This window comes from Hyposmocoma kahamanoa, unplaced genomic scaffold (genome assembly GCF_003589595.1).
Source record: "Hyposmocoma kahamanoa isolate Upper Pololo Valley unplaced genomic scaffold, ASM358959v1 180, whole genome shotgun sequence".
Lineage (NCBI taxonomy): Eukaryota > Metazoa > Arthropoda > Insecta > Lepidoptera > Cosmopterigidae > Hyposmocoma > Hyposmocoma kahamanoa.
Window position 1 is genome coordinate 420,547 of NW_020653711.1, and position 135,227 is coordinate 555,773.

A 135,227-nucleotide genomic window follows, 5' to 3' on the forward strand; every position below is an offset into this window, starting at 1 on the left:
TGCTGTTATACCTAACTATTTCTGCCGCCAAGCAGGAATGTCAGCATTACTGTGGTCCGGTTCAAAACCATTTAAAGAATTTCTTTCTTGCTAAATGTATTTAAAAAAGAATGGGAAAAAAATTTTCATTATTTTTGAGCACGGGCTGTTTTGTCCAGCTAGCTACTTTACAGAATGTTAGTCTCGTTTTGAGTTAAATAGATATCTTTTATTGCTTCTCACATTATTGTCTGTTACAATGTTGACGGTTGTATTGACATGTAGAGTTATGTACATTACCCAAATTAGTCGGGAAACATCGGGACCTTGTCGTCCAGCGCCCGCAGTGCAAATCGTCGGGCCTCTGAGGTCGATCACGTTTCATTTCGTTGAAATCGGTAAAAGAATTTCCGCGATTGATAATAAATTAACGAGGTATACATACTTTTGGTTAAAAACGTAATTTAATATGACTGCTTTTACAAGAAACCATTTTAATTCGTAAACAACACCCTCATTCCCAATCTTTTTTGCATTACATAACTTGTTGACACACGTTTTTGCGATACTTTTTTGTTGTCATGATTGGTATTCTCTTATTTACTATCTGCTTGCATGGAACTTTGCGTGTTTTCACAACTACGCCCCGCGTGGCGTACTGTGTAAACTGATTATTGCATAACATTTTTGTATATCAAGATATTTGTAGCTATGATTATTATATAATTAACAGGCGTACTCTTCGTATATGAACAACTTTTGTTATATTGACCTGTTTCTCGAATATGCTAATTAAACCTTACGAGTAACGTCCTCGTTTAACGTTTTATAGTAATGACAATATAAACTGGTTGTTCTTCTTATCATATCGATGGCTTACACTATAATCTATCGGCATGGAGTACTCGTCGATTGTTGTCCAGGGTACGCCAGATGTACAGGAAAAGTATAGTACCTCGCGTTGGGAGGCTCCTTTCTTGCACCCCGAACACTGGCTGTTTGAAAAGATACATTTACAAGTTCTTGAAGTGACTCTGCCCACCAGACTGAACGTCCCGATCGTTCCAGAATGAACATACACTCATCATCATCATATACAGCCTGACTTCACCCACTGCTGGGCTTAGGCTTTCTGTGCCACTCCTCACGAACCCGTGCTAATCTCATCCAGGTTCGCCCTGCGATGTCATCCGCCCATCTCGCCACTGAACCCCCAACGTTCCTGTATCCAGTCCTTGGACTCACTCAGTTATCGCTTTATTTTATAGTTAGAGCCTTTATCTCGTCACGTTTAGCATTAAGTTCCGCTTTATACTGCTCTTCAAACTCGTGGACTTGTCTGTTCACAATCCCATACCATTCTGAGCGCAGTGCTTCCAAATTTTCCCATTGAGCCGGCTCAATATTTCATCTTCTTCGCTTCTGAACATCTTTATATCTGAGGAGTTGATCGCTACGTCACGTTACGTAATATAGGTAATGGGTAATACCCATTGTTTAATATATTATTTAAATAAATGTATAAATAAATTAATAAGTGATGTTTTTATGATACCAAGTGAAGGGCCGAACAAGCCGCGAGTTAAGCTCTTTCGGAGAGCTTTCATAAAAAAAATATAATTTTTAATAAAAGAAAAGTTTATTTTAATTAACAATTTTAGTACATGTTATTACTGTCTTAAATCTATCTTAATACTAATTGTCAGGACGCATCAATGCTCCGGCGCAGAGCGCGTCCGATAGGACAGGAAATGCAACCTCATGTCTAGCCTCTATGGCGTCGAGGCGTTGATGCAGGACAGGCTTACTAAGAACTAGTTAGAGTTTACATAACGCGCGCGTCTAATGGTAAGCGACACGCCAGTCCATAGCAGTTGCAGTGACACTCGGAGCTTTAAATCGCAAAGATCTGTGGGGCATTGCCACTGCGCCCGTCACTCTGAGCCATAAGTTCACAAATCCAATGTAGCAGTAATTTCACCAGCACCCTTACCCTTCAAAACCGAAACGCAAAAATGCTCAGATTACAATAGGCAGTACTTCCCTGAACGAACTCTTTAACAAGGAACTCTATAGCTGCTGTATATTCATATATATCTATGTAAATATATAATTATCTGCTATAGATACGTGTCTATTTACCTAACATCAGATAGTTTTTAATGAAACATAAATGCATAATTGTAAACCACGGGTACATATGGTTTTTTCTTTCTGTATTCTACCAGAAATAATATTAATATATTATTTCTGGTAGATAGCTGATATGGTTCTCGATAAATTAACTCTACTATCTTTCAAGATAGCCAAGGAACTGTGTATTTCATTTCTGTAATGAATAAAAAGAAACCAATTATAAAACCGTTCGTAGTATTACAATTAACTCATTTTTACGAGCGCGACGGCGAGACTGTAAAATAGAAAACCGCGCGTACACAGTGCAATTCACTTTTGTTTTAGTGTGATCAGTACAGTGCATCTTGGAAGTTAAACTCTATATTCAAGGACATTTTTCAACATTTGTTAGGATAACACTTATTATTCATAAGTAGCAATAGAGCTCCTTGTAAAGGAGTTCGAGAATGACATTGACACGAGCTTCAGGTGCCAGTCATTATTTCGTTCGATCGCCACGATAATCGTATCGACACGTCGCTACTCCCTTGGCGTGCAAGTTAATCGTTAACGACATAAATTATCGATTTGTCGTTTCGATCAGTCTGAAACGACTGATCGTGAAGACAAATCGTCCCACATATGGGGGTCTGTAAATTGAAACTTACCACCTTACGTACAACACCTTACTTACAAGTAGTATGTTAGCATTACTGCGTTCCGGTTTTGAAGGGTAAGGGTGCTGGTGAAATTACAGCCACATGAGATTTGTCAACTTATGTCTCAGGGTGATGGGCGCGGTGGCAGTGCCCTTCAGATCTTTGCGATTTATAGCTCTGAGTGGCACTGCAACTGTTATACTTTCAGGCGCACGATGAGTTCGTCCCGTCACTTGATATTATTAAAAAAAAGTCTAAAATAATACTAGCAGTAGATAACTCCACCAATTGCCTGGTCTCAAACTAGGGAATTCCCTGTACCTCGAGTTTCGTTTTTTTATGAGATCAAGTGACGTGACGAACAAGTCCAAAACAGTTGCAGTGCCTCTTAGAGTTTTAAATCACATAGATCTGAGGGGCACTGCCACTTCTCCCGTCACCCTGAGACATAAGTTGATAAATCCCATGTGTCTGTAATTTCACCAGAACCTTTACCTTTCAAAACCGGAACATAGTAATGCTGACATTCTGTTTGGCAGCAGAAATAGGTAAGGTGGAAGTACTTCCCTGGATGAACTCTTTCACAAGGAGCTCTACTGCTTCTCCATGAGTACCAGTGCCACGTAAATAACCGTTGGGGTATACAGAATACCAAGACCAGAATTTTGAAAAGCTTATATCCTTGATCCTAAGGATGTCAAGGAACTGGCTATGGACCTTAGGAGTTGAGGAGGCTACGTTGACCAGAGCCTGGCTTTTACATGTAATTATTTTCCGAATTACCGAAAATCGAGACCTCTTCATTTAAGCGTGAAATACACAGAGAGAAGGTGAGGGTCGGGCGCGAGTGGGGTCGGGACCGCGGCGGGTCTTATTCCTTATATTTATATGGACGACAACACACCGCGTCACCCGCCCGCGCTCACGCTTCACGATTCACGTTTCACACTTAGTGATTAACCCGTCACGAGTCCTAGAATTTTGGTGTTGTAGCGTCCTATAACTACTCGGTGCCTCTAACGCGCAGCTGTATTTTCATTCACCATTAAAATAATGATATAATATGTTAAAAAAAAATAAGAATAGTTAAGAACACCGTGTGTCTCTAGGATATGCGACTGTTTAATAATGCTAATCGCTGTGTTACCTAGATTACAAAAAAGATCATAATAATCTCAAGATTGCGGAAAAAGTATAAAATACGCACTTGAGTGGCCTTCCGTACATCATTTCGGACTCTTTCCACATAACACGTAATATAATTGCTCCACAATATTTTATTAAGTACATTCTAAACGCTGTGGCGATAACAAGGGCGTGTTTCGCAAGCATCTTCCGGTAATTACAACCTTGGGAAGTTGTAATTTGTGACCTGATTCAACATTTTAATACGGCATTACGCACACTTTTCATTATAATTGTGTGGACGTCTGCATTGACAGACCTTAGCGAAATAACAATCAAGGTTCTTACTTCTTTAACCGGTTCTTGCATTGTTAGAATATTTTCCCATGAAATATTTCCCAACATGGTTTGTGGTCCATGCATAATTCTTTATGTTTATCATTAAATATCTCATTCTTTAAATATCGAATTTTAATTACGTTGCAGCTAAGTGTGCGCAGAAAATATTATTAATGTGTTTATCGCCGTTACTAGAGCTTATCATAATGGTTTTTTTATCGGAAGTAATAATGTGCTAGTTGCTTTTTTTAGGAGATCAAGTGACGTGACGAACAAGTCCAAAACAGTTGCAGTGCCTCTTAGAGTTTTAAATCACAAAGATCTGAGGGGCACTGCCACTGCGCCCGTCACCCTGAGGCATAAGTTGACAAGTCTCATGTGCCTGTAATTTCACCAGCACCCTCACCATTGAAAACTGAAACTCAATAATGCTCTCTTTATTGCTTGGCGGCAGAAATAGGTAATCAAATTATAAATACTTTTAAATTTTATTCCAAACCAAAATAAGTGGAGTTGTGCTGTTGAATTTAATTTCTCATTTATTAACTTGGCACCTGCGGAAGACGTGTTTTATCTACAAAATAAAAAATATAATTCTATTTTTCGTACAAAACCATGTAATGAAATATCTAATTAGTCTCATTACAATCTAAGTGAAAGTGAAACTTGAGTATGAGTTATAATTTTTTGATAATATCGCGAGATGGTCATACTCGGCCTCACTTCGCGATTATGCCAGGTCTATATTAGAAGATTGTTACACCGTGAGCGCGGTGTTTGTACTACCAGCCTAAGGATAGGCAAAGGTTTCCTGAGTCAAAGTTGTTTGTAGATTGTACTAAAAACGGCAATTTTTTTATGATACCAAGAGACTGGACGAATAAATTATGAGCCTGGTAGTAAGCGACACTCCTGGCCATAGCAATTGCAGTGTCATATCACATTAGGTCTTCTGAAGTATTACAAAGTAGGGACAATGTAGGGAACTATCTGTTAAACTGATTTACAAGAAATGGTGAGTAAAAGTGTGAAGACGACAAATAAGTACATATAATATTAATAAATAATTTACAAATGTCAAATTTGTCATGGTATGTTTTCGGGATTTTACTAGTTTTTTATGATACTAAGTGACTGGACGGACAAATTGTGACCCTGGTGGTAAATGACACGCCTGCCCATAACAGTTACAGTGCCACTCGGGGATTTAAATCGTAAAAAATCTAAGGGGCACCGGCATTGCGCCCCTCACCTTGAGACATAAGTTGACAAATTCTATATTCGTGTACCTACCTACCTACGTACCTACTTACCTTTCAAAACCGGAACGCAGTAACGCTCACATTACTGCGTGTCGGTAGTGTTCCGGTATATATGCCTGTTTGTGTGTTATTAGAAATATTATGAAAATATAATCTTTACAACAAACCTAAATGATTAAATTTAAAATCTACGACTTGCTCGAGCTGCAGTGCTGAACTGGATCGTCAACGATGTTCTTTACGATTAAGTAGCTAGTCAATCCTAAATACTTAGTAGTGCAGCGTACAATCTAGTTTTCTAACGTTATAAAAGAGAAACGTGCTCAACAGTGAGACGTACTGAGGTAAATACTCAACAGATGTACGGAGAACAGTGGCAGAGCGATTACCGCGACCCGGTCAGTATGCCATCGTGACACGCCAATATGTTTGTGACAATCGACAATAAATTTCTAATGGAAATTATTGTGTAGTTGCTTTAATATATTTGTAAAGTGGTACGCACCATATGGATCGTTATTTTACTGTTGTTTCTTGTTCTTTGGTTAAGTAATATAGATATAACTTGTTACGTTTGCTATAAAGATGAACAATTTTTATGCCATCTTCGTAATATTTGTTTAACTGTCTATTACGTGTACAGTGTTGTATTAGAATTCAGAAAATACTTGTGCTCGGGATTAGAACTATTAATTTTAATTTATTTGTGACAACAAACAGTGAAACATGAATTAGTAATTATTTATATAATATTCCTCTTTAAAGTACACCTATAGTCCCAGCGGTTTATTAACAATTGTAACAGGTAGGACAGCAATAATATGGTATTTTGTGGAATTATCTCTAATGTTAATATTCTTGTTTTATATGCTGTAGCCTTAACGGATAGACCCGACCATACTTAAAATTTAGGTGAAATTTGTTTTGATCCTTTCTCTCTCACTTTGGTATAAAATTTTCCCTTTCCCTGGGCATGTGTCAATTATCTTGGTCATGTGCTGCATGCACCCAACCGTTCCTGTCCACCTTTTTAAGGTCGTCCGTCCATCTAGCTGCAGAGAGTTCTACGTCATAAGCGTTGTCGTCATCTTCCATCAGTCCTTCTGCAGACATGACCGGCCCGCTGCTATTTCAGAATACTTAGGGAGTCACCACACATATTAATGCAGAATGGCATTAAGCTGGTCAGAAAATGCTTTATGTCCATGAACGTAAGAACGAAAAAGATGTGCATTTCGCATCGGTTCGTATGAATCTCATCATCATCATCATCATCATATCAGATGGAAGACGTCCACTGCTGAACACAGGCCTCCCCCAAAGATTGCCATACTGTGCATCCATCGGTTACCCACCGCCCTTACCAGGTCATCCGTCTAGTAGGGAGCCGTCCCACTGAACGCCTTCCGGTTCGTGGTCTCCATTCGAGAACCTTTTTGCCCCAACGGCCGTCATCAACGAATCTGCTTCGTGCCAATTTCCGATCGCGTCTATACTCATGCTGACGACGGCTGATCCTGAATTAGAAGAAAAAACCGGCGCGAGTTAATGCGACTAGTGTGGTTAAACACGATCGCATCAAGACCATTACGCGTTAATGAGTTTGATGACTCCCTTATTTTGCAAGTTATATCGGTTAGGTACTACAATTCTCTGACGTAGTATATAAGTACTAATTTTAACTTTAAGTATCGCTTCAGGCTTTTTCACCTTTCATTCTTCGATATATTATAATCTAATAATCTTCATTTTATTTGTTTTCTTTCAACGTACAAGGTAAATTCCGTAATTAAAGGCTTACTGACTTGGAGTTTAATATTAAATCTTATTTGTCAAAGACTAGTACACGGGATAGGAATAAAGCCTACATTATGTATTACAAGTTACCAGGTACCTATTTCTAGGTATGTAACAAAATTAGGTTACACTCAAATTTACATTAATAAGATAGGTATAATATATCAAGGGTAAAAATGGATTAGACTTAAATGCATATATAAAGGACCCAGTTGCCCAGCAGTGGGGCACAATAGGCAAATTTAAAAATAGGTTTGTAATAATAAAGAATTCTTAATTTAATAATTGTAACTTTTTCATTGAAATTTCATTTTATACTTTTTTCTGGTATTAATGGTCACGGCGATTTGCTGATTACATGTATTGTGTCAAGTGAAACGTCAACTTTTATTTCCGGAAACGAATTAGTAATTTCTGATAGCCGAAATGAATCCGGAACAGTTTCGTCGGCATCAGGGACCACCTCGAGAGTATACCCTTTCAAACAAAAAAAGAATTTTCAAAATCGGTCCACAATTGACAGAGAAATCGGAAAACACACATAAAACATACAGCCGAACGTTTTTTCAAGTCGGTTAAAAACGTCAAAATCGTGCACATTAGTGACACTATCAGGTTTCTAGAGAAATCTGTTTTTCGTTCCCAATTTAGCAAATTCAAATATGCGACATCTGTCATTTGTTTTTCCAACTTTAAAATTTATTATCCAACAGATAGATTAATTAAAAAAAACATAAAAAGGCGTGAATCATCAATTTTGCCTATCACAACGCAGTAAACAACGTTAACTGTCTCGATCTACATTTGACCGAGATGAGTATCATAGTGATACGTCAATAACATATTATATATAATATCTAGTAATTAAGATACTAATGACGAGTATTCGTTGCTGAAATTGACCCTCATTTGTCACATTTTTGCATAATTTTGTATATTTTCCTTTAATGACATCATTATTACCGAATTCCATGTATGTTATGTATAATGTAGATTACTATTAATGTTTATGGGTGACAAATATTTTCTCTACAATACTGCCATTTTTATATAAACAGCTTGTATCTTATTAGACGCCTTATGCCCGCCCCGAAGGACAGTTCACGGAATTGTCAACTTATGTCTCAGGGTGATGGGCGCAGAGGCAGTGCCCCTCAAAAATCTTTGCGACATAAAGTTTTGAGTGGCTTTGCAACTATTACGGATAGGGATGGGAAAAACTGTTTACTTTTTTAAACGTTAAAATGTTGTGCTTTTTTTTAAAAAAAACGTGCTTTTTTAACGATATTCACTTAAACGTTTTTTAGTTTGAAGCTTACAAAATAGTTTAGAAAAACGTTTAAGCGCATAGCTTTTTATGTTAAAAAACTTTGCAACGTTGTGCTTTTGCACGAGTAGACCACTAAAGGTTTTGAGATAAGTAAGTTTGTTTGTAAAACACGGGTTTTATTTTTATTTACAAAATTATTATTCACGTTGATAAAGTAATTTGTTTAGGAGATATAGATGACGGAACTTGAAACATAAGTAAGTTGCTTACGCTTAAATTGAAAAGCGTGCTTATGTTCTTATTTTATAAAGCACACTTTTTTATGTTCATGTTTAAACCCCCACATCTAGTTACAGATACGTGTGTCGCTTATAACCAGGCCTACGACTCTTTCGGTCCGTCATTTGAGATCATAAAAAACTTGAAATTCAGGAAACAGCTTCACTTGCACCTTTCTTTAAGTTTTACGTTAATATTTTAAAGTAACTACTATTGTGTTTGTCGCGAACTCCTTGCTTTTTTTTGTATTCTTTTTCTATTTCTTTTTTTGTTGTTTTTATTTTGTATCGTTCATGTTTTTGATTGTCCTGTGTTATCATTATATTTGTTGTTGCGTTTCATGTAAGTATATGTCCTAATTTCTTTCGTTTTCCTCACTCCATTCCCGTAAGTCCATATCGTTCACTTCAGTGTTATTATGATGAAGAATAAATAGTCTCTTTATTATTTTAATAATTTTATTTGGAAAAAAAGAAGAATTTTTTGGTGTTAGTATGATCTTATTTGACCGAGATTTTCGTCAAACTGTATAATATTTATCGTTTAATTAAAATGTCATCAGCGAATTTTAATTGCCAAAATTAACCTTTATTTGTCATATTTTTACATAAGTTTGTATAATTTGTGTAAGTTACTATCTAATATTTTAAATTTTAAGACTGTGAGTGGCATTAGGAGGCTGATTTCCTTATGCATAGTCATAGTTATTGCAAAAAAAATCAAAGTAACTTTATTACATGTGTATAGTTATAATAATAACGCACGCACTCATAACCTCGCACTAGGGAAACCCTGTGTCGCGGGTGCCATGGACACACATATATACAGCCACAAATTACACTCAACACACGAGAGAAATAGATGTAGGCCATACAAATATTTCTCTCGGCCCGGGAATCGAAATTTTAGTAGCAGCAGAGCTCCTTGTGACAGTTTTCGTCCAGGGAAGTACTGCCACCTTACCAATTTCTGTCGCCAAGCAGTAATATGAGCATTACTGCGTTCCGGTTTTGAAGGGTAAGAGTGCTGGTGATATTACGGGCACATGGGACTTGTCAACTTGTGTCTCAGTGTGACAGGCACAGTGTCAGTATCCCTCACACAATCACAAAGATCGTTGTGATTGAAAACTCTGAGTGGCACTGCAACTGTTATGGACAGGCGAGTGGCTTACGATCCCGTCGTTTCATCTCATAAAAAATGTGTAATTAATTGTCCCCAAAATTTAAACTTGACGTGAGAGGTAAGAAAAATGAGATAGAAGATATATGGTACGAAGGAATGAGAAGGAAAGGAGAGACAAAGAGAGAAAGGATTGAACAGCAACCGTATAACCAAATATTCTACTCGTAACTAGAATCAACCTATGTAACCTTGTTATGAAGATCATTATATACCTACATACCACAATATAATTACATATATAATATCATAATGACCGGTTTCGAAAATTAATTCCTCATCAAAAATATACATAATTAATGGTTAAATGTGAAGACGTCTATAAATAACGTTGATACAGGCAACTGCAATGTGGATTTAGAAAGACAGTAATAACGGTTTGTGACGTCACAATGGCGCTACACAGACTACTGTTACAATCTAGTTTTTCTTTTTTTTTACGGTACCAAGCGACGGGATGAACAAGTCGTGCGCCTGATAGTAAGCGACAGGTCTATCCATGACGATTGCAGTGCCACTGTTGTAGAGTTTTAAATTCCAAATATCTGAGAGACTATGCCACTGCGTCCGTCACCCTGAGACAGAATTTGACAAGTACCATGCGCCTGTAATTTCACCTGTATCTTTACCCTACAAAAGCGGAACGCAGTAATGCGGCAGGATTAAGGTGGCAATTGAAATACTTCCGTGGACGTTTGTCCACAATGTGTTTACTTTCACAAGGACTCACTCTACTGCTGCTAAAGTAGATGGTGCAACACTAGCTCGACTCGATGTTCGGCATGGCCAGCGCTACTTCGTATGGATTTTTAACATTAGGGCCCGCATTTTTAAGATAATAATGATTTATTATTTTTTTCCTCAGTGACATTTAAATCTAAGTACATAAAATGTTACAAATAGTGGAATATTGCGTGTGTGTAATGAGTAATGAGTGTGTGTGACATGTGAATGTGTTGTGACTTGAATGTCATCATACCAATCCATGAAACAAGTTTTCAGTCTTATCATAATTGATATTAACCATTTCGTTGTCTGTCCTAATGTTATAAAGTTCAACTGAAATATATTTATACACTAGTTATGAATTAGCAATGCGCGACTTTGAACGTTACTAAGTAATACTAATCATTCGCCAGTGGGTTCGGTTCTGGTACTCGCCTCGATTCAGTTATACGTTATTTATTGAATATTGAATACCATTGTTTTTATAATACATTTCAGATGACAGCAAAAACATAGCACAATGGTTTGACGAAAATTATGTAATTGGGCCTTGCAGTGCACCAGCAAACTACAGTCTAGAATTTTGGAGTGCATTGTCAAATTGTAAGGCGGTACAATTTAATCGAAAAGTAATAATTTTGTCGAATCGAATTTTCAACTACCTAAACTATATGAAAAACAGACAGTATACAAACATCATGCGACCAAATAAACTTCTGTCCAAAGAATACATATGCGTAATAATTATTCTGATAATAGGTTTTTGGACAAACGATACTTCTGCCGTAAGACATTTCTGAGTTGCAAATTTATATTAAAACTGTCATCGCACTAATGAAAAAAGTCGAACCGTGTTCGGAGTAACGAAATTCGGAAAAAAGAAACTCGAGTTTATGATATGTTACCCGGTAGTCGAATGATTGTCGCAACTCTACTAGATCATTCACCATATCCATATCAAAATTTCCCTGTCTTCGTCTACCATATGTAACAGAGTGCTAAGCGATCACGAGTATGGTTGTGCTCTTTGGAATCTACGGGTTAATAATGAAAAATCATTCAGATCATTCGATTACGAAAATTGGTACATTACTAATTTGTCATTCGAATGACAGGATTAGTAATTACTAACGAGTTGAATATTGGAATCATTCACAATGCACAGACCTATTGTGAACTAGCGTATTTGGAACGACCAAATGAAGCGATGAAGACCAGTACGACCTAAGGGACCTTGGTCGACTAGTGACGTAGTGGCAAGCTCAGAACCGGGGGCGTGGCAATATCTGGGGTCAGAGGCTAAGACTTACATTGGGTCAGTGCGCTACCGATATTAGTTAGTTATGAATTAGAAACCTGTTCATAATTGCGTACAAAACCGAGCCGTTGATTTAATATGTATTTACTCAGTAAATATGTGTTAAAAAATTGGAATTACGTAAAACATTTCTCAATTTTTCGATAGCACGGCCCACGACATCTTCGCTGATATTTTTTGTATTAAATATTCATGTTGCCAATTTGTTAAATAAGGATTGTATATTTTGTTTATTCATGTATGAATTACGAATTAGCACTATTGAATCAATTTGTTGTGATTAATTTTGTATAAACATAAATAAACTTCGGTTGTTTAAATCTTCTCGTCGCAGTCAAGTTTGTATGTTGTACATGTTAGTTTTTGGTACCACTAATTTTCATGTTTAAGCTGTGGTAGCTTATGCTAATGGTAGCTAATGGTTGGATCTACCGTCTCTCAAGCAGAGGCCGCGGGTTCGAATCCGGGTTCGCACCTCTGAGTTTTTGGGAATTTATATGCGAAATTTAATTTGAAATTTGTCATGAGCTTTTCGGTGAAGGGACACAACGTGATAAAACCTGCACGTCGAAGAAGGTTTACAAACCTCGGAAAACGTGTGAAGTCCCCAACCCGCAATAGCCAACGTGGCGGACTATAGCCTAAACCCTCGCCTGAGAAGAGACCCGTGCCCAGCAGTGGGACATATAAATGATGAAGAGTTTTCAAGTTTATAATATTTTTTTCTTATAACAGCATGTTAACGTTTGGCATTATAATGCTGTATGTAAGTCAAGATTACATCAAGCTTGATACTTTGGATCAGGGTTGTTGCTATCAGCAGTTTTTTTACACATCAATCGATGCTGATTTTTTTTTACCTTAACATCAGCGGTACTGATTTTATATATTAAAAAAAACTCAAAAAATGTACATCCTTACTGAATCTTATCTACATGAAAATGATTTTTATTTTCTTTGGTATTGTAATAAAATATTATTTTAATTATTTTGTGACATTTATTAACAAAAGAATCAATCTTCATGAAAACAATCAATCTGCCTAGCTAAATCGTTCTGGAATTTTATTAGAATTATATTTTAAATCCATCCATATCTGGAAGGTTTGTAAATATTCCAGCGCGCCTTTTAGGTCATGTTACGACTCGACAATAAGCAATGAATATCAGCATCCATGAACGCGGATGCTGACGGGGTTGTGGATATTTTAATTTATGCAGATAATCACACACACGCACACATACTATAATAGACAATAATATATTGTAAGTAGTAACAATGTTTTATATATTTTTTTATTAAGTTACTTAGTTAAGTTTCTTTTGAAACGTGTATCTTAGAAAGAGCGATGCCTCCTGACACCACCTGTACAAGTGAGAAACCGCCTTTAAGTTGCCTTGACTAGTTTTAGATATATGTACCAATTAATAGAAATTATTTTGCAAAGTACCTCTAGTAATTAAGTGAAATATGGTCATCAAATAGAGATGGCTGATGCATTTCCTAGCAGTGGGACACGTTTGCAGGCCTACAAAAACGTTACCAATAGAATTCTCAGTTATACAAGTTAATGTTCTAATAATGAATAATCCATTATTATTCCGTAATCGCGTTTAAAGATCGATCATAATTCTGTTATGGTTTAATTCATGTTGTCATTTCCACATCGTATAAGAATAAATAGTAGAAATGTTAATATACGTTTGTTTTTCTCAAAGATATAGTAAATATCTTCGACATGCATTTTTATATTTTCTAAAGAAAAATAACTTTGATGTACAGGTAAATAGGAATAGTTGATATTGTTCTTGATAAGTGACCCCATCCATAGAGACTGTTTAAAATGAACAATAACATTTTTTTAGTGAGTACTCTTTTACAAAGAGCTAAATTGTGCAAACATTGCAAAATCCTAAGAACTTGACTTAACATCTAAATGAACTCTATGCGCCGCTTGCAATATGAATAGTTTTAAAGTCCAGTGTGAAACTTTCACCAAGTTCTTGACTGTAAGAGAAAAATTTGTCTTCCTTCGTGGTTTAAATGAAACTTTGCCTCTGGACCAGATTGTACCATGTATATGTGTACCTTAAATATAGTGCATATATGTAGTTAATAACGTTACTGTGTAATGTTTTGTATAGTTTACTAGCCAATATGACTTTATAAACTAGATAAACCATTTGAATTTCAATAATCACCGAATTTCTGTCTTATATACACTCTCGGACACATAATTCGAGCCACCTTACATATTTATTTTTGAAGAGCCAAATTACAAAAATATTTTTAAGTTTTCCCAGGTTTTAATAGTTATCTTATATATAGTACCACTGCTGGGCTGCAGACGTCTCACCACGACAGGGCTAACTTAGAGCGATGCCACTCGGACATTGCGTCGTCGCACTGCATCATTCCTCCCCGCAGACATCACACACATCAATAAATTGCTTTGCAGATGTGTGCAGGTTTTCTTAATGATATTTTCCTCTACCGAAAACCTCATGGTAAATTTCGCACATAAATTACGAAAAACTCGGAGGTGCAAGCACGGACCGAACCCATGCCTTGCTTGAGAAGCAGGAGGACAAATCATTGCGCCACTAGAGCTTCACTCAACTGTTTCCCAGGTTTCACACATTCAAATTTTCAACAAGGACATACGGAAATGGTATTCAGTGTCAGCTTCCACATTGCATTAAGGCAAAATGTTAAAGTCAAAGTCAAAGTCAAAGATTATTTATTCCATAGGTAAAATAAATTTACACTTGAAATCGTCACATTTAAGCTACTGCTCGTTCACTACGCTGACCTCCCTGAGAAGAACGAGCAAGAAACTCTAGGGATTGCTCTTTTCAAATAAACTTAAATGCTATGGAATACACTTTGAATCAAATTAGTATGGATTCTGGAGCCATGTCGTCTTTCTATACATCTTTATCTAACACGTAGTCTTCAATTTTGTAATATGATTTTTCGATCAAAATATTTTTAATGTAGTTTTTAAACTTAGGAAATGATAAACTTAATAATATGCTCCGGAATTTTATTGTAAAAACGTATACAGTTCCCCATAAAAGAGTTGTTTACCTTGGTTAAACGAAATCGTGGTACCATGAGTTTGGACTTAGCTCTAAGGTTAATATTATGGATATCTTCTTTCTTATTGAAATTATGTATATTTTTACGGGCATATAAAATATTTGAGTAAATGTACTGCGATGCCACAGTCATGATACCAGTCTCCTTAAACTTTTCTCTGAGAGAAACCCGAGAGCCTAGACGGTACACAGAACGAATCGCTCGTTTTTGCAATACAAATATGGTTTGAATATCTGTCGCTTTACCCCACATGAGAAGTTATCGTGGTTGCTTAGGCTTTGAAGCGTGTGAAGCAGACGCGGAAAAAATCATTGAACGATATTACTTTAAAATAACCTCGTAGTCCTCTGACGTATTTGCTACAAAACACAGAAGAGAAAATTTCATTAGAATATCTTTAATAAAAATGGAATTATTCAGATTTTTTTGAATTTTGAAACAATTTACGGAACTTTGTGATTTTTTTTTATCGAGCGAGTTTAGTCAATTGTGTTTCGAACCGAACGGTTCACTACTGGTGCCCTCTGTTTTGTTGTGACGATGCTGACCTCGTTCATCGTCATCCCACCTTCTTTACTGGTTCCTGGCCACTTGCTTTTAAAATTTTGAATCGTTCTTGAATTACCTTTTCCTTCGCTATTCTTGCGTTGGTTCATTCCGACGTCACTCCCATCAATGTTCGCAAAATGAGACGATGTGCCATTTCTCTGGTAAATTTATATTGTATAAATAAAATATCTATGCATGCGTTGCCTTTAAATATTGTGTCACAGCGATAATCATCATCTATTTATTACGTTTATGTTATGAATTCATTATTTAATATTTTGTTTAATTTGCTGCATTCGTGAATTTCATTTTCCTCAAAGGTTGACTGGTAGAGAATGCTTTTAGCATTGAGTCCGCCTTTTGTACCATTATGTGTTGTGGTCAATAAAGTTAAATAAATAATAATAATTATTGATATCTAAAAATATTCTTATGTGCGTTTTGTAACAATTAAACTTCACTAAAAAACAGGAAAATTGTTTGTACACATACATTTTTATCTGGGCTCTCAGACAACTAAACGATGAGAAAACTCTGATTACTACAGGCCACAGGGTATTCAGTACTGAAAATACAAGGTGGCTTGATTTATGTGTCCAGAAGTATATTTTTATCAGTTATATTATTGTTTTGAAATGTACAATGATGCAACTGTAACATGGAAATAAGGACCTGTTGTCGATGAAGTTTGCATTTCGAAATGAGAGCACATCCGCGCCATGTCAATAAAGTTTATGATGCATACCTTTTGCGCTTAATTGCACTTTATTTTTCATAACATTCTTACGCTTTTTGCTTCACATAATAAACTCGAAATACTCGTTTGTAAAGCTACTGTTGTTTGGCGTTTTTTTTTTCAGTTTAATTTCCGTAGAAAATATTATGACTGATAACATTATGTTGATACCGATTGAGGTAGTTTCACGTGCTTTTGCTGGTTGTCTTTATCTACGATATTTGAAATGAATACTGTAATGATAAATGCGTACGAATGTTTATTTAAAAAAAGGAACCCTTAGAGTTTATTTCTGAGAGTGAATTTGTCATTTACAAAGTTTAAATTTGTAGTGAAACAAAAACTTTACACTAAGGCTCAATTTACATTGCGGTGGAACGGAGTGGAAGCGCATTTTTGTAACGATATTGTACGTAGCATAATGAGCTTTATGATCAATTGTGTAACGAAAAACTACAAACGAGCCAAAATCTTCCGCGGAATTCTCGCACATGCTCGAGAATGCTCGCGCATTGACCATAAAGTTGACTATGCTATGTACAATATCGTTACAAAAATGCGCTTCCATTCCGTTCCGCCGCAATGTAAATTGAGCCTAACGGTTATTATACAGCTTTGTTCGGATGACATTATCAATGGAAATGACCCGTTTGGCTTTTGCAGGTTGTCTCGTTTGAAATTAGTATTGTAAATAAGAAATGTATACAAATGTTTATTTACAAAGTGCAACCCCTGGAGTTTTTTTCTCATTCTTCTCAGGGGAATTGCCTCACGAATGTATAGTAGAGTTAAATGAATGAGGCTTCAACTGCCATTTGCTTGCCTATGAAATAATGATACATTTGAGTTTGACAAGAATATGTTTATTCTTGCAGAGAGTTACTATAGTAGTACCACCATCACGTACAGGAAAACAATACATTTTATTTTATTGATTTTGTTTACGAAATACACTTTTTAAAGTTTATACATGCTGATTTTCTTTAAGGAAGTGCATTTAGTACATTAAACATGGCAAAAAAAAAACGGAAAGAACAAGTAAAAACACACTGTGACAAAACAAACCTTTAATTTTGTATTAAAAATTTGATATTGACGTTATGTCAATATTTTTCTTGTACGACAGGTCTTGCTTGCTTAGTCTAATGCTGTGTCTACAATGTCTTTCATATTTTTACACAGTTTTTGCGCTCCGAACAAATACACATTCAATTTAGTTGCTTAACGATTTCATAATTGACCTCTAGTATCATAAAAAATGCGAAAATAAAGATAAAAATTTAATAATAATAATCACAATAATATTCCAGACAATCACACCTACCACCTGATCACAATAATAATAATATTACGATATACGATGCGACAACTGACAAATTAGAGAATTCTATGTGCTCCGAATACTAGATAGAGCATTGAAATTCATTCTGGGGCACTGTCCTGAACACCCAGACCAGTACCAATTTATGAATCAAACTCGGGACCGCCACATCTAGTGTGATCGTATATTATTGAAATCAAGTTTTTAATAATCGTACCGTCCTTAACAATTGTATCACCCACACATCGATTATATAACCAGAAATAGAGACGAAATAAGGGCCATCCATTCCTGGCCACTCATCAGGCAAATGGGTCTTATATCACTTTTAAATATCAACTCTCGTTTGCTCTGAAATCACAAATTAGAAAGCTGAAACAGTACGGCGCCGACAACTGACCTGTGTGTACGTCTCCGTATATTCCAAAAACATTCAGTATTTATTGTAATAAAGATAATATCTCCAACAATGGGGGGCTGTTCCATTCGGCGGTGTGGGAAAAACAGCGAAACGTCTAATTACAAAACAAACGGAATCATATTTCATTGTTATTTAAATATGTAATTTGTCAATTTTCGTCCATCATAGCAAAGCTCAAGTTTCAAACTTCGCCCTAGTGATATCCAGCTTGTGTATACTGCAGGCCCGCTACTACAAAGGCCCCTGTTGCTTTCACTGCGACGCCGTCCAGGTGCGCCGCGCCGCTGTGGTGCCGCCGTACCATACAAACTACTTAAGTTAGTGAACTTTGTGCCTATTCCACTGCTTGGAGAACTAAAACTCTTCTTAATTTTTCCCTTTATTTTTCCATTGTAGCAAAGCTCAAGTGAAATTAGTAAATTTGAAGTGTACCAATTGATGACACCCGTCAATTGTTTCGACTTGAGGACACTCGTCAGTTATAATGATTTGGCAGAAGAGTTTACAAACAAATTTTATTAAATTTTCGTCTCTATTTCTGGTTATATACTCGATGCACTCACACAATGTCATGGCCAAAAGCTAGAGAGGACTGTTCAATTTTGTGCAGTTGTAGACTATTTGATCTGTAGATCCTCTGGTATGTATCACACTCGGCCACACTTACGATAATTATTTGTAAGTCAATCTGTACTTATGGTCATATTTACAGAAACAAGAAAAAGCTAAAAAGGTTGAAATATACAACAACGTTCATATAAACCACTGGCCACATATACCAAAACGTTTAATCGAAATTAAAAAACGATGGAAAACATAATTTTTCAAATTAGAAGAACATATTCTTGCATATTATGCTACCCGTTGTATATTATGAATATTGTTATCGTAATTCAAACTCTTAGCATTCGTATATATAATAACGCACACACTCAACATAGCCCCGCACTAGGGAAACCCTGTGTCGCGGGTGCCATGGACACACACATAAACAACCACAAATTATACCCAAACTCACGAGAGAAATAAATGTAGGTCATACAAATATTTCTCCCGGCCCGGGAATCGAACCTGGGACCTCGGCGTGGCAGTCCGGCACGGTAACCGTTCGGCCACGGAGGCAGTATATCCATGAGTGTATTTAAATTGTAATGCATTAAATGCAACACTGATATAACTTATATACTTATATGATTATAACTTAAAAAAAAAACCGATCTCAAAAGTTTTCGCTGTGTTTTATTGTGATTGGAATTACATCATGCCAAGTTTTATTGAAATCGGTTAACGGAAAGTGGGTGGAATTCAATAAACCGGATTCATCACATAATTTGCTACCCTTAGAGGTGGAATATTTTATTCAAACTTAAAAGGGACCACTACTGAGTTAACCCCTTTTTTCAACAAAAAAAAGAATCATCAAAATCGGTTCACAAAAGTTGGAGTAATCGCGTAACATACACAAAGAAAAAATACAGACTTATTGAAAACGTCCGCCATTTTTTAATCGGTTAAAAAATAAATGGATCCCATTGATTCATAACAGGAAAAAATAACCACATGAGTGAATTCATTATTTATAACCTACCTAACGTAACCTCGGTACAAAGTACTAAAAAACCGACCTCAAAAGTCATTCATCCCCTAGTTTACCACCCTTAGAGGTCAAATATTTTCTTCAAATTTAAATGGGACCACTTCTGAGGTACCCTTTTTCGGTCACAAATGGCGGAGTTATCGCGTAACATACCTACATACAAAAAACATACAACCAAATTAGGAACCTCCTCCTTTTTTTGAAATCGGTTAAAAATTATTGTACATATAAGGGAATTTTAATTACGCCACGAAGAAAATAAAACGACAAAGATTATAAAGAAAAAACCTTTTTTAACGCTTAAGCCCACACTGTTAACCCACTTCCTTACATATAAGCCATTCAAAGAAACGATAAATAAGTAAGTAAGCCACGCAAAATGAACATAGGGCCTATTACGCAAGTTAAATAATATTATTATGTGCGCCGTTATACGGCACATGGACCGTTCCGTTCTACGCTTCGCTTTCCAGCGCGAACAGATGACTGTTGATAATGTGGAACTAGACGTAACGTTTGCTACAACCTCAACAAATTGATTGAGTTGCCTACAGTTTTGTTCGATTTTTTGACAATCGACACACGCGTGATCAGACAAATCGAGTAAATGTGTAAGCAACAGACGATCGACAACGACCCATTTAAATTTGAAGAAAATATTCCACCTGTAAGGGTGGCAAAGTAGTCACTAAACAGGCTAATGACTTTTGATATTAATATAGTCGGTTTTTTTAGTACTCTGTGCTGAGATTGTAGACTATAAACTTTGTGGAAGTGCTGTGTGTATGCTACACAGTGTACGGTCTATCTGTACAATTTAGTCAGGAGAATTCGTCTGCTCACGTCGGGGGTTTACTCAGGAATGCACTCGTCTTCCTTTGTCAAAGAAAGGAGGGTCGGTCGTCGTCTTTTGTCCAAAACAAAGTCGGTCTAATTTCGAATTCCTGTCAGTCAAGTAAATCTGTCTTTGTGGCCTGTCAATCTTGTCATCCATAGAGGCTGGGCGTTGGTCATCCATGGAGGCTGGACACGACACACAGAACACGACATATTGTCAATAAACAAAAAGTTAATTTAAATTTATTATGATTTTAGTCTTTTGTTGTTGAATCTGGACTCGCATCTCTAAGTTACTCGGAATTTATGTGCGAAATTTACTTTAAACTTTTCGGTGAAGGAAAATGTCGTGCTAAAAAACGCACGTCGAAGAAGTTGCATAACCGAAAACGTGTTAAGACCCCAACCCATGGTGGACTATGGCCTAAGCCTTCGACTGAGAGAAAACGCGTACCCAGCAGAGGGCAGTTTTGTTTGCTGAAGCGGGAACAGATGACTTTTATGCCATTACGCGAAAAAAAGTGTCGTCTCTGCTAAAGCGAGTGCGTGACTGTGGCAATGAAGATGTTTGCCTATCGTTTTGACTGTACAATTTTAAAGTTTTGGGTAAACATTTCAACTGGTCAAATGAAATAATAATTGTAAATTATATTCCAAATTTTAATTTTAATTTTCTGTCAATATTTCACAGTTCGTTGCAATCATACTAACATAGTTTTAAGTTTTTTTTGTAACTAACACCACTATCTTATGGGCCTGAAATAAATGGTTTATTATTATTATTAAACGGAAGCGATGTTACTATTGCCAAACGTAGAACAGAAATAAAGGAGAAGCCAGTAATTCCACTGATGCTTGTAAGAGCTCGCTATCAGCAAAAGCAACTTGTTGTACCTTTTTGTCTTTTGTTTGTATGCAATAAGGTATATTTGTGGTTAGCACTCGGGGAGCCAGCTGAGTCCAGGGTTCCATGATAGATGACTCAGTTACGAAAACCAACCTTATGACGTTTTGCATAGTGCCTATTGAGTTTAATTTCGTTGCTGGGCTATTCTGACTTGTCCAAGTTTGAATTTTTTTTTATAATATCAAGTGACGGGACGAACAAGTCGTGCGCCTGATGGTAAGCTATAAGTCTGTCCATAACAGTTGCAGTGCCACACAGAGCTGTGAATCGCAAAAATCTGAGGCGCACTGCCACTGCGCCCGCCACCCTGAGACATAAGTTGACAAGTCACATGTGCCTGTAATTTCACCAGCACCTTTATCCGTTAAACCCAAAACAGTAATGCTGATATTACTGCTTGGCGGCAGTATTAGGTAAGGTAGCAGTACTTCCCTCGACGAACTTTTTCACAAGGTGCTCTACTGCTACTAATAAATTAAGTAACTGGTGTGGTAGTATTGCGAAAAATAGTATTTGAAAACAAACTACTTACTATTTTACCCGATTAACGGTGAAGCCATAGGGAGGAGTGTGATTTTATCGATTTAAGTTTAAATAAACGAAACGGTTTTTGTAACAAACTAAAGTAATATATATATATATATATATACACGCAAATGAGGTTATTCAGAAAAATGTTTAGAAATTGATTAGAAAACATTAGCTTAAAGGAGACCATTCTGCAATTTTTTTAAATAATATGAAAATAGCTTTAAAATTTTGGTATTTTTTGCGTTTTTTAAGTTATAAAAACCGAATATTGCTCAATGTTTAAAAATTATATTTTTAAAGAACACAGTTTCACACAAAAAATATCTAATGATTATTTATTTCTACACGATCCGTGATATTTTTATTTTAACGTAATATAAACAACAATTTATAATATTAAAATGTCACACTCACTATAAATTAAACAAAAACTTAATAGGTTAGGTAAAACAAGTTAAAACAAAGTTTTATGTAATTCGAATAGTAAATAATAATGATAAGTGTAATTATAAATAAATTTATTTAACCCTTACCTGAATGAAAGAAAGCTGCTGGTATCACGAACGAAAATTCCTTATTATGACTACTCGTTCAAATCAGATAATGCACATGTTTTGTTCACAAAGTTTTGCAGAGCGCGCGAGACGTACGCGCGCTTCTATCGTACTGCGCTTGCTTGTCTGCGCCTGCCCTGTCTCTTCGAGTTTGCAGTACATTAAACGAAGGAAAAGGGTGCGGGTAGCGGGGGGTATTGTCTTACTTTGACATTTATAGTTCCGATAATAGGACAGGATGCGCTTGTTTGTAGGTTCTGTTAGAACATGGAAATTAAGGCAATACAACCACTTGTCATTGTTAACTAACTGCCTCCTTCGGCGAATAGTTACTATGCCTGCCACGCAGAGGTCCCAGGTTCAATTCCCGGGCCGGGAGAAATATTTGTATGGCCTATATTTATTTCTCTCGTGAGTTTGGATGTAATTTGTGCTTGTCTATGTCTACCCATGATTCAGGATTTTCCCTAGTGCGGGGCTTGAGTGTGTGCGTTATTATTATTACATCTACTTTGGACTCTCTGTCTATCTTTTTTCGAATTCAAATTCATTTATTCTCAGACCAATTAGTCCATATTTTGCTAGTAACAATTTTATGAGTTTAGTAGAAACGGGAAGAACAATTACAATACATTAAATTAAATTACATTATTATTATAAATACATTATTATATGTTCACGTGAACCTACGGAAAACAGCTGAGTCCATTCTTCCTGATACCATGCTCAAGATACCATTGATGTTTCCACGCAATCGCAACATCTGTGACGCACTTTTTTTGCGCATGATTGCGTAAAAATCAACAACACACGCATCCGCAAATGCCAGAGGCGCAAAAGCGAGGAAGCCTCAACAGAACCCTAAAGATGTTATTATAAATTACAGGTAAGGCGTTGTACGCTCGCTGTGTGAAGTTGGTCCACAGTGCACCTGGATAAAAAATTGAGGCAGTAAGCTCTGAAAGAGTTTTAATTATTATTATTATTTTAATTCCATTGAGACTCCACAGTGATTACGTTGCAATTATGATAATATTTGTTATTCTGCTAAAATGTAGTTTCAATGGCAGTTGAATCTCAATAGAGTTCAGTGAAATAGCAGTGATACCAAAAAATACTAAAAAATTGCAATGGCGGTTTAGTAATAGCTCGATGGCTAGCGAAGGACACTCCACTACTCTTAACTTTTAACAGAATACCAAACGTACAAAATTCTGTCATTGACACTATCGACACTCAACTGAGATGTTTTAAAATTAGGGCCCTGAACAGTAATTAAATTAAAATCGGAACAATTTGTACATATGCATTATCAACGGCATTACTACATTGGTAGCAGTAGAGCTTGTGAAAGAGTTCGTCCAGGGAAGTACTTTCACCTTACCTATTTCTGCCGCCAAGCAGTAATGTGAGCATTACTACGTTCCGGTTTTAAAGGGTAAGGGTGCTGGTGAAATTACAGGCACATGGATCTTGTCAACTTATGCCTCAGGGTGACGAGCGCAGGGGCCCCTTAGATCTTTGCGATTTAAAGCGGCACTGCAACTGTTATGGAACAGGTGTGAAGCTTACCATCAGGCGCACGACTTGATCGTACCGTCACATGATATAAATTAATTTTTAATAATAACGTACACACTCCACGTAGCCCCGCACGAGGGAAACGGTTGTCTATGTCGACTCATCCGTAGAACAAAGATCTATGATATGCAAAACTGCTTGTTCTCAGGACGTAATACATTTCCTTCTTCTTCGCTGTGGATGTCAGATCGACCGTTGTTCGATTTTACATTTCCGAAACGAAATAAGAATATACGAATTCTCAACACGCCTTTACATAAGCCTTAATTTGAATAACGAAATTATTATCATAACGTACTTATTCTCTTTTCGCTATATAATCACATCAGACTCTGTTCTTCGGATGAGTCGATGTGTCTTGGACAGACACATATATAACCACATATTACATCCAAACTCACGAGAGAAATAAATAAATAAGCTGCCATAAAACGAAAAACTATAGTTTAAGTTGACATTAGGTATACTTTATGGTTACCTACGAGACAGGCTTTGCCCAGTGTACGTAGGTGCCAGTGTAACCGCGTTAGAAAAAGTTTAAAAGTACATGTCTTAAACATACGTACATATTCCATAATGTGTAATATAATATATTATCACTTCCATGGCTGAATGGCTGTTATATGAAATTGAATTGCATTTGTTTTTATGTACAAATAAATTACTTGCTTACTTAATTAAGACATTTATACTTTTTGTGTCCCGACACAGAACGTGGTGCTTTTGAAGGCAACATTGCAAAGGCACTTTGTATGTTCCATTCTCCACTATGTCGTCACTTTCCATCACTGAGATTGTGTATAGCTATAACCAATAAATCTTATCGTCCTTAACTAACTTCCCTGTGTCGTGTACGCATTTATGTGCGTTAGCAGATGAGATGAGATTGAACACTGAATGTACGTATAAAATTGACTACTTACTTTGAGTAAGTTATTATTGGTTAGTTTTACCGTTCACATCATTTTAAACCAACATAATTTATCTAACATTTTCATGTGATAATAACTTCTGATAGTTAGAAAGTGCATTGATCCAATTAGTGTAAACGGACGTGGTGTCGGATTTATATCAAGAATTGCCTATGTATACACGGTAAATAAGACAAGTGTGCAAGCTATATTAAAGTATGGCAGTTAATTATTAGATGTATTGAAAAATGTATTTATGATATGCATTATACATATATACGATAAAGGAATGCTTGCACTACCGCCATTGGTGTTCCCCGAAAACTACATTGTGGGGCTATTCAAGGCTGGAGTCCACAGGCATTCTTTAGACAAAATCAGAAAAGTAGCCTGCTTGTCGGTTTTCTATCGGATACGTTTCGGGGAGTGTGCGCAGGAACTTTTCAATTACATTCCACTCTCACCGTTCCTCCTTCGGTCGACTAGAGAAGGTCCGAAACACTCCATCCTTATGTCGTTAAAATACCTCCCATTCGCACTAAGAGCCCGTTCTCACTTGTCGGCTGTCGGGCCCGGATTTTAATCGGATGTTCCAGTGCCAGAGCATTGCCATTCACACTCGTCTAAACCCGATTTTGTGTAGGCGTGAACAAGAAATGTCGGGTGATTTGCCAGCCTTCAACGCCCTGAAAAAAATCGTGTCGGATCTCGCTCGCCTATGTGAGTAAGTATAACGATGTTCACATTTGTCGGATATTGGGGCCGACAACCCGCTCTCCGCTACCGCTTGTTTTTTCCCTCCGGATTGGGTGCACTCAATATTTTCTTTCCTTAGCTGTCTTAATTAGTTCTCTTCTCAAATAATAACACATTACAACAAGAACTTCGTCGACGTCTATCGCGCACAGTTGCCTCGCGTAGAGAAAATTGTCACCAGTTTCGACCGTGGCCGACAACCGATTTAGTGTGAACAGAGGCGCCGACACCCGATTAAAATCCGTGCCAGACAGCCGACTAGTGGGAACGGGCTGTAAGCGCTTTGCTTCCTCCTTTCTGATGCGTACGGCAAAGGAATGGAATACTCTACGGCATATGTGTTTCCCGAAAAGTACAATGCCCAATAGCCCCACTATTCAAGGCTAGAGTGAATGGGCATTTTTTAGGTAAACGCGTACCATCGTCGGTCACATCCGTCGCTTAACATTAGGTGAGATTGTGGCCAAGCGTGTGTCTATTATTTTTTATTAAAATATTTTTCTTTTTTATAAATCGTTGGTGGCGTCGTCGCTTAACATCGGGTGAGATTGCGTTTGTTTAAAACGTATGTGCTCGTTGCAGATCTTTGTTTTTTGTTTTAACGCCTGTTTTATATATATCTATTACATAGAGAAATTCGTTAGCTCATTTAGGAGAGCGGTAGCCCTGGTTTGGCGTAAAAGTAACTGGTTCGAGATGTATTAGTTCGGTCTTTGTACTAATAATAACAACAAACTAGTGGAGTATCTTCACAAAAAATGTATGAATGTCGTGGTTGTAAAAATCATGATATTCATAAAAATAAAGTAGTAAGTACACTATTCAACATTTCGTAACAGATATTCAGTCGCACGATTTGAGCTGGCTGTGTGTGTTTAATATGTTCTACAACAGTAAATCTGCTTGTCACTTCGAATACGAGGAAGTAAAACAGTAGTGACACATTAAATGAAAATTTGCCATAGACTACTTTCGCAGCCATTATACTTAGTTTTCTTTTTTAAAATTCATGTTTGTGTACTGAATGCAAAAGCAAAGAAATTTATGGTAGAAATTGATATTATGGTTTAGAAGTGATCTTTAGTGAGATTTTTTTAGTCTATTTTCTATTGGCTTATTGGTTACAAAACGTAGCACAGGAATTTAGGTGTTTTTTTCTTAAAAACACTTGCCAAAGACTACTTGCGCAGCCATTTTACTTTTCTTTTCTTTTAATTAATGTTTGTGTACTGAATGCAAATGTAAAGAAATTTATAGTGGAAATTTTATTAATACTATGGTATTTCGAAGCGATCCTTAGTGAGATATTTTTAGTCTCTTTTCTATTGCCTTATTGGTTACAAAACGTAGCACAGGAATTTAGATACTTTCTATTAAATGTAAGTGCTTCGTCATTGGTTGTTTATATATTTTTCCTAGTCTTAAGGAATGTAAAATTTTCAATCCCTAAAGCTTAAAAGTAAGCCCTTTATACTTTTTATATATATTATATATATAACTGACTCTACATACATTGAAATGGTTTTTTAAGATTATAGAGTTTTTTTATTTATCGTGACTTCGCTTTGACTGTAAAGAGTTGATGATCAAGCGGAAATGGACGAGACCATGAGTTTACAGAGTTAAAATATTGTCATTAGTTGTAAAAAATACACGACCGATTCACGCAAAGTTTTATTTAAATGTGTACTACATACAAATGAGGACCATTGTAAAATATGTACTTGTTACTTCGACTTACTTAATTACTAAAATCTTACTTTGTCCCTAGCTAACCTATAACTTGAAATAATTTAGACTTCCTTCAAGTAATCAATGATTCTCAAAGTGTTAAATGGTCTAAATGAATCCCTAGGGGTTCACTATAACCTATGAGGGGCCAATATAAGTGAAAAAATAAAAAATAAAATAACGAGTATGGCGTCCACGAAAAAGAAACCTATTTCACTTTCGTGCTCGTGACTAAAATTCTGGCTTTCTTTAATCCACATTATACATATTTTTTATGATAGACGTACAAGTGAATAGGTCACTTATACGTCTATCATAAAAATTCATAAAGGAGGAGGTTCTCAATTCAACTGTATTTTTTTATGTATGTTACGTGATTACTCCGGCATTTGTGAACCTCTGTATTGGTCCCATTTAAATTTGAAGAATATGCGTAGAATATTCACTCTAAAGGTGAACACTATGTGATGAGTCCAGTTTCGCACACTTTCCGGTAACGGATTTCAATAAAACTTGACATATAGGTTTAATTCCACGAACTTTTGGGGTTTTTTATACAAACTTTATAATAATAATAAAATATTTATTCATAAAGATTTTTAGGGTGTCAGATTTTTTTCTTATCGTATTGATGGCATACACTGTCATGCTTGCTATTAGCTTTCACCAGAAAGGATTTGCCAATCGGCGTAAGATATTTTTTGATTGTCGTTCTGGGTACGCCAGATGTACAGGAAAGGAATTGTACGTCATGCGGGGAGGCTCCTTTCCGTGCAACACACTGTGTCAGCTGATATCTACACATTTTTTTGTGAAATGTTCAACGTTCTACAGGCAGGGGGTTCACGCAAAACAGAAAGAAATGGCACGTGGTCCATGAGACAAATATGTTTGGGAACCTCTGCTCTCGATTGAAACTAGCCTCCTACCCATCTAAATTAAAATCAGTCTGGCGTTCAGCGTGAAATGCCATATACACTTTCGAAAGCTATTAAAAGTTCAACGATAGCGAAGGTTTCAAATTAAATATTCCGCCCTGAACATCATTCTGGCTTTCGAATTACACAATTAGGGGGCAGATAATTGGGGTGATTGCCACGTTATTTATTATTATTAATAAATAATCGCATAATCGGACACGTTACTTCTTTATTGTCAGCAGATGATTTCCGATTGTCATAAGTCTTGGTTCACGTCATTTTAATGGCCTCAAAATGTTACGTTACCACCAATGTAAAACGAGCTCTGACATTTGATATCTTAGAGTGTCACTGTCAAATGATTAATCTAGAACGAAGGACCTGTTATAATTAGACTTCGCCGTGTGGTCTTGAATAGTGTTACACCATAACATTTTCAAAATATTTTAGAAAGTTTTGTGCGCTCTTTTACCGTTTCTGCGATCACACTGTGGATTTCTCTCTCTGAATCTATTTGACGATCCCCTTCCCATGATTCCTTCAAACGGTGTGTCAAGGGTCACTTCCTCAACTCCAAAGTTTCCTCTTTTCACCGATATCCTTTCATTTATTTCCTGTGTACTTCATTTTCTTATTTTGTTTTATTTTCGCGTGGAACCCGCATGCTGACCTTCTTCCCGCATGCTGACCTTCTTCCCAGAGTCGATTATAAATAAATAAAATAAACTTTATTTATTTATTATTCTTTTGTCTACAATATACTATTTTAGTTTGGATGTTCTGGGTAGTGTCTTGGAGTGTATACTATTGCTCTGGTACTCATAGTACAGGGAATTCCCCTGTTTTGAAATCGAATGTAATGGACGTGATTTCTGTTCTGACACATTATTATTATTATTTACTTTATTTTTCTCAGCTTGTTAGCTGGTTTGAACCACACTTACGGACCGAAGTCAAGTAAATCCAGTATGTGGGGGGTGCTGGTGGTGGGTAATAAAAGCCTAATTCGTCCTATTATTATTATTATCAAACGTTTTGTATTTTTTTTATTATATCAAGTGACGGGACGAACAAATCGTGCGCCTGATTGTAAGCTACTCGCCTGTCCATAACAGTTGCAGTGCCGCTCAGAGCTTTAAATTGCAAAGATCTGAGGGGCACTGCCACAGCGCCCGTTACCCTGAGACATAAGTTGACAAATCCCATGTGCCTGTAATTTCGCTAGCACCCTTTACCCTTCATAACCGGAACACAGTAATGGCCACATTACTGCTTGGCGGCAGAAATAGGTAAGATGGCAGTACTTTCCTGGACGAACTCTTTCACAGGGAGCTCTACTGCTTCTACACTGCTACATTCTTCCATGAGGAGTGCATATGATGACGGTATCCGTACAAAAATGTCGAACGTGTTGATAAACAACATCACTAGCCACTACGTATATGAAAACTTATACTATTGTATATGAAAAGTTAAGAAATAATCTCGGCAAAATTATTTTTACGGACTCTTTTTTTTTAAAGAATTTCGCTGCATTATATGATTATACGAATCAATTTTTGTGCCAATTTATAGTAGGCGTAGGACAATAGCATTATAACCCTATGTAATTCTACCTTTATTATTAATTACACTGAGGAATTCTAATTTATATTTTATTCTAATCCATAGTTCTTGGCATTTTTTATTAAAATATAGGATATATTTGTAAGGAAATCCGTTACTTAGCGACAGTTATTTTAAAAGGAGGTCAATCAACAGTGGTCATAATGTACCCAAGACATTTGAAAGTTATCGACTATCATCAAATGATGTAAGAGTTCGCACGATTTATTCAACGTCGACATTACATGGGCATAAGTGTATATGTATGTCATGTAGGACTGCAATGTCATCTTGTGGAGTCCATATGGAGTGTTCGCGTCTGTTTTCTTTTTAGTTCTCAGGAGCAAGTAGAGCTAGTAGAACTAGAGTAGCAATAGAGTTCCTTGTGAAAGAGTTTGTCCTTGGAAGTACTAACTTTACCTATTTCTGCTGTCAAGTAGTGTTCCAGTTTAGAACGGTTTAGTTCCTTACCATGTCCGCTTACCATCAGGTGCACAACTTGTTCATTCCGTCGCTTGATATCATTGAAAAAGTTAACATTTGGGCGTTTACTATAATATGTCATTGCAGAATAGAATAATATAATATATATAATATCAACTGAACTAAATAGAACACACAGATGTACTGATGTACTTCTGGCTGTTTGCGGATTTGTGTACTATAGTTGAAAAGTCGTATCGCACTTGACAACGAACATAGTATTATCTCAAAAATTGCGTTATATTATGTTTTATCCCAAAATTGCGTTATATTAATAATTTATCTCCAAAATTTCTCTATATTGATGTGCCATTCATATACGATTTAAATTCAAAGTGACAGTCAACGCTGTCGCTTTGAAAATAATTAATATAATGTAATTGAAATAGGTAATATTAATAGAACTAAAAACCATTTTGAGATAATACTATGCTAGTTGTCATGTGCGATATGTCTTATTGCTAGGCTTTGTCACGAGAAAAAGAAAAAAATACAAGAGCATTCGTGTCTTTTACAAACAACAGTAACATTGTTGCGAGAAATCGTGTCACGATTTCCAAAAACCCGACCTCCAATGTTGGGTGTGGTTCGACATACATAGACATGATGGTTATTAGTATAAATGATATATTGACAAACGTGTGTTGTGAGATAATTTACTCGAAACGTAGGCTTTTATGTTTCGTCATTGAAAAAAGTTCACCTCCACTGTGTTCTGACTCGACATGTAATATTTCATGTGAATAGGAAATGAAACTATTTTTCCGAAACAAAATCGTGTATATTTGTTTTTTTCAAACAAATCAATATTTGAATCCTCATTTCAGTCGTAACCAAGCAAATGTACGCGTTTTAGTTCCGAAAAAAAAATGAATTCCGAAGTGTAATAGTCGGTAAACCTTAAGAACTCTATATTTTTTTGAAGCAGTAAGGCCTTGCCTATTTCTGCCGCCAAGCAGTAGTGTGCGCATTAGGTACTGCGTTCCTGTTTTAGAGGGAATAGGAAATAGAATTTGAAAAAAAAACTCAAAATTCATTAGAAATTATTTCAATTCATTATAATCATATACTATTTATCCACTTCGGTGGTGCATAATCACTGGTGCTGTTGGACAGCCATACTCAATACATTTAAGTAAATAAGATATAAGAAAATTGTATCTCCGCCTGAAAATGGGCCTCTTTGTAGTATTCTACGTCAAAATAAAGGAATACACTGTGTTCCTCTACCGAAATTAAAAAAAGAAAGCAGTGGATCAATTCATTACGCAAAAAATTGGACATCAAGCCCATTTTCTACATTATGTAGTGACACTTTAAACATGATGTACTGACAACACACTGGTTAGTTAGTTTAGTAGCAGGACTCTTTGTGAAAGTTCGTCCAGTGAAGTGCTGCAACCTTATCTATTACTGCCGCCAAGTCGTAATGTGAGCTTTTCTACGTTTCGGTTTTGAAGGGTAAGGTGCTGGTGAAATTACAGGCACATGGGACTTGTCAACTTGTGTCTCAAGGTGACGGACGCAGTGGTAGTGCCCCGATCTTTGCGATTTAAAGCTCTGAGTGGCACTGAAACTGTTCTGAACTTGTCTGTCGCGTCACTTAGTGTCACAAAAAAAAAATCATTTAAACGTTTTCTAAAGATGGTCTGTTGTATTTTTTTGTTACTATCTTCTACCTTTGTACGACCATTTTGACCTCAAATTTATTGAAAGTAACGCAACGGCGTCTATAACAAATTATTATATAACGATAATTTTTCAAAATGGCAATACGATATTTCTTATACTAATTTAAACGCCACTTGAGATGGGTGTTTCTGGCCGTTAATCGGGTAATTAATCACGAGGTGATTGTGTGGCCCTTTATTAATATTTATTTATTAATAGATTGGTGTTGTGCATAAAGTGTCTTCGTAAGTTATGACTGAGGAGCCACAGGCGAAACTAGTCTTAGATGGCGCCACCATCAGTAGTGCTATCATCATTTGTTATTGATGTTATACTTCGACGTGTTATATTATTCGACGTGTTACGACGTTGACTTCCATTTAAATTTTTGTTTATAAAATCAAGGGACGAACAAGTTGTGGGCCTGGTGTAAGCGGCACGCCTGTCTATAACAGTTGCAGTGCCACTTAGAGCTGTGAATCATAAAGATCTGAGGGGCACTGACACTGCGCTCGTCACCCTGAGACATAAGTTGACAAGTCCCATGTGCCGGTAATTTCACCAGCACCCTTAACCCTTCAAAACCGGAACGTAGTAATGCTTACATTACGACTTGGCGGCAGAAATAGGTAAGGTTACAGTACTTCCCTGGACGAACTTTCACAAAGAGTCCTGCTACTAAACTAACTAACCAGTGTGTTGTCAGTACATCATGTTTAAAGTGTCACTACATAATGTAGAAAATGGGCTTGATGTCCAAATTTTTGCGTAATTAATTGATTCACTGCTTTCTTTTTTTAATTTCGGTAGAGGAGCACAGTGTATTCCTTTATTTTGACGTAGAATACTACAAAGAGGCCCATTTTCAGGCGGAGATACAGTTTTCTTATATCTTATTTACTTAAATGTATTGAGTATGGCTGTCCAACAGCACCAGTGATCATGCACCACAGAGGTGGATAAATAGTATATGATTATAATAAATTGAAATAATTTGTAATGAATTTTGAGTTTTTTTTTTTCAAATTCTATTTATTAAGTTAATTGGTGTTATTTAATGACAAAAGGAAGCTGCGTTTTCCATCGAACATGTTGTAAAGGTTATCAGTTATTACCTATTTAAAGCAACGTTAAATTTTAATAAAAATGTGAATGCTTAATTCGTAAACCCAAGTCCGGTCTGTCCTCACATAAAGATATTGTTTGGTTTTTCTAATTATTTTTTTTATCTTTGTGTTAAAACACAAAATATTTTAATGTTAAAATATCGGGATCTTTGTTTGAACTAATTATTCTTAGAAAGAGCGCGTCCGCGCAATGTTTCTGTAATTTAACTACCTCTGTGGCCGAACGGTCGCCATGCTGCTCTGCCACGCAGAGGTTCCAGATTCGATTCCCGGGCCAGGAGAAATGTTAGTATGGCCTACATTTATTTCTCTCGTGAGTTTGGGTGTAATTTGTGGTTGTCTATGTGTGTTTTGTTGTGCCTTTGATGGTGAGCTACATGCCTGTCATAACAATTGTAGTGCCACTCAGAGCTTTAAATCGCAGAGATCTTAGGGGCACTGCCACTGCGTCCGTCACCCTGAGTTGGCAAGTCCCATGTGCCTGTAATTTCACCAGCGCTCTTATCCTTCAAAACCGGAACGTAGTAATGCTCACATTACGGCTTGGCGGCAGAAACAGGTAAGGTACGTAAAGTACTTCCCTGAACGAACTCTGTCACATGGACTCTATGGCTACTAAAACTGTGTGTGTCCATGGCACTCGCGACACAAGATTTTCCTAGTGCGGGGATATGAGTGTGTGCGTTATTTATTTCACTACTGCTCTAGTGTGGCGATTAAAGTAATGTTATAAATACTAACTTAGCTCTAGCGGAACCCAACGTTCAAACCATAATTAGTATAATGGGCAGGGCAGGAAGACTGAAACAACCCTATAGAAATAGTCCGTTCGACAAGATCAAATTTGCGGTGAATTGTAGCAATTTTTATACTTTAAGTACAGAAGGCAAAACTAGTATTGACATATTCTATGTCTCGAATGTTCACATTTTCTATTCAAATTAATAATTTATTTTCTTCTTAATTCAATTTGAGAACTGTAGGTACATAATTGAAACGGTCTAAGATTGGTTAGAGCTTATGTGACGCACGTAGCTTGTACTAGAAAGCACGCACGTTCTCTGCGCCTGTGTTCAAGGTGTCAAGTAACCCTATCAACCAATAGTATTGCATTAAGTGTACCAGAACTCTCTTATATAAAAGTAGTCAAGAATTCCTCTCGTTTTTCAATGTATTTTTTCGGTTTTAACGGTTTCAAAAAATACAAAGATCTTATGTACATGTCGCACTTTTAATAACAATAGTGTATTTTTTAGAATCGAAGAAAAACGAATTACTCACTTTAACAAATTAAATGAAACTTTTCTTCTGGATTTAAATCGCGTATATTTGTTTTTCAATTAAACCTACGTTACGGGCTCTTCCCAGGTCCCATGTTCAAGGGACACTGGCCCTAAACGTTGGTTTCTTTGAAAAAACAAATGTACGCGATTTCGAACCGAAAAATGATTTCCTACTTGCCAAATATATTTAAAAATAAAAGGGAAAAAATAATATAGTAAGGACTATTTTATCCAGAACTAGCTCACAAATAGTTTGTCTCAGTTTGAGTTAAGTAGATCTATTTTAATTGTTTCTCACAATATTCTATCGACGGTTTTATTGACGTGTAGAGAATCAAATTTTACTTTCAGAAAAAGTATAATCTTGAATATCCCATATTTTGAGTTATGATACTATTGTAATAGCAATGCCATATATGAATCTAAAATTATTAACTTGCATCGTTTATTATTTCCAGGTATATCCACAGTATCCTCCATTGGGGTTCGTTGCAGCAAACCGGCGCGTCGGTGCGTAAGCGCAAATATGCCTGCGACCAAGTGAAAGTAAAACTCGAGCGATTACTGCTGTTTACTATTGTTTACTCACTCACTGTAGGTTTAAACGAAAACTCACGTCAAATAAGTGATATTTCACAAAAGCACACTCTATTTAAATTTGTATTCAAGTCGTGCGTCTGGTGGTAAGCGCCACTCAGAGCTTTAACACCCAAAGATCTGAGGGGCACTGCCACCGCGCCTCTCACCCTGAGACATAAGTTGATAAGTCTCATGTGCCTGTAATTTCACCGGCTGACAGGGTCTATTGTTCTATTCTCCTAATTCCATTGCACGCATTACAATACACGCAAAACACTGTAGCGAGTTAACAAAATCCTATTTCTCAGTGTGATGTTTTCCTCAGCAAAACAGACAGAAGTCATTAAACTCTCAGTTAGATTTCCGACAGAAATTCACTTAGACGCCCCAGAAGATATATATGGAGAGATTTCATATTTCTACATGATTGCTTCCTTCACGTTGATTGGATTTCAACGTCACTTCCCGGGTCTCTCTTACATTACAGCTTATTAGGTTATAATTGTAAATACTTTGTTCACCTTTGTACTTGTCAAAAGATGCTTGGAAATTATAAAATAGGTCATTGTTTCAGAGTTTTCATTGTATAGACGGGAGCGTAGCATGTTATTCAATATAATGGCCGAAATGGAAATAATTGTACTCCTAACACTGCACTACTTATCGAATCGTGTATCGAAAGTATCGATTAGCCTCCACAAGAAGACCCGGTTTTTAGCCTCGGTATTATTATTAACCGACTTAAAAAGAGGAGGTTCTGAATTCGAATTCTTTTTTTTTTATTGGAAAGGGGTTGCCTCAGTAGTAGTCTCATTCAAATTTCAAGAAAGTCTTAGGGTTGTATTCTAGAACTCTACTCAATGCTCAAGTCAGGATTTGAGTATAGTTTAAAGCACTCGAAATCATACTCAAGTCCCTGCCATTAGGGTCGTATTTCCAGTGCTTATATTTCCAGTGCAATCCTGACTTGAGCATTGAGTAGAGTTCTAGAATACGACCCTAAGAGTGGCAAATTAGAGAATGAATTCGGTTTATTGGATTTTACTCAGTTTCTGGTAACCGATTTCCGAATAAAACATGGCAAATAGATGTTATTCCACAAATTTTTGAAACTGGTTTTATTTTAACAAAACGTTATATTATGCTGGCGGGGTGATGAAGCATTGGTAGCACTGTAGCGAAGACACACAGTTTTTATTACAAAATAATATATATGTTTTAAATTTATAACATCGTCAGTTTCAGCACGTGCTAAATTTTATTATGAATAAAACGCCGTGCTTTCCATTGTTTAAAATAATCGCGTGATAACATTTTGCCGGTACATTATCGGTGATTCGTTTATTTTACGCGTCACTTTTTTTAACTCTCTGATTAATTAGTTGTCTTCGAGATAGGACGTTATTATAGAAAGTTATTTGTCTCTTTCATATAATTATCTGACAAGAACTATTTACGTAGTATATATAATCTGTTTAGCCGACTTCAAAAAAGGAGGAGGTAATATGTTCGTCTGTGTGTATGTTTTCAAATTTATCTGTCAATTGTATACTGATTTTGAAAATGATTTTTTTTGTTTGAAATGGTGCACTTTCGTGGTGGTCCCATTGTCACCAAGTCCAAATCTGATGAGGGGATCCATGGAAATCGAAAAAAAACAATAAGCAAACTTCTAAGATTGTTTTCTTTTCAATGACAAAGTTACTATTATAGATATTATAATACGTTTAATTTGATTTTAAAAGTTGTGTTATATTTATTATCTCGCCTTGCTTGACAGTTACCAATTCAAGTTACTTTTTATTGCGTATTATGTGTATGTACAATAATAACATGCAAAATAACTTCAAAATCACTAGGTACATTATCCTTTTCTTTCCAAACCCGTTACAAGTTATAACAATCTTGTTTATTTCGTTGTTATCTGATAACCAAGTGGTTGGAGGACTTTTTGTTCACATTTACTACTTTGAAATGGCTTACTGGTTTAGACTAGCTCTTATTTCACCTAACATTCTTGTTTTATAACCACTTTGGCGTTGCGAGGGTTTATGTCCTGTTATTTTGTTGTGTGGAGTTTCTAGTAAGTAAAACAATTCTTATTAGAAACATGACATCAATGATTAAATATAGTTTTCATTGTCAACTTGGATATTTTTCATGAAACTAACCGAGTGCGATAGGCAGCTAAGTGACATGATTTTTTGTCTTTCCGCATCTGTGTTGCCTTTAAATTATTGTTTCTATTGATTTTGCTGTTTAAACCGCTTCTTCTTCGGATTGACTGTCATTGTAGCCACTTGGGTCTGCGACGTTGCGGCTTGGAAGAGTTCTGTGGTTTTTCTACGGCTTCGGATTCTTCAAACTAGTGTTTTTACTAATTATGGGATAGTTGCCGATTAAACCACTACTTTCACTGTTTATTATCAGATGCTGGTGAAATTACGAACACATCGGATTTATCAACTTGTCTTGGTGGTGGGTGACGGACGCAGTGACAATGCTCTTCAGATCTTTACAATTTAAAAGCGTCTTAGTGGCACTCAATTGCTATGGACAGGTCTGTCGCTTACGTCCAGGCGCATGACTTGTTCGTCATGTCACTTGGTATCATAAAAAATAAAATATGATCTGATATACAGACACCGTGGACTACGTCGTTAAGAGATTTAAAACTTACATGTGTGCCAACTGCAATAAACTGCCTCCGTGGTCGAACGTTTATCATGCCACGCAGAGGTCCCAGGTTCGATTCCCGGGCCGGGAGAAGTGTTTGTATAGCCTACTTTTATTTTTTTCGTGAGTTTGGGTGTAATTTGTCGTTGTCTATCTGTGTGTCCATGGCACTCGTGTTATAGGGATTCCGGGTTTAAAAAAAATGTACTATCTACAGTAGCATTCCAAATAGACTCATATTCAATTTACGAAAATCCGACAATCTCCTCAAAACCCACCTTCTTATGCGCTTAGTAAACACAAAAACCGGTCGCTTCCTTATGCTCATCACAACCGTACGGAAGAAGCATGGATGCTTAATGATCTGTACAACACTCATCATTATCTACTTCATATATATATCTATGACATCATTTATTCTGTCGACTTTAAACGACTTCTTTAAAGACGTTGTCGGATAATTATATTTGTATTATTTAACCTACTTACCTACATACAATTACACTTCCTCATTATCTCACCGGTTAAGAAGCGACCCAGAGGTTAACAGTATCTGTCAACTGACAAAAGACTTTGACTGCCCCTTTGTGCTGATAGTTTAGTAAGTTTGGTTATACATAATTGACTACCGATAGTGTCACTTGGAATTTTTTCTGTGGCAAATCAAACTGTATTTATACTCCATAAAATTTAGTTTGATTACAGTAGTACAACATTTAATAGACCAGTGCTGGGACACGATCAGTCGAGAATCGATATTAAAGTATGTCCACTGACTTATCTATGACATATTGAAATAATTGTTATATAACATAACGGAAATGCTTGAAATAAATTCATATAATTCATTAATTGGGTCCGCTACACGAATAGTGGCGAAGTGGTAAAACATAAAATCGACTCGTCCGTAGAACAAAGACCTGTGTGCAAGATTCCGTATTCTCAGGACATTGTACATTTCGTTGTTCGAGACCATTCATCGATTTTATATTTCCGAAACGAAATATGATATAAAAATTATGAAAACACTCGTAGATAGGCCTTATTTTCAATAACGAGATTATGTATTTATCACACTTTCGCTGTACAACCACATCGGGCTCTGTTCTTTGGATGAGTTGAAGTAGACGCAAACGATCATTCCTAAATAATAGTACATTAATAATACACAATGGATAAAAATTCACCAAAAATAAACAATTAAGCCAAAGATCTTGTTGTTCAAGTTGCTCAAAATACGTAACATAAAATTTACCGCCGAACCATTTCTCGACTGGATTTGATTGGCTGTATATTTTCGATGTGTCCCAACACAAGTTTCTTTCTTTCTTGTAATTTTATCGCGTCACGTAGTAAAAATAAAACTAATAAGTAATAACACTGGTTTACACAACATCTGTTCCTAGAAATACTTTAGCGGTTGCTGGCAACCAGTAATATACTAATTTAAAATATACAAGTAGATTTTTCATCAGTTCTAGTTTTTGAGTTACAGTTTTTGCTGTAGCTTATCTAAACCCAGGTAAAGTTTATATAAGTAAAAACATTTATTTACTTACAATAAAAAATATGTTCATTTTTAGCTTTGATGGCATTAGTATCCCAAAAACGCTGATGTTCCATAATGTGTTGCTGATGCTTACGTTCTCTCCATACTCGCTCTATCTCCTACATTTTTCAGTATGTATAAGTATGGACTTGTCTTAAGTCCAAACTTTACCCAAGCGAACTCCGTATGTGCACTTAAATTGTTACATAAGAGATCATAACTAATGAATCAACGGAAACGATCATTGTCCACAACATTTAGGAAGTGTATTGTCGTGTTTGTTATGTGGTTGTTTACCATTACCTTTGGTTATGTACTAAAGCAGACAGCACACTTTCTTATAGCACTGTTTTGGACATAAAATAATTACGAAAAATGTAACATGCATGCTTTGCGAAATATTCACGTAACAATATAAATAGCCATTGATTGTGAAAATAACGATCAGCAATAATGTGTGTGGTTGATGTTCCTCGAATTATTAATTATGATCTTAACTTCAATAAAATTTCGTACTAGAATTACGTGAGAGAAACATATTCTGAGCAAAAAAAATGGTGCTTAACATTGACTTAAAGATAATTTCACAACGTTTACAGCGGCATCTATATTAACTAAAACGTAATTCTTAGTTAGTTGCCTTATTAAACTTTCTAAAACTAGTCACTTGCTTCCATTTTAGTTCATTCTTTTTTATCCAGATGGAGCGCGGAAAAATACTACGCTAACATTTAGCTTGATACTATCCTAAATCAAAGTAAGATGTCGCTTTTAAAGTGATTCTCCCCTTTTGCACGGTTTTTGCGAATATAAATTACATACAACTAAAATATCAAATTCATTGATATTCGAAGATGGAAAAAGAAACGGAGAATGACTAAAAAGAATTGGAGAGATAAATTGAACGAATTCCATAGGGACTAATAACATAATAATTATAACACGCACACACTCATTGCCCCGCTCTAGGGAAACCTAGTATCGCGGGTGCCATGGACACACACATAGACCACAAATTACACCCAAACTCATGAGAGAAATAAATGTAGGCCATACAAATATTTCTCTCGGCCCGTGAATCAAACCCGGAACCTCTGCGTATCAATCCAGCATGGGAACCATTCGGCCACGGAGGCAGTTAACTGGCAAGGATATGCCAATAACAGGGAAGAGAGAACCTTGCTGACTCGTGGGGTAGTGTTCGGTATTTAAATAAAAACTGGACTACATCGGCTGACAGCCGTAAGAGGGCTGCTGGTGGTTGTGGCGTTATGTCCTGTTGGATGGAATGGAGTAGTAGCCTCCGCAGCCTCCATATATCTTACTTAGTTAGTTTAAAGTTCAAAGTTCAAAGTTCAAAATGGTAAAGGGTAATGGTAATAAATCCAGTTTTATAAGTATTTATTGCGGTTTTAACAATACTTATGTTCTTAAAAATGTATATTGTACATTTTTAGTAAAATGGTAAACGATTCAAAAAAAAAACAAGAAGATGTGTTCTCTGCCGCGACCGGGCAGGGAGTGATTATGGAATGAAACAAAATCCGAATGCGAGGCAAAAGTATGGAACAATTCAACGAGTGTGAGAATAAAATAAGAAATTTAAATAAAAAGGTGGGATGACGATCAAGGAGGTCACACCGTCACACAGCTACGATACTCGAACATAAATCTTTGCCAAGTGTACTAGACTAAATAACGTATGATGATCTGGCTACAATATTGTACATCCTGCTGATTTCACCTTTGGGGGATCTGCTACATCCGTATACCCGTTGTAGAGTCTGTAACTGTAACTCTTGACTTCATGTGCCCAGTGCTTATGTTGCTGGCTTTATTGCTGATCGTCACTTAAGGTAACTTGGTGACATTATAATTATAATATATGACACAGAATACATTTGAAACATGAGTCTTCATCATTATAATTCGTGTCAGTGTCAGTTTGCGGTCATCATTAACATTGACCTATGATAAAGAGATTTCTTCATAGTGAATTTAACATTGGAGGAGTCGATTTATTTTATAGTCTGTGTTGGCCAAGTTGGGTTATGTTGAAGGTTTCATTGCCTTATAGACATTATACATTTTTATGAGATTATGTTTACACAATAGGATTTCAGGAGAATTTTGCAATGACCCTTTCTGGTTAATTAACCTGTTAAATTACAACCTCGATTCCCCACAGGATCACATTTGATCCTGTACTGACGCACACATTCGTATAATCTCGCGATGTACTCGCGTTGCAAAGCGCTGGTTGCCCCACGCGCCTGTCATTGTTATGCGAATTCGATTCAAAGTGTATTATTCCATAGCGTTTAAGTTTATTTGAAAAAAGCAGCGCCTAGGGTTACTGATTTTAATTTTTTTTATTTTGTTTAATGTAGCATGCTATGCTTTTTTCTTTTTTACTTTTCGGTAAGACGCTTGTGAATGAAGAAGTGTCAACCAGTCATTGACTTACAGTCAATACAACCAGTATTGTCTTCTCATTGTTAACTTGTGCGGGAATGTTGTAGTATTTTAGTTTGTAATGTCATTGGTGGAATTGTTATGATTTATTGCCATGTTTGATGAATGAATGTTCGACTAGAAGAGACCGAAAAACAATGTTATACAATCAACTAATGATGAAGAATTTCTCAAAATTAGTTATAATAAGCGAAGCGAAAAATAATGGAGCAAATTCCGTTGGTGCTCATAGTACAAGGAATTCCCTAGTTTGAGACCAGGTCATTGGTGTGGTTGCCTGGCACATTATTATTATTGCATAGCGAAAGACTATTACGGCAAGTTTTTTGTTTGCCGCACAGATATATTATATCTGTGGTTTGACATTTGTTTACAAACGTTTATTTTCCTTGTTTCATTATTTCCCTTAGTTATTTTCTGTGACATCAGGTTGAATTTGTTACGTTATTTGTTATGTATTATGTTAGGTTACACCTTAAAGGTGTAACCCAGTGTAACCTGTAGTATGGACGGACGGCAGCACATCAAGAACATCAACATTTGACGACCTTTGTGATCGAGTGGCTTGCATACGGGTTTTCCTGGTGTCGCCATCTCTGAGGTCCTGGGTTCGATTCCCGGCCATGTCAATGTAGAAACTATGTATTCAATACCTACATTTATTTATTTAGGCTTACATTTATTTCTCTCGTGAGTTTGGGTGTAATTTGTGGTTGTCTGTGTGTGTCCATGGCACCCGCGACACAGGGTTTCCTTAGTGCGGGGCTACGTTGAATGTGTGCGTTATTTATTTATTTATTTAATATTAGCTGTTTGTGGTACTGTCGGTGTTTCCTATTTTCATAACAGAAGCGCCTTAGTTAATTACTTAGGGATCGGAGCAATGTATGTGATGATTTACTGGAAACGACATTCAAACAAAAGTGTATAGCTTGATGTGCCGTTGACTGTATATTTAATAAGACTTTGAAACGCTAGGATAAAGTTTTAAATTATATATTATTATTAAAGTTTTTATATACACTTCTTAACACTAGCCTCATTGTGTTTTTATTTACAGTTTCACTTAAATTTACTTACCCAATAACTAATATTTAAAATATATGAACAATAATACAAGGTTTAAACCTTGTAATTTTTACAAAAATCAAGACTAGAAATAAAGTTAACAAAATCTGCAAAAAACTGAAATCTTGAACTATCACCGATTAACTTAAACGATAAAAAAACTTCATGTAAAGTTACAAATTGACCCGTAAAAGCGGACGATACAATTGTCTTTTGTCATTAATGTTTGAGAGTCGTTAATTGAAGAAATTGGTTTCATAACATTTTTGTCAATAAAATTTGGTAATTTGTATATCTGTATTGTGGCCTTCATTCCTCACTATTTTTTTAAATATCTTTGTCATCTTGCAATGCTGCTTAAAGGAGTTTTATTATTTAAACGTAATCCTAACTGCTCAGTTTTATGACATTTTAAAGTTCTTCGTCTTCTCTTCTTCGGCAACCAAGCCATTTTAATCATATCTGCTCCTTTCTCAGCTATCATGATAGTAGGAGCGTTGATATTACCGTTCGTAATAGTGGGCATTATACTAGCGTCTATAACTCTAAGACCTTCTATACCATACACTCGTAATTGAGGATCTACTACCGCCATTGGATCACTTTCAGGCCCCATCTTCGCTGTACACGAAACATGGTATATAGTCATAGTATACTGACGAATCAGGCAATCCCAATATTCATCTGTGTACAATGGAAGATGCTTGCAATTCGGTAAAGGTTTATCATGGAATCTGGCTCCCAATCTTTTCATTGCCTTCGTCTCTGCAACAGCTACAGCAGCTTTAACCCCTTCTCTCAATACTCCTACATCATCAGGGTGCGTTAAGTAATTATGAATCATTATCGGATAGTCTAAAGGATTCTTCGATCGCAGTTTGATGAAACCTCTGCTTTTGGGACGCAACATCATAGGAAATATGCCAAAGACATCCGTATTAGTTATTTCTCCAAATACTTCATTGTAGAATTCGTCTGTAAGACCATGAGCTCTTTTGACTTGAGTCCCACCATCAGAAGGAGTAGAGGCCGACGTCATCATGAATTCAATATCCGGCCAATCATCTGAAGCATTTGCATATTTCGTATTTATGAAAGCAACAACTTCTAAACCTATACTTGAAGTCAACGGACCGTCTTCAGTGACTGCGTAACGTAGAGCAGAATTAATATTAACTAGTCTGTTCATCACCAAACTAATGGGATAATCTATACGAAAGACAAGTCCGCCTATAGCGATATGATCTTGAAGATTTTTTCCTACTCCAGGAGAATTGTGAATGGTTTCTATGCCAACTTCTTTCAAATGTTCGTCTGGTCCAACTCCAGAAAGCATAAGCAACTGTGGTGAACCAATCGATCCGGCTGCAAGTATCACTTCTCTCTTAGCATATACAATTTGATGTTCTCCATATCGCAAAAATTCAACTCCGAAAGCTCGTTTGCTTTCTTTGTCTATGAGCACTTTGGTGACATGTGAAAAAAGAGCGACGTGAAGGTTCTGCCGAAGTCTCACAGGCCTTAAAAAGGCTTTAGCTGTTGAGCACCTAGTCCCTCTTCGCATGGTGAACTGGTACCAAGCGTAACCGGTTTGCTTTTCGCCGTTAACGTCGAGAACGTCATAGCCCATTTCTTCGCCAGCTTGTATAAAAGCTGCGCCAATAGGCGTGTTGTATGGAGCGTCTTGCACGGTCAAAAAACCACCTGAAATTCAGAAAATGATTCTTTAGTCTTTGATCTTACTTTGATCTCTTTTTTAAATTCCATTATCACACCGATTAGTTGATGTTAAACAAATGAATGATCTGTATTATGCATAATACAAAGCCAAATTGATCTGGAATATTCTGTTTAATATATATATAAAAATTTTCGTTTTTTTAATTTGATCGAAACTTGCCCTGGCACTTTCACTCCATGCCCTGTGTCTCGACACCTAAGTCAACATTGTTATTAAATTGGTAAATATTTCAATATATCTCGAAACAAATAATTACTTAAAAAAATAACCCTTACCTGTACTGTGATATTTTGTATTTTTAGCTAAGTAAGGATTTCTTTGGTCTTGTGACTTCTTAAAGTAAGGTAAGATGTCATCGTATCCCCATCCAGTGTTGCCAAACGACTCCCATTGGTCGAAGTCCCGTCGATTTCCTCTGATATAGAGCATCGTATTGAGAACAGAAGATCCTCCTAGAACTTTGCCTTTGGTCCAACTGCAACGCTTGTCGACCATAGCTTGGCAGGCGGAATCTTGAGGCTGAGTACTGAAATGTTACAAAAATATATGTTTTTCAAATTATTGAAAGAAGGAACTATTTTCCATATACTAAGTGTATTTCAGAGCATTCTATAAGTTCCAAACGCAATATAATTTAATTAATTTCGTGCAGAAAACTGAATATTTTGCTGAGTCTAACATCCTGTAACACTTTGTATGTTAGAGTGCATTGCATAATAAACGTAATCAAAAAAGCAAAACTCCTGTATATCTGTGTTAAATGTTAGTTTATATCCTGATATTCATAGAACAAGAAAAAAATGAAACATAAATATTTCAGATAAACACATACACATGTGGTGTACCGTTACCATAACGATCTCCATGATCTAGTGGCTTGCGCACCGGTTTCGGTGGTGTCGTCATCTCTTAAGTCCCAGGTTCGACCCGGAAGGGGTCAATATAGAAAACTAGCTTTTCTACAATTATTTCGGGTCTTCGTGTTTATGGTGCCGTCGTTGCTTCCGATTTCCATAAGTGCTTTAGTTATTTACTTTGAGATCAGTGTAACGTATGTGATGTTGCCAAATATTTATTTATCTATTTATTATTAAATTGAACGTTACGCATTTTTTTTTGGTGTTACAATAAAGTGAGCCGAACTTACCGATACTTCCAATCCATTTTACTCCTATGAAGATACAAAGACAGTAATGGAACATCACTGATATCTGTTTCATGTCCTCCAGCTTCCAAAAGCAAGACATTCCATCCCTCAATTTCACTCAATCGGTTTGCTAGAACAGATCCCGCAGATCCTCCACCAACAATGACAAAGTCATATTCTTCTCTTAGATATTTTTGGTTGAAAGGACGACTTTCAGGGTCTAGTAATTCGTAGTTAAAGTAAGCCATTGCAGCCAGCATGACCGGGATAAAAGTTAATTTGCTGATGCCAGCGATGGTCAGAGCGGACTTGGTGGCTGCTGTGACCGCCGTTAGGATCGCCATTATGGACGATGGATCAGTCGTGCATTATTGGGACCTGGAATTAAAAAGAGGGAATCAGAAAATAAAATAAATTAAGAAAACAATTGTTTTACGTGTGTAGAAATTAATTTCACCTAACAAGAAACCAGTAACAACTCTTAAAGGATACATTAATAATACAACAATGGCAAAAGAGTTTGTAAAAAAGGTTGCGGTCATTGAACAAAATTCGTTTTGTATCGTCAATTAAAAAGGAAATATCTCATATGTGTGGTCGATCAACTTTCCTAAAATTAATCCACGAGTCAGCCAAGTCTGGTTCTAGAAAGTATTACAAGGTCGTAGCGAATGACTACCGCGACTTGAAGATTATACCGAGTTACTGCCACCGCGTTTAATAGAGTTCCGTTCTTATGAAGTGTTTACTTTCTAGTGTGTTTCATTTGTGTAGATATGGGAATCGAGGGAAATCGTCAAATTTTAAAGGCATGTCAGTGTATTGACCGGTTTCTCCATCAATTGTCGACCGATTTTGAAAATTCTTTTTAAGTAGGTATATTTCCAAGTTCTTACCAAGAAGTCTGATTTATCATCACGGTTTCATACTAATTAATGAGAGACTAATACCACACCATTTGTTGTAATACCGCCACATCTGAAAATGACAACTTCTCTAGAGAGATGTTTCAAGATTCTAAGGACGAAATTTATCGATAACTTTTTTATGCGTTCGTATTCTTTTTATAACCTGTGACATGTGATAAAAGCACCTTTGATGTAACGATCATAACTGTTTTTATTATACCAAGGGTACGATACAAAATACAAATAACAACTCACAAAAATCAAAAAGTTTCAATACTATACGACCACCAGCTATCGTATTTGACAAGCATTAAATTTTTACAATTACATAAATTAGATACAACTAGTCACGTCCATAGTGGACGTAATTTCAGCGGCCTTATGGCTGCTTGTATGTATGACTTCAATTCGTAAGTTTGTGAATGTTTAGTAGCCCATACCTCTCGCTAACAGTAAACGAATACATCATGAAAAGCATTTTGAAGAAGGTATACAACCCGTAAAAAATGTATGAAATCCTCAATCTGGGTCAGTCTGGGAGGCTTCTTTGAGGAGACCCGTGCTCAGTAGTGGGACTTCTACTACTAACGTATAATTCATCTATATATATATATATATATATTTTTAAAGTAAGTGGACTTCCTCTGACCACTATCTAGCTTTGGAGCAAAGTTAGGGTCTACAAGCTCGCCGAGACGATGCCTATTTAGTCGCACTTTGAAGATACTCGAGTTGTATGTGCTCGGAAATACAGTCGCAGGCAGGGAATTCCATTCCTGGGCTATGAATAAAAGATGATGAAGGCACTTAGTACCACTGAAGGGAATATCGACTAAATGGGGATGCTATCTCGCGATACAATATCAGTTTTTACAAATGCACAATTTGGACGTAATTTTCGTCTGTCGTATGAATTCGGTTCTGTGTAAACATTATAACGGTGTAGTCTGCGCAATCGTTTCAAGGCAGAGAACAGTTAATCGTGTGGTGAAACATTTAATCATGGACTTTATTAAGTCTTGACTAAGTTTTGAAACTATCCAGAGTTAAATAAAGTTAAAACACAGGATTTTGCACAATATTAATGTTATAAAGTTATTTTAGGATGCGTAGTTATTTTATTATAGGAGGGAAAGTAAATAAAAATAACAAAAGTAAATAATGCATAGTAAGTAATACAGCATTCAAAGATTTTTCAAAAGCTGCCTGTCTCATCTGGGAATAGTACCGACCGAATGCGAATAAAATCTTTTTTCTACTCCTGTAATAATCTGTCAATTATAATTTCATAAACCCTTAGAGGATAGAAAAAATAATAGTCTAAGCATAAACCAATTTACAAAGGCGCTCTTTTGAGTTCTTCAATTATCTATCGTACTCGCTACTGAGCTAACTAAAGAACATCGTCTTTTTGCTGTCTCTTTAAACGCGCCACTGTGTTCCCGAATAACGTCACTATATTTGTGAAATTATTAAAATTCTAATTATTTTAAATAATATCTCAAAATGTACAACGGTACAAAGGCGTAACCATTTTGCAAAAAAGAACGATTTTAAAAACAATGTAAAATATCAAGTATGACGCTACTCAAACGCTATACTGACTCCTGATTGGTTAAAATATAAGCGGTACTTGGCCAATCACGGACACTTTTGTACTATTTCTTTGGTTTTTTGTTTTGTAGCGTTTGTTTGGCTTTCATTTTGTTGTCGTGGATTGTTAACAAAATAATCTTTAAATATTGGTTGTGTTTCGTTATTTTAATTTACTCGTAGAACATAATTATGTCTTAATATTTCGTAACTATTACTTAGACCACGAGACCTTAACCCTTATTATGCAACGATTGCATAAATTACTATTATGATTATGGCTAGTACTGTATTTTTCTTTTTCGGGATGTGTACTTATGTATGTATGCTCTTTCCTGTACATACAAATTTAAGCTTACATTCCCCAGCTGCAATAAGGAAAAACAGTATACTATGAAAAACTTTCTTCAAAGGAAAATGACCCCAACGTACTATCACAATACAAACCGCACCATGTATGTAAGTCACGGAGAGCTCACCGAGTATTTATTATGTAAAGGTTATATAATGTTTCTTGTGACATCGTTTTGTACAGTGCACTGCATAGGTTGTGTATTTGCATTGATTATAATATGATGTAATTAGCCTCAACTTTATAGTGGCGGCGGTGCGCCGACAAAAAGTGGCGGCGGCGGCGTTTCGGCGGCGCGAGCGCGACCCTAAAACGAATTTGTATATCGGTGTTTGTTTTTACAAAAACCGTTATACAAATAGTTTTTGAAAGGAAAAAATAAAATAACGTATTTTCTATAGTAATCAAATTTTTATCAGTTCGATCAGGTGCTCCGATTGTACGTACGCGCACGCTTCCTTATTGTGTATGCGTAGTGGAAATGGCGACGCCAGAAATTGACAAATTAATTTTTTAAACAAAACACCTTTAAATATAAAATCACTTTTGTTGCCTATCTATGTCACCTCTGCTGAGGCCGGACGGCACGCTGGCCTATACTGCAGATGACAAGACAAATCTTTTTGCCTCACTCTTTGCAAAGAGTTCGCGTCTGGATCTAAGCTTACCTCAGGCTGGCTGCACTATGGCGCCAATTGGCATACGCCAAAAAGAGATAACGATAACCGATTGTCTCCAGCTACTTGGAATGGACCAGTCGTCCAATTTGTACTTCGGCAGATACATTGAATCCATGGCCAAACGTGCAGCAAGGAAGCTTGGGATCCTTTCCAGGGTGAGTCGTTACTTCACACCGGGACAAGCACCATATCTTACTACGTTAGTTTTGATTATAGTAACCCTGCCTACCTACCTTTAAGGCATACGGCATAAGTACACTATAACCTGCGCGCGCACAGGAACCTTACAAGTTCAGGTTCTGATCCCAGATCAGCCAGTGTACAGGGTTCTCACAGACCTCTGTCACTTGACTTCATCCGGTTCTTCGAGAGGCTAGTGCTTCGGGAGAGCCACCCCGGGTGCACATACAGTACCCTCCCTATTTTTGAGATAGGTACCGGAGCTGTAGGCACGCTCACTTCCCGTTGCGCATTGCACAACTAGCAGTTGCCACCGCTAAGCCGTTGACTCTGAGTCCACTACGAATCTCCTCATTGGTGGCGGAGCTGTAAGGTACGCTCACTTCCCGACGCCGAAAAACGACGTCTTACCAGTTCCCAATAACCTAAGCGGCTGGAGGGACCGGAGGATATCTCGCTTATCCTCTACTAGCTCTCCGAGCTAGTGTCGGTGATGCCAGTCGCAGTGTCCTTCGACAATATCCGGACATAGTTTCCAATTTAAAGGGCAACTCACGTGCCCCGCGCATCTCCTCGCATACAGACCCTCAACTAGACCGCTACTAAGACGCGCTAGCTACTCACCAGACAGACGCCCCGGACACATGCAACCGGGGCAGACAAACATGTCCGTCTCTGCAGCTAACCACAAAGCCCAGCGAGTCCATACCCAAGTCCGGGTCCGTCAGAGACGCCCTTGCAAAGGCGTATCACTGGCGGAGGGCTTGGCCCGGATGCCCGCTGTACCCTGGTCTTGCCGTCGAACCAGTAGTCTCTCCGGAAAACCCTATCTCTCGAGTCGGTAGATAGGGACATCTCGGGTCGGTAGATAGGCACAGTTGCTTCAGCTGTACTAAGCACAAGTCCGGTCGTGTATGGAGTACTATTGCCACCTTTAGGATGACTCTGTTACCTATCAACTGGCTACCTTTGATTCAGTTGACAACCATGCCAAGAAGCTTATAGGTGGCTCGGAATTAGTGGAGGCGAAGCTACAGAGCCTTGAACACCACAGTAAAGTTGCCAGCTTATCGGTATTTTACAGGATATATCATGGAGAGTGTGCGATGGAATTACACGATTTAGTTCCGCTTTACCCTTTCCATCACCGGGGGACTAGGCGTAGACTTGGGTTCCACCTCTATGTTGTGGATATTCCGAAGATTCGCACGAAGCGTTACGCTTCCACATTTATATACGAACGTTAGACATAAAAGTAGTGTGTACAGGATTATTTGTTGAGGCTAGAGCCTAAATTAGGATACGCTGTGTTTCAGTTCACCAAGCCTCCACCACCAGAAGATCTGATCAATATTTATAAATTATTGATCAGGTCTTCTGGAGGTGGACAGGTATCCTAGTTTAGGCTCCAACCTGTATAAATTCTCCTGTATAAACTATTTTTATGTCATTGAAATTGTTGCAAATTTGTGAATAATGGAACGAACTTTCTGTTCACATCTATAGGGAATATTCAGCAATTTGCTTACTCAATTACGAAACGCAGAACAAATACACCTCAGAGGCAACAAAGTCTCTGCTAAAACTATTACGAACTACACACCCGACAGCCGTAGTCCGTTTTACCATAGTACAATAAGACAAGTGTGGTAACTTCACACAAACGTAGCAGCGCGGATTGTAAATGTATGTGCCCGCTGTGTGCCGTGTACCTTTACACACACTCACACAAACATTCGTATAAACTCGCGATTCCCTCGCGTTGCATAATGCTGGTTGTCCCATGCGCCTATTATTATTATGCGAATGTGTGCGTCCGTATATACATACTGAAGCGTTGGTATCTAGAGCCATGCCTTGATTCCACACGATTTTTTCAAAGTGTTCGATTCAAAGTGTATTCCATAGCATTTAAGTTTATTTGAAAAGAGCAACCCCTAGAGTGTCTAACTCATTCTTTTGAGGGAAGTCAGCACAGTGAATGAGCAGTAGCTTAAAAAATGACGCTTTCAAGTGTAAATTTATTTTACCTATGAAATAAATGTTTTATGCTACATTAAACATGTAGCATGCTATGCGGTTGACTATACTTTTCGGTAAGACGCTTATGAATGAAGAAGTGTCAACCAGTATTGTCTTCCCATATTTAACTTGTGTGGAAATGTTGTGGAATTTTAGTTTGTCACGTCATTTGTGAAATTGTTATGATTTATTGCTATTTTTGATGTATGAATGTTCGACTGGCAGAGACCGAAAAACAATGTCATACAATCAACTTATGATGATGAACTTTTTTAAATTGCTTGTTGTCTGTGTGTTCTACAGTACAGGGAATTTTCAAGTTTGAGATCAATTGGTGTGGTTGTCTGACACATTATTAGTAGTTTCTTCTAATCTTTTAAATGAAGAAGATAGACGTAAGGTCAGCTAAGGTCTTTATTTTTCACAAATATAATTTTTTTTCGTCTTTTGTACATAATAATGATAGTTACCTGGTCTCAAACACATAATTCAAATTTTCCAACGAATTTCCTTCAACGTTAAGAATATACTATAATACTCTTTAACTTTTCTTTCCTCGTAAGTTTATTATTTTATAAGGTATAGTAATCAAGAACTCGATAAATCTAGACCGTACATATAGTTACCTTGAGAAAGGAGACAATCAACTCATCTATACGAATAATTTGTGAGAAGTGGGTTATTCTTACGATCACATCTGATGTTACAACATCGCATATTGATACTAATATGATTGTGACTAGGCTCTCATAGGACTTTTAATTTATAATTAGAGCTTAGCTTTGATTGAAACATTTGTATAGACTTTTACAATTAATATACGTATTATTCTAGAGGCTATTAGGAGTGTACCAGACAGTGAAGTGGCTCTTTTATTTATTTCATAATTTGACTTCGAATCAAATGATGTGTTAGATAGGTATGTTAATGTAGCCTTTTGGTAAAACGGTTCATCACTATTCTTAGGATTTCCTTCAGAATCTATATTAATGTATATTAAAGTGTTAAGAATGAAGAAAATGACAACATACTCCAACACTTTCACATTCTTTTTTATTTATGAATGTATTTACTTCTTGTATCTTCACTTCTTTAATTTCGTAATTTTTCACCACTCCAAAACTGTCGTAATGCGACACTAATACGCCTAATAAGTATTTATTTTTATTTCTATGTTATTGTCGAAACTCTTTTTGAAGACCGGTACCTCTACCATGAGTTTAGATGTGACAGTTGTAACTAACGACCGTGCATTATTTGTAGGCATGTATTTAGATAATCGTTTTGAATTTGCAAAAGCAGCAGGCAAAAAAATTTAAAAAGCAATTTTTTTAATGATTGATCCTTTTTCTCTGAGACATAAAATAAATTAAATCAATCGATATTTTAATCTGTTCTCAGCTACGCAAAAAAAATTTGATTTCTATAAATTAGGAAATGAAACTATTTTTCCGGATTTAAATCGCGTATATTTGTTTTCTATAAATTAATTTTGATAGTGATGTGTTGGGCCTCAAAACTAAGATAAATGAGCACTAAAAAAATTCGGAAACGCAAGCAAATTGGCTTCAGGCTGCTTTTTCATATACTAACCTAATCTAACCTACTGAATGGAGGGCGCAATCAAACAACCAAGATTTAAGAGATCATTATCAAAAGATATACTGGTTTTAAATGTCATCAATCGTTACAAGAAAAATGATAAAAAAATATGATCAAATATTATTTTTGTGTACCAAATATTAGTTTAGTATGCTTAAACATAATAATATTGTTACCTTGAATGCAGTTCATTTATAATTTATCCGTAGATCAACTAACATAGACGGAACAATTAAATCAAACATAAAAAAAAAATCGTTACTTTAAAAAATGCACATTTACAACTGATCAATTATATATTTGAGGATCAAATAATATTATCCCATATTTGTATACAAAATGTTACTTCTTGTGACGACAGGTAAAGACGTACAATATGCATAATGTTGATGGACCCAAGAAATTGAATTTCATAGGGCTGTAAATGGTACAATGCTTTTGTTATGTATAGGTACATTATGTGTAGTATTAAGTGACATTACAACTCTCAAGTAAACGAACACTCATTGTCATTCTACACTTGACTAATCGATCTTTTTGAAATTCTAATTTGCAAGATTCATCTTTTTTATGTTTGTATCTGTGGATTGAGAAGTGACATAATAATATTTTTCGTTGGTGCCAGTAGTGTTAAAAATACCTTGTGTAAAGATTGCCCTGATACACAGGTATTATGCCATCGAGTATATAACCAGAAATAGAGAATGTCATTTAATTTGTTTGAAAACTGCCATATCATTACGGTGACAACTGCGCTCCGATTGGGCAGCCCGAATTCGAAAAATTGACGGGTGTTGTCAATTGTTTCACTTCAAAACGACCAGTTTAATTTGAGCTTTTCTATAATGGACGAAGATTGAAAAATTACATATTTAATTAACGATGTAATGTGATTCCGTCTGTTTTGTATAGATGTTTAGCTGTTTTTCCCACACCACCGAGTGGAACAGCCCAATATAGTTACAGATATTATCTTTATTACAATAAATACAGAATATTTTTGGAATATACGGAAACGTAGACATACGTCAGGTGTTGGCACTGTACTATTTCAACTTTCTAATTTGTGATTTCAGTGCAAACGAGAGTTAATATTTAAAAGTGAATACAATGCCCGTTTGCCTGATGGCCCTTATGTCATCTCTATTTCTGGTTATATACTCGATGTTTTATGCTTAGTTTAGGCATCAATCTCGCACAAAATTATCCTTACCAGAACTTAACGTGTAAACTGTTAGGTACTGCGTATAATTTATTTATTTATTAATCTTTCTGCGCAATACATTAATGTACAAATGGCGGACTTAATGCCTTAAGGCATATAATGTATATTTTGTGGAAGAAAAATAAACTTTATTATTATTACAGCACATATTTGCTGTGTAATGGCTTTAGAACCAATCCTATAATTCCCTAGGCGATAGCTGTAAGCGCTAGAGCGTGCTATGTTGGCCTAATGCAGCAGTACTGCACAATCTAATGCAGCGTTCAGTTTCAATTCGATTAGACAACAGTAGTATAATAAATAAATAAATAAATAAATAAATAACGCACACACTCAACATAGCCCCGCAGTAGGGAAACCCTGTGTCGCGGGTGCCATGGACACACATATAGACAACCACAAATTACACCCAAACTCACGAGAGAAATAATTGTAGTCCATACAACTATTTCTCCCGGCCCGGGAATCGAACCTGGGACCTCTGCGTGGCAGTCCGGCATGGTATCCGTTCGGCTACGGAGGCAGTTAAATAAAGAAGTCTCTAAAGATGTAAAAAGTCGTTAAATCCACATTTTAAATAGAGCGAAGATATGAACCTAGTTATATATGTTAAAAGATCATTCTTAGCACAGGTATTAGTGAAACGTAAAATAGTGAGGTACTATTTTATTCGTCCATCATTATTATTGTTAATATTTATTATAATTTCTTATTTAGTTAATATATGTACAATGGCATAAAAACACTTTCAACTTGTTTTTAATATATGGATTTTTTATTGATTTAGACTCGCGTTCAAGTTATTGTGAAAAAGTAAAAAATAGTTTTTAATTTTTATTGACTGTCTTGGTAAGATGCCTTAATGAGTATTGAATGAATAAATAACAAAAGTAGAAAAGAAATACAAAATAATAGTAACAACAAATTGTAAAGCTAAATAGCTCTACAATAACATAAATTAACAAAATTTACAATAGAGGCTAGGAGTTGCAACCATCGAGTATATAACCAGAAATAGAGACGAAATGTCATTTAATTTGTTTCAAAACTATTCTGCCAAATGACAACTGGTGACAACTGCGCTCGGATAGGCCAATTCAAAAAGGAATTCGAAATATACTTTAGAGATGGGCAAGCAAATATTATAATATCGAAATCGATAGTATACATCGACGCCTTACTTTCTCAAACACTTATCTTATAAAGAGTGATTATTCAGGAGATGGCAAGAATTTCTATTTATTTTAAATTTCTTATCAAGGATGTAAATTTGGATGCATTACTTTAAGAATAGGTAAAACCCAGTGTGTGAATATGAAGGAAATTTGATGCGAAATCATCCTGTAAATATGTAATACAATGCATTTTTTGCATTTCAGTTACTTTTTTTAAGATACGTGTTTGGTTGCAACCTACCGTTCGTGAACACATCAGCAACTCGGTCAAGTGCAAAAAATTCATTCAATAAGACAACCCGTAGTCAGTACGTTGAAACCCTGTAGAGTGCGCGTTTTGTTTGGCTTGGCAAAAAGTTTGCGTGCGCGCCGTCCTTTGCGGCTCACCATGCTAATGCAACGCAGCAAATTTTGCTGGCATAACTTATTTTTTTGTAATTCTAAGTGACGGGACGAAGAAGTTGTGGGCCTGGTGGTAAGCCACACGCTTGTTCATAACAGTTGCAGTGCCACACAGAGCTTAGGTTGGAGGTACACTGCCACTGCGCCTCTCACCCTGAGACAAGTTGACAAGTCCTATGTGCTTGTTATTTCACCAACACCCCTACCCTTCAAAAGCGGAACGCAGTAATCATAGATAATACACTATATATTGCAGTAATGCTCACATTACTGCTTGGCGGCAGAAATAGATAAGGTGGCAGTACTTTCCCGGACGAACTCTTTCACAAGGAGCTCTACTGATACTTTATGAGTGCTGTTGTGTTGTGTATTGCAGGTTTACAGTGTTGATTTACCTCTATTCTGCTACTTCTAGTGGCACAATAGTGGTTATTACATTTATTATATTAGAGCTTTTAGTCACGAAATGCCCTAATAATAGCTTAAGTTGTTAAGTTTTTTTTCTTTTGCTATTGTCTCTTTTGTAGCCCATATGCAATCTCGGTTTCCCGTTCTTGATTTGTCTGAGAGTCCTGAAGAACACTTATTAATTCTTGACGTAACAGAAACTGTTTTAAAGACAGTCTTCTCGGTAGTTTGAATATTTTGAACTTCTCTGCAAAATTGTATGTGCACCAACAATTTCAACCTCAACAACAACCTCACACTCGTTTCAAGAATTTTGATATCAGTGACGACGGATAGAACAAACGTAAGAATAAAGAAGAAAAAAAGAATTCGAGAACCATTCAAAATTTCAAAAGTATGCGGAACTACAAAAGTTGACGATGAAGGAGGTAAGTATCGACGCAGTTTTAGTTACTTTGCCGACTGCAGATGTATGCGGAAGACGTTACGCAACCTAAAACTGATCTCAGTTCTCTTAAGCCGCAATTAGAGAACTTAAAGTTACAAGATACTGTTTTTTTCCACTAGTGTGTTAGTTGGGTAAGAAATACCGGAATTAGCAACCAATTGAATATATCGTAACTGTTCTGCTCTGTATTGCATTACAAAACCCAATGTAACAGATATTATTTTTTTTATATTATTTTCTTTTAATACTCTTGGTGAATGGTTTCTTTTATCTATGTGACCTTCAAGCGATGCCGGGAGGTGGATGTAAGAACGTAAGGATGCTTACCGCGAACCAGGTCAAGTTATGTAATATACTTTGTTCTGGTTGGTAGTACAGGCACGCGCATTAACAGCTGTACACAAAGGTAATAAGTAAATAATAAATAACCCATACACTCAAAGTCATTAGGGAAACCCTGTGTGGCGGGAGCCATGAACACACACATAGATAACCACAAATTACACCCAAAGTCACGAGAGAAAAGAAATTAGGTCATACAATCAATATTTATCCCGTCCTGTGAATCAAACCCGTGGCCTCTGCGTGGTAGACCAGCATTGTAGCCTTTTTTAATTCCTATAAATATACCTTGAGCATAGCGTGAGGGGTTCGATTGTGGTTAGCAGAGAATTTAATTCCATGGTTAGGAGACAGTCGTGATAAAATTGTCATGTGCAAATAAAACTTTAATTTGCTGTCTATAAACATAAATGCACGTGAATGTACCTAGATACGAGAAAATGTTTTATTATATAATATATATACAAAGATCGAACACTAAGCACAATTCCTTCGATCTAAGGCCTTATTCAGAGTGGCGGGTAAATTAAATGGACGTAAACGCTCGTTGCATTCGCAGTGGCCGTGCGCATCGGCGCCTGTGTGGAGCCGGGCGCGGGCGCAGCGCGTGAGAATCTATTGGCCCAGTCCGCCTGTACCATTCACAGTGTTTGGTCTAGCGTCTGTTTGCAACTAAAACGTGCGGATCTAACGGTTTTAGTCTCTGTGTAAGGGAAGACGCCAAGACCCGCGCGCCCAAAGCCGCCGCCGCGTCCGCGCCTGCACCCCTGAATGAGCCCTAACAGGAGTCGAACCTGCATCTCTACGCCAAACCAGGGTCTTTTTCTTTTCTTGGGAATATTTCTTTGTGTTCGATCTTTGTATTAATAATTACAATAGACTAGTGGAGTAAATAAATGAATTATCGTGGTAGTAAAACATCATAAAATTGATTCATTGCATGAGAAAATATATTATAAAATTAAATAAAATAAGACTTAATGATGCTACGAAACACTACCATAGATAAAATTACAAGTACGAATATAATTTTTGCACTCCAAAGTAGGGAAAAAAGGCATTACAAAGCGAAATTGCGACTGAGTTCAAATTTGCAGAATTTCGCGAACTGTTGGCACACGTGTCATGCAAACTAAGAACATCGACTGTATTTATTACTATTTGGTTCTACGTTTCATAGAGCAAACAAAAGTTGGTAGCAGTAGAGCTCCTTGTGAAAGAGTTCGTCCAGGGAAGTACTGCTAGTATACCTATTTCTGCCGCCAAGCAGTAATGTACACATTACTGCGTTCCGGTTTTGAAGGGTAAGGGTGCTGGTGAAATTACAGGCATATAGGACTTGTCAATTTATGTCTCAGGGTGACGGGCGCAGTGGCCCCTTAGATCTTTGCGATTTAAAGCGGCACTGCAACTGTTATGGAACAGGCGTGTAGCGTACCATCAGACGCACGAGTTGTTCGTGCCGTCACTTGATATTATAAGAAAAAACCATTGGGCCACGGAGGTCATCATTCCTTTTATAAAGATATGTATTCAGCGGTACATGACTTGATAATAGGTTAATCAAGGTCTTTTGACTATCAAGTTAATTGACGCAACCTCTTTATAAAATTAAAGGTACCTTAATGTGTACCTGTAAAATGGTATGCATCGTCCACCTATTAAATTTTTATCGAGATTGCTTTATAATGCATTAGCTTTGCTTTTGCGTGATTGTGTGCTACCGCTTCAAGTATTATTATCACGTACGTGTTTACCGGTACTACGGTCATGGGCGTTGAAATCTTTTGTATAGAGGTAGCGTGCGCTCGGATTCTCAACGCGTCGCGTTTACTACATATACTATAAAATATATACATTTAAAATTAAATTTATTCTTTACTTAATGTGCTAACATTTGTTTTTGGGGCATCCTGTACACTTGTTAACAGACCGGTTTCCGGACGGGTCGCTCAGTGTCTAGTCGAATAACAAAATACTTTGCCGTCTTCACTGTTGTACAAATGTATGCCTCCAAATAAAGATAAAAACAATGTCTACCTACTTATAAGATTTTTTTTTTAATATTTTGTATTGGTTTGTTCGTAGCAAGGAATGAATGGCATCGAGACAAACCCAAGTAGGGTTTAACGGTGTTTTACATTATTTATGTATACTTTTTTCTTAAAACAATGAAATAAATAAAAAAAATATATATATATTAGTATATCGCACTGTTAATACAATAGTGTATTAACTCAAAATTGTATTTTTTCAGAATCGATCAGAAACGAATTACTCACCTTTCGTGAAAGATTATTAAAACTTATATTAAACTTTAAAAATTGAGGTTAAACTTTATAACTATCATCTAAACAATGTCCTACTTACCAAATACATTTAAAAATAAAAGGGGAAAAATCATTTCATCTTTTTGAATAAGGACTGTTTTGTACAGGACTAGCTCAGAAAGTTTCTCTCATTTTGAGTTGAGTAGATATCTTTGAATTGTTTCTCGCAATATTCAAATGACGGTTGTATTGACGTGTAGAAAATCATATTTTATGTTCAACAATAGTATAATCTCGAATTTCACATATGTTGAGCTACAACACTATTGTAATAGCAGTGCGGTATCTGAATGTAAAATTTTAAATTGTATTTTTTATATAATATCAAGTGACAGACGGACAAGTCGTGCTCCTTATTGTAAGCTACACACCTGTCCGTAACAGTTGCATTGCCATTTAGAACTTTAAATCGCAAAACTTTGAGGGGCACTGCCACTGCGCCTGTCACTCTGAGACATAAGTTGACAAGTCTCATGTGCCTCTAATTTCACCAGCACCTTTACTCTTCAAAACTGGAACACAGTAATGCTCACATTACTGCTTGGCGGCAGAAATAGGTAAGGTTTTATGATGCAGTTATAAATGTAGATATATAGATATACACTTTATTGCTCTTTTTTATAACCGACTTCAAAAAAGGAGGACGTTCTCAATTCCACTGTGTTTTTGTGTGTATGTTACTCGATTACAGAGATTGGATCGATACAGGGTTTCCCTAGTTCGGGATCATGAGTGTGTGCTTTAAAAAAATGAATAAAAATTATTTTTCCGATATTTGTAAAGCGATTCCGGTGATTATTTTTACATTGGAAAGTGAATACCTCAGTAGCGGTCTCATTCAAATTCGAAGAAGCTATTCCACCTCTAAGGGTGGCAAATTAGGGGATGAATCTGGTTCATTGGATTTCACGCACTTGCTGTTAACCACACAAGTGGCCGTACGATTACCATACAGTTCTGCCACGCCAACGTCTCGAGTTCGATTCCTGTGCCGGCAGAAATATTTGTATGGCCCGCATTTATTTCTCCCGTAAGTTTGGGTGTAATTTGTGGTTGTCTGTGTGTGTCCATGGCACCCGCGATACCGGGACTATGAATGCGTGCGTTATTATTTGAGATGATTTTGCGATCCCCCATCATATTCTCTGATTGGAAGTAATTCTAGAACTTTTGTCAAATATGACACTAGCCTTATAGTAGTAGGACTACTACAGTAGCCGGTCGTTAAAACTTATAGTTTAAAATAACAATTACGTGTCTACTTTCAATGGGCTCTTTAACATAATTACGTAACGGCGTCGCAATTTCAATACTTAATTGCCGCCGTAATAATGCATTTTACGAAGGTTAGTCATAGGAATTTTATCTAGCTTTAATTATACTCTTACGTAGGGTTTATTTGAATTTATTTGAAATCTTTTTGTTAATTACCTTTATTATAGAGTTGGTTCGGTTTGGTAATGCAAGACGCGTTAAAACTTTAACACAATTTACATTGTATATGAATGGAATGGAAACATCATTATATTCATTACATGATGAGCTTTATGTCAATTGTACCTGTACCTAAAGTACAAACTAGGTACGAGTAAAAAAACCGGTCGCGCGTTTTGCGGAGAATTCTAGCGCAGTTTCGGGAATCTCTAAGCTGCAGTCTCGTATCTTTTTTTTTTAATTCTCAGCTCGTGCACCTTACCACCATAAGCAACACGCGTCAGTCCATAACAGTTGCAGCAGACACTGCCACTGCGCTCGTCACCATGAGACATAAGTTGACAAGTCCCATGTGCCTGTAATTTCAGCAGCACTCTTCAAAACCGGAATACAGTAATGCTGACATTACTGCTTGTTGGCAGAAACAGGTAAGGTGGCAGTACTATCCTGGACTAATTCTTTCACATACCTACAATTGCTATGTACAGACGCCAGCACATCAAGCTACACATTGTTGCTTTGAAACAAAAATGTGTAATCTAATGTGCCGTTGTCCGTACAATTTAATTACAATAATGGCAATTGAGTGTAAGGGTTATCATATATATTTAATATAAACCAAAATGTTTTATAAAAAAAGAGATCAACAAAACTAGGGACGGGCCTAGCTAAAATCGCCACTTACAAACTATACTGTTTTGGGACGGGGTAGGCTTCAACTTCGCTGATAGTACATACCCACATAACACTGGCTAATTGGTCGCAAACAAAATTATTAACGGATTATATTTAGGTCAATCATAGATTTTCTGTACATATTAAGTACAGTCAAATCAAAAAGTCATCAAAAATTTCTTTTCTTATCTTGATTACTTTTTTTCTATTCTAACGCTATAGACACACACATAGACAACCACAAATTACACCCAAACTTACGAGATAAATATATGTAGGCCATATAATAAATATTTCTCCCGGCCCGAGAATTGCATCCGGGACCTCTGCGTGGCTATCAAAGTCAAAGTCAAATAACCATTTATTCCGTAGGTAAAATTTGAACACTTGAAAACATAATTTTTTAAGCTACTGCTCTTTCACTACGCTGACCTCACTGAGAAGAATCATTATTGTCTCTTTTCAAATAAACTTAAATGCTATAGAATACATTTTGAATCATTATTGTGTGGAATCTAGACTCACGTTGTCTTTCCGTACATCTTTATCTAACACGTAGTTTATAATTTTATAATATGACTGTTCAATTAAAATACTTTTAATGTAAGTTTTAAATTTAGGAAATGATAATCTTAATATATGCTCCGAAATCTTATTATAAAAATTTATACAGTTCCCATTAACTTACAATTATATGGATGTCGGGTCCGCGCTAAAAAGTGTCCGAACTTATAGGGCCTTAAAATCGTATACAGAGCGTCATTCACGCTTTAGTCTTCGTTTGTTCGACTGACAGCGAAGCAAGCAAAATTAGACAGTACTGCGATGACATTACAATTTAAATTCAATGTTTTAGCTTTTTCATATTCCTTTACATGTCACTACGTTTTAATAGGTTGACTTGGGATATTTTTTCGTGGTTTTTGTATTAGTCCCGTCGTCCATTTATTTGTAAGTCAATGACAGTTCCCCATAAAAGAATCGTTTACCTTAGTTAAACGAAATCGTGGTACCATGAGTTTAGACTTTGTTCTAAGGTTTATGTTATGGATATCCAGCATGGTAATCTTTGGTCGCGGAAGCATTTATATGTTTAATACTGCGGCTTTATTATATAAAAGTAAAACTCAATGAGGAAATAGACACAGAGTTAAAATAAACCTACTAAATGACTTCAGAATAACTCCGGCGTTTGTGAATCGATTTTGATGATTCTTTCTTTGTTGAAAAGAGTGTGCCTCTGTAGAGCATTTAAATTTGAAGAAACTATTCCACCTCTAAGGGTGGCAAACTAGAGGGTGAGTGACTTTTGAGGTCGGTTTTGAGCTTATCCGTTTTGATATGAACTAATTGTGAAAATCTATAAGTGTAGCATCGTTTCTGAGTGCACTCATTGTGTAAATATTCAATACAGTTCGATTCATTCTAAACATTAGATACAGTTCATAAGAACATAATAACATAAACTTTATCGTCATGTCCGTCTCCCAATTGGGTATGACCGGTTATAATTGGGTTCCTGAAATATCACTTCATCCACTCGGATAAGTTTTTACACACATTGAATATTATTATTCTTTTAAATGTTTAAAGATATCCAATGTTGCACCTAATATTCTGACTTACGTTAACGAAGCAGAAAATATTTAAAAAAAAATGAAAAATTAAATCTCTTTACTTAGCGTCTACGTAACAAGTGATAGTAAACAAAAGGCCTCAAATAAAACACTGAGATGTAGATGACGTGAAGCATCGTTATCTAATACCGTTCTACTTATTCTGGAATCGTTCTTTGTTTTGCTACATACGGTAAATAAAAGTAATTCTTTATTTTCATATTTTTTTAAGTCACGCAACAAGTTTTCTCGATGAAGTATACTGCTGCATGTAATAGACAAAGTTAGTATCGCTTTAACAGATGCGCCAAAAAGAATACATTTGATAATAGTATCCCAGACAACCATCCAACCACACAACCATCCGCATGTCAGACTAGTCGTGTGCGAAAGTCACCACAGAATGGATCCCCATAGACAGAAAACGACCTTGCGGCAAACCATTGTGTCGATGGAGACACGAGCTAGACGTGCATTTGAAAACAGAGAGGTGTGGAGAGAGGGGAGGGAGGCCTTTGCCCAGCAGTGGGACAGTATAGGCTTTATAAAAATAAAAATAAAAGTCTATATGATTTAAAGCTCTGAGTGGCACTGCAATTGCTTTGGACAGGCAAGTCGCTTAACACCAGACACGCGACTTGTTCGTCCTCTCATTTGGCATCATAAAAGAATGTCGCCAAAAATGTTGGGACTTTGTATACTAACCACTTATAGTTTTCAATAGACATGCTTTCATTCCGTAGGTACTACCATTTCTATATATACCTAATTCTGTATATTGCTTTAAAATTACAAATAAAAAACTTTTAATTCTTAGGCAACATTGATTATTCTCCACTACTCGAAGAAAGAAAGAAGGAAGAAGAGAAACAAACTCTAAGGTTTGCTCTTTGTAAATAGATATTTGATTACATTAATCGTTTACTTTATAATAATAATAAGAGAAATGTAAGACGAAGTAGAATATCCTGGCTGGAAATTTGCGCCAGATCGCCGACTTTTATTAGAAGATGGCTCATGAAGAAGAATAATATTTATTTCAAATATCATACATAGAAAAAACTTAAACAATCTAAATAGATTACTGCCATGAATTTTTGTTTTTCACGTTCTCAGAACCTGTACAATAAACCAATACTATATTTTTTTGTTTCACTGTGGTATTAAACCGCGTAAATGGCATATTTTGAATATCACCCTGAATGTTGGGAGTGTCTATTATTTAAATAAAAATTAACTGGTGTCACTATTGGTGATTTCCTGTACTAGGAGTGCCAGAGCACTAGAATTTAATCCGGGGCACTCAGAACATCCGATTCCAGACGTCCGTGTTTTGAATTTCGGAAAAGAATGATGTGTCAATAGTAAATCATTTAAATGCACGTAAAACCTTTTAAAATAATAGGAAAACATTAAGGACTAACATTTTAAGGTTTAATTTAACGCCCATATGCAAATACCAATGGACATGTCAAGGTTTCTTTCACCTTTTCGATTGAATATGTCAATACGGCGCTTTGCGACACGCGCGTGGCCGCAAGGGGCTCCACTGGTATTACGATATTCATTTTTATATGAAGTTTCAAAAGAAAATAAGAAGTAAGTTAAGAAATTTCTACTCTCATGCAATAAATAACTATGCCATTGTACTATTGGCATGGTGAATAAATGACAGTATAGCGCTTGCCTTTATTATAAGTTAATTTGTCATCGCGGACACGTCGAAAGCTGTTTTGTCTTACTATTGTAAAACCAAAAGAAAGATTTAAAAAGATAAACGAGAAAAGAACGAGACCTAAAGTTTTTCATAATATAATATGGTCGTAATATTTACTAACGTGTCATGATAGCCTTTACATTGATTTTTTTTATAATTACCTAATTGACCTTGCCCAATCCAAGTGGATGCCGTTTTTATTAGCAAGTGAGTTAATTATAAGCGATTTAAGTGAAAGTGAAAACATAAATAATGACTCCCGCCGTTTAAAAAGCTATTTAAAGAATCCAAAGTTCTTTTTGCCATTCTATAAGTATATTAAAAGTACAATAGAAAAGATTTAATAAGGATTCCGGTAATTAAATGAAGACCTCAAAGGACTTATCCGTAGCCTACAATTTTATTAAAAAAATATAGTAATAAATACCTTTTACATTCTGACGATTCGATGATTATTTATCTGTCTCCGACGTAATTGACGTACATGTTTGCTCGCTTTTTGCAAAAGCGAATAATGACCACTACCTAATTTATAAGTCTACCTTTTATACGTAGGAATATACGTTATTGATAGAGTGAGAATGATATCTGCGACAGTTCTAATGGCAAGCGCTTAATCGAAAATAAAATGCCTTGAAAAATGTATCTAAAGCTACTTCCTTTTTTTTTAGAATAAAAAACAAATTGTAAACAAAGAAACAGTGATCGTATATAATTCTCTTTTCAGTCAAAAAATTACGGCAAAGGAAAACATCTTAATTTTTGATGACAAATGACGCAAAATGTTTCCGTTTAATGTTTGGAAACTCTGTTACTTTAGTTTTTTATAGTGTACACTCACTACTCATTAGTGAACTGAAACTGTAACGTGACAGATAGAGTGACGAGGTTCTAGTGTGTACGCATGAAACAGTATTCACTCGCTAGAATGAGTATCTGGTTATAGTTCGCTCACAGCTTACTGCACGCGTTCCACTCGCGGCAAGCTCGCGAACCAAGTACACACAATGACTTTTTGCAACAACTTGCAATGGTTACAGCTCGCCAGTTAGTACCCGCCTTTAGACGTTAAATTTAGCGATTAATTCGCAACCGACGCACCAAGATAGCTACATTTATGAAATATTAACTCCAAATGAAGCAATAAGATGATACGTTGTTGTTAGTTGTGAAATATTTGACGTATGAGACCATATGGTCTTTCCTTGAAATTCCTATGTAATAGGATATCCGAAAGAGATTATGGTGTAGTCATATGTTTAAACATCTGATTTTAAAATGGGTTTGACAATTTGTGCCGTTGTCGTTTTTCAACTCACTGTTTCACGATCATTTTTATTTAACCCGTTCATGGATTACATCAAAATGTCACTACTTTTCTTTGTGCTTATATTGATTCTTTCTAATAATTACGCTTTATCACTATAAAATAATTATAACGTGTAAAAAAAACCGACCTCAAAACTTTTGTATTTTCAAAGTTTTGTTGTAATCGGCTAAAGAAAAGTGAGTGAAATTCAATTAACCGGATCTATCTTCTAATTTGCCACCCTTGGAGGTGGTTAGAGGTGGAATATTTTCTTCAAATTTAAATGAGACCCTTCGATCTTTACAACCTTACTTACAAATTAAAAATTGTCGAAATCGGTTCACAAATGTCGGAGTAATCGCTTAATATACACATTTAAAAAAAATACAGTTCAATATCAACTTTTTGTACGAGGTTAGCAAACCTCCTTCTTTTTTGACGTCGTTTAAAATACCGATATGACAGTAGTAGAATGATTGACATTGTATCATATTGAACTAAAACATATCCGTTTTGAGATCTACCTATATAGCAAAACGAGTTACCCCGTACCATATCCATGTCTGTTCATACTCATCATGCAATAAATGTCTATTCTATTGTATTATTTTCTATTCTATTCTAACATATCATATTCTGATATTTAATTTTACGATAAACGCCGTTACTGTCCATGAATGGCGTGAATACGGCATTTAAAAACGAAATTTATAATGTTGTTTCATTAGCATTAAAAATCAAGAGAATCAAAAAAAAAAGATCAAGTTTGAAAACGGAATTGGAATTCGGTGAACAATAAAATAATTACAGGTATTTGAAAATCAGGAATTAGACAGAAAAGGGAATTCTTGTTTGTGACGTCACAACTTGAATAGCCAAACAAACTACGCACTAATAATAGTTTTGCTATAAAGGGCAGAGCGCTTTCCCCTCTGACTTTAGCCCTCAATGTTTACCTAGTATTTGCTGGTACCGAAAAACTACATTTATATTAATTTCCGGCATGTAATTTTGTATTTTTTTAAATGGATGAGGCAGTATTCCCCGGCGATGACACGATCGACTGCTGTCAGAGACTCAGACCCTGTACTTTCGTTTTCCGTCCTACATCCGTCATAAACAATTACTGCCTAATAAGTATGAATGAAATGACGCGTGATGCGATAAAAGATTACTTGACATTATTTTTTAATTTGGTCGAGTATTACTTATTTGACAGAAAAAAAGGACCGCTTTTCTGCACTTGTCATGAAAGCGACTCATGCCACAGAAATCCAGCCGCCTCTAGTTGCTAGCGAGGCTGACTGGAATCAACCTTGTGCCGATGCAGACCTCCTTCATCGTCATTCCACCTTTATTATCATCCTCTTTACTGCTTCTTAGCCACTCACTTTTAGAATTTTGAATCGTTCTCGAATTCCTTTTTTCTTCACCATTCTTACGTTGGTTCGTTCCGTTATTACTTTCATTTAAAATTCTCATAACGAGACGTGCCCTTAAATCACCTTCATGCAAAACTCAAACTTCGCGTGGTTTACTGTTAAATGCAAATATATGTATACAGGCCTTTTTAGGGTTAGTGTTGTCTGGATTGGGTTAAGTAGGGAGTGTTTTGTACTAATCGTACTTTTGTATATAATTTTATTATTTTATTGTTACAAAACTATTGGGGTTATTCTATTATTATTACGTGTATAGATATATATATATATATCCTGCATATATAAGTGACATTATTCTTATTATTTTAATCACTGAAAACTTCTCGATTTAGTTTAGAATTCTGTTAATTGAATTTAGAACAATTGACGGCAAAATTTAAAGTCGACAGACGTTTGTTTACATAAATATTAAAATGTTTCATGTAAAATTTGCTTTCACTAAAACAAATTCTCTTGTAATAATAGTATTGAGATTTATAAAGCTTTTCTAATAAGAGAGTCACCACACTCGTCGCGGAATTAACTTGAGCTGGTCAGAAAATCATTACATTTATGCAATAAGAGCGAAAAACTGTCTTTTTCACTCTTATTACACGGACAAAACAGTTATTTTGTTATGCACGACTGCAAAGTAGTAGTTTGACGTGAGTGCTTGTATTGAAACTTGAGCAAGCGTATACGTCTAAAATTGATGATTGAGGTTCAAAAGTAGAATCCTGAGTATAGCGAGGGTAGACATAAGACGCAAAACTACTTTGCTGCCGAGCGAAACACAAAACTTTTCACCTCACAAAACGAAGAAAATGGTAGATGAAAGAAAAACAATTGAACTATAACAAATCAAGTTTAATAGACAAAATCAGTTATTTTTGTCAATATAATGTAAACAATAATAAGAACGAAAAATATACCAACGGATTTATATTACATAAATAACGTACAACAAATCGCGTAGTTGAACGTGTCATATTTTATTCGTCGAAAGAAAAAGTTAGGTGCACCACAATCCATCGTCAAGTCCGAATTTCAAAAACCTTTTCCGCGCAGATTTCTAATGAGAAAGAAAGCCTTTCCGAGCTAGTGAGGTGAAAAAGCTTTTTCTGTCCAGTCTAATGCGATTCCTTGTCAAGTCTAGTGACTCATTTACTCGTAGCGGAGAAACCTTTGTACCCTTCTGTCGTTATCGTCGTCACGGTATCGTGAACTCTAGAATTCGGAGCAACAACAAGTCGAGCATGCAACCCGTAATCTTGCTATTATTTCTGCAAACATGATATAAGTACTAACACGGCGGGACAGTCGCCTACATTATTATTATGTATACTCGTAAAAATTACAATCAATTAACCAAATTCATTTATGTTTTTCCGCTACACAGATTATAAAGGCGTCAGAAGAACCTATTTTGAACCACTATGATTCGCCTTGCGGTATACATAAGTTTAATGAATATAATCTTTAGGCGAACATTCGTGAAAAAATGTGTACAGTTATACTTATGCGCTCCAATTCGTAACAAAAACCAAAAAATTAAATTCTATAACAATAATAAATTTAAGATGTCTGTTGTAAAAAAAAATAAAAAACACAATGTCAGTTTTATAAAAAATCTCCAATATTATAAAATGTCATATAATTCAGGTAATAAAAAAAATATTTTTTAATAATTTAGTTATTGCAATTCCTAATTTCACCCGGAACTTTGTTGTAGATTTAAGAAGTCATTAAAACTACTCTTTAGAAAAAGCAATTTTTCACTATGTTAGTTTGAAGGTAATCAGAACTGATGGAAATAAATTTATGTGACGATTTGCGAAAAATGGAATTTAGAAAATTCGATATGTTTTTCCATGATAGAGTTTTTTAAGCCGCATATAGTCCGCATGCATATATTTAGAGCTTTGATATGCGCTTAATATACAGTGTATTTCTCCAGAAAATTCCATACCCATGGTTATTTGCCACATAACAATGATAGAAGGTCACACAGCATTTCAGTTTTCTATTTAGTCTTACCTTACCTACCTTTTATTTCTTTTTATGATATTTTACCCGGTAATCATTTAACGACATGGAGTAATGGCCTCGGCATGGCAACAGACGATGGTTCGAGTCCAGTCAGATTAAAGGAATTTTTCTGACTAGTGAAGTATTTAAAAAACAATATGATTACTTATATGGCAGTAAAACATCATGATATTCAATAAACACATTGCAATGGGAGCATGTACTGTTTGTACAAAATATCTTACGATTTCAACGGATATTTTTTATCTATGAAAATTAAATTTTCTTTTCACTTTGTGTATACATATCATTGCTGGTGACTCTACAGCTCTGGAATTGCCGATAAGACTGATTGAGGAAATATTGCCTTGACGATCAAAAGATAAAAAAATACTGGAGTTATAATCTACGAGAGCGAATGCGCTCTGAAGATTTGCGCTCGCTTTCATGCATACCAACGTATACTTTGCCGGGACACAACAACGTATATGGAACGCGCAGGTCGGACTACATGCTACCAGAAATTCTGAACGATCTACCAGGCACAGTGCTAAGTAACATTGAGTAATGTCAAGAAACGCAAAGCTGTTTTAAAGAGACACTATCATGGTAAGTAGTATAATATCTATAATACTTATGTAAATGTAGACATATACTTTAGAATTAATTAATATTATAGTGGATTAAGTTAATTCAAGTGTTGAGCTTGTTAGCTCATCTCTAGGTGCTTAAACCGAGATCGTTGTTGCAATTCGAATAATATGACTTTTCATAATTACGACCTTTAAGCCTTTTTTGTCAGCGTTCAATACGTAAAATTTCAAAATCAAGCCTCTAATGACTGCTGTCATTCAATTTAATTTAATGACATAAAAATTGAATAACCTGACATTACAATAGTTGCATGTATTATTAGTAGCATCTTCACGTGTTTAGTAAAGTTCAAACTTAACAAGTCAAATTTAAACCACATCCTATTATGCGACTGAGCTGAAATTTTGTTCACTCGTGTGAAATCTATAACGTCATCTTAGAGTAAATACCTCGTATGTGATTTCTATGTAATAACAATAACGTTTTTAGTTAGCATTTTAGTTAAATTATATCGTATTGTTTCAGATAGTATAATATTTGTAGCAGTAGAGCTCCTTGTGAAAGAGTTCGTCCGGGGTAATATTGCCTACTTCTGCCGCTAAGCAGTAATGTTAGCATTACTGTGTTGCGGTTTTGAAGGGTAATGATGCCGGTGAAATTACAGGCACATGGGACTTGTCAACTTATGTCTCAGGGCGATGGGCGCAGTGGCATTGCCCCACAGATCTTTGCGATTTAAAACTCGTTAGTGGCACTGCAACAATTATGGACTGGCGTGTAGCTTACCATCAGACGCATTACTTGTTCGTCCCGTCACTTGATATTATAAAAATAAAAAAGTTATTTAATAATGTACTCAAGCAAGAGGTTTAAGTATATGTTTTGTTGCAATATAAATCAGTAATCCAAACTAGGCCACGACAAAAAACTTGAATAATTTATTGACTACTTAGGGTTTCGCGATTAAAAATGACTGCTACTCAGCCGTGGCTTTAGGACCTATAAAGAGTACGAAACGTTGGTTGTTTTAAAAACTAAATACGCAATTTAGATTCGAAAAGAATGTTTCACTTTTAATTGAATTTTTAATTTTATTGGATATATTTTACGAAATGAATTGCATCCTATTTTGTCGTACTTTTTTTAAATTTATTCTATGAAACGATAAGCAAATTTTTAAAAAACGACTCTTCTTTATCGCTGGGTAAGAACATCAATTTTACGTATTGAACGCTGACAAAAAAAGACTTAAAGGTCGTAATTATGAAAAGTCATATTATTCGAATTGCAATGACGATCTCGGAATATTGCCACTGCACTGCTCAAAATTGTCTAGATATCAATGACATATAAGAATTGTTATCAACTGTTATCAAATACATTTTTTTTTTATAATATCAAGTGACAGGACGAACAAGTCGTTCGCCTGATGGTAAGCTACACGTTTGTCCATAACAGAGCAGTGACATTCAGAGCTTTAAATCGCAAAGATCTGACGGGCACTGCCACTGCGCCCGTCACCCAGAGACTTAGGTTGACAAGTCTCATGTGCCTATAATTTCACCATGTATATCTTGGTGATAAGCAACCAGGGCATTGACCAATGATAACGCCCTATAAGCAGGGGCCTGTTGTGAAGCATTACATCGCGCAACGCCAATCGCAAATACAGGTTGCTGTTGAAGGCGCAAGTATTTGTCGGGCATATACAACGTGTAACGCGCTAACTCTTCCGGATTGTCAATTTCATCACAATTGATGACATTAAAGAGTCGAGGTAACAGCGCCACCTTTCGTCTCAACTCTAAGGTATCTAAACGAACGAACGGGACACTAGTAAAGGTAGTACCCGTAAAGCTTTTTACAAAAATGGCGAGCAATTTTCATTGGATTCTTTCAATCGTAAGGCAATTTTTTTTCGTGACGATCCCAAATTATGGACGACTTACACTCGAGCTGGCTATGTACGTATGCATAGGATAGTGCTATTACAAACTGTATGTCTGTAAATTGAGAAGATTCTGTAATAAATTCTATGTTAAAATTTGTAATTTGTTTTATTTTTTTTAGTTGTGCATTAAAGTGTTCATATACATTTAAAAACATTGTGGCCCTAACTAAAGTAATCTTATGACTAATTACACAGAGGTTTTAGAAAACATCTTTCTGCTGATTTGGGTATTTTTGGAGATTGACCGCTGTTCTCGATATGTGGGTAATTTTTAGGTTAGTTTTCTCCACCTGAATTCGGTGGCAATTTTTATTATTTGAATATTCTAGAATATATAGATGTTATATAAATATAAATGATAAAAATTACCACCCAAATTAGGTAGAGAAAATTAACCTGAAAATTACCCATGTACGATTATGTAAATAATACCGCTGTCATATATCGTCGGCAAAATTTGAAACCAGCGTAACTCCGTTTTTCGACGGAATCCCTTTTTTACTCTTCAAGCGCATATCGGGCAATTAAAGCTTGCAATATAATTTGTAGACCCTTTTTTAGTTATAAAGTAAAGGTATAATCATAAATTGTCAATTATTTGTAGTAAATCTGTTTTTTGTGTCTATTCAATAGTACCCATCATTGGCGGTTACGAGGTTTACGAATTTAACCAACGATAAGTTATTGGTGCACAACTACTGTACTTACAGAAAAATAAAATAACTTCCTTCCAAATTCCTCCATTCAATCACCAACAATTGTATTATGGTATCCTTTTCCATATAAAAATTAAACAAACAGTTCATAACACGACTTTGTTACTATTACGCACTGGCAAAAGCTGTAGGATGCAATGCGCGCACACATAAGACTGAGCCAGAAGTCGACAGTTCCATGCGCAGGGGGTGATTGCAACACTAGTGAAGGGTCAATGTTAATGTGCGCTTGTTTGACACACGGACAATAGAGTTTTTGGTCGATAAGTAACTTTTTTCGTAATACAAAATTTGACAAAACAATTTATAGGATTTTAAAGATGTGACAAAATCGTTTTAAAGGTGCTTTATAGCACGCAACTGCTTTTGTAAACTGTTGAATTTTAAATTTAGCTTTTGAATTTTTCTCTCACGTTTGTTATTCTTGGGAAATACATATGTATTGTATATGGACGTCGTCGTGTGAAATTTACTTAAATACTTTTTACGAACCTACGCCCAGTCGTGGCGTATACTAACAGTTGATTGAGTAAAATTTAGTTTGGTGACTCCCTCCAAGTAAAATTTTTCCCGTACTAATACGGTTCATTTTGCTTTGATGGAGCGACAGGGACACTGGCTTTATTTCAGAATTTATTTTTTTACAAACTAAATTAAAGCTATTTGAAAAATCTATATCGTACACTATGTTCTATTTCTGCCAGTTGATATAAAAAAAACCATTGACATATGTAAAATACCTATTGCATACAGCGATTTCCTTGTACAGTTTTGAAGTAAGTTTGTGTTTTTTTTCTATCATGAAAACTTTTAGGAATCGTGTTTCACTCCGTATAAAATAATTAGGATATATCCTCAATTTTACTATATATTATTTCCAAAGCGATTGATTCATCATTTTCACTGTTATGCGGAATCAACCAGAGCTATTTGAGGTTGTATAGATTCTTAAGGCACTTCCATTGTCAACAGACGTTACTAATTTCTTTATCGTAATTTCTTCCGTGTTTACGATAGAGAAATTGGTAACATCTCTGTTGGGAGAGCGATAGACCGCGTTAGGCGAAAATGTCGCTGGCTCAAATCCAGCTGCATCAAAGGAAGTTTTCTTTGACTTTGTTCGATCTTTGTATTAATTATAACAATAAGCTAGTAGAGTACTAAAAGAAAAACTCGTATTAGTACGAGTTATTCTGAGTAAATCTAGAGCTCCGTTACAAATCTATATCAATTATAGGAATCCAAGGCTTAGTTCGGAAAGCGCCGGCGCACGGGAAGTAATTATTGACGTACAGGTATTAGTTGTAATATGGTTGTAATCGTGTATGAAAGAAGTAATTTATTTTAATTACTTCAGACTCTAGATAAATTTTGAGGACTTCAGTGGTCGTAGGAGGAGATAACGGGTTCTGTTTTCAGTATGACCAATTTGGGAAGTACTTTTCTAAAAAGTGAATTTTTCTGCCACACATTGTACAGGTCCCTAGTTTGAGATTAGATAGCTGGTGTGGTTGTTTAGCACATTATTATTATTTAGAATTTAACATGTAGTTACTATGAAGCCGTAGTAATCTAATTCTTTGACCTACCGCCTCCCAAGCAGAGGTCATGGGTTCGAAATCGGGCTTGCACCCTTGGGTTTCTCAGAATTTAGGTGCGAAATTTAATATGAAATTTACCATGAGCCCTTCAAAACCTGCACGTGGAAGAAGGTTCACAAACCTCTGAAAACGTGTGAAGTCCCTAACCCGCATTGGTCCAGCGTGGCGGACTATGGTCTAAACACCCGCCTGAGAGGAGACTCGTGTCCAGTATTATAGTGTTGAGTTACTCATACACGAGGCAACTCGGTTGTACCACTCGCTTGGTTAGTTTGTCACAATTAATGCAACAATCTATACTGCAAGGTAGTATGATCATACGATTTTACATCATTTGATCATACTACCACAGTACTAAATAAAATTAGCATTTATTTATATTATATTATAACACTTAAGTTATCCAATTGATTGATACCATCACGTTATGAAAATGAACGTTAAGTCATTGTCGTAGGTGCAAACATTCTTACCACTACCTCACCTCATTTGAAGTAAGACTTTGTACCGCCTCATTTTTTCAAATGAGGTACTTTCCTCAAACTCATTTTAATTTCATGTCCTACCCAACACTACAGCATTAGGGCTTTATGAATAAGTAGATGACATCAAGTAGTTGTTATTGAATACTATCGTACCGTATCGTGAATAATATCGCAAATTTTATCATAGGACCTTTTTATACTTACAGTAATTATTTCCAAGCGTTGAATTTTCTGTTGTGAATTAACAATGATTTTCTTACCTAATATGTAATATAAATATGTTTCGTTTTTATGATACCAAGTGACCGGACGAACAAGTTGTGCGCGTGGTGGTAAGCGACACGCCTGTCCATAACAGTTGCAATGCCATTCAAAGCTTTAAATCACAAATATCTGAAGAGCACTGCCACTGCGCCTGTCACTGAAACATATGTTGACAAGTCTCATGTTCCTGTAATTCCACCAACACGGGAAGAACAAGGGTGTTCTTCAAAACTGGAACACAAAATATGCTCACATTTGTGCTTACCAGCAGATATAGATAATGTGGCAGTACTTTCCTGGACGAACTCTGCTACGAGAATGTCGTCGTTTAGAAAGTGATAAATGAAGATTAATTCTGGTTAAAACGGAAAAATATAATAAAACATATGTTACAAAGGTCGACTGTAATTTGCACTTGCCCCAGTCGCTGTAGTGAATGCATCTGCAAGGCGAATGACAATCTCTGAATATGACTAAATTAGTTTCCAAGTATATTAAAATTCTGTCAACCGGTTTCCCTTTTGAGACTTAAGGAACCGGTAAAACAACTTCCTTTCATTTCTCATTTCCATCTCGCGTGATGGTTACTACCAAGGGTAATCATTACGATGTTGTATAAAATAGTAGGTGCTACTTCTGTTCCCAATAACTTTAAAAGTGTATAATACTAAAAATATTAATACTACCTATATTTCGTAGGAAAATAGTTACTCTTAAATCCAATATGCTTTTATCACAATTACCTTGCTTCCAGGGCTTTTTATTATTATTATGGATTACGGTACCAACTACATATAACAATGATGCAGCACATATTTTTAAAACCCGGTATGGGTAAAAATGGTTAAAAACCCATTTTAACAATTTTTACCCATAATCATTAAATTAAGGATGCACGTCACGATTCGGTTTATATGAAAATCGATTGTAGTTTATACGATTTAACTATTTTTTGTATCGATTTATTTCGATACGGTTTTCAAACGAATCGATTCAATAGAAAGGCAAATCGTATCGTCTAGACCAGAAAGCAATAAACTTTTGTAATATCATTCAATTTGAATGGCTGGTAAATTACAGGGCACATGAGGTTTGTGAACTTATGTCTAAAGGTGAGAGGCGCAATGGCAGTGCTCCTCAGATCTTTGCGATTTAAAGCTCTTAGTGGCACTGCAATTACTGGCGTGTCACTTAATACCAATCGCACATCACCTGGTACCATAAAAAAAATGATATTCTACAAACACAAGAAATAAAATACAACACAAACAACGCCTTCATTTGGAATTTTACAGTAGAACGAGGTTTTTATTAGCACTTACATTATTTAATAAATAACCGGACGTTGGAAAATATATTCATTTATAGACAATTTAAAATAATTTGTTAGTTAAGTTACTCAATGCTATTACAGTGGTCATGATTTTTTATTTGCCAATATAAAATTAAATTAAAAAACTAATGTATGTTACCTATATTTTTGATTTCCAATTTGTTTGATTATTTTCTAATAGTTATTGAAATATTTGATAAATATACATAATTTCACTTCCTTTCCGTTCCTAATATAAATTCAGCCACTCTCTCCTGAAAAGTTGTCATTTTGCAGATTTGATGTTATTACATAATAGGTGAGATTTTAAACAAACACGATTGACAACAGATTGTAAACACAGGGGTGTTTACCGATCAACCGTTTTTTTATTAAGTTTTTCATTTTTTGTTTTTTGTGTCATGTCTAAATAAATTATATACGTAAAATATATAGGTATGTATTTGCCACCTGTACTCTAGGTTACACAAACATTACACGTATTATATTTATTTTATACTGTTTTATACAGTATAAAACCATGCAAGTACCATACCATGCAAGAACCATAAAAGTTTCGCTTATGATATTTTTTTCTGTTTTAAGTGTAGCACCAACCTTTTGTTTTTTTTTTTCTGTTTGGACTAATGGTTGACTGGCAGAGAATGCCTTATGGCATTGAGGCCGCCATTTGTACATTAATGTCTTGTGCAAAAAGATTAAATAAAAAAAATACATGCTCATATTACATACCAAGCCAAGCGCAGATTACAGAACTATACTCTTAGCTGCGCCCTTACAGGGCACATGTAGTGTAATTTTATTGCATGTTCGCTAATAAATAAATACTGAAAAAAACTACATACCACTCATACATACATATCACACATAAATCTTTAAGATTAATTTAAGTACTTAAATATGTTTACTTGTACAGTTGAGCTAATTGCGACAGTAAAAACAGTTTTATTATTCGAGGCCGAGAGTCTGGCGAGACTCGTAACTCAGGTTTTTCAGTCCTACCACGGGCGCCAGTCATTCCCTTTAGTAGTCGCTATCCCAAAATCGTAATAATGTCACATAAATTTAATTAGCTCTTAAGTTGCTTTTGTGAGTGAAAATAAATAAGTATTATTATTAATTTCGCCTGGAACAAGTTGATACTTAAGTTAATATTTTTGTTAGAGTTGATACTATAAGTTAAGGCCGAGATTCTTAAACCACTTGCTACATAAATAATCTAGAATTTGTCCTATACCGAACATGCGAAATAAATCCATGTATTTTTTTCCGCTTGTAACGTATGCGTTTCATAATGGTAAAGATCTCCAGGCCAACGGTCATACCAGGTGTAAGACGAGTTGCGAAAGCGCATGTACCCACGATGACTTCACCTCCTAAGAGTTTAAATTCATAACAGCTTACGCATGATCTTGCATATATTTATCTCCATTATTAAAATCTCGAATATTTGAATATGTATATAATATTGACGGCTTTTGTTAAACAGGCGTTTGTTAGTGGCACGTTGCCTGTGAAGATTTTTTTGCCATTACAAAAATTATTATGTGGCGTAATTTGATGGCCATTAATTTGATATTTGGGGGTCATCATTTTGTGAAATTCATGAATGTAATGCTTAATTTGTAATTACGCAGACCCACTTTCATTGTGGTACCGACCCTGCCAATTGATGCTGTACGTATGTGACTGACGAGAGTATAAATATGTTGTAAATATATTTAATAGCAGCAGAGCTTCTTGTGAAAGAGTTCGTCTAGGAAAGTTCTGCCATTTTACCTATTTCTGCCGCCAAGCAGTAATGTAAGCATTTCGGTTTTGAAGGGTCTGACTGGACTTTTCAAGTTATGTCTCAGGGTAACGGGCGCAGTGGCAGTGCCTCTCAGATCTTTGCATGGCACTGCAACTGTCATGGACAGGCGTGTCTATTACCACCAGGCGCACGACTTGTTCGTCCCGTCACTTAGTGCCACAGATAAATATGCACATAAAGAAAATTCTAGACTAATTCCTGCTGATGTAGAGACTTAAAATTAGGATTATAGGATATTAGCCTCTTTTCACATGTCTTTTTTTGTTTGTTAATAATATTTAGCAATTAATACAATAGTTATTTTAAATTTAGCAAGAGTTAATCAAATGGTAAATAGTTATATGTTTGATTTCCTACAAACATGCATGGACATGGCGGTAAAAGTGGGTTTCGACCTTTATGCATAGGAAAAGAAATAAAAATTCAATGAAACTGAAACACGTTTTACTGGGCAAAGGTCTTCTAGGCCAGCGATTTCAATCTAAAAATAGCTTTCGTGTGAACTCGTGTAGATATACGTAATTATATGTTTCACGATTTAAATTAAATTTATGTAGTATTTTATTTCCATGACTTCGAACTGCGAACTGGTGGTTCTCACTGTACTTGATGAGGAGGCCTCGAGGTCGCTTCCTAGGAAGACATAATTGAGAAACTAATTTTTCTAATATTTTTTCTGATATTCGTAGTATTCCCTAGTGTGAGTGGTAATGGGTGTCATTGTCTGGCACTTTTTAATGAATATGGTATTATAATCAGTTTAAATGATCTAAGGTAATATCACTCTTGATTCCAAAAAGCTAAAACTTTAAGGATTGTTGTTAATTAATCAGTAATATATAGAATCTATCGAGAGTATGAAATACGTCACGAATTACTTAACGACCGTCTTATGAAAATAGAAAGGAAACATGCGCATGATCACGTAGGACAATTTCATAGCTGAGATCAGATTATCAGTATTTTCTGTGATGAAAAATCCCAAGCAGACATATACTACAGTCATACTTATTAATATGTTTGATTTCATTTTATAATTTTCTTTGAAGTAATTAATTTAATTTCGTTAGAAATATTTTGTAAAACGTATGTTAAATTAAAAATTAAATATTTAAATTACGAACTTTTGTGACTATGTATATGTAGTTGGAAATATGGACAGGACGACCAAGTCGTGCGCCTGGTGGTAAGCGTCACGCCTGTCCATGACAGTTGCAGTGCCGCTCAAAGGGCACTGCCGTAGCGCCCGTCACCCTTACACATAAGTTAAAAAGTCTCAAGTGCCTGTAATTACACCAGCACCCTTACCCTTCAAATCTGGAACACAGTAATGCTCGCATAACTGCTTGGCGGCAGAAATAGGTGAGGTGGCAGTACTTCCAGTATTACCCTGTACGAAATCTTTTACAAGGAGCTCTACTGCTACGATTGGTTTTGCGTTAATATTAAACATAACTGGTTCATGGCTTTGCCATCTCAGCCAGTCGTGACCATGGGTCCTGTTAATAGCCCGGAACGCGATTTAGGATTTAGAAAAAATGGTTTTATTTAAAACGTGCAGCAATCGCGAAAACCTAAGAACTCGACTAGATTAGTCTGTTTGTGTTGACATAAGATGAAATAGAATGAAAGTATTGTCTATGTAGTTGTCATACTTTATGTATGACGGTTTAAAAAAGAATAGACAACTCGCGTTGAATTAAATTTAAATGTAAGTGAAGTTTCTGTGTGTACCTTACATTCAATTATTCACATATGATGAACTTCAAAAATTATGTAAGTTTTAATGTGACTCTTGGTTCAAAAAAATTACCATTATAGACTTGTTTAACTGTCCAGTGATAATATAATTAATGTATCATAGCTTATCCGCAAGTAAAAAAAAAAATCTACATACCTTTCTGTCGGAATCCTATTTGGACATTAAACAAAAAAGTATTAGATATCTTCATTTATAACTTTTCCGTTGTGTCATTCGTAATTAGCATTGAAAAGCTTCTGTTTTGTAATATGACATTATTTTCGAAGACACTGTAACTGTTCAGAAAAATGTAATACATATTGTTATGTAAGGTCTATACCTTACGTAACAATATGTATTACATTTTTCTTAAGGAATTAGAAAAGCTTATCGTTAACTTCACCAGTGAAACTAATGTCCATAAATCAGCGTTGGGCGTTAATCAATTAAATTTCAATCAGAAATTTAATCATATTAAAAATGCATTCAATTGAAATCAATTGCAATTTACTTGCAATTTATTTTAATTGCAATTGATTTCAATTAAAGTGATTTTCATTGCAATTAAATTAATTGCAATTAATTTTTTTAGTTGTTCTAAGAAACAATTGAAACTAACAATTAAAACCGAAAGTACCGAAAGTATCGGTTTGGGAGTCGGTTAGGTGGTCGGTTGGGGGGTCGGTTGGGGGTCGGTTGGAGTGTCGGTTGGGGGGGTCGGTAGGGGGGGGCGGTTGGGGGGCCGTTTGGGGGTCCGGTTGGGGTGCAGTCAGGGGTGAGTGACCCACCCCCTAACCCAACCCACCCACACACCCGCTCATCCACCTACTCACCCACCCACTCACCCCCTAACCGACCACCTAACCCACCCGCTGACACACCCCCTAATCCGATAAGAGTGGGAGATAATCGGAATGTGAAGAGAGCCTCAAAGGTCGGCCCATTGAAGATTAGTTGGTCGCAACAGGTATCGCGAGCAATGGCGTACGAGCGGACCTGCGTGAATTTTAAGTTCAAGGATGGCGATTGAAAACCAAGACCGAGGAAAGTTATGTCGTCTCGCCTCGAAGGCTTAAGTGCCATTTTCCACTAAGCAACTAGCCGCGGGCGACTGGCCGCACGCGAGTCTGTTTTATTTCCTACTGCCGGAAATGATAACGGCCGCGTCAATGGGTCTGGTATAGTGACTTATTTAAATACCTAAATAAAAGTCGCGCGTGGCCATCCGCCTGCGACTAGCCGCTTAGTGGGAAATGCGTGTAAGTGATTTATATCATGAACTTTGACCTCGATTAAGCAAAAATTTAAATTTAATTTCATGCTTAAACTTCAGTAAATTTAATTTCGTAAATACGAAACATTTGCTTAACTCGCTGATTTTGCTTAGTCGATGTCAAAGTTCGTTTTATAAATCGACACGTAAATAAGGTATAGCTAAACTACACGCACTGGCACATTTAGTGGAACACTATTATGGTCTGTAAAACAAGGCAGTCCTTTTTCAAAAGTCTAGCCAATTATTTTACTTTTTTATTTTAGATCTAATTTAAAAACACAAAAATACATTGAACAGTTGATGGTATTTTTTTTCATTAATCTGCTTTAAGTTGTTTTTAATACAGATGTATCGAGTAGTTCGGTATTGATTTTGCGTTTTTGTAAATTAATAAAAAAATTAGTTGAAGAAAAATTTTATACACTAAACTTCAATGTTATTAATATTAAAGTGTTCCAATTTTTTAATTTCCTATTGGTTGCGTGCTAACTTTAAGTTGAGATACCTATGTTAATTTAATTGTAAGTTTATGTCTAATTATTATGTATTTACATAAAAAGTTGTTGTTTTATATTCTCACTTTTTTGTTCCGCTAAATGTCGGTGTTTAGGTAGTGCCTTCGGAATGATCGCTATTCTGTTACTCAATGTTTTGAGAATTCCGTATTTCGAGGCCAACAGCGACAGTGTCATAGGTATTCTGCCTTTCCGCCGCAACTGCGCGCAGTGATGCCGTTGACACCACTTTTAGAAAAATATATTTTTTTAATGTAAAATTAATGAGCGCATGGCCATCCATTTACAGCACATGTTAAGCGACGATCTGGCCGATGATATGCGTTTGTCTAGTCAATATTCACTCTAGCCTTGCATTGCTTTTTTTACGAAATTAAAAAAAAACTTATGCCTATTTGTTTACAAAATTTACAAGAATAATTAACCTCGAATCACTCGATGTAATAGCAGGATATTATTAAAACAAATTCATGAAAAAAAATACTGTCCACTAATTTTTGTTTTTTAAATTAGACATAAAATAAAAAAGTAACAACCGACTAGACTTTTGAAAAGACACGGCATTATTTTGAGGATTTTACTAGTGTACCATTGAATGTGCCTGTGTGTGTAATTTAAGAGTCATTACGCATCATTTTTAGACGTCATTCGTCATCTAGAACCCTCCCTGTATTTGCAACTAAGTTAGACGTGCAGGAATATAAAATCGCGCAAAAACGTAAAGTTAATGATTTTTAATCGTTGCCGGACCTTACTGGCGTTACGTAATCAATTACCGGAACTTAAATATTGATAAAGGACTGACTTAAAATCGGACAAACTGGTATTTGTTTACTTCCTTTTTTTGTTTTAATAATATTACATATACATACATATGTATGTATAACGACAGTCGTCTATATAACGTCAGTTATAATAATAAAATTGAGAAGTATGTAAAAGTAAATCAAAACATCTAATCAAAATATAATATAATCAAAAACAATCAAGTGTTCAGGCTATTCGCGAAATTATTACAAACAAAATTTTACATTATTTTATTTCAAAAAGATACTTCTTAACTTTGTGAAAATGCTTTTCGAGAAGTCACCTCTTTAACTTCAATTTTAAAACTAAACTGTAAAATAACATTTATTCGATACCGTATCGTCGCTTTACTTTCCCAAAGTCGTGTCTTAAGGCACAAAGTATAAAGTATAAATTTTGAAGGCTGATTTCACATTACATTTCCTTCATATTCACACACTGACTTTTACTATTCTTAAAGTAATGCATCCAAATTAACACCCTTGATAAGAAATTTAAAATAAATATAAAGTTTTGCCACCACTGTTTATAAGATACGTGTTTGAAAAAGTAAGACATCGATATTGTGCATTGGTGCACCGATTATGTACAGACTGTTCGGACTTGGCTAATTTATGCTTAACCTTTTTAAGGTATACCCGGAATTTAATATTTCGTAGATTTCGTAGATTAGTGAAAAATTAATATTTCGGAGATCTTTGTGTTTTTTTATCAAGTGAAGTTTAGCCAATCGTGTTTCGGGTCGCATAGTTCACTACTGGTATTATTATCAATAAAAAAAAATTAAGTTGTATTAGCACTTTTCAACGTCGAAAACCAATTTTCCATGTGGCGAAATACGTTAAAATCTCTATTTTGTGTCTCACCTCACCTTATCACAAACGTAAAGGCTTAAATTGATGTGTATTGTATAATCGCGTATCTACTATGTTGACAATGTAGCAATAACGAGAAAAATAAACCTCCGTAGATTCAAAGACTTTATGGAGTAATTTTGGTATGTCATTAAGCAGTTCCGTCACCTGAGACTGACGTTGATAAATACCCGAAACCTTCTCCTTGGGGAACGCCCATTTCATGACAATTTTATGGCTTGAAAAAGTCTGCCGTGGAATGTTCAACATTTCCGTAGCACCCAATAGTGTTCTCTAGAATTATTTCGTAATTTGTGTCGTCAACACAAGCCTCCAAGGACCCTTGTCTAGTGATGTAACGCGACCGTCATCTGTTTTGGTGTGCTACGGTCCTTACTCGTACTTGTTAGTATTCATTGGACTATTCAGTGTAATGAAACTATTCATTTGTAGAGGTTTATAAATCAGAAAACGACCACTGGTAATTATTTGATTTTAAAATCGGGACTTAACGGTCCCTTCTAGACCATGGACGTTGCAACACGTCCGAAACGTCGAGGTAAATAAAAAATGTTTATACACGATTAAATCCCGATTTTAAAATCAAATACTGTGTGAAAATCGCGAAAGTCTAATCTATGACCACTGGCAAATTTGGAATTCAAGGATGGATTGGAATGAAAGAAATGATGGAATGAAGAAAGGGTGGAATGGGGTATTCGTAAAAAGCATTTTGAGAATAATCTAAATAATTCATGAATTTATAATATCAAGAGTAATAAAAAACGTCTTACCTATAAAAAGAATATGACAGAACATACATTATGATGGATAGAAAAGAAAGGTAGTAAGTCACACCGAGTACGTTTTAATCAGCAATAATAATCCTTGAAAATTAAGGTGGATAAAGAAGTTATACATTATCTATTTATTCACGTTTTAGAAGTTCATTTCATGTCACTTGCTAATTGTAATTAACCTATCAAAGGTTTATTTAGCAGTAAATCAAATATGTAAACTCAATATATATAAATTCCACTTCTATTTCATACAAAGATCAATACGAAATTAAATTATTAAACCTTCATAAAACTCCTCGCAATTGCAGATTCGATCAATTCTTAGTCCATGTGGTTTGTTAAAGTTTCTTTCACAATTTACCGGCGGTTAAGGTTTGCAATCATTGACCTTAATTTGTTTTGAAATTATGTTCATGCAAAATAAACATAAGTAATGCACAATGATGATGTACAATTTGTTACGAAGTACTTCAAGGTGAAAATCCAAAAACTTTATAATAAAGTAAAATTGGGTTTGAATGATACGCAACTATCGTGTTATCCCGGGGATAGTTGCTTGTCACAAATAATTAAACTTAAGCCGTGTTCAGTCCCGGGGTTCGATTGCAAGAATTGGTATAGGCAAAATTTCTATGACAGAATTACCATTGTCATGCTAATGCAGTTGCCACCGTTGTCAGAGCAACGCAGGTAGCCTCATAATTAACATAATGATATTACACTTAGTATGAGGCGAATTGAGCCGTATCGTATTTCACTATAACTTTGACACTTTTTTGTGTTCACTTTTTGATCGGTGTGGCAAAAATTTTTTTCCCACTAATTCACGTACTTCTCTGTGTTTGTGACAGCTAGTTTTATTCACAATTCGTCGTTAATACTGAACTCACGCTTAATGATATCAGCAGCTTTTTCAGCTATGACCAATGTTGTAGCCAATGTATTACCACCAGTTATAACAGGCATTATACTAGCATCTACTACTCTTAATTTCTCTATACCATGAACTTTTAAATTGTCATCGACTACTGATGTGACGTCATCTCTTTTGCCCATTTTTACTGTTCCTACTGGATGATATACTGTAGTGGCTACGTGTTTAAGGTAGCACACCCAATAATCTATTTCTGACAAATTTGAACATGCTTCGATTTCCAATTTAATAAGTTTCATCTCTAACATTTTAAACGTTTTCGTAATCTCCATTTTTTTAATAAGTTGAATACTTTTCATATAAACCTCTATATCTTCAGGATGTGCAAAATAATTAGTTTTAATCACAGGATCTGACTCAGGATTGTTATCTTTTAAAAGTATTTCTCCTTTTGATTTAGGATGTAAAGCACTCGGATGAATCATGAATATGTCGCTTACTTTATTGATTTCTTTAATAACCGATATAAATTCGTCTTTATAACCCATTCTTTTCATGTTTCTTTTCAACATAATTGTATCATCTTTCACATATTGCGAATGATAAAACTGGAGATCAGGATAATTATCGTTATTTGTATCGACAAATGTTAAAAAATCAAATATGCCAATGTTTGCAAACGGTCCGGTTCGTGTCAACATGTATTGTACTACAAATAAGTTTAACATATTTACAGTTAGTGTAGTGCTTAAGTTTGTCGTGAAAAACAAATGCAAAATTGAATGGTCTTGCAAGTTCTTGCCAACCGGAAGATCGACTAAACACTTTATATTTACCTTTTCTAGATGTTTTCTAGGACCAATACCTGATAACATCAAAATGTGTGGTGTCATAATAGATCCTGCCGATAATATGACTTCCTTGGCGGCTCTGATTTCCATGACAATACCGCTTTTATGTTTAACTTGCACTCCAACAGCTATTTTACTATTAGGTTCTATTAATACATTTTGTACTTTAGTATTCTTCATAACATGCAAATTCTTGAACGATTCGAGAAAATGTTTAGCAGTATTTAATCTCTTTCCACCCTTAATCAATAATTTAGCTACTTTAGTCCCTTCTAAAGCTTCATTGGTTTCTTTGTCTTTAGTAGTCAAACCTATTTCTTGCCAAGCTTTGTCAAGTACACTGTAGAAAGGATTTTGAATGGATGTGTAGTTATTCAAACCAAATTCTTTTTCAAGATTTTCAAAATAAGGCCTTAGGTCTTCATAACCCCAACCTCTGTTGCCATGTTCTTTCCATTTCTCATAATCATTTGGATGTCCTCGTACATAAATCATGGCGTTTATGGAACTCGAGCCTCCTAAACCTTTTCCTTTGCTCCAGGTGCAGGCATTGTTCTTAAATCCAAGACAGCTATTTCCGTCAGGATGAGTTTTGTAGATCCAATCTAAGTCAGAGTCTATGGCATGAAGTAATAATCCTGGAATCTGAAATGAATTATGTCATAATATTGAAAAACGTCATGAATAACAAATGCAGATAACTATTATATTAATGACTCCTATAATCATAATCTGAACTATTGAAAAATATACAAACCTCGCTGTCCAAGCCTGGATCGCCACCTGCCTCAATAAGCAGCACTGACCACGAGGATTTGAAGCTCGCTAGACGACTGGCTAGCAGAGATCCTGCTGAACCCGCTCCGACTACTATAAAATCGTATATCACAGCACCTGTAAAATGAAAAGGTTTTCATTATAAACACTTATATTTTTGGAATATATAACTATAATTAGTAGTTATGGTTTTTTTTTATCAAAAATAAATATATCTCTATGTGTATCCCTCTCTTTTTTCTTCGTAGTAAGCTTATAACTTCACAGTTAGCAACTCAAAGTATATTCAACAAAAAGTATATTCACATATAGCAACAATTTTCTCACTTGCCTGTACTTCCAACAATGTGATCAGCACGGTCTGTCGGCCAACGATAATCGTCCAAAATAGAGCAATGAGCAGCAACTACTGCAGCAATAGCTCCCGCAAATAAGCTACCAGATGCACCACCAAATGCCGATGGACACGTGCTAGTAATATTTGCTTGAAAGGCTTCCATATCTTGTTATCTAGGCCCTGATTAGGTAACAGTATTGACAACTCTAAAGTTCTATACGTCACGATTTTGCTTAGAATTTTTTGAAATTGATTATTTGTATGCCCTTGGTATAAATCTTCGAATGAAGTCAATAACGATGTTTTGCTAATTTATCAATAGATAAATTTCTAATAAGAAACGTGTTAATTTTAACTTTAAAGATATTTAGGTAAAGCGCACTCCATGCAACTGGTGGGGCGTAGTGTATAAACCATCTGAACGCAATAATTTAATTTATTAATAACTTTTAGGATATCACCATAGTGATGGCATGGTACTAGAAGAATAATAATAACTGCCTCCGTGGCCGAACGGTTACCATACCGGACTGCAGAAGACCCAGGTTCGATTCCCAGGCCGGGAGAAATATTTGTATGGCCTACATTTATTTCTCTCGTGACTTTGGGTGTAATTTGTGGTTGTCTATGTGTGTGTCCGTGGCACCCGCGACACACGGATTCCCCAGTGCGGGACTATGTTGAGTGTGTGCGTTATTATATATTTTTTTAAATTACAGGAAGACCGTGACGGAAGTTATTTAGATCAGATAAAGCAAAAAAAATGCCTTTAAAAATATATAATAATAAACGGTAAGTTAAGGCGCTGAATAGAGGTGTTGGCGATTACACCACCGACAAGAGCCTCACTCTTAAATAAGAAGAAAAGTCTGTAGTAGAAATTGTAATTATCAGTTCCAATCAATTTCAAATTTCTTTGAATCGAGACTCATTACCACTATTGTATGAACTGACAGGACAAACTTCATGAAGACAATGTAGAAAGCCAAGATATGCTGCAAATATTAAATTATTGTATGAGCATTTTGTGTATCCAATTTTATTGCTAACAAGTTTCCTCAAGGCTCTAATTGTTTTCTGAGTGTTGTCTTTTTCTTACACGTAATGAAATCAGTGCCTTCACTTACCATGTTCTTGAAATAGTATTGCTAATAGTTTATTCATTGCTGAAACTGGAATTTAATCCTTTTTTTCTATCCTGTTGTATTTTATGTTGTGAGTAATTAATGACTCTATTACTTGCTGAATATTTGAGAAACAGGTCTTATTGGGGCTTGCGATGTGCCCCATTGAATACAGAGATTTAAATTAGATGCAAGTCAAGTACTATACTAAAATAGGAGTAACAGACTATTTCTGATTGTTTTCCTGAAATTCCCTCACAGTCGGGCTAGCCAGTAAAGATGATTCATATATAATTTCTATATAATTATATAATATTGTTGAATCTTAGGCTATGCGTACCTTATCTAAAAAGACTCGGATACTCCTTTATGGAACTACACTACTTTACTGCTTGGATGTAACCAAACCTATGCGTTGAAAATCTTTGTGTACATTTATTCAAGTTTATTTCATTCATAATAAGTAATCTTTTGTCATTCTTATGTTCAATAGAATATGTTTTTAAGTTGTTTTTGATAGGAATCTCAAAGATTCCTATCTATTACCGGTTATTATTACAAAAGAAATATAGTAAGTCTTACAACAGGGAAATAAAGTGTTTCTCACTATAGTGCAATATTTCAAACAAATGGTTATATTTTATTGGCAACTTGTACATTAATGCTAAGTAATTTGTCTGGTTTATTATAAGTTTCAACAATCAATTTTTTGCTAATAATTCCTGTCGTTTGATTTCACTCATCTTTTATTTACATGCTTACTATTCTATAGTTCCGTATGTCGTTGTAGCCACGATTGCTTAATCATATCGGCTCCTTTTTCTCCAATCATTACCGTAGGTGCATGTGTGTTACCTCGAACGATGTTAGGCATTATACTGGCGTCTATCACTCTTAGATTCTTCACTTTTCGTACTTTGAGTTCACTATTCACCACAGCAGTTTCATCATTATCAGGACCCATTTTAGCTGTTGACGTAGGATGATACAAAGACGTTGTCAATTCAGATGACCAACATTTCAAAAATTCGTCAGAATTTTTATCATATTTCCTACACGCATCTAGGTCTAACCATACTTGTTCGAAACCTACACCTTTTATTGTTTTTGTTTCACCGATTTTTAAGCCATGTTGTTTAAAACTTCTCATTATAGTCTCTAAGTCTTCAGGTTCATGAAAATAATTAGCATAAATTAATGGATGTTCGAATGGATCTGTACTTTTCAATAAAATCTTTCCTTTAGACTTCGGACGTAACAATACAGCAAACGCTGATAATATTATATTTTCTTCATTTATTTCTTGAAACTTTTTTTGGAATTCATCACTCATCTTGTGTTTACTATATAAATCCAGAAAATTAACTGTATTTGGAGGGAAAAATATGTAATGATATTGCATATCTGGGCTGGTTGCTTGACGGTCTGTAGTGTTCATGAAAGATATGACTCTGAACGGTGAAGTGCTAGCTAGTAGGCCTTTCCTTTCAAGCAGAAATTGTACAAACATTCCCACAACGTTGCCGAAAGATGTCATGCTTTTATCAGCTGGTAATTTATGGTATATAGGAACGAAAGGATGGTCTTGTAGATTTTCTCCTACTGGCAAATCAGCTTTGACGTCAATGCCAAGTTCTTCTAAGTGCTTCTTTGGTCCTATACCTGATAACATTAATAATTGTGGAGTATTAATCGCACCTGCTGATATAATAACTTCTTTTCTAGCATTTATTCTAATTTCCTGGCCATCTTTGTTTACTACTACTCCACTGACAATATTCGTTCCTGGCTTAAACAATAATTTGGTTGCCAGAGCGTGTTTGAGCACATGAAAGTTTTTTCTATCCTTGATTGGTGATAAAAACGCTCTAGCGGTGCTTTGTCTAACTCCGTTGTAGACATTAGTAGCACTTTTAGAAATACCCATTTGATTAGCCCCGTTAATATCGACTTCAAGTTTAAGTCCCAGTTCTACTCCAGCTTGGATAATCATCTTTTCGAAGTCGTGTAAATCTTCCTGGCTTTGATCTACGTACAAGTAGCCTCCCTTACTGTGGTAAATTTGAGTTGTGTCTGTAAGAATTTCGCTATAATTCTCGCTTTTTTTGAAGTAGGGGAGGACTTCTTCGTAACTCCAGCCTTTATTCCCTGCTGCAGCCCATTCATCATAATCTAACTTATTTCCTCTAACGTAGAAAATACCATTTATGCTACTGCAGCCTCCAAGAACCTTTCCTCGAGGCCACGCGCAGTTTTTGGTGTTATAGCTTCTACAGGCATTTTCTTGTGGTACATTCCTGTACCCCCAATCTGTACTGGAATCGATATTGCTGAAGAATACCTGAGGTATCTGAAATGGTACAAAATAACTTACGTTATAATCCTTCAAAAAGTCTATTATTATTTCTATCGTCAAGCAGTAACGCTATAAGCAAATAGAATTTCTAAACTTCATGTGTCAGCGTAACGGGATCAGTGGCAGAGCCCTCCAGAAAGCTCTGAGTAGATTGTACTGCAGCTATTATGGGTAAGCGTGTCGTTAACCACGAGGCGACTGGTCATCATAAAAAACTGATTATTGCTACTTTTCCATCCTAAGGCTCAACTCACACTGGCGCAGATTCGAAGCGTCGCGACGCATCATTATTTTCGCATATAGCATATTCATCTCTATTTTCACATTGTTAAGGTACAAATTTGTGTTATGCAAATATGGAATCGCGCGCCGACGCGAGACGACACACGCCTTCGCGCGTCGACGCTTGGTTAAAGTCGAGCGGTTTCGCGCGACTCTTGCGCGCAGTGCCCCGAGGACGCTAATGTGAGCATCGTCGCGCGATGACGCGCGTCGCCATGCGTTGTAGTTGCTGTGCTGTGTGAGTTGAGCCTAAGGCAAACGCTTAGAGTCGTAATGTCCTATTTCAAAATCTATTTAAAAAATGATAGGTCAAAATATGTAGTAAGTATTTTTTAGAGATTTCATTTTTTTGTGTAGATTTTTTGTTACCCCTGTGAAAGCTACATTGCATCATATATACAATCTTACTACTTTGCCACTTACTTCAGTAGATAAGGTTGGGTTCCCTCCAGACTCTATGAGTAAGACCTTCCAGTCGAGAACTTCGCTGAGCCTATTCGCCACCACCGATCCAGCTGATCCAGATCCAACCACAATGAAATCGTAATTAGGATCTGAAATTTATTATATATCATTACTGTATAATCGATTTTGAGGTTATGATTGTCAGTGTATTGATTTTTTTTATGGAAAAGAAAACTTTTTTCGATTTAAATTATATTGATGCATGCAATAGATGATTTCACCTGAAAGACGTTCCTTCCTTCGTTTGTGCTTGTCGTTTATTTTAGCATTAAGTGCATACCCCAATAGAATTATTATAAAGGCGGTGTAACTTACCATCAATAACAATTTTTACAGCGTCGTCAGGCCACAAATGGTCTCCTACCAAAGCGCAGTGCGCAGCCATGATGGTCTGCAGCGTTTGCGCAACTGCAGGTAGCAATTGGTAGCTGTTAACAATAGTCGTCGTGAGCGCCGGGTCGCATGCCCACGTCATTTTGCATAAGTTTCTGAAATTGTCAATGTTTGCGGTTATAGTATTGTTGGTTGTGTTTCTTGCCTGGTTGTGTTGCGTAGTATGTTGGCTTGGAGATTTGCACGCTGTTCAGACCAGGTCAAAGTAACGATCTGTAAGGTATACTGTCAGACCCCTATCATCGTCATCGCGTCATTCGCGTTCAATACAAAATATTTTTAGAGATACGAGGGGCGACTGAAAGGTAATCTCTGGACTATGTCCAATTAAAAATAATACTCACCACTATGGTGACGAATTCTTCATTTATTATATTTTTAAAATTAGTGACACTCTTTTGTTTATTACGTCTTGCCGTTTAAAAATTTTGTAAAGGAGCAACAACTTTTTTTATTTATTTTAGTAACGAATGATGTAATAAGTGTAAATTTCTATGTACGGACGATGGCACATCAGACTACACATTTTTGTTCGAAAATCGCCTCCAGTGCAACGAAACAAGATACGTCAATGTGTTCAATGTGTAGCTTGATGTGCTGGCGTGTGCACATTCCCTATTACATTTCAAATCGAAATAAAAAGTAGCCACAGTCGTCTTTTACTTCATACTTAGCTTGACCATTTTTCAGCCGCCCATCGTGTATATTTAAATTATCGAGATACTGTAGTGCATCGGAAATGTTTTTATTAGCAGATGGGCTTCTGCTGTGCTCAGAAAGAGAGTTCTCAGACAGGAAGTGTTCGAAAATACTAATAGCATTATAGCTGCTATAGCTGGTAGTTACGACTCGTCCGTGCTGCCACAATAGCGAGCTTTACACAGACACTCTATCGCGCGTGATATAGCAATCGTGCGCGATTGAGCGCGCGTGTAAAGACGTTGGAAGGGAAAGAACGCGCGATTGCACTCATCAGTCGCGAACGCAATTGCGCATTCCAACACGCGCCATTTTCACGGGGTCTATCCTGCGCTATTAGCCTTTACACGGACACTCTTTCCGTTGTAACAAAAACGAACACGAGCAACCGTGCGCGTAAGAACGTTAGCTTCAAAAATTTGAAACAGGTAATCGCGCCCGATTGCGCGTGCAAGCTTTCCCGCGCGCAAGCTTTCCCGCGCGCAATTTTGTACGCTCCTTATCACGCGCGATAGTGTCTGTGTCAAGGTCTGTTAGGTCTCAGTTATAATAGTTAGCAGATAATGGTATTTATTTGATGTTAAAATGCGTTAATGTTATTTAATTTCTTATTCTAATTTTAAAATGTTGTATAATGACAACATTTTAAATTTAAAGGATTAGTTTTCTGAAATAAATAATAATTCTTATTATTTGTGCAGAGTACGCCAGGGTAGATGCTACCGCTTTATCGACTACTAACTCCAAACAATGAGTCAAAAGGGAAGGGTGGTATACCTAATACAGACTACCACCCTTCAGTAGCTCCCATGGGTGAAACATAAAATCTCCTGTTTCTATCGCGATTGTTAAGGTGGGTATCAATTACGTTCGCGCACCGACTGTGCTCCGCCATCTGTAATTGCTCCATTAGTGGATACGTTCCCATACAACGTTGTAAGTTCTCATGCACGCTCTGCGGTGAGTGCTCCGCGTGTTGGTGGTTTTTGCGCGAACGCAAGTAAGCAAGTCGTTTTTGGGTGTCACGATCCGCGATCCGCTAAGATTTTTTAAGTTACCGCGAATTCATCGCCATGAAGTGGTCCGAAGAGAAATATTTAGCTCACAACAAAACAATCAATTGAAATGTATGCCGCACTCTTGTTACTAATTCTGAGGACGACATGTTTGCTCAACGTTCAAATAAAAACTGTGGACCAGATGCATCTGGTCCACAGTTATAAGAAAACCGAATGGTTTCGGTTTTCTTATAGTGATGCGCGTAACGTCTCAGATACCGTAATGGATATCCACTTTACACATCGGAAATGAAACTATATGTTCCAATCGAAATCGCGTATATTTGTTTTTTCAAACAAACCAACGTTTCGGGCTCTTAACAGGTCTTTTTGTCAGTGTCTCCTGTGTCCGTTCGTAATTACATTTATTTATAATTTATTTTTTTTATAGCCTTTTTTTAACCTAAGCTTAAAATACTTTATATTATGAGTTACTAACTGATTTCAATATTAAAGTATAAGGTGTTCAATTTATTTTTGTGTAAGGACAGCTACTAAAAATAGGTAGGTACAGAACGTTTCATTTGATCCCTTTGTAGCTTGAATGAAATAGATCTAGATAGGTTATATACTGATTTGTTAAATGTCTGATTTTGATTATGAAACTACAAATAGCTCAAGGGCGATGCAGGCACAATAATATCTAGGAATGGGGCAGTTGCCCAGAGATAAAACTTGACCTGAGACCGTGGCGTATTCTAAAATAATTCAGTTATAATAACCTAATTTGCCTTAATGACGTAATTGACTTCTTAACTTATTATTAAAGACTTCGTTTAGGTTAACGGTGTTACCAAGAGAATAAATTGCTAAGTAATTGTCAAGGACAATGATAGTATATGTTTTCATATATTAGTATTTTTAATGGCAAATTTTGATCAAAAATACTAAATATGAAAAAAGCGCAGTCACCATACTATTTAACATCACATAGGTCTTAGTCTATATTCTTTAATTTCAAAACGCGCGGTCAACAGGTACACTCTCAGTGCCTATAATAATAAAAGCGAGGCGCGACGCGCGAATAACGCAGCGATAAGGCGGCGATCCCTAAGTAAGTAACTAAAACACTTTTGTTATGGAAATCGGAAACAACGACGGTACCACAAGCACACAAACAAAAGTTGGATGTTCTACATTTTCCGGCCGGGGATCGAACCCGGTACCTCACAGATAGCGACACCATGAAAACCGGTGTGCAAGCCGCTCGACCCGACCACTGAGGCCGTCATATATGAAGGAATGTGTGGGAAGGTACCGGCATTGCTAATGGCGTCGTCAGCCAACATATTTATATTATTTTTACAAAACCACCGCACATAGTCATTTTTACTTGACGTAGGCGAAATCATCTATTATTTCGATGGGGCCGTAATATTTAAAAGAAGAAGGAGAACGAATGTATGAGTATCAAGACGCAAGATTCGAATATATAAGTGGAATGAACTTTAAAGGACTTGTGTAACATACAAACTAGATACAATGCAGTGTCTGCGGGTATTCCGAAGACATTTTTGGCTTGTATCTAGTTTGTACGTTTCATGGGGCATTCATTAACCATTATTCTGCACTGTAGTCCGCCTTGCCGTCGGCTGCGTAATGCAGGATTATGAATGTAGTCAAAGCCATCCTGCAATCCTGCGAGATCCATAAGTGGGCCATATGCAGGATGGTGTGCGCGGCGGACTGCCGTGCAATTAGTGAATGCACCGTTTGCAATTGGCACAATGTACATTGTGTTCGCCGACAATGTACGGACAACGGCACATCAGACTACACATTTTTATTCGAAAATCACCTCCATTGCAACGGAACAAGATACGTCAATGTGTAGTTTGATGTGCTGGCGTGTGTACATTAAGTTTATTGCTTTATTATGAACCTTTATTTCGCTGATAGTTTAATTATATTCTAAATGTTACTTTTTATTATATGTTCAGTTTTCAGCGTAGCCTCAAACTTTTCATGCTAAACCGTATTTGCTTCTTGTGTGATTTTTTTTAAGTTTTTTTATAGCCCCGTACTAGGGAATCCCTGTATCGCGGGTGCCATGACACACACATAGACAACCACAAATGACACCCAAAGTCACAACAGAAATAAATGTAGGCCATACATTCTCCCGACTCGGGAATCGAACCCGGGACCTCTGCGTGGCAGTCCAGCATGATAACCGTTCGAACATGGTTCGGCAACGTAGGCAGTTTTGAACTTACCTCACTACTAGTCACCCAGTAATTAATATGTTTTATAAAAAAAGACAAACTAGCTTTTAGCTTTCGAAATATTAACCTGAATATACGTATACTTTTGACACTTATGAAAAATATTGTGGACAAAACCATGTCATTAAAGTTTGAAGCATGGAGTTATTAGTTCATTTATGTACATAGAAAGAAAACCGCCACTAAATATATTGTAAAACACATTTACTGGCTATGCTACTAAATTTAAAACATGTTGTATATACACTGTTGAAGTGCATAGTTAAACAAGGACCTATGGTCATAATTATAATGGTCAAATAAATCCTTTAAGCCAGAAAAAAAAAGAATAAACCGTTCAAATTGTACCTATACCTATTCAAATCACTTTAATAATCGAATTTAAGGGAAGTAAATTATTACGTAGATGGTCATAAATACCCATTGCCGAGTTGCCGAGTGCCTGGATGGCTTTAACCACAGATCAATGGCTTTAACCATGAAATATATATTTTTTTTATTCTTCTTCCCCAGTCCTGTCAACCCAGTAATAAGAATGCAGTAATGTCAATGTTCACTCTAACACAATCAATAAAGATATACTCGTATTTTTAACGACCGACTTCAAAAAATGAAGAGGTTCTCAATTCGACTGCATTATTTTTTTTGTATGTATGTTACGCGAAAACTCCGGTTATAATAATGATTGGTGAACTGATTTTGATGATTCTTTTTTTTTTTGCTGGAAAGTCGGTACCTCAGTATTGGTCCAATTTAAATTTGAAGAAAATATTCCACCTCTAAGGGTGGCACACTAGGGGATGAATCGGGTTTCGCGCACTTTCCAGTAACCGATTTCAATAAACCTTGGCAAATAGATGTAATTCCACGAACTTTTGAGATCGGTTTTTAGTACTCTGTTATTTGAAGGTACAAGCAAATCCTATGAAAGTCAGAACTTCATCAGACTGTACCGCTGGAACGTTACTCTGATTGGATGTTGGTAAGCTATAACGTGTCTACCAACATTATCATAGTTTTGCGAAAATAGCACCTAAAGATTTTATCTGTCGTTTTTGATGGTTTGTTTCAAAATTTCCTTGTAGAATGAAAACGTTTGCTGAATGAATGGTTTACGTGTAACATTCCTTTTGATCAAAAGGAATGTTACACGTAAACCATTCACTTACATTTATTCACTGTAGTCACAGTACCCCACAAATACATATGTTTTCGACCTTGCATTTAGTTTCTTACGACTTATCTGGGAACATAAGCTACGTAACCAAATATTATTGTAAAGTTTTTAATAATTATTATAATGTTTTTTATAAAAAAAAACCGTCCTCAAAATTTTGTGGAATTACGTCTATTTGCCAAGTTTTTTGACATCGGTTAACGGAAAGTAGGTGAAATCCAGTAAACCAGATTCATCCCCTAACCTGCCACTCTTAGAGGTGGAATATTTTCTTCAAATTTGAATGTAATCACTAATGAGGTACCCCTTTTTCAAGAAAAAAACAATCATCGAAATCGGTTCACAAACGTCGGAGTAATCGCGTAACATACACACAAAAAAAAAAAAAGTCTCTAATATTCCTTAAGTAAAACTGTTAAAATAGTTTAAATTGTCTGTAGTTTATTTGGTGTTGCGGTGAATATACTCGTAGTTGATTATTTTATGTCTTTTTATCAATCGAAGAAACTATTTAAATAACGGTAAAAACTAAACTGTATGTAATTTAAATAGAAAGCCTCTCACCTTCACACAGTTATATTGAAAATGACCAACTAAAAAAATACTGGCACAAAAAAAGAAGACACTTCCGGCGCTCCAAACGTGCACTCGGTGAATGCTAGCAAAGTGTAAATATACCCAAGTTAAACTGGTTTAGATTGTTAATAACTCAACTTATAATACTATAAACGGATAAATTTTGTTTATGTTATGATACGTTTTATCTATTCTGTTTGTATGTAGGTGTCATAGATAAAAAGATGTAATATTGTGTAATTTAATTAAGGAATATTATATTGATTCACGGCTTGATGTATCGGGACACATTCGTCTTTTGTGGGCACGAGTTCTTTCGCCGTTCGTCGCGATAGGTGAATGCGGGTTGTAGACGTTTTATTTATTTATTTACTTTAATTATGTCGTTGTTGTTATGTTACGTTATTTATGCCTTCGAAGCAGTTTCTGTTTAGTCATCTTTGCTGAGCTACCTTCGGGTTGATACACCCGGAGCTTGAACATCGTCCGGACTAGGACGAAGTATTTCTGCTACCTTCGCTGCACGGCTACCAATTGCTCCTCGTCCTGTGGCCTTCCTTCTGCGCCGGCAATTATGTGGATTATTGAAACATGTTTCCGAAGATATTTTTGATCAGTTATGTCGGAGATGAAGATTTCCTAACGATATCTATTAAATTAGTAATACAGTGACAACACTGGTGATCACGAATTTCCTCCACATAAATTCATGATCCTATTTACTGCCCTGCGCTAATTGTGGATACCAATCCATGTTTTTGAAGACATTTTTATCAGTCATGTCATAGATGAAGGTTTTCTTAAGATTTTCTGGTTTGCAGATTTGCTCGATGTATGTACGGTGAAGGTAAAGGTCACTCTTTTTAGAGACCATTGCACACCACTGTGCGCGGGTGTCTATATATATATATCAGATATATATATATATATAAGAGGGATTATATATATATATATATATATATATATATATATATATATATATATATATATATATATATAATACATAGATACATATATATGTATATATTTTCCAAAACCTTCTTTTTGTAGTAGCGACATAATAAATAAATTTGTCAACCAAAGTAAAATTTTCAATTTTCCTAGGAACCGTAAAAAAATAACCTACAAAACTGTCGTAGTGATTCTCGCGCGCCATTACCAGTGTCGTCATCAGATGAAATCAATCCACTCACTAGCTCGGAAAGGCTTTATTTTTCATTAGAAATCTACGCGCAAAAGCGATTTTTCCACGCTAACGTGGAAAAGGTTTTTGTGATTCGAACTTGACTATGGACTGTGGTGTACCTAACTTTATCTTTCGATAAAAAAAACAATGACACGTTTGACTACGCGATTTGTCGTACATTAATATGTAATATAAATCTGTTGGTATATTTTATTATTATTCTTGTTGACATTAAATTGACAACGATAACTCATTTTGTTTATTAAAACTTATTTATTATAGTTCAAATGTTTTCCTTTCACCTACCATTTTCCTCGCTATAGTGAAGTGGAAAGTTGTGTGTTTAGCTCGACAGCAAACGTGGCTCTCGTGACTCGCTACACTCAGAATTCTATTTTTGGATCCTGAGATCTTAGAATCCTACGCTTGCTCAGGTTTCAATACAAGCACTCGCGTCAAGCAACAACTTTGCAGCCTTGCGTAACAAAAAACTATTTTACCGTTTCATTCTTTAATACATTGTGTCTACTCCAACGAATCATTTGTTCAGACTGTAATTATCATTAATGTATTGATTTAGTTTATAGCATTGACGTCATTGGTCGTAATTAAGACGTGGTTTTTAATTTGTCAATTATGTTTTTTTTATATCGACAACTAGGTTGCAAGGAGATTCAAGTACAGTCTACGACATTATAGTACGAGTACAAGAAGCAGTAAAGCTTCTTGTGAAAGAGTTCATCCAGAGAAGTACCGCCACCTTACCTATTTCTACCGCCAAGCGGTAATGTGAACATTACTGCGTTCCTGTTTTGAGGGGTAAGGGAGCTGGTGAAATTACAGGCACATGGGACTTTTCAACTTATGTCTCAGAGTGATGGGCGCAGAGGCAGTGCACTTCAGATCTTTGCGATTTAAAACTATAAGTAGCACTGCAAGGGTAACCCATCACAAACTCGAATTTTTTTTTACCGAAATAACGTTTGTTCGAATTTTCATTACAACGAAAACCGAATTATAACGAAACCGTTGTTCTTTCAGGATATGTTGGATGTTTATTGCAAAGACACGATTAGGTTCGGTTGGGTTAGGTTTAAAAGAAAAAATATTTTCCTCTCAAAATTACCTTCGAGGTTATGAAAATTCGAGCAAATGTTATTTATGGAAAATGTCATTTCGGAGTACTGATAGTTAACCCATTGCAACTTAATGGTAACTTATGATCAGGCGTGTCGTTTACTATCAGACGCTCGACTTGCTCGTCCCTTCACTTAGTATTACAAAAAGAAATTGTTTGTTGAAAATGATTTCATTCTAAATAACTAACCAATAAAAATGATACAACGTTAACTTATATTAAAATACTGCATTTTGTACTTACAACTTTTTTTTATTAACAACCATTGATCAAATGAGATAGCCTATACAGGGTTATTTGTAAAATATTAACAACCACGTAGGACTGTATACTAACATCATAAACAACTCTTATTCCATGACTTTTAATAATTTAACTGATTTTACCTTCGTCAAAAACAAAAATATTTAAATACATGCATATACGGCGATAACACTGTTCGGTAACAAAAGATATCACGCAGGAGGCCTTAACAAATGCAGATCTAAAAAGAGTCAGATAGTATAACGAAAACTTAAAAGTTTATTTTTGACACATTATGCCTACATTTTTGGACCCAATTGTGTACCGAGGTACAACTTAGGTCAAAAAAATTCTAAAATTATGATGAAAATATCCATTCATTGAAATATTTTTCATCTGGTGGACTGTCAACAATTTCCGCTTTTCGAAGAATCGTGATTCCATCTTCTGCATGTCGCACCGTAGTATTAATATTGCCGATTTTAGGTTGTTTACCTATACAGATCGCACAGTTCCAAACAGCTCTATGTTCAGCAGTTTTTGTCTATCTTTAGGTCTAAGTTGAATGGAAGAAAAAGTAGATCCTTGTAAATTCTTTTGTAAAATGTTATGGAACAAAAGTTGTTGTTTATGATTTGAGTAATATATTCCTGCGGGTAGTATTTTACAAATAAACATGTATATAGTCCTACCATTAGGCACAGGGCTCCTCACATCATGAAAGAAATTGGGCTGTAGTTCTCGCGCGGGCCCAATACGTACTGGGAACTTCACACCATCATTAAATTGCTTTGCAGATGTGTGCAGGCTCACTATGTTTTCCTTTACAGAGAAGCGCAAAGTAAATTTCAAATTATATTTCGCACGTAAATTCAGAACACTAGTGGTGCTAGCTCTGAATCGAACACGCGATTCTCTGCTAGAGAGAGGGTATATTAAACCATTAGGCTACCACGGCTAGTAGATCATATACAAGTAGTACTAACGTATGTGTACATTTTTTAGGGAACTTTTCGATGTACTAATTTTTTGTATAAACATGAGTCTTGACCCCTTTTACAATGCTAAAGATTTTGCTGGAATAGGTTTTCAATCAACAATGTGACTGTGATCCGATTGTGCCGCTAGTATTTATACTGTGACCATAATAACTGACAGTTCAATTATTTTTTTTTTCATTTATAGGTAGTATTTAATAGACACACGTTTGCCAACAATCTCCTCCTCTATCACATAAGCGATAAAGTTACCTACAATAGTTGTATCTGTCTAAAAACTACCTAATCACCACAGACCACATAAGTATTAGCTAATCACTCTTGCCTTAAGTAGCCACAAATTGTACTTTTCGAGAAATACAGAAAGCAGTAGCGTAATCCATTCCCTACGCATTAAGAGGAGTGGTATGTCGACGACATAAGGATGGAGTATTCCAGGCCTAGTCGAGCGAAGGAGGAACGTTGACAGTGCAACTAAATTGAAAAGTTCCTACGCACAGTTTTTAAAATGTTTTATTATTATTCTGTCCCACTATTGGTCAAAGGCCTCCCATCTTTTTCCATTGATGCCGATTTTGGGAAAAATCTGGCTTGTCCTTTACAAAGGAGTCCAAATCATCCCGGCATTGCCGACGTGGTAGTGAGTCTCTGTTCTGAACTGTAGAGTTTCGAAGTCTACTCGATATAAAACCGATTTTCATAGTTGCTTCAGATAAGTCTTTTAAATTTTTTATTGAATTGATATTCAATTATTGTTTGTGAAATTTCACACAGTAATTACTCCACTAGTTTCTTATAATTATTAATACAAAGATCGAACACTCAGAAAAAATTCCTTCGATCCGACCGGATTCGAACCGACGTCTTCTAGCTTACCGTGCCAGACGCTATACCAACTAAGCCTTTTTATTTACGACAATGGCACTGTTACGAGGTTTGGTTAAAAGGCTAAACCAGTAGTAATTTTCATTTCGCAACCAGTAAATCGGTTAGGGCATAGCGAATGTCGTCAAGAATAATTTACATGTCTGTGGTGTCAATTTTAACATTGCTCTGTGCTCTGTTGCAGGTACGACATAATTGGTGAAATACGACTGTTTTGGTGAGAAATGAGGATGCGCGGGGCGCGGAACAGAGGACAGGCGTGCTATATTTATAGTCAGGTCTATCTTTTAAAATTATATGTAAGTCACCAAAGAGTTATTTAGCAGTAAAATAATATAAGTGTATTCCTTAACGTCTATTCTAAAATTTTGTGAGACGAGGACAACAGAGAGAGGTTGATTCTGGAGATTCGATAATTGTTCCGATGTGCGCGAGAAATAGCCAGTCGTCTCAACTGGCGTTTTATGTTAGTAGTTATGTTCGTGCACCGAAGCGCCTCTGCAGACTCTTCGCGAGAGCCTCTGCGACTATCGTAGACATTAATAGGGTTTTTGGGCCAGAGGCCATTAGTACGCCTTAAGAGTCTATACAACCTCAAATGGCTTTGGTTGTTTCCGCGTAACAGTGAAACTGTTGAATCTATTACTTTGGAAAAAAATATATAGTAAACTTGAGGATATACACTGAATACTTGGTGTGAAAACATGATTCCTAAAAATTTTCTCGATAGAAAAAAAAAACACAAACTTACTTCAAATTTTACAAGAAAACCGCTGTATTCAATAGGTGCTTTACATATACCAATGATTTTTTTATTTTATATATAGAATACGTAAAGTAGACGATATACATTTTCAAATGACTTTAATTTCGTTTGTAAAAAATTTAAATTCTGAAAGTGCCAGTGCTACTGCCTCTCGACCCAAGGAAAATGAACCCTATTAGTACGGGAAAAATTTGAATTTGTAGTGAGGTAGTATCGATTCTTAAGTCAAAATGTAATCTACATATTGTATACGTTTTGCTTTATTACTATAAGCTACTGTATTATTCTTAAATTATTGTTTGCATGTGTATGACGTCTTCTTGTATTATTATTATTATACCTTTTGCACTTATTTTCACCATAGATATAAAAAAAAGGGGAGATATATTACATATCTTACATAGCGTCATTACGCTATGTAAGATCGGGTACCGATGTCGCCACTTTTTAGCTTGTGTGTAATTCAAACTTTACTCTCTATTATCTATTACCATAACTTAAAGACTTTGATTGGGTAGGGCTTAAAACGTGAAAAATTACAGTCACTTGAGTAAGAGTTATATTACAATATTTCATTATTTTTTACATCCTGGTTCAGCCAGTCACCATCAGGTGGCGTTTTAGTAAAAATGCTACCAACTATTACACGTTAGATGGCGCTGAAACTCATTTTTCGTTACACTAAGGACTCACGGAGCGGTTTTCACCCACACCTACCGCGGGACCGCGACATCTGTAAAATGCGATAGTTAAGTATGTAAAATTAGTAGCACATTTCACGGCGCATTTTACGCCTGTAGTGGTGACGGTTACTCGCGGTTGCCGCGGCGGGGTACAGGACGCGATCAACTGCGCGCTTGGCGGCTGTCGTCGCCCGCGCACTTTGGCGGTCAGTTCAGGCCCAATGTGGTGCAGGCGCACGCGGGATGAGTTCTCTATTAACCGCGCGACTTGCGATTAACTCCCACTAACTTCGCGGTCCGTTCCGCAATCGCAACGGTTTCTTGACTGCAACCGCGGCGGCTACGTGCCCGCACAAACTTGCATGGTCGTGAGTATTGAAATAAAACCTTCCAACCAACCTTCTCTTATTTTGAACTCATTGCAAAAACTTAAAAATTAAAAATACTCTACGTTTGATCTACTAGTATAATGGAAGTTAAATATCTAAATTATCTGAAACAACATTACACATACATTTTTCTTTAAGCAACAGCAACATACAAATTGACATGAAATTGAAACAGTTGTCCGAAATATGAGTTGTGTTAAAGTTACTCGAAATAAAATGTTTACTAATAATAATAAAATGAAGGAAATCAATTTAACGTGAATGCTTTTCGCTTCGGTATTTTAGGGACTACAAAAATCATAGTAAGAAATTAAAACATTTCAGTAAAAATGTATGATCAATAAACATCAGTCATAATTAGAATAGAAATTTCTATGGAGACAAAAAAGAAAACATTGAATAATAATAGAAATAGTAACTAAAAATGCAAATAGCCGGTGAAATGTTATTTCACTGGTTTTAAAATATTTGTTTTCACTCAATTTTTTACTAGGTGTATCGCTACAACTTGGCATTTTCACGTCTTACAAGAGATCTTGTATGTACCTACAACGATCACCATGTCACCGTGGCGATGTTTGTAGGCGTGTTACCTCGATATGATCATTTTGATCATATCGAGGCGACACGAACCACGTCCCCATACCAAATATCCTCTTTTTTTCTATATCTATGACTTTCACTGACTAAATTTGAAAATTCAATATTATTCCAGTACTATTCCAATTTTAAATGTAATACAGTTCTTGTCACGGTGCTTTATGAATATTGTATGATTATCATGGAGAACTAAATGTTTGTATAACGAGTGAACACGGGCGGGCTCTCTGTCTCTGTCTGTCTGTCCGTCTGGCCGTTTGGCCGGCTGTCCGGCTGTCCGGCTGTCCGCGCGTGATAATGATTAACTAACATAATTAATTAATTATATAAATATTATTAAATGGTATTAATATACTTTTTCGTAAAATGAAGACTATTTATTTCTCCACAAAACATAGGAAACACAATACTTGAAAACTTACAGAAAATATAATTGAGTGATGACTAGCTGTTCGCTTGCTGCACCAAGCTCATATGCGGAGTGTGTACCAAGTAATAACCTACCTTAAGTAATAACTAGTAATGAGTTAAAATTTAAAGGTTGTGCGTGTGAAATTATTTTTTTTATTTATTTAATTAAGAATTTAAAAATTTTGTGTTGCTAGGGGGTTTAATTAGGGACTAGCAATGCTTTAAGTAATTTTTGTTGGATAAAAAATGTGTTGAATAAAATTTTAAACAGCATGTTTAATTGCATATCAAAGAACAAATACATCAAATCATGTCCATCAAAAATATCGTTTTCGTTAAGTTTTTTTCCCCTTATATTAGTTTTGTTTTAAAATAAAAAAATTATATTAAAAAAAGTTTATTTAAGAGTATTATTCATTGTTCAAAGTTTTAGTAAATACATTTACAAATGAAGTTCTTAAATGAATTGAAAGAATATTTACTTATCGTTCATATTAAATTAAATAAAGCGTCTCAAAATTGTATTATTATAAGATTTTATATATATTTAGATTCATAGCACAGAAGACAAATTTCCATTCTTTCATCAATTATATAGGCAAAGATTTGATTTTATAAACACAACAACAATTAACTACTCTTACATCTAGTAATAAACACTGGGATAAATACTGCAAATATTCAATAAAGGAAATATAAAACATTAAACAATTACTTCGTACTTCGTACCGTCGTAATAAAGCCAAACTTTACATTTTCTACCTTCAGGCGTTAAAACTTCTTTAGTTTCATAATACACAGGTTCTTCCTGATTGGTTGTTTCATAATCGAAAGACATTTGATTGGCCCATTGATTTTTATAAGGTTTCTGATTGAATTTAGTAAAGGGATACGGGAGCTGGTTGGCTACTTTACCTACGTTTATATTTGGAATGCTATAAGGATTTTGATTGGTAAAGGTAGGGTTTAAATTTGGAACATTAGTGTTGGATACCGGGTTGTAAAATATAGGAGATGGATAACGTTGGAACGCGTAATTTGGGTTTGCGAAGTATGGCTGTTGCGTTTGAGGGGTATAATCTTTAACAGCTTTGTTAACAGTTACTTTTGTAGCAACCTTTTTATATTCATTGCGTCTGGCATCTTCAATTCCATATTTTCTAGAAATGCCATCATCATCTTTTTGTTCCTTTTTTTCATTACCACGGGCTGAAGATAAATACTTAAAAAGCTCAGCTGTTTCATTAAAAACGTCAGGTTTGAAATGGATTTCAACTTTGGTTGGGGTATCGTCACCGGTCCCATGTCTATAATGAAGTGTACATGACGATGGTTCAGATATTTCTTGCCAGTCTTCCTTGATCATGTCTGAGGCTTTCTCTGCTATCATGATGATCGGTGCGTTTGTGTTACCATTCACGATATTTGGCATTATGCTGCCGTCGACAACTCTTAAGTTTCTTACACCGTAAACCTGTAAAAATTAACATATTACTTATATTCTGTGTGATTTAGAAAAACGTAGGTAGACTTACGTTTGTTTATGAAACAAGACAAGATCAAAGATCACGAGTTTGTGGCACCTACAATATTTATATGAGTAGGCATCCAAGTTATTCGAAAATATTGTAATATCTTCACAGTGGCAATGCCCCTCAGATCTTTGCGATTTAAAGCTCTGAATGACACTACAACTACTGTTGTGGACAAGCGTGTAGCTTACCATCAAGCGCACGACTTCATCGTCCCGTCACTTAATAATAATAAACAGGTTATTGTTCTTAGGTTTTCCTTTACCATAATTTGTTGTCTAAAGAAAAAGTTTACGATCACTGCTTTTTTGTTTACGTTTTTGTACAAATATCTACAAGCACATTATGGCGCACATAGTTACGTTTATGTTGATTGGAGATCTTTATCTATAGTTTAATTAGTGTTTGATAATATATAGAAAACTTCAACTTCAAGTATGCTTATTATACGCTGTGTTATAAACTACATTTTAGTATTATTTTATGCATCATCAAGTATATAACCAGAAATAGAGACGAAATAAGGGCCATCCAGCTCTGGCAACTCATCAGGCAAATGGGCCTTATGTCACTTTTAAATATCAACACTCGTTTGGACTAACATCACAAATTAGAAAGCTGAAATATGTGGGGCGCACTATAAGTTTCCAGAATGAATAAGAAAAAAATACTACAAATGGTCAGAAATGAATTTATATTTATTATATTTTCTCAAAATATTCTCAGTTAGCGTTAATGCACTTTTTCATACGAATGAACCAATTTTGAAAACATTTATGCCACTCCTCCGTGACAATCTCTGAAACATATTTTTCATACTCTTCGACAGCTCTTCAGTTGATAAAAATAGTTGACCGCGTAACTGGTTCTTAATTTTTGGAAATAAATAAAGGTCACATGTTGCCAGGTCGGTACTGTACGCGGGATGGCTCATAAGGTCAACGTTGTTCACCTTCAAAAATTAATTTGTCTGTCTGGCCGTGTGAGAACTGGCATTAACGTAGTGCGAGATGATACGTCGTTTATGGTTATTTTTATAGAGTTTGTCAATAACTTCCGGCAAACAAATGATACCAATCACTATTCACGGTACAACGATTCTCCAAAGTAGCCACATGTCCAGTTTTATTAAAAAAAGAAGCAATCATCCGCTTAGAGGCACTTTGCACGCGCGCCACCTTGGTTGGTTTCGGCTCATCTCGAAAGACCCATACGCCCGATTACTGCTTTGTTTTGAGATTGTAACTATAAATCCATGTTTCGTCACCTGTTATGTCCCATATCAAATTTGACGCCCCTTCGTTGAATCTGGTAAGTATGGCATTGCACCAAGTGACGCGATCCGTTTTTTGAGCCTCAGTCAAATTGAGTGGGATCCACAGAGAGCATAGCTTTCTCACACCCAAATGTTGAGTAGTATTGATTGTATTTGACTCATGCCTTTGCCTAAAGATGCCCGAATTTCATGGTATGTCATATGCCTGTCTGTTTTGATCATACGGCGGGCGCGCAGCATCGATGTTTTTGTTGTTCACAGCAGTGGGCGGGCGACCATCACGACATTCGTCACTGAGATTCACACGACCGCGTTTGAATTCTGTAAACCAGCTATAAATAGTCGTCTTGCATGGTGCTTCATCGCCAAAATCATTTTGAAGCCGAGCGAAGCTCCGCTGAGCTGTTTAATTACACTTAAAGTCGTAGAAAATCATACTACGAAAATTTTCACGAGTTAATCCATGGTGATGTAGACAACCAATATGTAACATGACGCCACAATGTAAAAACAAGTGACAGGCAGATGAAACAAACTGTATTCTACAGCCAAAGATTTCCACTTTCAAATGTTGTAATTAGTTTTTAAATATTGTTTATGTAAGTGGCCAGCTCCGGAAACTTATAGTGCGCCCTGTGTAGTACAGCGCCAACAACTGACCTGTCTGTACGTCTCCGTACATTCCAAAAATATTCTGTATTTATTGTAATAAAGATAATATCTCTAACTTTAACTGTTCCATTCGGTGGTCTGGAAAAATCAGCAAAATATCTTATTACTAAAGAAACGGAATCACATTTCATCGGTAATTAAATATGTAATTTTTCAATTTTCGTCCATTAAAGGAAAGCTCAAGTTAAAGAGATCGATTTGAAGTGGAACTATTGACAACACCCGTCAATTGTTTCGTATTCACCGTAATGATTTTCAGACTAGTTTTCAAACAAATTAAATGACATTTCGTCTCTATTTCTGGTTATATACTCGATGTTATGCATACAGTATATACTGGGTGTATATTCTAATTTACCAAAGAAATTGTAGGGGCAATAGTACTATATGTTATTCTTGCGCCTAGGCAACTGTGACCTCAAGTCTATTCACTTTTACTATAGGGACAGCAATGCAAAAAAATATTCCAGTTAGTTATATAACGAAATATTTGTATATTTTGGTTATACCAAGAATAGATTCACGATTTTACGCACTAACTCAAAAGCGTTTCAAGCTGTTGCGCCATGATGTATCCTCGCAAAAATTAAGACATCTCGATGTCTGCTGTTTCGTAGTTCTAGTCATTACATTAATCAACATCAACCCATTTGTACGTCCCACTACTGGGCGCGGGTCTCTTCTCAGGCGAGCATTTAGGCTATAGTCCGCTACACTGGCCCGACGAGGGTTAGGGACTTTACACGTTTTCCGAGGCTTGTCAACTTTCTTCGACATGCAGGCTTCATCACAATGTTTTCATTCACCGAAAAGCTAGTAGTAAAAATCAAATTAAATTTCGTATATAAATTCATTTTCTATATAAACTTTCTTCCGTGGCCGAACGGTTACTATGCCACTGACTGACTGACTGAAACACAGAGGTCCCAGGTTCGATTCCCGGGTCGGGAGAAATATTTGTATGGCCTACATTTATTTCCCTCGTGAGTTAGGGCGTAATTTGTGGTTGTGTATCTATTGCGGGGCTATGTTGATTGTGTGCGTTATTATTATCATAATTTCGAAATACTCTAGATGTGCGAGCCCGGATTCGAAAACATCTGCTTGACAGGCGATGGGTTAAACCATTATGCTACCATAGTTTTTTTCTAGTCGCCCTCTATCGTGCTAACCCTACTGGTACTCGATGCATTTGGTTCTCAGACATGTTCAGAAATGTTTGGGTTACTTTCAAAAATCGAATACGGAAAGTTTGTCATTTATGTACCGTACGACTTCTTCCCGGCAAAGGTCTGCAACGTATAAAAATCCATTAGTGTCTACTTCTCTAAACTTTTAAATCTGCCTACTAGTAATCAACTATGTAAACAGGCAAAAGAAAAACTCATACAGCCAACTGCCCAGTATTTGCGAGAATTAGAAACACCTATCTGTACCTCTTACTTAAAAAAAAGAAAATGGCGGGTAACCTTAAACTAAAGTGTTATAATATTCGTTTGTTTTTCGTCTTTTTTGTATTTAGGTCGCGAAAATCAGTGCTAGTGAGAAGAGCGATAACGAAAATACAATAATAGATACACATTGAAACACATCATCAGAAGTTCAGCAGACTATAATTATTAATGTACCTGGAAAAACAATAACATTTTTTTTTAGCAATTGTCTTAACACGTCAAATAGGTATTACTTGTAATATTAATTATTTCCTCACATTGTTTGAGCTTGACTCGTATTAATACAAGCCTCACTCGCGCTCGTCCTTATAACTCATACTCATTCAGCAATCCCTTATTTCCCGGCCTCTGCAATACTATTTATTAAGTTTAAAATACCAACCCTCAATCTAGGATCTACTACAGCTTCAGGATTCACAGCAGGTCCCATAGCACATGTCCCTACAGGATGGTATATAGTCAAGGAATGGTGCCTAGCCTGGCACTCCAGGTGCTCAGCTGACATGAGCTCGTAGTTCGCACAGCCAGGGTTACGGTGCGGGTTAGGACGTGCATTGAGCCGCTGCAAAGCAGGCTGGTTCACTAGCTCCTGAACTATACGGGCGCCTTCGATCTGAAATTTAAATATGAATTTATCACATCACGTTCTAGTTACGAATTCGTTAATAACTGACATAAATAGAGTCAAGTAATTGGTTGGTTTAAATTTCCTACTGCATCACACGTGATATTAGAGCATTGTCATTGGTTAATTTTAAATTCCTAATCAGACATTCTTGTCATAACTAACATAATCGTAACATTTTTAACGAAATTGAGTCTTTAACATGTCTGGAATCAGCATAACGAAATCTACAAGCCCCACTTTTCGGTTTTTTAATATCATATTTAGTTTTAGTTTTATTGTTAAGCAAAATAAGCGAAATTGACATTTGTCAAAGAAAAAAAGAAAATGTTAGGTGCCAATATCTCGAAAGTTCCAAAATGCAAACGCATTAGTTATGATAAGAAATGTAAATGCATTCTAAGTTGTTACAGTTAATTAGACGAGTAAATTACGCAAATTAAACATTGCGTAATGATAAAATCGGTTATCAATAGTATCGTAAACATGAATAATAAATACAATGTAATCAGTTGGACAAACCGCAGAGCAAAGACAAACTTAATTACGGGTAACAATAGTATTTAATAATATGAGTGCTTAGTGATTATATTATTATAAAAAACGAGTACTTTTGTCCTTAAATAAATGCGTACAGGCAGAAACGTTAATTACTAAGACGAACAATGATTGGAAATTAAACTATAAAAACAGGAGGTTCTCAATTGGACTGCATTTTTTTTTTCAATTATTTTTTAACCGACTTCAAAAACGGAGGTTTTCAACTCGACTGTATGTTTTTTTTTTGTATGTATGTTACGCGATAACTCCGCCATTAGTGAACCGAATTTGATGATTCTTTTTTATTGGAAAGAGGGTACCTCCAGTAGTCTCATTTAATTTTGAAGAAAATCATCCACCTCTAAGGGTGGCCGTTCACGCATGAAGATTCATTATTATAAATAGCGTCTAAATTTTATTATCAGGAGCAATTATTTTAATGGTTGATTTTGTTATTCTCCAATTCAAGGCGTTTTTCTCTCTCAATATACTTTGAGTAGTGAGAACCGATTTTTATTATCTCCTGTATCAAGTTCTGTATAGTGGCGAACTAGGGAATGAATCCGGGTTTGCGCACTTTCCGGTAACGGATTTCAATAAAACTTGGCAAATAGATGTAATTCCACATACTTTTGAGCTCGGTGCTTTTAGTATTCTGTACTGAGATTATTTGTTGAAAAGAGGGTACCTCAGTGTTGGTCCTATTTCAATTTGAAGAAAATATTCCACCTCTAAGTGTAGCAAACTAGAGGTGATCCAGTTTCACGCACTTTCCGGTAACTGATTTCAATAAACTTGGCAAATTAATTAATTTCACGAATTTTGGAGGTGGGTTTTTTTTTATAAAAAAACTTACAATTATGCGAATTAAATAACATAAACAAACAAAAAAAAGCAAAAATTTGAAAAGACTGTTATACGCGATTTAAATCCGAAGAATAGTATCATTTCCTATTTATAGCTGTCGCCAAAACCTAAGAACTCGATATGAACAATAATTTTAATCATTTTCTTAAATACATTTACTTTTTTAACTGTGCGGCTTTGTAAATACTTTTATTTTAGTGAGTCAAAATCAAAATCAAAATAATCTTTATTTCATGGGTAAGCATTATTTACACTTGAAATCGTCATATTGGTTAAACTCTACCGCTCATTCGTAAGGCAGATTCCCCTGAGAAGAATGAGCAAGAAACTCTTTGTAAATAACATTTGTACACATTTACAATATATTTTATTTTTGTTTTGAAACATCAGAGATCGCGACTACCTCCATGGACTAAACGGGTTACTACCACGGATTTTTGTCATCCAAGTACGCAGATGTTGCATAATAACCTTTAGTATAAAGTTTTTGTCTCACTATGGTTTTAAACCTCGTGAATGGCAAATTTTGTATATCAACCGGAATCTTGTAATAGAAACGCATACATTGCCCCTTAAATGAATTTGTGACTCTGATAAAACGACTATCAAGAACAGCTGGTTTATTTTTGTTCCTCGTATTAATGTTAAGTCGTTCAATATTTTTCATAAAGAAATTACTGTTCCTCTTAACATAAATCACATTTTCATAGATGTACTGTGACGCTAATGTAAGAATGTTAATTTTCTTAAACGTATCTCTCAAAGATACTCTGGGGCCCAGATTGTAAAACCGCACTTTCTGCACGACAAAGATTATATTGATATCGGCGGCATTACCCCAACGCAAAATGCCGATTAGTTTGAATAGTGTGTTACGGTAATAACTTTAACCTGAACAACACTGCGAAACAGGAATATAAAGATTTAATGTGTTTTATTATTTAAAAGTAGGTACTTACCATAACATTCACATCATGAGGATCAGAGTAATAATTCGGATATATACGCGGCGGAGAATAAGGACTCGCATCTCTGAGCTTTAAATAACCTCTGCTCTTCGGCCGCAGTAGCAACGGTACCACAGAAAACGATGGTTCGTACAATATATCTTCATATAATTCCGCATACGTCTCGTCCGTCAATCCATTAGCTCTTTTACCAAATAATCCACCGTCCATATTATCTGCTGTTGGTGCAATGAACAACTGAATATCGGGGTAATCTTCTGTGGGATCTTGGTATTTCGTATTAACGAACGCCATAGCTTCTGCTTCCATCATGCTATAGAACAAACCGTTTTTATTTATAGCAAAGTCTATAAGACTTGAAAGAGAAAGCACTGAACGTAAGTTAAAACAATAATCTGTTCCATTTGCGTAAGGATTATCGAATAAAAAGGAATGGCCACCCATCGCTACATGATCTTGAAGATTCTTTCCAACACCAGGTAGATTTGCTATAGGATATATACCAACTTCTTTCAGTTGTTCAGCTTCGCCTATTCCTGATAACATTAATAGCTGTGGTGTTTGGATCGCTCCTGCAGATAAAATCACTTCTCTGCTAGCTTTAATGATTTGCGTGTGTCCGTGTTTTGAAAACAACACACCATACGCTTTTTTGTCTTCATCAATGAGCACCTTTTCTACCAAGGAAAATATGCTAACGTGTAAATTTTCTCTCTTAGCAGCAGGTCTTAAGAAACCTTTTGCTGTACTGCACCTAAGACCATCTTTGACCGTTGCATGAGATCTGGTGAACCCTGTTTGCTGTGCTCCATTAACATCAAGTATTTTATAACCGAGTTGTTCTCCAGCTTCCAAAATATCCCTAGTAATCGGTTGTTCATTGTTGAAATATTCAATTGTTAATGGTCCACCAACGCCGTGATAAGGGCCATTATGGTATTCTGGAATCCTCATGTCTTCTGACTTTATAAAATACGGCAGTACTTCTTCATACGACCATCCAATGTTACCCATGTTGGCCCAATTATCATAATCTTTTTTATTACCTCTAATGTATAGCATCGCATTTAAAACACTCGAACCACCAAGCACTTTGCCTCTAGGCCACTTACACCGTTTATCAACCATGCTTAAGCAATAAGAATCACTGGGTTCTGTCACAAATTGCCAGTCTATAGATGATGTTTGTAGTGTAGGAAATAACACTGGCAACTCCGATAAGACATTCTCATCTGATCCGGCTTCTAAAAGTAAAACTTTCCAGTCAGGATTTTCGGAAAGACGACTAGCTAGCACAGATCCTGCAGATCCTGCGCCGACTATAATAAAATCGTAACAATCATAAAGATTCTCCACTGGTCTCACTCTGTGTTCTGCGTCCTCTATATCTGGTCTATATATATGTATAGCCATTCTCAGGACAATCAGGGCCCCCAAACCTGGCAATAGGCCGAATATGATTCGGGAAGAGGAAACCATAGATTTAATTGCGGTCGAGCCATCGCTTATCATTTTGCCGAACTGCCTTCGAAGCAAGCAATGTCGTAACTGGCGATATGAATTAACCATTCCGTCTTTGCTGACTTAGAAAATTCGTTGACAACATCAGGTATTGTTTTGAATAGAGTAATTATTAATGTAGAAGTTTACATGTAGAAAATAATAAATGAATAAATGTACAGTTATATAGAACTTGTTTGGTTGTATACTTTATTTCATGTATTAGCAGGTACGGGTAATCTACATTACTTAGAAGAAAAAAAAATGGCTGAGTAGGTGACAATATTCAAATTCAAACATTTTATTTCAGTGTAAGTCCATAGATGTTACTTACAAAAAAAATTAAAAAGAACATGCTCTGTAAAAAAATTGTATAGTCTATGTTAGTAATGAAAATTATCATAATACTAAATTTAGTTGAATTTATAATACGAAGCAAATTACGATTAAATAAATGAAATCGAATTACCAACCATATCAAATTTAGGCTATCAGCGGAAACGTGGTGTAACCCACATTTAATTTTCTGTTTCTACAATATTACTTCAAATGTTACTAAAGTACATAATAATTATTACATATATGCATGCTATTATCACGTTTAAAAAATATTTAATCATAAAATTTTTAATGCTTGGTGATGAGGCGAGAAATTTGTGTCAGGATCGTACCAAGTGAACTGTGGCCTCTACTTACCCCGATGGGATAAGGGTGTGAAGTGTACGTGTGGGGAATATTTAAGTTGCAAAATTAATTTCATTTTAGTATAAAATGCAATTTGGCCGTGTGGCGATATTTTTTATTTATTTCTTATTTCAAATATACCGAAGTCTCCAGTAGTAATCTAGCAACTTATGCAAATACATATTATATACTGTAGGCAGCTGCGTACAGCATATATATTCTGTGTTTATTTTAATATACGGGTAATATTAGTACAGTAATCGGGCACATGTCATTACTCTGTACAAACCTGTGTTACATTGCAGCGTCAGCGTTAAGTTACTTTGCTTTACGTTGCCATAAGTATTAATTATGATTTTAAGCAACTTATTACAATAAGTTACGGTTGAATTACCATTGTTACAACATTGGTACATAAATATTCAATATTAAAAAAATAAAAAGTCTTTAAACACACATTAACTTACAGGTTTATTGAAACTTTCACCACAAAAAACAGTCGGTTCACAATTTTAAACTAAGTTCAAAATAAATTACTTATAGGTACAATAAGTTAACAGTCACACTGTGGTTCAATTGCACACATAAAATTGAAAGGACCTAGAAACTAGAAATTACTGATTTTAGTTTTTGTTGACTTTCGTAGATTTCTAATAAACATACTCCGTCTAAAAGAACATTTTGCTATTTTCGAAACTCATAAAGATGATATTTTTTTAGTATAATTCAACGTAGTTAAGCTAAAAGGATCCAATGCACAAAATTATCAAAAAATGAGTTATATGTACCAAACGGTTCCTAAAGTCTAACCTCTTAGATCAGCAAAAAATCCAACATATAAACATAAATAAATATGTCTGGAGTTACATGATATTTGTAAATTTTGAAATAAAACATGAGTGAAACATTTTTAAACTTCAAACTGCCATATCTCGAAAGTGACTGGATGTGCATTGGATCATTTTTGTGTAACTACGTCCAATTGTTCGTCTAAAAAGAAACAACTTTGATTATGGGACACACAAAGCGAAAAAGAAATATACTTATATGACCAAAATGCATGGACTAGCAGATTTTGTTTTAAATATTTAAATAGCAAAAATTGTATATTTTCATGAGCACAGTTACCTTTTTAAAAAGTCCTATTTATTATTTTATAAAGACCCGATGAATCTTTATTTATAAAATGCACTGCCTTTCCAGGGTAATTTTTAATTCAACATAGTATAATCAGGAAATAAACGAGCTCGAGAAAAAAATATCACTTCGGAACTTTGTGTGCCCCCCACTAAATATTGCTGAAAATGACTGACTTTCAAAGTTCAATTCACTTAACATTCAGTTTCAGCTTTTAATCCTCGTATGAGACATTAATACTGATACGGACTCTCTTTTGTACATCACCATCAGGCGTAATATCTGGATACTCTCCTATTCAGCCAAAACTCCTTAATCATATCACTACCTTTCTCCCCTATCATGATTATAGGAGCGTTCGTGTTGCCACTTACTAGATTAGGCATTATACTGCCATCTATCACACGCAACCCTTTCACTCCGTACACTCTCAATTGAGGGTCAACAACTGCATCAGGGTCCCAGTATGGTCCCATCTTTGCTGTTCCCACAGGATGGTAAATGGTACAAGTGTACTGGCGTATCATGCATTCCCAATATGCGTCTGTATATCTTTGTACACTCACACAAGCAGGGAAAACGTGCTTGTTTAATACAGACCCATGACGCTGAAAAGCTTTCGTTCTTGATACAGCAACGGCTATCTTCACTCCTTCGACTAGAGTTTTCACATCCATCTCATCCATCAAATAATTCGGATAAATGTAAGGATAGTCGTAAGGATTCGCACTTCGTAACTGGATGAAGCCCTTGCTTTTAGGACGCAAAAGCATTGGTATAATACTCCAAACATCCATATTGTCTATAGGTCTAAACACAGCGTCGTAAAATGTGTCCATCAGACCGTGGACTTTTCGTAGCTGTTCGCCTCCGTCAGAATTTGTGGAACCAGATATGAAATGGAATTCAATGTCGGGAAAATCTTCAGAAGCATTCGCGTATTTTGTATTAACAAATGCAAGACCTTCCACTCCTCCCATTATTGTCAAAGGCCCTTCTCCTAACACGGCGTATTCCATCAAAGTGCTTACTGTATGTAGTCGATGTTCTACTATAGAAATTTCTTTATTGACCATAAACGCCAATCCTCCCAAACCTATGTGATCTTGTAGATTTTGTCCAACTTTTAAATTCTGTATCACTGGGATTCTATGCTTTGTCAATTCATCCGCCGGTCCTATACCAGACAACATTAATATCTGGGCTGAATTAATGGTACCTGCTGATAAAATGACTTCTTTACGAGCGCGGATACGATATACCATTTTATTCCTCACAAACTCGACACCGAAAGCAATTTTAGTCCGAGGGTCGATCATCACTTTAGTGACATGGGAATGCTTGGCTATATGTAGATTCTTCCTGTCTTTTGCAGGTCTCAAAAACGCCTTAGAAGTGGAACATCGACTACCACGTCTCAAAGTCCCTTGGGCGACCATAAATCCAGTTTGATTCTCTCCATTTATGTCTCTATTCGTGTACCCAAGCTCTAAACCCGCTTCAATGAAACTGGAAACTAGAGGTGTATGGTAAGGTGCTTCAGCTACTGTCAAATATCCCCCTGTACTGTGATATGGAGTTTGCGCCAAGTACGGGTTATGATTGTCTTCAGATTTTTTAAAGTAGTACAGGATATCTTTGTAGCCCCAGCCCTTGTTGCCTAGAGATTCCCAATTGTTGTAGTCCTTCTTATTGCCTCGAAGATACAGCATGTAGTTGAGGACAGAACTGCCGCCTAGGACTTTGCCACGTGGCCAGTTGCATCGACCACCCTCCATAGCTGAAAAGTTATGATTTATTTGGAAAACATTGTGCAACTAGGCGTATCTAATATATAAAATTATCATTAGTATCACTTTATCAACATCGCTCTCGTCTAAAAAATACATCAATATTGTGCTAGGTATTATATATTCTTATGTATTCGGTGAAGTTGTAGTTCAACGCCGAGGCACCTACGATTATGACAAATCTTTGTTTATCGAAGAGACAGGACTACACGTCTGATTAAATTATTTACCTAAGCAGCTGGTCCCTTGCGGTTCAGTCTTATACTTCCAGTCTAGCTTGCTGAGCTGTAGGTAGCCGGCGAGCAGAGGTACGTCAGAGATCTCCGTTTCGTCACCTCCAGCTTCCAGAAGTAGTATCTTCCAATGACTGATTTCTGATAGCCGATTTGCCACTACTGCACCTGAAATCAGTTTTTGTGTGTTTTATTTTAACGGTAGAAACAATTACTCGATAATGGTTTTCTAGACTTGTAAAGAGAAATCTTCATTGTATGTGTATAATAAGTACCTGGGTGGTGGTATTATGATTACAAAGCCCGCCTTACACTTTTAGTAATTCATATTCTGCCTGCTAGCAATCATGTTTGGTAGTTGTTAACCCATTTTGAGGAGAAGGTTTCAAAGAATTTAAATTTTATTTCTATACCCTTGACACAATCCAGAACGTTAGAAAATCATGCATGAATTTTTATGATTTGTAGTCCAGTAGCATGATGACAACACACCAGCTTGCTTGTACTGTTTTTCTCCTTGATCGGTGACCCATGAGGTTCTTGGCCTCCGATAATAAAAAAATAAAACTTGCACGAAGTTCTTATCTGTTTATGGTATCATGTCACATTATTCATAGCTCTACTATCTTTTTTCTACAAATCTTTACAATTGTACTTACTAACCAGCAGAGCCGGCTCCGACAATAATAAAATCGTACTCCGGTAGCATAAATTCGTCCCCCACGTCAGTAGGTCTTCCTTCAGGATCGGTCTGGTCGTATTGAAAGTACGCTATCGCGGCCACCAGCATTGGAATGAACCAGGCCACCTGAAAATTATTTTTTATAAAGAAACGAGACTACAGCGGTAAATCACTGGTTCGCTTCCCGTTAGGGCCAGGTTTTTAGGAAACAAAAACAGCCTGATTTTCAGAACAAAATGTCAAATCGAAATCCATTCGCGATATTTCATTTTCCAAAATACATTTCAAATAATTTCACAATTAGATTAAGTCAAGTCTAATTTATGTGCTACCCGATTAGGCCCTTGAATTGAAGCTAGGGAATTATCTTTGTACTATAGTACTTGAGTTTACTGTAATCGTGTGGAAAGTACTTAGTAATCAGAACAAATTAATTTAGAAAAGTTCGTTTACTACTTACCATCGATAGTCAAACGTACAATTACCTTGTTTAGACCGCTGTACTGAGATTGTTAAAATTGAATGGCAAAAAGTAAAAGAACCGCATTTGCTATTAATATATTGTAAGGCGTTAAGCAATTTTTAAGTGTCTGTATGTGAGCTCCCCTCAAATAATAATTCTTAACTGTCACTATCACATACGAGATAGTGAAAAGCGCGATGATTGGACATTGATCAAAGTATAATTTGCGCAATGTGCGTTAATTACCTGCGTACCAGCAGCAGCGATGGCCGTTCCCGAGATGACGTCTGCCGCCAGCGAGTTCACTATCGAGCTCATGTTTGATCCTGGAACAGGAGACAGTACGGACAACGGTACATCGACACATTTTTGTTCGAAAATCGCCTCCATTGCAACGGAACAAGATATCGCAATGTGTAAGCTACACATGTGATGTGCTGGCGTGTGTACATGATTTGATTGATATTACCTACACTGTTATTTGAATTGGTCTCGCAACGCTTAGCGGTGAGCCGTGTCCCGCTTTTATTTCCAGGACGCCATTTTTTTCTTGTTAGTGACTTGACGTCTTGACATCTTGCCTATTTCTACCACCGAGCGGTAATGTGACTTTTGATATTACTGTGTTCCGGTTTTGAAGAGTGCTGATGAAATTACAAGGGACTTGTCAATTTATGTCTCGGGGTGAAGAGCGCAGTGAATATCATGAAGTTTTTACTGCCATGTTTTTTCAGATAACTCTTTGTATCCAGATACCCTAATATCTAACTACTCTTATAGATTTGTCTGTATATTTCTGGATATTAAAGTTATGGTGTTTAAAATCTGCATAACACGATTGAGGTACCGCGATACAATCCTATAAAGTAATCACGACACCTTTCTTCAAGTTAAAAGGAAGGATAACCTGAATTCCATCGGGTACCGTTACCCGGTCTTGCACGCACGTACAATACTTTAAGCAAGCTGTTTTGGATGACACAGTTTTCGTAAGGTATTGTTCCATTTGGTACAACAGCTAATCGCACAAACTTAAAAAACATGACTTTCTACCACTGTGCTGTCGTCTGCGTACCCAAAGAATTAAATTTAATTAAAAAATATACCGGGCATCAGTAGCAGGTCGTTGATATGCAGCAAAAATAGAGTGGCGGAGCGGACAGATCCCTGAGGTACACCGGCATTTATACCATGAGGAGCACACGAGTAACCATCTACAACTACGCGGATTATCCCACCCTTCAGAAAATCGCCTATCCATGTGCAAAAGCCAACAGGAATTCCGTAAGCTTGAAGCCTGTTTAACAGGCTATCATGCCAAACCCTATCAAAGGCCTCTGATATGTCGAGAGACACGGCAAGCGATTTACCGCGTTTCTCGACAGCCTCGCCCCATAAATGTGTGGCATACGCAAGAAGATCCCCAGGAGATCGACCACGGCGAGAATCATATTGTCGGTTACTGAGAAAATCGTTATCTTCGAGGTATCCAAGGAGACGGCTGTTCAATACACGCTCCATAGTCTTACAGAGTATGGAGGTGATTAAAAATCTACATGTTTTAACCGACTTCAAAAAAGGAGGAGATTCTATTTTTTTTGTTATGTCTCAAAGTGATGAGCGCAATGGCTGTGCACCTCAGATCTTTGCAATTTAAAGCTCTGAGTGGCACTGCAACTGTTATGGATTGGCGTGTAGCTTACCATCAGGCGCACGACTTGTTCGTCCCGTCACTTGATGTTATAAAAAAAACAGATATATGTAATACATGACTATATCCATGTATTAACAATCAATACATACACATATATGTATATGCAATGCCTACACATATGCCAGTCAAATGCATGTGATATTTTCAATGAAAATAAAATGTTATAGTGACCTATTCTGACCGACCTGTTCTGATAATGGAATTGGCAGACAGATGAGAGGAACTCCTCGACAGTGTACAGCGACTACCTAGTGTTTGGGCTCATATTATTAGTTTTGATGAGGACTTCCATATGCGTTTCAATTGTCATTGAGGAGGCCGCGGCAACGAACACAGCGAAAACGGACAAGCAGACTTTTCAGGTCGGTCTTTTTTTGTAATAAAAATGTATAATAATAATAATTATTATTATTATTGGCAACCAGAGCATCTTACCAGTTATGACTTTAGTAGCAGTAGAGCTTCTTGTGAAAGAGTTCGTCCAGGGAAGTACTGCCACCTCAACTACTTCTGCCGCCAAGCATTAATGTTAGCCTAACGTAACGCAGTAGTTCCGGTTTAGAAGGGTACGGGTGCTGGTTAAATTACAGGCACATGTGACTTGTCAACTTATGTCTCAGGGTGACGGGCGCAGTGGCAGTGCCCCTCAGATCTTTTAAAGCTCTGAGTGGCACTGCAACTGTTATGGACGTGTAGCCTACCATCAGGCGCACGACTTGTTCATCAAACTCACTTGATATTATGAAAAAAAGACTTACGCTTGCAAGACATGGACTCTGACTGCGGGTTTGATTCATCGCCTCAAGGTCACCCAGAGAGCTATGGAACGTATTGTATTCGGAGTCTCTCTACGTTATAAGATACGAAATGAAGCAGTACCCTTGTGCACTAAAGTCATCGACGTGGTCGTACGGGTCGCCTAACAGAAGTAGCAATGGCGTATGTTGCAGAAACGACGACCGATGGAGCCAAAGAGTTCTATTCTGGAGACCCGGTTTGGGAAGACGAAGTGCGGACAGATCACCTATGAGATGGTCGGACGAAATTGAAAAGACGGTAGGGACGACCTGGAACAGAGTAGCTGCAAACCGAGGACTATGGAAATCATACCAAGGCATGTGTGTATCCAACAGTGGAATCACTAATATGCTGAGAAGAAGACAAAGTAGAAGAATTATTAGCATACATTACTACGTACACTGAAGATTTCGAATTGAATTCATTGCACTATTCCGCCATGTTTCTTGCACCGATCTCTAAAATAAATGACAAACGATAAAGTTTTATTTTTACGCGTAATAAATAATCTACGAGATGAAACTCGAATACATGCGACAAGAAAAATAATATAAAACAATGGCTAGAGGTAATCTTTCAAGTAATTGCCAAATAATATTTGTGTAATTTTTTTTGTATTGAATGCACGCAATCACGTACAGTTTCAAGTGACTTTATAAAACAATTATAATAATTGTTATTACCAACTATATCACTAGTTATATCGCGTTTTGGTGTTATGGTTTAAAGTCATAAAAATAATAAGAACTAGCTCTTTAACAAACATTTAAAAAATTACTTATTTCGTGTTGCGCAATACCAATATTATTAAACGAAAATCTGACATTTCCAAATTAAAACTTAATTTTTTAAAACTTTGAAGGCCATTTTCCGAAAGTTGACTTTTTTGTCTAGTGACTAAGTGAAAACTGGCAAAATACGAAACTAGATTATTAGCTTCTAGATAATATTTCTAATTCATATTAAAAAGAACGAAAGAAAAGCTTTGCAAAGGTAAAGGTACCTTGATCTAAATTCTAAATTTAGGATTCACAAAAACTAAACAATCAGTACCTAAATTACATTCCAAATACATCCAGAATAACAAAGTTGACGTAGAAAGCGCTTATTGGACCGTGACGTTCACCTATATTGCGAGGTGCGGTGCGCTTGCGCTATCCAGAATGCTAAGTTGTTCCGGTGAAAATTACGCTTATGTAACATGGCGTAATTATTTCAGATCCCGTACTTGATTGATTGAATTACATTATAAAACATGAGACACGTGTATGAAACGTATTTTATTTGTAACCTTTACCGTGCTTAAATATGCGATTGCAAACAACGTGACAAGAGTTCGAGTTTAAAGTGTACAAATGGTTATGGTATGGCATTCCCACAGTACTATCATTGCCGGTTTTGTAGGCTAAGGATCCTGGTGATTTTACCAGCAAATGGGACTTGTCAACTTATGTAATAATATTATATAATAACGCGCACACACTCGTAGCCCCGCACTAGGGAAACTCTGTATCACGGGTGCCGTGGACACACACATAGACAACCACAAATTACACCCAAAGTCACGAGAGAAACAAAATGTAGACCATTCAAATATTTCTCATCCCAGCCCGGGAATCGAACCCGGGACCTCTGCTTGGCAGTCCAGTATGGGAACTGTTCGGCCACTGACGCAGTTAATGTTAATGTCTGAAAGAGACGTGCGCAGCCTCGGATCTTTGTAATCTGTGTGATTTAAAGCTCTTGAGTGGCAGTGCAACAGTTATGGTTCTTGTATGCGACGGGACGAACAAGTCGTGCGCCTGATGGTATGATCAGGTAAAGAGGATGAGAGAACATTTTTATACAAGTATTTTACAGCGACAATAGTCATTGAAACTCGTGATAGAAGTACTGAATCATAACAAAACATCGTAATCTACGAAAGTAATTTCAATTATCGACGAAATCATTGGAAATTGTGAATGAATTGGAAGTTTAAATGTATTTATACCAGTTTATACCATTCTATTATACGTAAGATTATTTTAAAGTACTTTAGAGAAACTATAGTCACGTTTGGAAAGTTCCTTTGTCATAGAAATAAAGTGCCAGATGCCATGTTTTTTTATACTAATCGTTAACATTAAACGAAATATTACTTACCTAGTTATTTATTACTGTAAGCACATAACGTATTTTTCACAGTCGCCGAAAATAGGAAGCAAAGTCTGTGTTCTACAGAGAAACCACTCATGCATTATATCGGATACTAAACACTACACTTTCGCTGATGCTCGATCAATGTTTTCGTCGATTTTTATTTCTACTTTTTGCTTTTACTGTTCAGCCCTTTACAATGCCCGTAAAGAGATTGTAAAATGCTTATTTTGTTTTATTTGACGATCGTTTGTCATTCGTTATCATATATTATACTTTGAAAGAATGTTCTGGAGGTCAAACGCTTTGCAGATTGTTTTCTGATTTCGTTTTCTAAAAATGTAATGTATTAAAGGAGTCTGTTTTATGTTGTTTTAAAATAAATTCACAACAAAACACTGTAGAAGAATCGAAAAGCCTTGAAAAGTATCGTTGTTGCAAATCAATCGTAAAAAATGCAGAACTCACACCGTTATAACACTGTTAAAGAACCATAAGCTCCGTAAATCATTAACAGAAGTATATTAGAGATATAAACGAGTTCAAAACGAATTACGGTTGCGCGTCGCGTTCGAAATACGGTTTTGCTGCGCGCGCGCGTCGGAAGACACTTTCTTTTACCGTATGCCTGTACGAACTGATTCACTGGCGATAGGACGATGGCAGCGGTGGTGGGTGGTACCTATTGACAGCAGTGTACCGTGGTTGGTACTGGGATATCGGATTCCAGAAACTGTACTGTATCAAGGTGTATGAGTCCCGATGGTGGGTGCTCTCTAATGAGAGGGATATCGTTGTGTAGTAATCATTAATATGTAAATATATCACGCTTAGTTGGTAAAAGCGTCTGGCACGGTATGCTAGAAGACGTCGGTTCGAATCCGGCCGGATCGAAGGAATTTTTTCTGAGTGTTCGGTCTTTGCATTAATAATTATAACCAACTAGTGGAGTAATTTCACATAAAAAGTAATTGAATATCAACTCAATAAAAATTTAAATACAATGAATAGCGACATCTCTAGCCAGGGCTGGTAGCTGTAAAGGTATCTAACTGAGTGACGAAATACTTAAAATTTCTCATAGATGGCGCTACGGCTAAAAAGTCGTTGAAAAAACCAAATAGAAAGACACGAAAACAAACAGAAAAATTCGTGAGGTCCGCTGGTTCGTTCCGTGGCTTAGTTGGTATAGCGTCTGCCACGGTATACTAGAAGACGTCAGTTCGAATCCGGCCGGATCAAAAGAAATTTTAACCGAAATTTTCAGTTTCCATTAGTGTTGTTAAAGACAATATGACATACACACATACATATTCAGCGCGTCTGTCACCGAGTGGGGTAGGCAAAGACCATGAACCTCCATTCGCTATGCTTTGATTCTGATTAAAAACCAAGCGTCTTGTATATAGATAACGCGAAATATAGCTTATTTTTAACCAACTTCAAAAAAGGAGGTGTTTCTCAATTCGAGTGTATGGTTTTTTTGTTTTTTTGTATGTATGTTACGCGATTACTCCGGTATTTGGCCGATTTTCATGATTCTTTTATTGTTGGAAAGAGGGTACCTCCATGCTGGTCCCATTTAATTTTGAAGAAAATTATCCACCTCTAAGGGTGGCTGTTCACGCATGAAGATTCATTTTTATAAATAGCGCCTAAATTTTATTATAAGGAGCAATTATTTTAATGGTTGATTTTGCTATTCTCCAATTCAAGACGTTTTTCTCTCTCAATATATTTTGAGTAGTGAGAACCGATTTTTATTATCTCCTGTGTCAAGTCCCGTATAGTGGACTAGGGGATGAATCCGGGTTTGCGCACTTTCCGGTAACCCGATTTCAATAAAAGTTGGCTATTATATATAATTCCACGTACTTTTGACGCTGGCTGCGGCGATTTGTGGCGACACTTAGGGAACTTTCACTGTTGTGACTAAAATTTTAAGCATTAACCTTTGGATTGAATCTACGCATATGTCATATTAGTAAATAAAGTGTTTATTTATCTATCTGTGGACTTGTAACTGGTGATAATTTGTTTAGTGAGTAACCACGAAAGTTAATACCTAAACGGGAAAGTAGTCCGTCTTTGATGAATCATTGATGTTGTTTTTCAATTACTAATTTCGGACAAATTTCACTTTTACTAGCCTATAGCGGATTTAAAGGAAGAGTTAATTGGGTATGTGATGAGTATCAAAAATATAATGCTTCCTATAGGCATAAAGAGTCCACCTTGACATAACTAACTCATTTGCGTTTTGGTAACTTTCGTATTGGCATCTAAAGTTTTTTTAAAAATGTCAATTACACCGATTTTGCTTAACAATAAAACTGAAGTAAATGAGATATAAAAAACACTTATAGGGGGTTGTGGATCTCGATAAGTGGTGGTAAGCGACACGCCTACCCGTGACTGTTATGGACAGGCGTCTCGCTTACCACCAGGTGCACGACTTGTTCGTCCCGTCACTTGGTACCAGAAAAACAAAAGATGCGTATTGTTGATTTATCACCATAATTTTGATATATTTTTTGTGATAATATTTTATTATTAATACAAAAATCGAACACAAGGAAGAATTTTCAACGAATTTTCTTTTTTTCTTTCTTCTTCTGCTATTTTTTAATTAAATAAAACAATAAAAATATATTCTTGTAACTCAAAAGCAACCATTGAATCCTGTCCCCGTTGTCTGATACATTAATTTATTCATAAACATTTTAGTTTGGTTAGTAATCGACTCTACCAGGTATTTGGATCGCTTTCATTTATCTGTCATGTTGTTTACACTTTAAAAGGCTGCTCAACAAATATCGCCTTTAAAAGCCTTATTCAAGTCACCACTATCTAAAAAAAATGTATGTATGTGTTTACATACATACAATTTTTTTTTGTACCACAGAACAAGTGATATAAGGTTTGTTTACATTAAAAAACTAAGTACGCAAAGGCGAGTTTATGCCATTACTTATGGGGTTCGAGGAGGTAACACAAGTACAAGTAACGTTATTTTCCGCAAAGTAACGCCAGCATCTGTAAATTATATAAAGGGATTTCTTCCAACAAACCTTTGAGCAACTGAGAGTTTATTTAATAATACTAAGTGACTAATAGTTGCAGTGCCACGGGTCCCATCAGGTCAGTTCGCTGCGATCATGCGACTTATAAAAGGCCCGAAACGTTGGTTTGTTTGGAAAAAAAAACAAAAATGCGATTTATATCCGAAAAAAACTAGTTTCCAACTGAGAGCATAGTTGATTTTTGGGTTGGCAATGCTGTATAAAACGGAAATGCTACGAATTCAATATTAATAAGAACAACTTACTCGTGACATTGTAATTCCTATATGAATTGTGTAACAAACGTTACTTTCTTATTGGCTGAGTTATCGGGAAAATATAACTACTCTACAAACTGTATTATGTCGAAAACTCTTACGTAATTTTCCATGGCCTCCGCGTTGTGTGATTGTACTATCAATAGGACGCTGGTTCTATGTCCCCATGCCAAAGACTACTCGCTGTCAAGAGGTGCCGACGTGAGTCGAGGAACGTAGACACTTGCTTTATGTTGTTACTACGAATTCTCGATTGATCTTCATTTGTTTTAGACTTATCCACTAAACACCAATACCTGTCCGAATCCCATGGGAGACAAAACAACAGTTGTTCCATTCCACTGGTATCTCTCAAGCAATAATTAATTGTAGCTAATACGCGTCTTCATGTACTACTAAGAGATGCCACAGGAGGTGCGTCAGCGTTGTACTACTTATAAAGCAGAACGACATGGCACACGGTGGGTTGAAACGGCGCGCCACCGCTAGCAACTTAGTACGTTGAATTTACAGCCTGTGGAAGTCGCTCTTGAAGTTGTTTTCAGAACGATGCACTGTTGACTAGATGGCTGTTGATTAGGTTTGAAACGCGCGTACTTCTGCTGGTGCCGCTTGGAATGTTCTGTGGATTGAATGTAGCCAGGAGAGTAGTAGCCGCAGCCTCCGCACATCTTGCTTAGCAAGTTTTAAGCTCAAAATTCAAAAGGATAAAGAAATAGTAATAAATCCAGTTTTATAGATATTATTCCCGTTTTATTAATATTTGTGGTCTTAAAAATGTTTATCGCACAAGAGATTTTCGGTAACTGGTAAACGGTTTAAAAAATTAACGAGAAGACGTGTTCGCTGCCGTGATCAGGCAGGGACGATGGAACGAAACAAAAATCAGAATGACGAGGCAAAGGAATTATTAAAGAACGATTCAAAATTTAAAAACGAATGGCCAAGAACCGGAGAAAAGGCGATAAAAAGGTGGGATGACGAAGTAAGGAGGTCAAATCGTCACAGGTCTATATTCACTGGAACATTCCGATTCTAGAGCACATCAAAGAGGAGAGCAATTTGTAATTTACGTGGAAATCCACGTCATCGAAACAGGATTTCACACACTTGGCCAGTCACTTCCCCAGTAAGATACTTCGCCCATAATCAAGAGCATCATCGCAAAAGTGTACAACCTGTACTTCATGAAATCCATTTTGAATAACAAGTAAACAAACAAACGTCTATGGTCGTGTCGTCCCTGACCCGACCATAGACGGTTTAGTGGTGGTCATTTGTAACGCCACCTACAAATCGATTAATTAATTAAATGAATCGATTTGTTCAATTGAATCATAGATACTAGCGGTTTTCCTTACATAACCTATATAAGCATATTTAAAATTTCAATTTAAACCTCCTTCAAATCCTTACACTTGGATACTCGTTCGATTGCGATTGAAATGTTCGATTTAATAATCGATTACTACTTTGTCCTTAAAACCGAATGTTTTTTTTCGAACAGCACTATGCAATCATAGGCAAGTCATAGAAGTATATGTGAATAATCTCACTTTTGGACTACCATTTTTCAAATACGATTATACGATGCTATTCAAATGAATATTGTTGGAAATAGTGATGAGATATCAAGTCGAAATCTTCGAAATATACGTGACAGTGTTATTTATTCGATTTTTTGAGTGATTGCGTTAGAATTTTAATCAAACAGGTTTGTTTACTGTTTGTTCAAAATGGATTGGAACAGACTGTACATTTAATGTTTAAATTCATAAAATGGTATCCAAATATAAATAGTTACGTACTTTAGTATCGTTTAAAGTAATGTTGTAGAAAAAAATATAGTTTACACCACTTTTGCGCTGATAGCCTCAATTGTAGAAGTCAATGAGAAACTAGTGAATTTCCACAGTAACTTAGTCACAGGCGTGAATCGAATTACGTGTTGTTCCCCAGACCCGAAACGAAAGTGAATTCACCGCAGGTTTAGTGGACTTTTAACTCGTCAAATACCATGCTCTGCAATGCTTTTTGCTCTGTAAAACTTTCTTTGGGTTTACTCAATGTTCTAAAAGGCAACGAATATATATTCTTATATATATATCTGGCCATCGTAAGTTGTCAATTTTCATTGCTTTTTGCGTCAAACTGTGATCATGGAATCTGTAAAAAGCCCGAAACGTTGGTGTGCTTGAAAAAACACGGTTTGGAGCCGAAAAAAAAGTTTAATTTCCAATGTGTAGCTTCGTTGTGAAAGAGTTCATCCAGGGAAGTACTTTCCACAGCAGTAAAGTGAGCATTATTGTATTCCGGTTTTGAAGGTGATGGTGAAATTACAGGCACATGGGTCATGTCAAATTATGTCTCAAGGTGAAGGGCGCAGTGGCAGTGCGCCTCAGATCTTTGCGCTTTAAAATCTGTGCGGTACTGCTACTGATATGGATCGGCGTGTTGCGTTTCCCAAGAGATTCCCGGAAGTTGCATAATAAATATTTTTTATATAATGAATAATCTTTGTGTAAACTTTTGGTTTCGCGATTTTAAACCTCGTAAATTCAAAAGTTTCAATATCAACAGGAAACTTGTGGAAGCATATGCATTACCCCTATATATTGGGGTATTATTGTTAACAAAATAAATAAACTACAGTATCGGCCCGCTGTGATAGCCGTTTTGACAGATTACAATAGTGAGGTGAAATCTCAATTAATTATCGTAATAAATATAATCAAATGCAAGTCGCGTCTGTAAGTTTTTAGATTTATAACTAGTATTGCAAGGGGCATATGGTTAAAAAATTTTAATGAAACGAAAACAAAAATATTTACTTAATATATCGTCAATTAAATTGCTTTGTTTTCGCTTGAGCTTTAACGCGAGTTTGCCGGAGGAGGAAGTTGTAATGGACAGCGATTCTTTAAGTGACGATCGTATTAGATTTCATTTTTATAACTTTCGAATTTCGAAAAACAAATGCCGAGTTGCGTCGTAGAATTATAGATTCCATAAATTTTACTGCACTTCACTATTGAAAACAATGTACAACAATTAACTTCTTCAACGTAGTGAAATAATACGAAACTTGATGAGCGTACAAACGGTCAAAACGGCCATCACGCGTGCCGGTACTTTAGATGTTGTCGCCTTCAGGCGACTGTCAAGAATATCTAGTTTATTTTAGCTCTCATATGAATATGTCTTATTATTATTTACACGAAAACAACACAATTTTTCTTAACATAATATTTGTCATGAATGTACTGTGACACCATTGTAACAAATCTATCTTCGTTGGACCTCAGGCCCTAGTGAAATGGATCACTTCCTCGAGACTCGAAGGGAAAGTCAGGATTGTGTATACAGTTATATTGTACAAGGCTAGCCTAATCACTTCGAGATCACAACTCTCGCACGGAGGTCAGTGCCTTCTACGTTTCCTGCCGACAGGTCTCTCGATGTTATGATGACGTCGCAGGTTGTGAGCGCAAGAGACACAACTTCCGTTTTTTCTCCAAGCCCTTGACGTATAAGTACGAAATTAAACAAAGCTTTTGTTTCCGAAAATACGTGTTACGGTATTCTGCCCTTCCTCTATTGCAGTCGACTATACACGCAGCAATTTGTTTTAGTAAATTGCGTTGTTATTAAGAGAAAATCTTAAATAGTGAAATATATGCATGGTAATACTTTGTTGTGTTATTACTGTTAATTTAGTGTTATTTATTATAAGCAAAATGTTATTATCACAAATAAATATTCTTGTAATTTCACTACGCTAATTTAAATTGGGAAGATGATTTCTCTGTATCACCAGTTTGGGATTCAGTACTTCCTCTGATGAAAAATCCGAAACTGACATGAGACTGCAGCACTAATTAATATGTTTAATTTATTCTAATTCCATTTATTAATTAATAATAAATCTAATTTAATAAAAAAATCATATTGTAAACATAATAAATAAATAAATATTTTGTAAAATAAATGTAACATCTGTTGAAATGTTTTGCATACTTTATTAAATACCGTATTTAATTAATGACTGTTATGACTGTTATGACTGTAGTGTAAAAATATGGTGGTTTCCATTAATATCAAACTGGTTGGTACCATCTCTGTCATCCGTGACCATGGGACCTGTGTAAATGGCCCGAGACGTTGATTTGTTTGAAAAAAAAAAAAATATATATACTCGATTTAGATCCGTAAAACATAGTTTCAGTTTTAATTTTACTCGGTTACTCAGTTTATTGATCGTGAGTAGATCATTGAACTGCAAAATATGTATAACCATGGACATATTCTTTAGTACCAGGGGTCTACTCTCGATTTCCATCTGACATCCGTCCGAAACAATTGCTGCCAAATAAGCAATACTTGACCAAATGAAAAGACGCGTGATGCGAATGAAGCTTCATACTTGATACTTATCTTTTAATTTTGTCGAATATTTCTTATTTGACAGTAATTGTTTCGGACGGATGTCGGACAGAGATCGAGGGTAGCCCCCCCAGGCACTTAATTTATAACTTGCTGTAGTTTTAAAAATTCGTTATAAAATATCTGACACTTTTTTGAAATTACATAGATACTACTAACTACTACTAATGTGAACAAAACGCTCGCGGTTTTCAGAATCCAAGTAACATATAGTTCACCATTAATTCTGAGGTTGGTTATGTTTTATGTAAAGTTGACCTTTTTGTTGTTCACAGGAGGATGCTTCCGCTCCTCACAGAAGCGTGTCATCGGCGGTTGGGCCTGGGCCTGGTGGCTGGTCACCCATGTTCAGAGGATCTCACTTACGGTAGGTATACTCAGCTGTGCTGCGACTACGCGAACTGTGATTTAAACATTATGCTTATGAGTTAGGTACATTTTTCAGCATTCTTTCAACATTGTTGTATAACATGCTCCTCGTATACATATTAATTACATAAGTAAATCATTGAGTAAAATAGTTATTTTGAAATCATTAGTATTAACTCTGACTCATTATTATGAACATTTTGAGAGTAAGACTCCTGTCGGGTAATTTTCCGCCAAATTTCAAATAGAGAAACTTTTTCTGGACAATTTCCGAAAAATTGGAAAACGTCCCAAAATTTTTAGAAATATAATTTCGAAGGCTCATGTCATGTTCTACGTTTAGAAATATCTTTTTTTTATTCAGCGGGAATTATAAAATAAATTTGTAGCTAAAGGACGTCTAAAGAAAAACGAGATTTATAATGGCTCCATCGTTTTCGTTTACTAAGTTCAACTTTTGACAGGTGTCAATGTTAAATGTGGAAAATTAAAGGAAAAATATTGGAAAAATATCCGGAAAAATATTTATTTGTCGGAATAATATGATTTTTACGAAATGGAAAATTTTCCATGACTCAACACTAAGTAAGACTTACGTTTGAAGGTACTTACTTGATGTAAACTTATATTTCAGGTGATGACCCTCAACCCTATCAGCGAATGTGTGGAGACAGTGTCAGGGGTGGCCCTTACCATAACCGGAGTCGCCCAATGCAAGGTTATGAACGAAGATGAACTTCTAACAACTGCTTGTGAGCAGTTCTTAGGCAAGGACGTCAAGGAGATCAAAATGACTATACTTCAAACGCTGGAGGGTCATCTACGAGCTATTATCGGTAAGTTTAAAACATAACAGTTATATTTTTGTAATATATTCACAACGCAAACATTGTAGTGCCATCTAGTTTCCGATAGATGAACTATCATTGTGCATATTGCGCATGCGCCATCTAGTACTTTCTAGCAAAACAATACAAGAGTTATTCTGCTGTGTCATAGGTGGCACTACATTACTTGTATTAACTTGCATGTTGTTTCCTTACATCTAATTTGCGTTGTATTCTCGGATTTTTACCACACGTCGGTACAAATTAGTCTTCCCCTATAGGGAAGTAGACCATCAATGAGCGAAATAAACCATCAATTCATATCACGTATTTACCCATATAACTGAGGCAATCTTAAACATTTATTTGAGAAGACGTTATTAGTTCCTAAATACTCTACTGATGCTTCCTGCCTTACGAACTCAAAACGAAACTTCCTATTCCGACAACTTTCGTGCACAGACTGATAAGCTGCGACCTTTATGCCAACCTTCAGCTTGATTCACTATGTCACTGCCGGGGACTGTCTTATCGTGTGACGATATGGGTTTTTTTTATATAAAGATGGCTTACATGGAGAATGAATGTACACTTCGGCTATTTCACACTGACTTTACAAATCAGTTTGTTCGTCAGTAAATATACTTTTTTAAGTGACACAATTAACGGAACGGCAGGTAGAATAAATTACATTGTGTTGAGTTTGCCACGCTACAAAGTTTCTTAAGCCACCGACCAGGGAATGACGTGACTAAATTTTTGTCACGTTTTCCACTGCCGAAGCTATTCTGGCGGTTATACACAGGAATATCGACATATATAATTTTAAAAAACAGACACTGTTCTGATCAAATTCCTCGTTATCGATAGGAAAGAACAGAAACTGTCGTTTAGAAGGGTATTTATAAGAGGCTACGGATTTTTGTAGGAAAGGAAAGGTTGTTACGCTAAATCGTCGTTATCGTCGTTTTCTCTAGTAGTTATAATCGAATAGCTATTTAAAAAATATGCAACCAAATATACCTCGATACCTGCCTAGCAGTCCATCTGTTAACTATCCATTTTCGTTGTCACAATAAGGTACAATTTTATACAAATACAGACGAAAAAACATACGATGTTTGTCACCATAGCAGTAAAGGATCTTACTCTACATACTGGCATATGCCAAGTTCCTTACAATGCTAGTATTCAGTTAGCATGAAGGAGAAGGACTACGAGTAAAGTTTTTTTATTGAAATAATGTCTAATAAAGTGTAAGCAGTGCATCTAAAAGAACATGTGTTCGTGGACGAGTGTGAATATAAGTATAAGTTTAGATGAGAGTGTAAATGGGTTTTAGTGTAACAAAATAAAAGAGAACATTCTAGAAAGACACAGGAAAAGAGAGGTAATAAGAATTCCAGCATTTTGAAAACTCTAAATGATGCAGTTCGAAGTTGCGGTACTGTAAGCCCACTTGACCGCGCAGATCAATTCCTGTACCACACGCTAACGCAAATTGACCACATTAGTTCGAGTTTATATACCATTTCTCACTACAATAAGCAGAGATCGGAAAATACACACACATATATATATATATATATACGAGTATATTTATTTCAATTTCGAGTATAATACACAGAGTGTTTTTCTTTTGAACATATCATACTCATCCAAAATACGTAATACGTTGTAATTTCGGAGGGAAGTGCATATTAACCATTCTATGTAATTACTTCCATGAAATTTAGGTAAGTATACTCTACGTGCTCCGATTTACGATAATAATAGAACTCAATAGTAAACATTACGATTTTTTCCAAAAAACAAGAAGTTTCTTTATGTAAGTATTTCTTAAGCGTGTCAACAGAGCTCTCAAAGGTTGGCAGCGTAAAGGCAGCTAATCTAATGTTGCAGATGTCTAAGGGCGATGATCAAGTGGCTCGTCAGTTCGTTTGCTTCCTATTTTACACAAAAAAAATTACATAACCTTAGAGCTAAGTCCAAACTCATGGTACCACGATTTCGTTTAACCAAGGTAAATGACTCTAGACTGAAGAGTATAGAGCATATGCTTTAACTATAAGATTCTGGAGCATCTATTGATGGGTCCTAAGTATAAGGGCCAAACTAATAATTTGATCATTTTCACTTTTTTGTGGGAAATGCT

At 36.1% G+C, this 135,227-nt stretch overlaps 7 protein-coding genes across 7 annotated transcripts in view; 1 reads left to right on the plus strand and 6 right to left on the minus strand.

Moving 5' to 3' along the window:
- The window catches only part of LOC113226021, a 62,762-nt gene extending 40,151 nt beyond the window's left edge, over positions 1 to 22,611 (minus strand). The window contains exon 1 of the mRNA XM_026458528.1: positions 22,586 to 22,611. The gene's annotated coding sequence lies outside the window, so the exon portion shown is untranslated. The remainder of the gene's footprint in view (positions 1 to 22,585) is intronic.
- Positions 22,612 to 43,089: 20,478 nt separating this feature from the next.
- Positions 43,090 to 73,215, minus strand: LOC113225958 (glucose dehydrogenase [FAD, quinone]). Its single transcript, XM_026458444.1, has 4 exons — positions 73,030 to 73,215; positions 45,910 to 46,287; positions 45,038 to 45,288; positions 43,090 to 44,725 (listed from the first exon to the last, which is right to left on the minus strand). Exons 2-4 carry the CDS (start codon positions 46,251 to 46,253, stop codon positions 43,362 to 43,364), a joined length of 1,959 nt encoding a protein of 652 aa, XP_026314229.1. The 5' UTR covers positions 46,254 to 46,287; positions 73,030 to 73,215; the 3' UTR covers positions 43,090 to 43,361.
- A 12,172-nt stretch (positions 73,216 to 85,387) lies between these two features.
- LOC113225898 (glucose dehydrogenase [FAD, quinone]-like) lies at positions 85,388 to 87,528 on the minus strand. Its single transcript, XM_026458365.1, has 3 exons — positions 87,360 to 87,528; positions 87,009 to 87,145; positions 85,388 to 86,896 (listed from the first exon to the last, which is right to left on the minus strand). The coding sequence occupies exons 1-3, from the start codon at positions 87,526 to 87,528 to the stop codon at positions 85,388 to 85,390; spliced, it is 1,815 nt and encodes a 604-aa protein (XP_026314150.1).
- A 1,528-nt stretch (positions 87,529 to 89,056) lies between these two features.
- Positions 89,057 to 97,801, minus strand: LOC113225960 (glucose dehydrogenase [FAD, quinone]-like). The gene is made up of 4 exons (XM_026458447.1): positions 97,709 to 97,801; positions 91,908 to 92,080; positions 91,551 to 91,681; positions 89,057 to 90,839 (listed from the first exon to the last, which is right to left on the minus strand). The coding sequence occupies exons 2-4, from the start codon at positions 92,065 to 92,067 to the stop codon at positions 89,256 to 89,258; spliced, it is 1,875 nt and encodes a 624-aa protein (XP_026314232.1). The 5' UTR covers positions 92,068 to 92,080; positions 97,709 to 97,801; the 3' UTR covers positions 89,057 to 89,255.
- Positions 97,802 to 105,537: 7,736 nt separating this feature from the next.
- LOC113225986 (glucose dehydrogenase [FAD, quinone]-like) lies at positions 105,538 to 114,415 on the minus strand. The gene is made up of 3 exons (XM_026458480.1): positions 112,945 to 114,415; positions 110,336 to 110,566; positions 105,538 to 106,493 (listed from the first exon to the last, which is right to left on the minus strand). The coding sequence occupies exons 1-3, from the start codon at positions 114,364 to 114,366 to the stop codon at positions 105,723 to 105,725; spliced, it is 2,424 nt and encodes an 807-aa protein (XP_026314265.1). The 5' UTR covers positions 114,367 to 114,415; the 3' UTR covers positions 105,538 to 105,722.
- A 1,590-nt stretch (positions 114,416 to 116,005) lies between these two features.
- Positions 116,006 to 119,807, minus strand: LOC113225987 (glucose dehydrogenase [FAD, quinone]-like). The gene is made up of 4 exons (XM_026458481.1): positions 119,689 to 119,807; positions 118,961 to 119,105; positions 118,295 to 118,465; positions 116,006 to 118,054 (listed from the first exon to the last, which is right to left on the minus strand). The coding sequence occupies exons 1-4, from the start codon at positions 119,758 to 119,760 to the stop codon at positions 116,544 to 116,546; spliced, it is 1,899 nt and encodes a 632-aa protein (XP_026314266.1). The 5' UTR covers positions 119,761 to 119,807; the 3' UTR covers positions 116,006 to 116,543.
- A 10,942-nt stretch (positions 119,808 to 130,749) lies between these two features.
- Positions 130,750 to 134,000, plus strand: LOC113225899 (flotillin-2-like). Its single transcript, XM_026458366.1, has 4 exons — positions 130,750 to 130,780; positions 132,152 to 132,243; positions 132,880 to 133,081; positions 133,909 to 134,000. The coding sequence occupies exons 1-4, from the start codon at positions 130,750 to 130,752 to the stop codon at positions 133,998 to 134,000; spliced, it is 417 nt and encodes a 138-aa protein (XP_026314151.1).
- The last annotated feature ends 1,227 nt before the right edge of the window (positions 134,001 to 135,227 follow it).

Bases quoted from the DNA above. Each gene is read 5' to 3' on its own strand.
- LOC113225898 (XM_026458365.1), bottom strand. From the start codon at position 87,528: ATGGAAGCCTTTCAAGCAAATATTACTAGCACGTGTCCATCGGCATTT. The intron at 87,146-87,359 runs GCAAGTGAGAAA...TTCATTTTACAG, and splicing joins TCACATTGTTGGAAGTACAG to GTGCTGTGATATACGATTTT. The intron at 86,897-87,008 runs GTTTGTATATTT...AATTCATTTCAG, and splicing joins ATCCAGGCTTGGACAGCGAG to ATTCCAGGATTATTACTTCA.
- LOC113225899 (XM_026458366.1), top strand. From the start codon at position 130,750: ATGGATCACTTCCTCGAGACTCGAAGGGAAA. The intron at 130,781-132,151 runs GTCAGGATTGTG...TGTTGTTCACAG, and splicing joins CCTCGAGACTCGAAGGGAAA to GAGGATGCTTCCGCTCCTCA. The intron at 133,082-133,908 runs GTAAGTTTAAAA...TTTAAAAAACAG, and splicing joins TCATCTACGAGCTATTATCG to ACACTGTTCTGATCAAATTC.
- LOC113225986 (XM_026458480.1), bottom strand. From the start codon at position 114,366: ATGGCTATACATATATATAGACCAGATATAGAGGACGCAGAACACAGA. The intron at 110,567-112,944 runs GTAAGTACCTAC...TTTAAATTTCAG, and splicing joins CTCATGATGTGAATGTTATG to ATCGAAGGCGCCCGTATAGT. The intron at 106,494-110,335 runs GTTGGTATTTTA...TAATTTTTACAG, and splicing joins TAGTAGATCCTAGATTGAGG to GTTTACGGTGTAAGAAACTT.
- LOC113225958 (XM_026458444.1), bottom strand. From the start codon at position 46,253: ATGGCGATCCTAACGGCGGTCACAGCAGCCACCAAGTCCGCTCTGACC. The intron at 45,289-45,909 runs GTAAGTTCGGCT...GTAACATTTCAG, and splicing joins AAAATGGATTGGAAGTATCG to TACTCAGCCTCAAGATTCCG. The intron at 44,726-45,037 runs GTAAGGGTTATT...TCTGAATTTCAG, and splicing joins TACAAAATATCACAGTACAG to GTGGTTTTTTGACCGTGCAA.
- LOC113225987 (XM_026458481.1), bottom strand. From the start codon at position 119,760: ATGAGCTCGATAGTGAACTCGCTGGCGGCAGACGTCATCTCGGGAACG. The intron at 118,466-118,960 runs GTTAGTAAGTAC...AACTGATTTCAG, and splicing joins TGTCGGAGCCGGCTCTGCTG to GTGCAGTAGTGGCAAATCGG. The intron at 118,055-118,294 runs GTAAATAATTTA...ATAACTTTTCAG, and splicing joins GCAAGGGACCAGCTGCTTAG to CTATGGAGGGTGGTCGATGC.
- LOC113225960 (XM_026458447.1), bottom strand. From the start codon at position 92,067: ATGACGTGGGCATGCGACCCGGCGCTCACGACGACTATTGTTAACAGC. The intron at 91,682-91,907 runs GTAAGTTACACC...AATAAATTTCAG, and splicing joins TGTAAAAATTGTTATTGATG to ATCCTAATTACGATTTCATT. The intron at 90,840-91,550 runs GTAAGTGGCAAA...GTACCATTTCAG, and splicing joins ACCCAACCTTATCTACTGAA to ATACCTCAGGTATTCTTCAG.